This window comes from Schistocerca nitens, chromosome 7 (genome assembly GCF_023898315.1).
Source record: "Schistocerca nitens isolate TAMUIC-IGC-003100 chromosome 7, iqSchNite1.1, whole genome shotgun sequence".
In the NCBI taxonomy this organism is placed as follows: Eukaryota; Metazoa; Arthropoda; class Insecta; order Orthoptera; family Acrididae; genus Schistocerca; species Schistocerca nitens.
In genome coordinates this window covers 361,406,274-361,550,452 of record NC_064620.1, presented here as the reverse complement: position 1 = coordinate 361,550,452, position 144,179 = coordinate 361,406,274, and the positions used below count along the sequence as shown (strand labels likewise).

The 144,179-nt window shown below is 41.8% G+C and overlaps 1 protein-coding gene across 1 annotated transcript; it reads left to right on the top strand.

The window, feature by feature from the left end:
- The first annotated feature begins 54,322 nt into the window (after window positions 1-54,322).
- On the top strand, window positions 54,323-133,373 carry LOC126195634 (odorant receptor Or2-like). The gene is made up of 6 exons (XM_049934258.1): window positions 54,323-54,358; window positions 75,358-75,709; window positions 77,988-78,436; window positions 107,174-107,273; window positions 122,879-123,040; window positions 133,098-133,373. Exons 2-6 carry the CDS (start codon window positions 75,371-75,373, stop codon window positions 133,158-133,160), a joined length of 1,113 nt encoding a protein of 370 aa, XP_049790215.1. The 5' UTR covers window positions 54,323-54,358; window positions 75,358-75,370; the 3' UTR covers window positions 133,161-133,373.
- Window positions 133,374-144,179: the final 10,806 nt, after the last annotated feature.

Below are 144,179 nucleotides of genomic sequence, written 5' to 3'. Positions count from 1 at the left end.
AACACTACTGAATCCTCGACTTAATCATTCCTCACAAAGTTTATTGAGTAAGCAATGTTAGAGACCAACTCACCAGTGTCACAGGTGTGCAAAAGTGTACAGTAAGGAATCAAAGAAAATTATGGGGAAGAATTTTTATAGTTTTGCATTCGAATGATTTCATAGTAAGTTTAAAACCGTTGCAACAGTGTGAAAAACAGGCAAGGATAATAGCATAAGACGAGACATTTTAGTAAGTATACCCTGTAAGGATGATTCGCGCGTCCGTAGCTCGTGGTCGTGCGGTAGCGTTCTCGCTTCCCGCGCCCGGGTTCCCGGGTTCGATTCCCGGCGGGGTCAGGGATTTTCTCTGCCTCGTGATGACTGGGTGTTGTGTGATGTCCTTAGGTTAGTTAGGTTTAAGTAGTTCTAAATTCTAGGGGACTGATGACCATAGATGTTAAGTTCCATAGAGCTCAGAGCCATTTTTTGATGATTTGCGTGTTGCAATTATTTTATTAGGAGCCAGCAACGGGAAGCAATGAGTGGGAGTTGCCGGGAGCACTGTACCACTGAGCCTTTTATGTTTTGTCAGATTCAATGGACAGTTGAGCTTGTGACGGTATATTTTTGTGTGTGATTAAGTAAGCCAGTATCGTGAGGTACTAAGCGCTGAAGGAGGAAAGGAGGGAAGCTGACATGCAGCGTCATGTGAAGGAGCACGTCTGGTCCACTGATGATGCAGCAATTTTCTGTGTGTTTTGTTTATGTTCTTCGCAAGGGAAGCAACTGTCATCTGGAGGAAGATCTTAACTGTAATATTTAATACCTGGGTGTAGAGAGATACAATCCACAGACGTAATGTTTCTGTAAAGAATAATATAACTTGAAAATAGAGAGAAGGTATTATAACTTAGAAAAAGAGGAGTAAAACCCACAGAAGCAATATTTTGGTAAAGAGTAATATAACTAGCAAAAACAGGGAAGGTAAGGTCTCAAATTCGGGTTCGGAATAACCTACATAAATGTATAACTGTTGACCTGAATGTCATTACATAGGAATTTATGATCCCATAGATTACAAAAATGTAATGTGCTTGTGTGCGTTAAGTGTGTATCGGAACAGTAATCCAAGAAGAGGAATGACCAACTTGCTTTCAGAATTCCAAGAAGGTTAAGGATAACACGGTAGTCGTAGAAGAGAACAAAATCACTCGCTAACAAGGAGATTATATCTGTGTACGCTGTCAGTGAAGTAATCACTCATAAGGCGCGCCAATGGTCATTACTTCTTGCGTGCTCAACTACGCCGAGAGGACTGCGATAAGCATGTCTTGTCGCGTCAAGAAGCAACGGCATGTGCAAGCACACTCGACTAACAACGTGTTTTTTAGCTCGTAATGATGTATTAATAGACAATTTATCGCTATCTTCCTGTGGTAGTTCACATAAAAACGTTTGTACCACTATGTTTATCAGCCTAAGTCCTATTTGTGTGTTAATTATTAATCCAAATGCATTTCCAAATGGCCAAGGAGCCTGACAAACCAATTTGTTCACTTTTAAGAGGCCATTGGAGCCTAAATATGCCTGTAATACGTTGACGTTATGTCACTGACAAGCAGTAGTTTTTAAAAAGTCAATGAGCCGAGATATTCAACTGTTCATTTTTGAGAAGTCAAGGAGCTGCTAATTAGTGCTTTTGATAGGGGGGATTTGAGTCTCATGGTGATCATGTTAACTTTATTCTAGTACTTACAGTATACCTATGTACTGCTGTTTGAGGTCAAAACGAGATGGGTGACCGGAGAGGCGGTTACTGAAGGGCTGAACGAGGACGGGGACCCATATACCTATATCGTGACGATTCAGTCAGCATCAGCAATATCGTGCTAACCTCAGCGTGTTTCAAAGAGCTTTGACTGCTTTATTTTTTTCTCCGACGACTTCACTTCGATAATGCTGAAGCAGTGGAAGCAGAGACGAAATTGTGGCTGCGTCAACGAATTCAAATAACCTTCAGTGATGGTGTTAAAAGACTTGTCCCTCAGTGATAGAAATCTGTTCGTTGCCAGGGTGTTTATGTTTAAGAACATATATGTAGAAATGAAGAATAAAGACGTAGAATCCCAATAAGGTTTGTTTTATTTCGAGAGCTTTGAAGGTTTCACGGAAAAAATTTGGAGGCACTACCTTTCAGAAATACGTTATATTGTTTTGTTTCCCACACAAGGGCCGGCCGCGGTGGTCGAGCCGTTCTAGGCGCGCGACTGCTACCGTCGCATGTTCAAATTCTGCCTCGGGCATGGATGTGTGTGATGTCCTCAGGTTAGTTAGGTTTAAGTAGTTCTGTGTTCTAGGGGACTGATGACCTCAGTTGTTAAGTCCCATAGTGCTCAGAGCCATTTTTGAACCCACACAAGAACGCACTACACCAACAAACTCTTTCTTTGGACTCTGTCAGCCTACACACTTCACCCACGAGACATGTGTCTCAGGCGCACCGTGATTAAAGTAGCACACGACTTTGAATTCGTTCATTAGTTGTGTGTGAGTATGTACGTTAACATGCCACTGACCTCATTATCTATGTGCTTGACGCATGAAAAAATAAACTTGTACTGTTGCTCACTAAAACTATAAGAAGACTGGTCAGACGACAAAACAGGGATGTGAGAACTTTACAATAATGGACAACATGTACGATATGAGAGTGAGTAAACTGTTGTTTGCAAGAAGACTATGGACGTGAACATTTATGCTAGCTGTTCCATTATTTGTGATCGACAGGTTTCACCAGTCATTCTTTGGGTTACTTATTTGTAACCTACAAATCGTGCTGCACTTCTGCGACGAAAACTATGTTGGCTTTATTAACATTAACCCTTCAGATTATGTGTCACTCCAAATATCCAACTACTGCCCGCAGAAATTCTTATTATGAACGGCGTGCTCGCCCGAGAACAGTGAATAGCATTAACTTTTTCTTTGTTTTAATTGCAAATTTTCAGGGACTTTAAAATTGCTTTTACATGTTGTCAGAGACTTGCCTGTAGGACCATTTCGAAGGAACATTAGTGAAATGATCTTGATGTACTCTTTCAGCGTTGTTATAACTTGTAAGTTGTTGTAGGTTTATGATACTTTCTCAAACGTAATTAATAATTTATGGTACGATGTTGAGGCATACCATGAGTGATGTTGCATCTTGTACACATTTGTAACTTTATAGTATTTTATTACGCGTAAAGCAATGAATAATCTTTTACCATATGAGAGTGTCAATGTTTAACGTCAAAATTGTGACACTAACTTACAAATATGTATCTGAATCTGTTTACACGACGATGCAAGTGTTATTGTAGACAGTGTGAGTATTGGTCGGATGTTCTTGATGCCTATGATCTTAGCTTTTTACACGTTTTCAGATGTTGGCATGACATCGTTTTCAGTCATTTATAGGTTTGTAAATCACTCTGATCATACCACAACAAAACATCTACAAATATATCTTCTTGTGTTTTGAATGTCAATTATTGTTGTTTTAATGTTTTGACTAGAGCTGTGTCTCTCAAATTTCCTTTTAACCATATGTGAGTACTTTTATGCAATTTAGTTTGAAAAAATTAAGTGTTTGTTCTAATGCCTACCTGCTGTTAATGTACCTTTCTGTGGTATTGTTAGGTAAGGTAACAGTTTCTTTTGAAGAAGGTTCCCCTGGTTGGCGTTGAAAACTAGTTAAAGAATTTTAAATTCTATTTGCAAACAGTTGGCTGGAAATTTGTGACATTGTAATTAAGCACGGTTCCTGATCACAGCCATGTTCAAAACATCAATTATAAGTGTATAAACCTACGATAGTGTGTTTTTATATGCCTGTTTGTTCAGTGTATTTGTAATTAGCCGTGTAGTATGATATCTTTCTAAATGAAAAACTGATTCGCTATTGTGATGCTGCAAGTGTGAAAGAGTTAGAAGTAACTGTCGAATTAGCTTTTCGTATATTTGAACACATGCTGTCCGTGTATCCTGGAGTCTCTCAAGGCTTTACCTTCATTTATAAATATTGTGAAATATATGAGTATATATGTGTGGTATTTTCAGAACTAGTGTTTTTCTTTATCTATAAGTAATCAAAATTAATTTACCCTTACGCCAGTGCACATTGAGTATATAAGGAGGCTTGTTAGTGCGTATGTATGCGTATTTCCATGATTTTCACCTTGGCATCATGTCAACCCTTTCCAACCATAATATGTGTCGTGATAGTCATCAATCGATGATCATACAACACAAAAATAAAATTAAAAAAGTAAAATTTGCTCAACAATAATGTATGTGATGTACTTGTGGTGCAGTATAATCTAAGCACACCTACAATGGTATCCATACGAAAATGATAAGGAGGTGATATTAGAAGGCAGTTTACTCTCAAACTGTCCAGTCACGTGTTTTATTGATCAATAAGCAGATCCTAGTAGTAAGTTAAGCAACATCACTAACACTGCATGAAAACTGCAAGCAATGTTCACTAACATCAATGACAGCACCTATAATTATTTCTGCATCTTCTTTCCTCTTAATACAGTCAGTTGGTCTTGTTATTTCGGCAGGCTTGTAGTATATAGGTGGCTTGTGACATGGAAGTTAACTTAGTGGAGAGATTAATGAGAAAGTTGTTTGCTGCTGAAATCCATTTTCTGCACAGGTAACAAACAGGAAAAGACAATCGACCATTTCCAACCAGCAGGAGTGTCCACGCGGTGTGGAATGTCCCACAAAATTACATGTGCGATAAATGAAAAAGAATTCCGTTTAACTAAGATCAAAATATGAAGGGCTGGCGAAAACACATGCATAATGCGTGTGAGAGCAACTGTTACCCCAGTCAGGGGCTGCTGGCATATTTGTTCACATTCCAGTAACGGGATCGCTGATTGGCTCTTAGTAATTATTTCGCTTCCGGCGGCGACTTTCTGCGTGTGCCTAAGTGCAAGGCGTTTGACAAGCCGTTACTGATGATTAGCCATCAAGTGGGAGAGATTTTGTGCCTTATTCTCCATTCCATGGGTGATATAGATTTTGTTGTGTAACCATGACAAGACCCTCAACTGTAGGGATTTTTTAAACTTGATAATACAATTATCATTGGTCAGAAGGTCCCAGGAATCAACCTGGGACGCGTCCTTGTGACTCTGGGCTAATGGGAGTGAAAAGCGTCGTTGCCTGTCACCTGAAACCATAATACAGGGTGATTCAAAAAGAATACCACAACTTTGGGAATTTAAAACTCTGCAACGACAAAAGGCAGAGCTAAGCACTATCTGTCGGCGAATTAAGGGAGCTATAAAGTTTCATTTAGTTGTACATTTGTTCGCTTGAGGCGCTGTTGACTAGGCTCAAATGGAAACAGATGAATCTTTCGTTTCAAAGATTGTGTTTAGTGATGAAGCAACTTTCCACACTAACGGGAAAGTCAACCGTCACAATGTCTGTATATGGGGCACTGAGAATCCGCGGGAAACAACTCAGTATGAACGTGACTCGCCTAAGGTGAACGTTTTCTGTGCCATTTCAGCCAATAAAGTTTTTGGTTCCTTTTTCTTCGAAGGTGCTACTGTAACTGGACTACAGTATCTGGAGATGTTAAGGAATAGGCTGTTCCCTCAGCTCGAACAAGAAGCACAACAATTCATATTTCAGCAGGATGGAGCGCCACCACATTGGCACTTATCTGTCCGTAACTACCTGAACGTCAATTACCCGAGGCGATGGATCGGCCGCCAGGCAGCCCGTGACAGAGCACTTCATCACTGGCCTCCAAGAATCCCTGATCTTACCCCCTGCGATTTTTTCTTATGGGGGTATGTTAAGGATATGGTGTTTCGGCCACCTCTCCCAGCCACCATTGATGATTTGAAACGAGAAATAACAGCAGCTATCCAAACTGTTACGCCTGATATGCTACAGAGAGTGTGGAACGAGTTGGAGTATCGGGTTGATATTGCTCGAGTGTCTGGAGGGGGCCATATTGAACATCTCTGAACTTGTTTTTGAGTGAAAAAAACCCTTTTTAAATACTCTTTGTAATGATGTATAACAGAAGGTTATATTATGTTCCTTTCATTAAATACACATTTTTAAAGTTGTGGTATTCTTTTTGAATCACCCTGTATATTGGATTCAGCAAGAGAATCCAACCTGCCTCTTTCACTCCACTCCAGCACGTGATCTACAAGAGGTGCCCCTGTTAAGCCGAGCAGCCGAGTGGTAGTTTGGATAACCAATCCAAGCAGGAGGCTGGGTCGGTGAGCCAATCAGTGCTGGGGGCTCCAAAGCTCACAACCTTGGCAGGATTTTTGTCGGTGCGAAACATTGTCGACCCCAAAAAACAATTTTTCAACTGACAAAAGCATGGAGCTCAGCAAATGTTACTACCCCAGGTGGTAGCCGATACACAATCGTCTTGGACGACGCATGCAGGCCTTCGGAGTCTGGAGAGTTTGCACCAACATGCTAGGAGGTATAGGAGACTCCAGCTAAGATTAAGCACAAACGCCCAAATCACTTGGCCACCTTTAATACCAACTCACTTCTGAAGACTGGTAAACTAAAACAACTTACAGGTATCCTGAAGCAACATTAGATACTAATTGCAGCGATTCAAGAAACAAGATTCACTGATGAACATACGTTTGAGTCAGAGGGCTACAGAATATATAAGGTAAAACTGGTAAACGTGTTGAAAAAACTATGCCTCATCTTGGCACGGGATTTATAGTCAACAAGAAAATTTTAGATTTCATCATAGACTTTAGCTCACCAAATAGCTGAGTATCTACTATTTTTTTCCGAAGCACAAACAAAGTTTACAGCATTGTGAATGTTCATGCTCCTACCAACCAGGCAAACAAGAGAGATCCGAAAGGAATTTTCGGAAGAACTAGAAGACCTATCCAAGATCCCAGACAAATATATCGTCATCCTGGTTGGAGATTTCAATCTGCAACTTGACAAGGAGAGAAAATTCCAAAACATTGTTGGAAATTATCCAGCACATATAAAAACCAACTGCAATAGAGAGGGACTCGTGGAATTGTGTAAAGCTTTTAACCTAGTTATAAAATCAACCGCATTCAAACACTTGCCAAGGAAACAAAAAAATTGGTCATGCCCAAATCTGAATCTTGGAGAATATCAAATTGATCACATTGCCATTACCCGAAAAGCACAACGAGAGATCCAGAATGTTAAAGTTCTTTCAAACATTATAATTAAGCTAATTCGAAGAGATTCTAGAAAAACACAGGCAAAGAATAGCGGCAGATCTGACACGGAAAAGCTGATGTCCAATCGACAATTCACTCGTAAACTTGAATCCTTAGATCCAGAGTGCTGGGAAGAATTGCAGCAAGCCCTGGTCAGAACACTAAAGGAATCTCTTCCGCATCTGAAACCGAAGAAGCATACTTCGTGGAATAGTGATTGTGAGGGAGCAGTGGAGCGTGGCAGAGATGGAATGCCAAGAAAAATGAAGCTAACAAAACTAACTTCCTGTATGCTGGAAAACACGCTGTAAAGATCATAAGGGGAGTAAAGCGTACATTTGAGAAAATGAAGTTGGCACAGATTGAACAAGACTTGCAGAAGACAAATCCATAAATTTTCTATAGAACTTTTAAGGTCAATCTCACTAATTACAATCCTCAACGTGTACACTTCAAAGCTCCAAACTGGAAGCTAGCTCGCAATGATAAAGGCAACTGCCACATATTAGCGAATTAATTTACAGCTCTTCTGAATTGTGAACGTCCAAACTCGACATTTCCCTTCACCGACTATGTAGAAATACACTCAAATTTATCACCACCCACGAAATAGGAAATGAAGCTAATTAATTAATCGCTTAAGAACAACAAAGCACCAGGAAAAGATTCTATAATTGCTGATCTTTAGAAGTATCCAGGGCATAAGGCAGTAGGTAACCTAACAAAAATTATCAGCCGGATTTGGGAAACTGAAAGACTCCCACATAGCTGGAATTCTGTTCTAATTCATCCTCTTCATAATAAAGGCGACAGAACAGATGTAAATAGCTATCGTGGTATCTCTCTCACATCAACAAGCTACACGTTTCTGTCGAAACCTCTGCAAATTAGAACAGAGGAACAGCTTGACTCACAGCTGGGAGAGTATCAAGAAGGTTTTAGGAAGGGCCGATCGTGCGTCGAACAGATAATGAACCTCAGATCCATCCTTTCGTACCTGAAACTCAGTAATAATAACGCACGAATTGTTGATTTTCCGTACATACACGAATAAGTCCAGCAAAATTTCTCACACATCAAGACATTTGAAACTTTGCGCCGGTTTGCCATCGGCATAATCGAGTGAGTTCCGGACTCTAAGGTGTAAACTCTGTTCACAGTAGCCTACTTTATTATAATACCAGTATAAAATAGACGGTGAAAGATTAAATGCTAGAGTTACACGAACTGTTCTTGGCAACCATTAAAGACACTCATTAACTTAAAATTTTTCGTCGGTGTTAATTTCAAAATATACCATGGCAGCAATGAAAGGCAAGCATGGACAGTTTAAAATTAATAAATTACCTATAGCTACCGCTATTAACATAAAGGAAAGCTGTAGCTCTGAGTAGCTGTACAAAATTGTATGGTATACAAATAAATTGAGTAAGAATCAGATTAGTTAATGAAAATTTTAAATTAGCGAACAACATATTCACGCATATGTTTCTCAGACAGCTATACAAATTAAGTAACTTAATACATGTTTAAATTAAATCCAACAGGACGGCCTTAGAGGACCATAATAGCAATTCAATATTTAATTAATAATAAAGACAATTAATTGGAAAACAAATACATTATAACAAGAACTTAGATTAGCCCAACAGCTCGAGTTAACCAGGTAATCCAGTAGTATAATATTATTCTTACTAGAAATCACTTTGCCAGCCGTTGTGGCCGAGCGGTTCTAGGTGCTTCAGTCTGGACCGCGCGACCGCTATGGTCGCTGGTTCGAATCCTGCCTCGGGCATGGATGTGTGTGATGTCCTTAGGTTAGTTAGGCTTAAGTACTTCTAAGTTTTAGGGGCCTGATGACCTCAGATGTTAAGTCCCATAGTGCTCAGAGCCATTGGAACCATTAGAAATCACTTTAGAATCTACCATGCTCTCTTAAAACAGCAGTAATCCCGACTGCCAAATTTTAACCGGAATGTGGTGGTCCCTTTAAATAACAGACAGCACTTCACTTAAAACCCTGGTTTCTTTTAGAAATAGTCTACTAATTATTGCATCATAGCCTTGAATAAGGCACAAGTTTTTAGCAATATTAGTGCTTAAATGAAGTGCAGTAACTTCCACGTATTAATACTAATAGACCCAGCCTGCCAGATCCTTAAGTTTATCGAAGAATATTTGAGGTGTCTTACGATAAACGTCAATACAAGAACCGTCTTAAGAAGGTTTGTAATTTCAGTTCATCTCTTAGCACGTGTGAGGTACTGGTGGATTTCATTGAACAGAACAACTTTTAAAGTTCATGCTACTTGGGACTAAATGGCTACAGTACAGCCACAGCTGTCACAGAACTCACAAAACAGATCACAATTTAAGCTTTCGACACTCTCAAAACCGAATCACAAGACATTGAAAGGTCTGTGTTGGATTCCTTTCATGTTTAACTTCTTAAATCTGATGTCATTTATGGAGTAAATTCCTCTCCTAAATTTACTGTGGCGTTTCTGACTATCTGGGAGGAGACTGAGTAGTGGAACGTGTTACTTTTACACGTAAACAAGAACGATCTGTCACACTACTACACTTTAAAACAAAGTTTATATGTAATTCTTATATGTAATTCATGTCACACAGTCTCATACGGAACCTACATCCGCTTTCTTTTATATACTGTGTATGATAAGATACTGTCATCCCCCTTCCCTTCTGTGTGAGAGGATGAATGATCAAATGTGTTTGTAGTTGCATGCTTGAGGGTAGCAGACAAGGCTGTCTGCTAGAGAACAGTAGGACCAACGTTGGAACAGTTAGCTACGGTTCCTAAAAGCAAAGAGGTTTCTATTCTTAGTATGGTCCGGTCCATCCCTTGTCATGTTGGTATAGGAAGCTGCCCCTCTGGCCCCTTCCGTTTGTCTTTGTGAGCGACCCTCAGGGAAGCACGCTCAGTAGTGGCAGTTGCAGTCCAGTGGTAGGCAGTTGCAGTCTGGCGGTGGCGAGCGTCTGAAATGGTAAGATCTCCGGCTAAGCGCGTGTCTGCTAAGTCCGTAGGACAATGGATTTGTTAAGTTCAGCCTAACTGAGAATTTAATCACCGTGATTTCAGGTTTAGCTCTAAAATATCTAATGCTATCTTAAATTGCAGCGGAGTGTAATTCTCGTGTAAAGTTCAGATTATTTTCCGGTTGTTGCTTTGTTACTACTTTGTGAGTAAAGTGGAACCACGTGTTGATCAGTAACTCTAACTAAGATCAATCTTAAATGCGAATGCTTGTGTGATTATAACGTCTCGTCTTAACAATATTTTTAATATAGCAACCTTTCTTTATGTTCAACCCACGTGGGGTGTACTTTGCGAGACCAGTACCACATGCTTATATAACTGTTTGACCCATCAGGTTAATAGTAAGACGTTAGTAACCAGTTCAAGGTTTTTCTTTTGTCAATTGCTTTTCGAGCTAATTTATTTTATTATCAAAATTACTGTGGAGTTATACGCTTTGTGTAAACCAAGTTGACCACGTGAAGCATGTGGTGTAATCATCAAAGTAGCCCTCAGCTATTCTTTTCGCGAAGATTTCACAAAGAGTTAATATGAATTTAGTATACCAGTGTGTGGTAATTACATGACGGACAGGATTGTGCTTCGAATGTAATTTCTTTGACTGAAAATTTGAATCTGTTGGTTGTGGTTAACTTTCTCTTACATGTGTTTCAATGTTCTTTGGGTGTTGTTTTATGAATCCAGTGTTGTATCCAGTCTCCCAATCTTGGCTCCATATTTTATGTGTTCCGTAAGATTCCAATCTCACATTTTCACAATCGTAAATAAGGCACCAGCTCAGTTATAACTCACGTATAATATGCTGAAATTTCAATGAACAATCTTAAAATAAATTTGCAAATATAAACTGATTTCTTTCTTTTTATTTAAATTCTCCTTTTATAAATATATATTACCGGTTGTTGTATGACTGTAAAAGATTATAATCAATGTTAGTCTGATTGGTAATGTGGTAAACCTAGACTAGTTACCTGCTGAAACAGTTGGTTAGTAATGCAAGATTAACTTCCCCAGACAGCTCACAGCTTGTAACCCGCTTTCATTATACTATTAGCACCCGATTTCAGCATGGCAAATTCACTGTAGAAATATTACAACATGCTTAAGTAAGTTGGCAGTTAAAAAAAGGGTTATATTCCACTGCCTTCCAATAATGGACGCTAAAATCACTTTGATAGACAGAAATCACCTGGCACCTTATACTCATCCTATAACAGGTGAGTGGTAAAGTCAATTTGAGGGTCCGGCTCCACCCGTTGGCTTTCAATAATCACGAGACATGTGATGTTATTTTGTTTAAGCTGCAGATTGCAGCTGTGAATCTTAAATGCTTTCTCTGGATTTCTTCGTTACGCGTGTATATTAAAAATCTGATAATCTTTTTTTAATTTCGTAATTTGCTTTTGGTATCTTTTGTTGAGGAAATTATTCTTCCAATCTCACATTTTCACAATCGTAAATAAGGCACCAGCTCAGTTATAACTCACGTATAATATGCTGAAATTTCAATGAACAATCTTAAAATAAATTTGCAAATATAAACTGATTTCTTTCTTTTTATTTAAATTCTCCTTTTATAAATATATATTACCGGTTGTTGTATGACTGTAAAAGATTATAATCAATGTTAGTCTGATTGGTAATGTGGTAAACCTAGACTAGTTACCTGCTGAAACAGTTGGTTAGTAATGCAAGATTAACTTCCCCAGACAGCTCACAGCTTGTAACCCGCTTTCATTATACTATTAGCACCCGATTTCAGCATGGCAAATTCACTGTAGAAATATTACAACATGCTTAAGTAAGTTGGCAGTTAAAAAAAGGGTTATATTCCACTGCCTTCCAATAATGGACGCTAAAATCACTTTGATAAACAGAAATCACCTGGCACCTTATACTCATCCTATAACAGGTGAGTGGTAAAGTCAATTTGAGGGTCCGGCTCCACCCGTTGGCTTTCAATAATCACGAGACATGTGATGTTATTTTGTTTAAGCTGCAGATTGCAGCTGTGAATCTTAAATGCTTTCTCTGGATTTCTTCGTTACGCGTGTATATTAAAAATCTGATAATCTTTTTTTAATTTCGTAATTTGCTTTTGGTATCTTTTGTTGAGGAAATTATTCTTAGATGATTGCTTTTCATTATGGATGAGTCAGTTGTATTTACAGTGAAAATGCTCCTTGACAGTATGACTGAACGTAAATCTACTATAAATTTTTTTCAATCAATAGACGTTATTGCGGAAGTTTGGAAGAGCAGTGATGGTGGTATTTATATAGTGTTTACAGTGGTTCCATCACCATGACTTAACGATTAATACATGTAGAGGCGTAGAAAAAAATAATATGTGGAGGTGGATATGCAGACTGACCTGGTTCGAAAGATCTAGACTGAATTTAGAAGTAATAGTCATGCTAACGTACTATTTATACTATGAATATTCTTCTACTTGTGTTTTGGAGTAGTAATTTCTGCAGGGGATTCTGCACATGTATTTAGGATCGCTCCAGGTCGTATGAAACAACTGTTAAGGTCTTTAACTGAGGAGTATGTGGAAGAAGGTTCAATAATAACTTCGAATGGGTATGCTTCCTCAATATTGTAAATCACAATATTGAGTTTAAAGATTACAAAACAGGGTCGTGAACAAATACTATCGAGGTATATTGGGGAGCTGTAAAATCTGTCATCGGGTGGAGAAAGAGGAAGATTTTAGTATTTCAAAGCCATTTGAATAAGTAATGCTGGAGGAAGAGCACTCATAATGTTATTGTGTATTTCTAGCATTAATGAAAAAAGTCAGAAAAATTTACTAGCCTCGCTTTATTACTTAGGTGTGATTGGATTTCATATTTTTTTCTTTTTTTCTCTTGGTTCTTTTTTAATGGTCTGTGGATTTGGAATATTTTTGGTTTCTCTATGGGAAGCGTTTTTTGTCGTTTTTATATTTTTTGTGTACAGTGGCACATTAACTGACCAAGGTCGCTGATGGTTGACTTCACGAATCCAGTATGGGCTCTCTTCACTCCAGTAATGCATGTTATGGCGATTAACTTCGCTGTGGTTTGTAAATGTTGTCTCATCGGAGAAAAGTACTCTGGCAAAAAAGTTTTGGTTTGTTCGCTTCCGCTGAACTACCCAGTGACAAAATGTTAGACGGTTTTGGAAGTCATCGCCATGTAGTTCTTGATGTATGGATACATGATATGGATGAAATTTGTGGAGCTTAAGGATTTTCCAAATACTCATGTGTGAAATTACACCTCCAACTACCAAATATCGAAACAAATGTTTAAGACAAAGTGTATGTAGTTTTTTTATGTATAATCTGATTCTGCAATAAACAATGGGGGTTCCCATTTTAAATTTTAAAGTTGCCTCCCGCTCCACCCCGAAGGGGCTGGGGCGGCGAGCTAATTTTAGCACCAGCAGATGTCCCCCTAAAAAATAATCAACTTTGAATTCTACACACTTCTTAGTGTGAAGCTTATTTTTCGAGTTATTCTCGTGTTTCAACATAAAAGTTACACCCTGTATCTGACACCATCCATTGGGTGTTTATACCATTAATCCCATAAAACTTTAATTCATCAAGGAGAACAATGTGACACAGTCAAATGGCTTAGATAGGTCACAGAAAATATCAGCCAGTGTAATATATTGTTTAATGTTTATAAAATCTGGTGAGTGAACATACAAATGGCATTGTCGGTAGAGCAACCGTTCTGAACCCCGATCTGTGGCTTTCTGAGGATATTATTTTTGCTTAGTTATGATACTATTTTCTACTACAACAACTCCTCAAAAATGTTGGGAAATGGGGCCAACAATGAAATAGGTCAGTAGTTATTGACATCTCTCATATCGCTTTTCTTAAAGAAGCATTTAACTACGTCATATTTCAGTCCCTCTGCAAAAATGCCTTGAGTTAGTGATGCATTATATGTTTATGATAAACCTGTACCTATTATATGGGAACAAATCCTTAATAATCTATTGAAAACACCACCAAAACCAAATAAACTTTCATTTTTGAGAGAATGCATAATGTCCTTAATTAAAAAGGAGTAACACTCGTATGATTGTATTTTATTAGACTGCCTTTTCCAACATATTGCTGAAATATTTCTCTTGTATTGTTTGTCCCTACGAATCTTACTATATTTAACAGGTGGTTATAAATGCATCTGCTGACAGTGATTCATAATCTATAGCCTTTCTATTCAGTAAAATAGCCGTATTATCCTGTTCTGTCCCTGATTGCCCTGTCCCTTGTTTCACTACTTCTAACATTATGTCTCAGGTTCCTTGATTTTTAATAACCTTTCTCACTAAATTTGAGTAGTCTTTGTACTTTGCAGCTACTGTAGGATCTCTGCTTTGTTTTGTCAGCAGTTAGATTTCCCTTTCCCTGTCACAAGATACTTTAATCCCTCTAGTCATCCATGGGTATTCACATGGCTATTTAACGTCCTTTCTAATTATCTTATACGGAATGCGGTTTCCAAATAATGATATGAATTTATGATGGAATGTATTATTTTTTTATATTAGCATTTCGTTCATTATAAATTTCATCAAAGGTCATCTCTTGTGAAGTATTCTAACAAGAATTGTCTGGGGTCATTAATTATTCTAAATGATTTCCACTGAGAAGTATCTATACCATAAGGCACTATGTGATTACTCCTAACTAGCTGTACATCGTGATCAGAAACAACATTACTTACAGCAAAAAGTTATTTTCTTTCATTCAGCTGCACAAAATAAAACATCTATTAGTGTCCTACTGTCTTCATCCACTCGTGTTTGGAAGTTATTTACTAAGACCAAACTGCAGTTTCCATTGAAGGTTCCCCCATCACCTTTTCTATCAGAATCCCTTAGTAAATTTACACTTAAGCCAGCACACACTATTCACTGTTTGCGGCTGTTTGACAGATAGCACAGTAAGGAATCTAAATTCTCCAAAAACATTTCAAAATTTCCATGGTTAGTCAATATACAGTTACTGTTAAAAGTTAACTATTTTTCGGCTTTAATTTACAAGCACACACTTCTGTGTGCCGATCACGACAAAATCTACTTGTTGCAGTGTTTTTCAACTGGCAAGGACAAGGGACAGGCTGATAGGACATTTGAGAAGACATCAGGAAATAACCCACATGGTACTAGAGGGAGCTGTAAATAGTGAAAACTGTAGGGGAATACAAATATGGTATTATATTTCAGATAAAATACAGATCGTAGGATGGAAGTGCTGCTCTAAGGTGAAGAGGTTAGTACACGAAAGGAACATCAAACATCAAACAAATCAGCAGACTGATATCTCGCAGTAGAGGGACTGATTGCTAGTATGAAAGATCAAAGTAATTCACCCTTGTCTCTGAAGTTGTTCATGTTGCACTATCGTGTGAGGTAGCTTGACTCTTAGTTTCGGCCCCATCATGCAGTAATGTCTCCCATCGTGTGTAGAAGTAAAAAATTGTAACAAATTGCAACTTACACAGCCACTTTGCTGAATTTTCGAGTACTGTACTCCCTTATTGCACGGAAGCTGGTCTCTTAGGTGCTGACTACCCCAGGTCACGAATTATATCAAATTGTGGCTGAGGTGAGAACAAAAAACTTAAATGAAATCAGGAAGAAAGCCTCCAGGCATGAGTAGCCACCCTCCCGAATCCCAATAAGATCTGTAAGTTCTGCTAACTTTCGTGGATTGAAAACTTTGACAAAGGTGACTGTTATGGAAAAATTCTTGGAAGCAGAGTATGAATTTTTATTGATACGAGCACTTAAGTAAGAATATTATTTTTACCTAATGGCAATAAGCAGGTGGTGAAGCCAAATTACCGCTGTATTAGTGGTTTGGGGACTAAAATAATAGATCCTATCACAGCTGGTCGTGAGAAACTCGTAACTGACAGAAGAAAATATGAGTTAGAAATGGAAGCTTTAAGTTAAATGGAACAAGATTTTTATGTCATTTTGTGGAACGATTTCCAACGACTTCTCAGGGAGTCGTTGACTGCAGATCGCAAAACATTGAAACAGCTATACCCGAGTGAGAACTCGGAACTTCCGAATTGGGGAGCAGCGTGAACCGTGACAAGCGCCTCACACCGCGCGCGTGTCCCACGTGGCTTGAATGTAACTCGCCAGTTTGGTGGCGACAACATCAAACAGACCTGAGAAGCTCAGCGGAATGGGCACATCACCAAATATTCCAGTGAAACGTATACGTATGTATTATGTTCAATACACCTGAAATAATACAAGGTATTACTGGAAGAGATCTCTCGGTGACAGCCAAAATTCAAGAGCTTCATGGAGCTATTGGTCTTGCTGATTTGCTCACCCAGAATGAAGTTCTAGATAGACTCCTAGTTCGTGTGAAGATATGTGTGATGAAGGATGTTAGAATTCCACTTGGAACTATACAGTCCAGCATACAGTAAGCAGTTGATCACCAATGAGAGGATGAAATCAGTTTCGAGAAAGTTTGTAGGTGAAGTCATTATCCATTAGGAAATGCTGTACATTTCCCCTACGCAGACCGCCAACAATTCGTATCCGAATATCATAATATCATGTTCCGAACAGCGAAAATCCCCTTGGGGAACAATTGGTGCAACCAAAGGTTTTTCAGCACTGCGTAATCGCACATTGTTATGAGTGTCCATGTATGTCACAATGACAAGTGTTCCGGTAACACATTTTCACGTGGTTCTAGTGGGAGAGCCAAAACAGGCAATTTAAGAATAATATTCGTGCCCCGTGTTCCATATGCGTAAATGAGCAAAAGACAAGAACAAAGTTCCCATTGCAAACCTTTCCTGAAACCTCTAGGCCATTTCAGATTGTAGCATTAGATATTTGAGGCACTTTCCACAGACACATCTCCTTCTGTTAACAAAATACTGAAATCTAATTCAGTATGTTACATGAAACAGAGCACATTATCGACAACAATGACATAACATTATTGGTTTCTCATCAAACTCAGATCTCTTTATAAGTTTCTAAGGATTAAAAAGAGTTGACTGAGCGGTGCTCCATGTATAAGTCATGGACCAGAAATGATAGAAGCTTATTTTAACACATGAGCTCATTGCTGCTTTTAAGGTTATCTACGATAGAAACGATTTAAACAATGTCATTTACCAAAAGCAACATTTTACAAAATAAGTGGGTTCGAGAACATGATGGGGTTGCTTCCCTGTTATTATATGGCTACACTTTTACTCTTTTCCAGATTTCATTCTTATTATTGCACTAAGTATCTATAATGAAAAAGGGCCTGCACAAAAGCCACCAGCAACTACTGTAGATTATTTGTCTTTCGCCTTCAACCTATTTTTTAGTGCAGTAGCTCCAGCAATATCATGTGACGAGCTCGAGAGTGCAAATAGACGTTTTCAAGGCGCACATCTGTATATTGTCAGGGCACAAACAGAAAATAAAACTATTCCACGCAGTAGAATCACAGAAGGGAATTTCATTTCCTAATTATGCAACAATTTACATTACACTTGTCTATTCTGTTTGTGTACCTGGTAAACACATTACAGTGTGCACCACACTGAGTCACACAACTTGCGACTTAATGCTACCAAGCGAAGCTCGCACATTTTACTGCAGATTCTGTTATCGATTATGGCTATCGATTTTAGACTGATATCGCCAGGATCGATTTAGCCACAAGAAATCATATTACAGTGTGAATTAAAACGTGATAAACGTTTAGCTCAATCTCTTACAGAATATATATCAAATGGAAAATCAACATCATATTACAAAAAAATTGAACTCATAAATAAGTGATAGAGGCTCTAACGCTGTGGTGTTCACCTACAGTTCCTTTATCCTTTTCTTTCGTATGCCAGCTGTCTTGGAAGCAAGGGTTGGAGAAAGAGGCGGTCCTGAGATTAGGCATTTAATAAAACGATAGACAGCATCTCTTGCGTTCTCTCGGTTTTCTTACAAATTAAACAGACGTAGCCCTTATTCTAATGTTCCCAAGAATACGGAGGATGCCTCACTCTGTCAACGGGCATCGGAATTTCAAACAACCGCAGCACCTGGTTGACCTGTCTTGGTACAGGTATCTTACAGTTATATTGTTCCTACAATTTAAATTTCTTCACAAGTTGTGATAGGTGTACTTATACATTATTAGCGAACCCAGAAATGCTTTGCAATTTATTCATTATGTTCCACTTTTGGGTGTGGGAATAGTATCTGTAATATTACACTCCTGGAAATGGAAAAAAGAACACATTGACACCGGTGTGTCAGACCCACCATACTTGCTCCGGACACTGCGAGAGGGCTGTACAAGCAATGATCACAAGCACGGCACAGCGGACACACCAGGAACCGCGGTGTTGGCCGTCGAATGGCGCTAGCTGCGCAGCATTTGTGCACCGCCGCCGTCAGTGTCAGCAAGTTTGCCGTGGCATACGGAGCTCCATCGAAGTCTTTAACACTGGTAGCATGCCGCGACAGCGTGGACGTGAACCGTATGTGCAGTTGACGGACTTTGAGCGAGGGCGTATAGTGGGCATGCGGGAGGCCGGGTGGACGTACCGCCGAATTGCTCAACACGTGGGGCGTGAGGTCTCCACAGTACATCGATGTTGTCGCCAGTGGTCGGCGGAAGGTGCACGTGCCCGTCGACCTGGGACCGGACCGCAGCGACGCACGGATGCACGCCAAGACCGTAGGATCCTACGCAGTGCCGTAGGGGACCGCACCGCCACTTCCCAGCAAATTAGGGACACTGTTTCTCCTGGGGTATCGGCGAGGACCATTGGCAACCGTCTCCATGAAGCTGGGCTACGGTCCCGCACACCGTTAGGCCGTCTTCCGCTCACGCCCCAACATCGTGCAGCCCGCCTCCAGTGGTGTCGCGACAGGCGTGAATGGAGGGACGAATGGAGACGTGTCGTCTTCAGCGATCAGAGTCGCTTCTGCCTTGGTGCCAATGATGGTCGTATGCGTGTTCGGCGCCGTGCAGGTGAGCGCCACAATCAGGACTGCATACGACCGAGGCACACAGGGCCAACACCCGGCATCATGGTGTGGGGAGCGATCTCCTACACTGGCCGTACACCACTGTTGATCGTCGAGTGGACACTGAATAGTGCACGGTATATCCAAACCGTCATCGAACCCATCGTTCTACCATTCCTAGACCGGCAAGGGAACTTGCTGTTCCAACAGGACAATGCACGTCCGCATGTATCCCGTGCCACCCAACGTGCTATAGAAGGTGTAAGTCAACTATCCTGGCCAGAAAGATCTCCGGATCTGTCCCCCATTGAGCATGTTTGAGACTGGATGAAGCGTCGTCTCACGCGGTCTGCACGTCCAGCACGAACGCTGGTCCAACTGAGGCGCCAGGTGGAAATGGCATGGCAAGCCGTTCCACAGGACTACATCCAGCATCTCTACGATCGTCTCCATGGGAGAATAGCAGCCTGCATTGCTGCGAATGGTGGATATACACTGTACTAGTGCCGACATTGTGCATGCTCTGTTGCCTGTGTCTATGTGCCTGTGGTTCTGTCAGTGTGATCATGTGATGTATCTGACCCCAGGAATGTGTCAATAAAGTTTCCCCTTCCTGGGACAATGAATTCACGGTGTTCTTATTTCAATTTCCAGGAGTGTATATTAATTTGGAAAGAACTTCTTAACGTTGTTATTAATAAATTTGTTGCACTTCTCACTGTTTCTCTCATGTTTCACTTACTGTCTTCATCTAGGAACTGTGTTCGGCGTCCCACATCAATAGCAATTTCGTATCTACACATAATGTTTCACGTTCTAAATACTCAAACTTGTGTCGACATATTCTTTACTTAGGATATTAATTCGCTTGGGTGACCAAGTATTTACTACCGCATACGCATTTCTACGCTGTTTCGAAACGTAGCTTCACCTCCTGCTTGCATTCCTTCAAATTCGGAATCGTGAACCGCCGTGGCCCCTTTCAACCATCATATCTATTTCCTAGTGACTTTTGACGTTCGAACTATTTGGACTCCATCTTAATGTTATTCAAGACATCTGCTCACTCCAACGAGATACAAAACCACTCAATGCGTCGGCTAACAAATCCCAAAACATCTTGGTAAATGTTTGAAGCACGCATATTTCGTCGAGCTGAAAGTTCACTGTTATTTAACCTTCACAAAATGAGGATATCACGAATCTGTTCATATTCATAACTGGTCATCACGATCATTGTAGAGGTCATTACAAGGTGATCTGAAGTACCGCCCTGGCCAAAATGGCATGTTGTAATCTTCGAACAAATATGGGTGTGGATGTAAACCGACTGCTTGCTTTTGAACCAAACTTATTATACAATTGTGAAAGCAACTGCGTGTAACGTCGCTCAAAAGTAACGTCTTCTGGTTTCTGCGTGTAGCTGCTTTCAGTATAAGAACCTCTGCCGTCACATTAGCTTCATTTCGAGAAATTATCAAATACGCATTATTATCATTCCCCACTAAACCGGCAAATAATAAATCTGAGCGTGAAATATTAAATTCGGTACTAACTTGTTCAACAATGGAATTTGAAAATATTCTTGTGAGATAATTTTACTTCTGAATTGTTATTGTTCTGGGATATTATGATCGCGACAGGCCAGTAACATATTGCGTATGATTTGAGAGGTCTGTGGCACAGTCGGAAGCGGTCGTCGCTCTTTAGCTTTGATTCCAGGCTAATTTGTCAACAGTGAAATATCGCATGACACGACGTGGACAGTTGCGTAGCAACATTGCGATAGCGAATCGTGTTGGTAAACATATTGTTTGTGCTTACGCGGGTTTCTCTAAGTTATTCTTTGTGCTATAGGGCGTCTTCTTGGCGAGATAAGTTCATCAAATCAGCATCAGAATTGCTGATCGCGAATCGTCTTCATCAAGAAGGACGTACAAAGCAGCGTTGGGAGGGAGACTGTACGGAACCGTAAGTGACCCGTCAACATGTTCCCTCCGTCATCTTTTACTCACACTAACATCTTTTGCTGTTGCTGCAGAGTGTACACTACTGCTACTTAACGCTGTGCCCTAATGTATCACACCATTCATTTCTAGCTTTATTTAGATATTTGGTCGTACTAGCTACTTATTACCAAACAACGATCCATTCAAGTAATCCGAGCTTATTATCAATCTACAACACTAGTTTTACTAAACCGTCGGAATTGGTTTCGGTAAAAGATGTGCCAGGCTGTGAGTTCTGCATCCCAGAGATTCCGATATTTTTTGTTTCTTTTATCAATCCGGTCTAGTGGCTTTGCGCCGATGTTCTCCTACGTCTTATTAGCATACTGTACCATGTTATGTACTGCATAGGCTGTAGTTTATGAAGGTACTTTGTTGTACGTGACTCACCCGCTGAAGGTATATGCACACAATTTGTTTTTGCTGGTTCTTGAACACGGCCGTGCCAGTATCGGGAGGAGGGGGACACGTTACTCGCTCGAAAGAAGTTAGCACTGATTAGTGACACGTGTCGCGAAATCTCTACGCCATTACACATTTCACAGCGAAGCGAATATTAGTTGCCTACAGTCACCTCCCACCCGCAAGCCATTCCTACCAAAATTCAGAGCACGCACTTCGTCTGTAGTGCAAATATTTACTAACTAACACGTTTTTTATGTGTTATGCAATAAGAATAAACGTGTCATTCAAAAAATTCACCGTAAAATGTATACTTTCATGACCGGTTGGCTTTGCTAATGGTGAATCTTCCGATTTGGATGATCGTGACGTATGAAACAATTCCGTTCCTGAAGCTTCGTCCAGAGCTACGTTAGACATCATCAGAGATGGTTCAAATGGCTCTGAGCACTATGGGAATGGGACTTAACATCAATGGTCATCAGTCCCCTAGAACTTAGAACTACTTAGACTTAACTAACCTAAGGACATCATATAACACCCAGTCATCACGAGGCAGAGAAAATCCCTCACCCCGCCGGGAATCGAACCCGGGAACCATCATCAGGGATGATTCTGGTTCTTCTGAGTCTTGCAGACACCAGAGGTCAGTTAGCGGGACAGACCGCAACCGCCAGCACTACAGTATTGGTCAAACGCACATCTGGACGAAACGACACCAACAGAAAAGTTTTAAGTTCCACCACGACACAACCAGGAAGATTCACCAGTAGCTGTTTAATATTTTATTTAACAGTGAGTTTTGACGAATATGCTTTTTTGATTTAGAAAAGATGATCCTTCTTGATTATATATTTAAATATAAGACAACTTATATACAAGAGAAAAGAATTTAACTTAGGGACGAAATAATTATTGTACAATATGAAAAAGCTCTTGAGAAACACAACAGGCTCCTGCTGTGGCAGATTATGGAAAAAAAGAGACTTCCAAATGCATTTAATTAACTCTATTGGAACTCTTTGCAAAGAGATAATAGTTATAAGCTAGTATGTAGATGACTTCTATAAATAAGTAGTGATAATAATGTAGGTTGCCTGTCTCCAGATCTTTGAAAATTCTACATGGATGACCTAGTCAGAGCTTGCAGAGAAAGTATCACGGACGGCATAAAGACTACAGAGATCCTGTTTTAATACTGTGCTATCCAGAGATTATCTATTAGCAAAGATGGACAGTGAAACTCTATCAGTGGAACAATTAGAAATACGCCACAATAACAAGCCATGGAAGAGACACTGATAGAGTTGACGAAGTCATAGCAGGACCTATTACCCTCTACGGATCTTAAACGTGGTTTCTCAAGGAATAGGATATGAGAAGGTCACAAGGTGTGGAAATGTGATTTTTCCGCAGAGTCAGAGAACGCGCCGGAGAAAATCACTTCAGAAATAGCAGACATTAAGAATTAATTAGAAATTGATTCACTGGATAGGAAAATGGATCATGTTTCAGTACCAATTATTCCAATCTAGAGTAGTAAGTTGATCACAATTTAATTTCCAGTGAAGCTTTCCCCCCCCCCCCCCCTCTGTCTCTCACCCCCTTTTCTATCGCTCTATCTCTCTCTCTCTCTCTCTTTCTCTGTGTCTGTCTGTATGTCTGTCTGTCTCTCTCTCTCTCTCTCTCTCTCTCTCTCTCTCTTTCTCCCTCCCCCTCACTCGTACTCTTACACACATATTCAGCTAATAAGAGCCTTGCTGTCTACAGGCACACATCTGGTCCCGGACATGTCAGCAGTAGATAGCTGTCATATTATGGCAGTTTCAGATTCCTATATTTCATTTTTACGTATCTGTAACAGTTTATTGAGTATCTGAATTATTACTTGAGCTGGTTAGTTGGTTCCATAGGATGTTCCTGAAACATCACATCGCCAAAAAAGCCGCCTCGGTTTACAATGTTTCTTTTACGTCACTCTCTTGTCTGTTTGTCTGTTAGGTCCAAAACTTACAACTGATTTTAAACTAACCTACCAATGACTAGAGACTTAAAACTTCCGACGTTGCTCAGACCTGGATGACAATGCCACAGTTATTCGCTTTTTCACTGGTCTATGGCGGAGGATGCTTTGTTTCGCATTTTCAAATGCCGATGAGCTAGAGATTCTAAATCTCAAAATAGCTCAGCAATCGATGACAATGCAATCTTAACTTGCGTTTTGTTTGATGTGTCATGGAGGATACGTGGCTTATCAGTGGCATATCTCAATGAACTAGACATCTGAAACTTTCAACATAGTTCAGAGTTGGATGAAACTGCAATGTTAACTTACTTCTGTTGTGTGGCGGAGGGGACTTTAGGTACCACTGCCATCTCCCCCTTTTCCTTTTCCTGTCGCAAATGGCTCACGGGATGTGCAATTCCCGAACTCACCGCGTATCTGTAAATTTTACTTTCATACTATTATCTCCAAACACACTTAGGAATGTACAGTGATTGGTTGACTAAGGGGAAACTAGAATAAATCTGAAATTTATACATGTCTCTGTTGTTATCTCATCGAAAGTACTCAAATCGATTCATACAACTTTACACGTTCTGTAGCAAGAAGCACAAAATAACTATTTAAGTAAACTTTAATTTTCAATATCCCACATTTTAAATAGGGCTAAAACGTATAAAATAATTTTTCTTACAAGGGGAGGCCACCAATTGTGAAATTCAGATTCGATTCATACTGCACATAATAAAAGCTCATGGCCAGAGGTGTAATGTGGCAAAGCACCCAGATGGACTTCTCAGCCGTTGTCGAGAAATTCGACAGTTAAAAGAAACCGTTGCGGTGTGTGTGTGTATATACACTCCTGGAAATTGAAATAAGAACACCGTGAATTCATTGTCCCAGGAAGGGGAAACTTTATTGACACATTCCTGGGGTCAGATACATCACATGATCACACTGACAGAACCACAGGCACATAGACACAGGCAACAGAGCATGCACAATGTCGGCACTAGTACAGTGTATATCCACCTTTCGCAGCAATGCAGGCTGCTATTCTCCCATGGAGACGATCGTAGAGATGCTGGATGTAGTCCTGTGGAACGGCTTGCCATGCCATTTCCACCTGGCGCCTCAGTTGGACCAGCGTTCGTGCTGGACGTGCAGACCGCGTGAGACGACGCTTCATCCAGTCCCAAACATGCTCAATGGGGGACAGATCCGGAGATCTTGCTGGCCAGGGTAGTTGACTTACACCTTCTAGAGCACGTTGGGTGGCACGGGATACATGCGGACGTGCATTGTCCTGTTGGAACAGCAAGTTCCCTTGCCGGTCTAGGAATGGTAGAACGATGGGTTCGATGACGGTTTGGATGTACCGTGCACTATTCAGTGTCCCCTCGACGATCACCAGTGGTGTACGGCCAGTGTAGGAGATCGCTCCCCACACCATGATGCTGGGTGCTGGCCCTGTGTGCCTCGGTCGTATGCAGTCCTGATTGTGGCGCTCACCTGCACGGCGCCAAACACGCATACGACCATCATTGGCACCAAGACAGAAGCGACTCTCATCGCTGGAGACGACACGTCTCCATTCGTCCCTCCATTCACGCCTGTCGCGACACCACTGGAGGCGGGCTGCACGATGTTGGGGCGTGAGCGGACGACGGCCTAACGGTGTGCGGGACCGTAGCCCAGCTTCATGGAGACGGTTGCGAATGGTCCTCGCCGATACCCCAGGAGCAACAGTGTCCCTAATTTGCTGGGAAGTGGCGGTGCGGTCCCCTACGGCACTGCGTAGGATCCTACGGTCTTGGCGTGCATCCGTGCGTCGCTGCGGTCCGGTCCCAGGTCGACGGGCATGTGCACCTTCCGCCGACCACTGGCGACAACATCGATGTACTGTGGAGACCTCACGCCCCACGTGTTGAGCAATTCGGCGGTACGTCCACCCGGCCTCCCGCATGCCCACTATACGCCCTCGCTCAAAGTCCGTCAACTGCACATACGGTTCACGTCCACGCTGTCGCGGCATGCTACCAGTGTTAAAGACTGCGATGGAGCTCCGTATGCCACGGCAAACTTGCTGACACTGACGGCGGCGGTGCACAAATGCTGCGCAGCTAGCGCCATTCGACGGCCAACACCGCGGTTCCTGGTGTGTCCGCTGTGCCGTGCGTGTGATCATTGCTTGTACAGCCCTCTCGCAGTGTCCGGAGCAAGTATGGTGGGTCTGACACACCGGTGTCAATGTGTTCTTTTTTCCATTTCCAGGAGTGTATATATATAATTCCCGGCAATCAGTTGCAACAATTACGCATATAATAAGTTGTTGAAAGTCGTTTGTCGTGGAAAAACTGGCGAGTTCGAACATCATTATGTTTCCCGCAAACAAAGTTGTATTTCACAAATGTTGTTAACTGTCTTCATAATGTTTACCACGTATAGTTAACGGAAGACGTAGAAACGATATTCCGAAAGGAATACGTATAGTGTAAGTCAAACGTGCGAATTAGAATTGAGACGACGACGACGACCCCACGAACACAAATTTGCTGTGGCAGGTATGAAATATAAACTCTGTCACTCGCTCGTTACACTTGAATGACAGATGTTGAATGGGCCGAAACGAGACGCCGCATAACAGCGTAGTTGCCTGCTAACTTCGAAAGAAGGTAGATGCGGTCCCTAGCGCAACTTATAACATCGTCGAAAATCAGTGCGTACGTGAGAGCTTTGGTACACCCTGTTAAAGAAACGGAAAAATGGAGGCGGTACAATTGGAGAGCGATCCGGGCCCTTCGCATGAAAGTGATGTGATCGAAGAAGATTCCATACACAGTGAAGTGGCGAAACAACAATTGAAAGATGCGTTGGTGTATTTTGAAAACCTCCTTCGTAACAGTAATGGCATCGCAGCAGAACCGTCATCATCAATCAACGAGGAAGGAATGGTAATTGGGGAAGAAATGTTCCAGAATACGCTGCAAATTCTCGCCGAAAAAACTCTCGTTCATGATGAGGAACTGATAGACATTAATGAAATCGACGATAATAATGCCTACGAAGACGTTGAAACGAGTCCCATTGCCAACGAATCATCAGACGAATACGAGCCGGACGAGAAGAAAAAAAAGGTACGACTATATTTCTCTGAATTACAAAATTAGAGCTGTTAATATGGCCAAAGAACATCCAGGCAGGAGTCTCAAAACTCTACAAAAAAAGGGGTGCTCTCGTTCGACAAATTATGGGCTGTTTATCCAGGTGTGAAGAGCAAATCAAACGTGGCGGTAGCAAATTTGATAAATATTGTGCCATCGATTCATGGGTGCATGATCGCTTCGTAGAAGCTCGGAGAAACTTCCAGCAAGTTAATACCAGAAACCTGCAGCAGTGGGCCTTGGGCGCTGCAAGTCAGTTCACAGATTTCATCTTCAAAGCTTCAAAAACATGGGTCACCGAATTTAAAAAGAACTATGGGATTCGACAACAGAAAATCACAAAATTTGTTTCCCGGAAAGAGACGGCTACCCAAGACGAAATTTTGGCCGCAGCGGACACATTTCGGATCCAGACGCGAACGTTGATAGCTAACTTCGACAAAGATTTCATAATTAATACTGCTCATACAGGTACGTAAAGAGCTGTTCACAAATGTCATATGACATGATGATAGAATATGATAATCTGATATATGATAGACAACACAGACTTCGTATATTTCTTATATTAACGATATTTTTATATTTTGTTTGTCAGGGTGCCAGTACCAGTCCACGTTCAACAGAACTCTCGCCGAAAAAGGGTCAAAGGCTATCCTGGTATCCCGACACGACATGAACAAGGTGACACATTCGTATACGGCACAATATTCAATCACGATGTCTGGACGAGTCTTGCCTCTTGTTTTCGTATGCCTCCAAGAGTCCACAGGTACGTTTGGACCCAGAGTACAGAAGACAGTCGACGAGTACGCCAAGAAGTATACCAAAGTGGTTATTACATCCTCCAAATCCAGTAAACTAACAACGGGTTTGTTCATGGACTTCTTGCGTAATGCTTTGCAACCATACGTACAAAAGAAAGAATTTCTCCTTCTGATCGACTCTTGGGGTGTGCAAACGAACCCGGCGTTTTACGATGGGGTGTTCCAGGACGATAAGAAGTTATAAAAGTCATTCCTGCAGAGTGCACTCCTCTCGTCCAATCGTGTGATGTGTATTTTTCCCGGCAGGTAAAAAATTTTATCAAGCGCCTTCAAATTGTGCTTTTTTAATCGAGCGAAACCGTGACATCAACTCCAGAGACGATTGTATAAAAATCCAATCCATCGTCCACCACCAATTGTCTTCTCCGATTTTTGCCGATATGATACGATACGCGTGGTAGGCATCAAACCTGATGTGCGATAGAACAATTTTTCAGAATGTCAATCAGGTGTGTTTCCCAACAGATTGTTCTTGTAAAAACGCATCGTTTATCAGATGTGCTCGATGTCGTGCTGTTTTCTGCTTTCCATGTTTCTCTGGTTCGTGCGATACTCCAGCTACTTCTGGTCACTAATTGTTAATTATGTGCGAGTGTATACCGAACTTTTCAATAAATTGTATCCACTTCAATATTATTTGTGATATTGTGTTTTATTTCAAGTATTATTTTTCCACTACAAACGACTTTCAACAACTTATTATATACATATTTGTTGCAACTGATTGCCGGGAATTATATATATATATATATATATATATATATATATATATATATATATATATATATATACTCCTGGAAATTGAAATAAGAACACCGTGAATTCATTGTCCCAGGAAGGGGAAACTTTATTGACACATTCCTGGGGTCAGATACATCACATGATCACACTGACAGAACCACAGGCACATAGACACAGGCAACAGAGCATGCACAATGTCGGCACTAGTACAGTGTATATCCACCTTTCGCAGCATTGCAGGCTGCTATTCTCCCATGGAGACGATCGTAGAGATGCTGGATGTAGTCCTGTGGAACGGCTTGCCATGCCATTTCCACCTGGCGCCTCAGTTGGACCAGCGTTCGTGCTGGACGTGCAGACCGCGTGAGACGACGCTTCATCCAGTCCCAAACATGCTCAATGGGGGACTGATCCGGAGATCTTGCTGGCCAGGGTAGTTGACTTACACCTTCTAGAGCACGTTGGGTGGCACGGGATACATGCGGACGTGCATTGTCCTGTTGGAACAGCAAGTTCCCTTGCCGGTCTAGGAATGGTAGAACGATGGGTTCGATGACGGTTTGGATGTACCGTGCACTATTCAGTGTCCCCTCGACGATCACCAGTGGTGTACGGCCAGTGTAGGAGATCGCTCCCCACACCATGATGCCGGGTGTTGGCCCTGTGTGCCTCGGTCGTTTGCAGTCCTGATTGTGGCGCTCACCTGCACGGCGCCAAACACGCATACGACCATCATTGGCACCAAGGCAGAAGCGACTCTCATCGCTGAAGACGACACGTCTCCATTCGTCCCTCCATTCACGCCTGTCGCGACACCACTGGAGGCGGGCTGCACGATGTTGGGGCGTGAGCGGAAGACGGCCTAACGGTGTGCGGGACCGTAGCCCAGCTTCATGGAGACGGTTGCGAATGGTCCTCGCCGATACCCCAGGAGCAACAGTGTCCCTAATTTGCTGGGAAGTGGCGGTGCGGTCCCCTACGGCACTGCGTAGGATCCTACGGTCTTGGCGTGCATCCATGCGTCGCTGCGGTCCGGTCCCAGGTCGACGGGCACGTGCACCTTCCGCCGACCACTGGCGACAACATCGATGTACTGTGGAGACCTCACGCCCCACGTGTTGAGCAATTCGGCGGTACGTCCACCCGGCCTCCCGCATGCCCACTATACGCCCTCGCTCAAAGTCCGTCAACTGCACACACGGTTCACGTCCACGCTGTCGCGGCATGCTACCAGTGTTAAAGACTTCGATGGAGCTCCGTATGCCACGGCAAACTGGCTGACACTGACGGCGGCGGTGCACAAATGCTGCGCAGCTAGCGCCATTCGACGGCCAACACCGCGGTTCCTGGTGTGTCCGCTGTGCCGTGCGTGTGATCATTGCTTGTACAGCCCTCTCGCAGTGTCCGGAGCAAGTATGGTGGGTCTGACACACCGGTGTCAATGTGTTCTTTTTTCCATTTCCAGGAGTATATATATATATATATATATATATATATATATATATATATATATATATATATATATATATATGTGTGTGTGTGTGTGTGTGTCTGTGTGTGTCTGTGTCTGTGTGTATGTGTTCATTTGAATTACAAAAAACAAATAATAAAAAAAATGTTGCATGGCACGAGATTCTATCCGGAGACCTTCGGATTACGAAACCGAGCGCTTACTGCTGCGGCACGACGCTGTAGAAAATTATTAATCGTAGAGAGTATTTCACCGCAACGGTTTCTTTTAACTGTCGATTTTCTCGACAACGGCTGAGAAGTGCATCTTGGTGCTTTGCCACATTACACCTCTGGCCATGACCTTTTATTATGCGCAGTATGAATCGAATCTGAATTTCACAATTGGTGGCCTCCCCTTGTTAGTCACTTGGAGATTCCTAACGCCATATAGAAAGTCCTGCTTATTTATGATTCTGAATTTTCAAAAGCTGCCAAGGTACTTGTGAGATCTAGGACGGAGAACGTAGGTCGCATATAATGCGAAATTGATGAACTCAATACTTCACCTGCAGACTGTCAAATATCATGTTCGTTACAAGTTCTCGTTTTAAATCTTTCAAGAAGTTTTGCAGATATTAAAGATTAACAATTACGTACTTTCAGGACTATCGGCGTGGGCCTACAAATCTATATGAGACTAGGAAACATTTTATTGTACTCTGTATTTGTATCCATGTGAAATTAATCTGTGAATGCTCATACACGCAGCTGTAAAGCTTTCGAAGGAAGGGTTTTCTCTTTTAACGTTGTAATATTCTAAAAAATTTCTCTCTTCTTCATTCACTTCTTCCTTGGTGTCACAATTTTCTGACCACTCCCTCCGACTCCTTTGACATAGCTAAAAAAATTACTCCCAGGTCCTAAACTTTTTCCTGTTGCGGCTGCTGCTCTCAATATAGCTTCTTATAAAGGTATTAGCAAACCTTTCCGTTTATCTTCTCTACCGACCTGAACTGCGTTATTTATCTACTCTTTTCCATCTTAGCGTACTCGTCGACGACATATATTTGCGTGATGACTTGCATTCCAGAAGACGCTTAGCGAAAAGAAGAGAAAAGTACGCAACAGTGATAACATATGACGACTATAACATGTGTGTAGAATGCCAGGTTACGTGAGTCACTCATGTAATATGGACGCCTTCCATCCCGTCGTACGTAAACAAAATTTATTTCTGTGTCCTGCCGTCGACAAATGTAAAACGAAGAGGCTACACTAAAATGTTAATAACATTTAGCTCACAAGGGAAATTCACCACCGCACGTACCTCAGATTTAGTGATAAGATGGCCCAGTGAATAACCCGTTAAAAACTAAACACAGATCAAGTACGAAAACGGGAAGAATGTGTACTGAACTGTGAAAAAAGGAGGAAAATAGAAACAGTGAACGGTCCAAGAACAGGAAGTGCAATAAAGAGCAGGGTGAAACAGCGATAGCGTCGTAGGTAGCTTTTCATAGTGCTGCTGGACTGCCAAGCGGGCGAGCCGCGTTCAACACTTCTTCGTGCCATTTTCTTTATAACTTTAGGAACTGTCCGAGCGGTCATTGAAATGTTTCATCTCTTTCTGTAGTCTTGGCGGTTTTCATACTATACACTGGTTATAAAATGTCGATCATGTGATAAGAATCGTATACGATACTTTCGACTGCTAATAGAGCAGTTGTACAGAATCGGTTGTCATTATAGGTTCCTATCTTACACCTCGGTGTGTCAGACGCACAGACAAATTTGAATAAAGCGAAAAATAAAAAATTGCCATGAGGGAGGTTTGGATACTTCTTGCTCGCTTGGTAGCACACCGCGTTAACCACTTAACCACGACGCCATTTCCCGTCCCGCCTGCTCTGTATTGCAGTTCTTGTTCTTGGACCGTTCACTGTTTCTATATTGCCTTTTATTCACAGTTCAGTACATTTTCTTACTGTTCTCAAGCATGATCTATGTTCAGTTTTTAACGGGCTGTCCACTGGACCTTCTTACCATTAAATCTGAGAGGGGTGCAATAGGGAGTTTTCCTTGTCGCTCTTTTATAGAGCAGATATCATATAGAAAATCAACTCCATATTAGAAAAAATAAAGAACTTCTCAGTTGGCGATTGCAGCTGTAACTTTGTTGTCTTCCACTACAGCTAATATTAGAAAATGATGATGAAGTCCCATCCTCCTTGACAGAGCGTGGGGAAACGATGAGGGAGACCCGCACCGCCGTACTAGGCAAGGTCCTAGTGGAGGTGGATTGCCATTGCCTTCCTCCGACCGTAATGGGGATGAATGATGATGAACACGACACAACAGCACCCAGTCATCTCGAGGGAGTTGAAAATCCATGACTCCGCCGGGAATTGAACCCGGGACCCTGGACTCGGGAAGCGAGAACGCTTCCGTGAGACCACGAGCTGCGGACAATATTTGAAGAGGGGACGGACAAACGAATACAGTAAAACATAGTGCCCATGGAAGTTTCAATGCTGCAGTCGGGAAACTTTGCATTTTATTACAATGGTATAGAACATTTTTTGTGTCACTCATTTCTTGCAATCTACAGAGGCTTCAGAATTATTCCAGTGTTCCCGAGAGCGCGGAAGATGTCCGACTCAGCCAAGGGGCGCCAGAATTACCAAATGGACACAGGTGGCTAATCGACTAAGATATCTAGGGTCAGAAGTCTATCAGTGATGTTGTTCCAACAACTTACTAGTTTCCACACAGTGGATCTGGAATTGTATTACGTTACTCACCTAATGAATCGTTCGAAATATATTTACACAGTGTGTCCCATTTATCTTGACCACCCTAAATAACTGTTTGTACAGATGCACATTACTAAATGTTTCAAGCAAATGTTCTATAGCCGTCAGGAGGACATCAATCAGCATGACTGCCTTCGTTGTAGCTTTGCTTTTTACAAAGATATGATCAGCGGTATGACTTTTTTAAATGGCGCCAGACGCTGTGGCCTAGGTGCTTCAGTCTGGAATCGCGCGACCTCTACGGTTGCAGGTTCGAATTCTGCCTCGGGCATGGATGTGTGTGATGTCCTTATGTTAGTTAGGTTTATGTAGGTCTACGTTCTAGGGGACTCTCAGATGTTAAATCGCATAGCGCTCAGAGCCATTTGAACCGTTTTTTTTTTAATGGCACCCTGTATTGTTTATTTGGTAGTTCATTTCCTATCCTACAGACCTATTCAATAATGTATCACTGTGTACCATTCACTGAAACACAACGTTATTCATTACATAACTCAACATTGACTTTGAGCTCGGGATCACAAACTCGTCCACTTGCAGGAGTTGTCAGAAAACAAATGAAAAGCAAGTGAAAACATAACACAAAATTGACTTTGACTCTCCTGTAGCATTGCCCAGGAGTAGAACATTCAAAGTGGTGACCCTGGACACCGATACACCGGTGCACTCGTTGAATGAAAGAATTATTTACTTTTTCCAGTGTTGCCTGCTGTAGAGAATTACAAGCAAGCACGATACGTTCCTGCATGTCCTCTGGAGTTGTAATATCGCGATAGACAACTTCTTTAATGCACCCCGAAAGAAAAAAGTCCAGAAGATTTAAAATAGGAGACCTAGCAGGCTATCTGGCAGGATATCTTCGGTTCAGAACACGACGTGCACGCAAGGCATTATGTGCTAGACGTCCATCGTGTTGATACTACATAAGTATTCTGTTTCTTAGCGACAATTCATCCAGAAGAGGAGGAGCAATTCGTCTGAAGAAGCCGGATTACACTGTGCTGATTAGACAACCATTGATGAAATAAGGGCCAATAATTGTAGTACCAAACATCTCACACCAGACGTTAACTGTCCACTGACGCTGACGTTCCATCTGTCTAACACATCGTGGGTTGTCGCTGGACCAATAATGCATCTTCCTTGTATTTACCTGTCCTTTCTTTGAGAAGGAACATTCCTCGGTAAACACAACATTGGAGAATAAGTTCGGGTTGGTGAGGATTTGCTGCTGTGCCCACTAACAGAACTGTACACGATCCTGGAAATCATTCCCACGCAATTCTTGATGTAGGTGTATATCGTAAGGATGGAACCGGTGACGTGTAAGAAAACAATGTACGCTGGTTTTAGGAACGCCAAGCTCGTGTTCAAGCTGTCATGTGCTCACATGTGGATTCATAGCAACGGCAGTGATAACAGTAACTTCGGCAGCTTCGTCTGCGCGAGTGGTACGACGAGCCGGTCGATGTGGCCGAGCGGTTCTAGGCACTTCAGTCCGGAACCGCGTGACCGCTACGGTCACAGGTTCGAATCCTGCCTCGGGCATGGATGCGTGTGATGTCCTTAGGTTAATTAGGTAGTTCAAAGTTCTAGGCGACTGATGACCTCAGACGTTAAGTCCCATAGTGCTCAGAGCCATTAGAACCATTTTGCTACGACGATTGCGTTGTCGTGGGTTGAAACTTCCCGTTTGCTGAAGCAACAAGACGATAAAATATCCGTCATGAGAATGAACCATGCACCTTGCCGTTGGTGGGGAGGCTTGCGTGCCTCAGCGATACAGATGGCCGTACCGTAGGTGCAACCGCAACGGAGGGGTATCTGTTGAGAGGCCAGACAAACATGTGGTTCCTGAAGAGGGGCAGCAGCCTTTTCAGTAGTTGCAGGGGCAACAGTCTGGATGATTGACTGATCTGGCCTTGTAACATTAACCAAAACAGCCTTGCTGTGCTGGTACTGCGAACGGCTGAAAGCAAGGGGAAACTACAGCCGTAATTTTTCCCGAGGGCATGCAGCTTTACTGTATGATTAAATGATGATGGCGTCCTCTTGGGTAAAATATTCCGGAGGTAAAATAGTCCCCCATTCGGATCTCCGGGCGGGGACTACTCAAGAGGACGTCGTTATCAGGAGAAAGAAAACTGGCATTCTACGGATCGGAGCGTGGAATGTCAGATCCCTTAATCGTGCAGGTAGGTTAGAAAATTTAAAAAGGGAAATGGATAGGTTAAAGTTAGATATAGTGGGAATTAGTGAAGTTCAGTGGCAGGAGGAACAAGACTTTTGGTCAGGTGATTACAGGGTTATAAATACAAAATCAAATAGGGGTAATGCAGGAGTAGGTTTAATAATGAATAAAAAAATAGGAGTGCGGGTTAGCTACTACAAACAGCATAGTGAACGCATTATTGTGGCCAAGATAGACACAAAGCCCATGCCTACTACAGTAGTACAAGTTTATATGCCAACTAGCTCTGCAGATGATGATGAAATTGATGAAATCTTTGACGAGATAAAAGAAATTATTCAGGTAGTGAAGGGAGACGAAAATTTAATAGTCATGGGTGAGTGGAATTCGTCAGTAGGAAAAGGGAGAGAAGGAAACATAGTAGGTGAATATGGATTGGGGGGAAGAAATGAAAGAGGAAGCCGCCTGGTAGAATTTTGCACAGAGCATAACTTAATCATAGCTAACACTTGGTTCAAGAATCATAAAAGAAGGTTGTATACCTGGAAGAATCCTGGAGATACTAATAGGTATCAGATAGATTATATAATGGTAAGACAGAGATTTAGGAACCAGGTTTTAAATTGTAAGACATTTCCAGGGGCAGATGTGGATTCTGACCACAATCTATTGGTTATGAACTGCAGATTGAAACTGAAGAAACTGCAAAAAGGTGGGAATTTAAGGAGATGGGACCTGGATAAACTGAAAGAACCAGAGGTTGTAGAGAGTTTCAGGGAGAGCATAAGGGAACAATTGACAGGAATGGGGGAAAGAAATACAGTAGAAAAGGAATGGGTAGCTCTGAGGGATGAAGTAGTGAAGGCAGCAGAGGATCAAGTGGGTAAAAAGACGACGGCTAATAGAAATCCTTGGGTAACAGAAGAAATATTTAATTTAATTGATGAAAGGAGAAAATATAAAAAAGCAGTAAATGAAGCAGGCAAAACGGAATACAAACGTCTCAAAAATGAGATCGACAGAAAGTGCAAAATGGCTATGCAGGGATGGCTAGAGGACAAATGTAAGGATGTAGAGGCTTGTCTCACTAGGGGTAAAATAGATACTGCCTACAGGAAGATTGGAGAGACCTTTGGAGAGAAGAGAACCACTTGTATGAATATCAAGAGCTCAGATGGCAACCCAGTTCTAAGCAAAGAAGGGAAGGCAGAAAGGTGGAAGGAGAATATAGAGGGTTTATACAAGGGCGATGTACTTGAGGACAGTATTATGGAAATGGAAGAGGATGTAGATGAAGATGAAATGGGAGATAAGATACTGCATGAAGAGTTCGACAGAGCACTGAAAGACCTGAGTCGAAAAAAGGCCCCGGGAGTAGACAACATTCCATTAGAACTACTGATGGCCTTGGGAGAGCCAGTCATGACAAAACTCTACCATCTGGTGAGCAAGATGTATGAGACAGGCGAAATACCCACAGACTTCAAGAAGAATATAATAATTCCAATCCCAAAGAAAGCAGGTGTTGACAGATGTGAAAATTACCGAACTATCAGTTTAATAAGTCACAGCTGCAAAATACTAACGCGAATTCTTTACAGACGAATGGAAAGACTGGTAGAAGCGGACCTCGGGGAAGATCAGTTTGGATTCCGTAGAAATGTTGGAACACGTGAGGCAATACTAACCTTACGACTTATCTTAGAAGAAAGATTAAGAAAAGGCAAACCTACGTTTCTAGCATTTGTAGACTTAGAGAAAGCTTTTGACAACGTTAACTGGAATACTCTCTTTCAAATTCTGAAGGTGGCAGGGGTAAAATACAGAGAGCGAAAGGCTATTTACAATTTGTACAGAAACCAGATGGCAGTTATAAGAGTCGAGGGGCATGAAAGGGAAGCAGTGGTTGGGAAAGGAGTGAGACAGGGTTGTAGCCTCTCCCCGATGTTATTCAATCTGTATATTGAGCAAGCAGTAAAGGAAACAAAAGAAAAATTCGGAGTAGGTATTAAAATTCATGGAGAAGAAGTAAAAACTTTGAGGTTCGCCGATGACATTTTAATTCTGTCAGAGACAGCAAAGGACTTGGAAGAGCAGTTGAACGGAATGGACAGTGTCTTGAAAGGAGGATATAAGATGAACATCAACAAAAGCAAAACGAGGATAATGGAATGTAGTCAAATCAAATCGGGTGATGCTGAGGGGATTAGATTAGGAAATGAGACACTTAAAGTAGTAAAGGAGTTTTGCTATTTAGGGAGTAAAATAACTGATGATGGTCGAAGTAGAGAGGATATAAAATGTAGACTGGCAATGGCAAGGAAATCGTTTCTGAAGAAGAGAAATTTGTTAACATCGAGTATAGATTTAAGTGTCAGGAAGTCGTTTCTGAAAGTATTTGTATGGAGTGTAGCCATGTATGGAAGTGAAACATGGACGATAACCAGTTTAGACAAGAAGAGAATAGAAGCTTTCGAAATGTGGTGCTACAGAAGAATGCTGAAGATAAGGTGGGTAGATCACGTAACTAATCAGGAGGTATTGAATAGGATTGGGGAGAAGAGAAGTTTGTGGCACAACTTGACTAGAAGAAGGGATCAGTTGGTAGGACATGTTTTGAGGCATCAAGGGATCACAAATTTAGCATTGGAGGGCAGCGTGGAGGGTAAAAATCGTAGAGGGAGACCAAGAGATCAATACACTAAGCAGATTCAGAAGGATGTAGGTTGCAGTATGTACTGGGAGATGAAGAACCTTGCACAGGATAGAGTAGCATGGAGAGCTGCATCAAACCAGTCTCAGGACTGAAGACCACAACAACAACAATGGGTTCGTGGCAGGATATCGCTCTCTGAACAATTCCGCTGCCTGCGTAGCATTTTGCCTACCTTCAACAACAACAGCAAGAACAAGAATAAAAGAAACGTTATGTCGATGCAGTTTGTAGGAAGGACAGCCTTTACTGTGTGCCTAATCTACACAACAGTATTTAAAAGGACTGATCTACTGCACTAAATGTACCCATACATAAGAAACCGTATTGAAATTACTGTTTTGCTAACTTACATTCCAACTAGATGAGTAGCATTTCTACCTTCTCTTCGTTGGTATACATTCTACTCACACAACTCTTCAACTAACGATGGTTGACGGAATGCTTGTTGTGCATTCTACTCATGTTTACATTTGTCTTCTGTCAACGGGAACACGTGGATGTGTTCCATTACCCCGACTACCTGCACTAAGCGCTGGGAGTGTCAACGTCACTGTTGTGTTATGTAATTAATTACGTTGTTTTTCAGTGAATGGTACACTGGTATACATTTTTAATAGGTTTTTAGTAGAGGATATGAGCAACCGAATAAAAAATAGAGGATACCATTTAAAACAGTCATACCGCTGTTCATATCTTTGTATAAAACAAAGCTACAACGGAGGCAATCAAGCTGATTGATGTACCCCTGACGACTAAAGAACACCTGCTTGAAAAAATTTGTAATTTGCATCTGGACAAACAGTTATTTAGGGTGATCAAGATAAGTGGGACACCCTGTATACTGAATAGCACACTCTGGGGGGATAAAAAGACGACGCACCGCGAAGGAATTATCCGAATGCAACGGAAGTCGCTAGACGTGGTACACATAACAGACTTACTAATGATTGAAACGTCAGAAAAATTTGATGATTTATTCAAGAGCTTCATCAGGTGGGCAAGTCAATTACGCGTTAGTGTACCTTTGGCTGTTATGCCAAATTGGCTCCAATTGGAGCGTTCGATCGTCAGAACCCAATGTGGTTGTGGGGACTTCCCCATAATGCTCCAAACGTTTTTAATCAGGGAGAGATCCGGCGACCTTGCTGGCCAAGGAAGGGTTAGGCGAGCAAGAATACAAGCTGTACAAATTTTCGCCGTGTGCGGTTGGTCATTGTCATGCTGAAATGTAAACTGAGGATGGCTTGTCATGACGTACCGCTGTGCTGTAAGGGTGTATCAGCTGATAGCGAATGGGGTCCTTCTATGAAAAGAAATGGTACCCCAGACCATCAATTATGGTTGTCGTGCAATATGGCGAGCATGAGCGAGATTGGTATCCCACCGTTGTCTCATGTCTTCTCCATGCACGTATTCAGCTGGGATTGTCACTGACTGGAGTAGAATTGTCTTAAATGATCAGTCCTGCTTCTAAATGAACCTAAGTGACCAGTGAAGACGTGTCTGGTGGCGCCCCAGACAGCCTGACACCCAGGAGTGATGATGTGGGCTGCCACTTCGTTTCATAGTAGGACCCATTTGGTTTTCAATCTTTGTTGGCTGTTGGTAAATCATTGCATCAAGAAACACTTTGGTTTTCATCCGTGGCACCCTTACTGCACAGCGGCAGGTTTACGATATTCTACGCCCTTTCTTGTTGCCCTACACGGCAAGCAATCTTAGGCTTATATTTCAGCAAGATAAGGCGTTCCCGGCCATGGTGATTTCTTTCGTGCTTGTCAAAGTTCACCTGAGACAACAAGGTCGCTGAATCTCTCCCCAGTTGTGGACGTTTGGAACATTAGGAGCAGGACCCTCCTTCTATTTCGGGATTTTGACGATCTCAGGCGAAAAGTGTACAGAAGTTTACACAATACCTCTCGGCTCAGGGAGAAATCCAACAACTACATATATCTACGCCAAATGAATGACTGTTTGCATAAGGGCCAGAGGTGGACCAATGCATAATTGACTAGCTCAGTTAGTGAAGCTCTTTCACTTGAATAAATCTCAATTTTTTTCTGAAATTGTCATAAGTTAGTAGTTTGTACATGTACATCACGTCTACCGATATCCATTTCATTCGAATAACTCCTCCATGGTGCGTTGTCTAATTCTGTCTTAGAGTGTATGTTCTGTTCTCCAGTTCGCTATGCTGAGTGAGACGCAACGTCACATATGTATCATCACAGAAGTTGGAATCTGTTGTAGCTGAAAAAAATATTTCTTGTGCCTGGTTAATGGCCAGTAACAGTCCATACTCTTGGCAATGGTTAAGGTTTCCATAGCAAGTGACGCTGTCGTAAACTGACTTTCGATGCATAATACTTACACGTAAATTGTTTCGAAGATAGTTATGACATGGCTATAAGATTCTGACACTTAACTGTATTCTGCAGGAGATCTTTTCAAGACTCGACTATCCACTGTCAAGTTAACAATGGTATACAACAGATTGTACAACAGAAAAGTACAATTGACCCAACAAAAGATAACACAAATTATACACGCTACTTTATCGAGGGAAACATATTTTAAGCATGCGGAGGAACTTGACTTCTATCGTTGTCATAAATAGTTCCACTTAGAATCATTCACAATGCTTAAGACATGTATATGACAGTATTGGATCAAACCGGTTTCTGAGCCACTCTGCACTGTTGTCAGATGTATCCAAGATGGAGGCGATGACGTCATCCAAGATGGCGGTGTGTAGGCTTGGAAACAGAACATGACATCATCAAAGATAACGGATTTTGGCAGGAATATAGGTCAATTGGGCAACCTCCACTAACCTAACACCAGTCCCCTCCCTGACCCTAGAAAAATGGCGGGAAGTTTAATTTCCAACAAGATAATGCATCACACCACAGTTATCTCTACTAACATAAGAAAATCGCTGGAAGATAGGTCACTTTGGCTACCTCCACTAACATAAGTCATCTGACAGCCCCTTCATCCTAGGAACTGGCGCCAAGCTTGAATTTTGACTGTGAAATCGGTCAATTGGGGTATCTCTATTAACCTAAGAAAGTGGCGGGAAAGAAAGCTCACCTCCACTAACCTAAGTCACCCAACTGCCACCTTCTCCTAGGTATTCGTGGGAAAAGGACTCGACCAGTGCTGGACATAAGTCTTTATTATTTTGCATGCACTCTTTTATTTAACAATTAGAGGCACTAACACCATCCAGTGTAGTCGCCATGTGGTTCTGACTCCAACTGACCTAGTACACAGTACCACTACCAGTGGGTGCTGTCATCCCTCCTGTGATGTAATCCAAGCTGGTGGGGGGAAATGGCGGGAAACAGTGTGGTCGCCATGGAGTCCGGAATCCAACTGACCTAGTACACAGTACCACCACCAGAGAGCACTCACATCCATGACGTAATCCAAGATGGCCACCATGACTGAGTACCGTTATCCAAGTGGGTGGTAAACTGTGTGTTTGGCATTAGGTCCAGGCCTAGTACACAGTACCACCACCAGAGGGCGCTGTAATCCATTCAGTGATGTAACCCAAGATGACAGTCCAGGGTGGTGGAATTGGTTGGTAAAGGACTCTGCCTGGGTTGGACATAAGTCTTTATTTCGCAGGCAGTGTCTCCACCACAAGATCTAGAGTCAAACTGACCTAGTACACAATTCTGCCACCAGAGGCTGCTGTCATCCCTCCTGTGATGTAATCCAAGGTAGTTGTCTGGAGGGGGAAAACGGTATGAAAATGACTCACCCTGCGCTGGGATGCTGGAGAGAGTGAGGAAGAAGTGTACTTTATTTAGGGATGGAGTATGTTTATCACACTAATACAAAACACACGCTCTGACATGCTTGGTGTCATGCCACACAACCTGCAGATCTGTAAACTACTTCTAATAAATGTTCTGCAGATATGCAAACTACGCCTAACTTACAAAAATAATTTCAGTACAGACACGCAAACTCCTCCTAAATAATGCAGTACACAGATGTGCAGACACGAAGTCAACACCTCCCGGTGTCACCAAGCAGTTCTACATGATTCAGTCTGGAACTGCGCGACCGCTACAGTTGCAGGTATGAATCCTATCTCGGGCATAGATGGGTGTGATGTCCTTAGGTTACTTAGGTTCAGATAGCTCTAAGTTCTGATGTGACCAGATGGGAGCAAAGATGCTGCCATGAGCCACTGCCACATGCAACCCAGCACAACCCATCCCTCTCTCACCGCTGCTGCTGCCATGTCAAAGTTTACCATTCCTGGCATGATGATGCACAGCTGCAGTGCGGGTTCTGTGGGAGCACCATTCGCAATTGTTTTCTGCACACGAGACTTTCAGAGGTAAAATTGTTTTGCACAGATTGCTGAATTACATTGACTGTTAAAACTGCAAAATGTTGTCAATGGATCTTCAAATACATACAAAACTCACAAGAATATTGGAAGCCAGGAACATATATACCAGTGTAACTACAATTAAATATTACGATTACTAATGCAGTCTGACACTGACTGATGTACAGGTAATATCTCCTGTAGACGGGTGTGGTTCTGGAATGAATCTCAATATCTATAGCGCATGTAATTTTCCATGTATAAAATTTCTCTCATACCCCACGGTTATTGATGTGCTGAATCTCTACATCCCTCATGATAGGTCACATTCTCATCTTTTCTGGGCATGCCACAACATAAGCCACAGTAACTTTACAATGCAATATGTACACATTTTACACAAACACTGAGTTATCTTTTGTATCTCTACAGCAACAAGAGAAATTATGGTATGCCTACAGTCACATTGGCTATATGTCTCGATTCCCCTCTGTCCTAGGAAATTATCTCATAAAGTCTTACAATCAGCACTTATGGAAGGTGCCACATCAAGCAAAGATTATCTCAAACAAGTGTTATGAAGGACCGGCGTCAGACACAGTGTATGATAATGAATGACGCACCCACGGACGTAATGATTGGAGAGACATCATTGACGCAGGTTGCTGTACTGTAATCATCATCGCTGTCGATATAACAACAAAGAAAAATGCGAATTCGATCTTCCTCGCGCACCTAACATGGCTCCCTGTCTATCACGTCTTACCCTTCCTGCCTTCAACATACACAAACATTATCGCTGCTGTGTAGAGACCCCAATATCCCAGCAGAAAGGACGTCCTGTGAATGAATGGGGCATTATGATTAAATTTACCATTGAATTACTGATGCTGTCGGTGTGGAATCACTGTCTACCTCTTCTTTTTCTTTCTGCAGATGAGAATCTCAGCAGCAGAAACCTATTTTACATTGATTGCCATATTGCAACTAAACCTGGCAATGCGCCCTACATATCGTCAAATACGGAAATACTACTACCCAATTACACTGCTCTCCCACTTCGGAGAGGAGCTTGAATATTAGTGTGTGAAACCGATCTCCACTTAGCAATATATCACTGCACACATTGTCGATGTAGTAAATATACAATTCATATCCTCCGCCATACAACAATCGCCCATTTTACATCATTTGTAGATATAATACGAAGATAGACAGACAGAACCATAGTTATACTCTCGGCAAAATATTTTTCTTGCAAGGTCGGGCCAGTCTCCACCCCCAACGCGCAACCAGAGCACCCACAGAGGGCTAAAGTCATTCTCAGAACTGTTCTACACATTCCAGCAACACAAATGCGTTACAGATTCTGGTCCGGATCTTCCACCCTGCTTTCTTTTTTCTACACCAATCTCCGTACTCTAAGATTACACGAACAGGTGTATTTTTACATGACTTGCCCACAGCAGTATCCTAACAATCGCTCTAACAACATAACTCCCAAGATATTGACTGGGAATTATTTCACAACAAATCCCAAACTTTGGCTAGGTGGAGCGAGTTCTAGACCACTGAGTAACTAGAAACTTATTCCGTATGGTAAGACCTTTGTATGAGAACACTAAACAAATAGAGGAAATAGATATTTCCACTCGCTAATACCGATGTCGATGTTGTAACAGATTCGAAATCATCCTCATAATTTACAAAGTCTAATAAGGTGTTTCTCATATCTAGAGAACCGGCAGCAAACATGTCCTCCACCTGCTTCATGCACACACCACAATCGATATTCTCTCAACTAAATAAAGACAGGAAATGTGAATAAACAGTAAACTGAGCAATTGGCATGGAAGGGAATAATGGGCCAGCGCAAACACATGTCCACATTGAATCTTGTCATGTTTCCACACAATCACGAAAGCTTTTCTACACATACTAAGTATTAGTTCACTATTCTGTCCCCTACAGAAGGGTAAAGTTAACTCAGCTACATCCTTGCATTCCTACAGGCCTTTGCATTCAGACAGCCCCTGCCGTTAATGGGAAACGTGAATCATTCTCGCACAGGTCACCAGCGCTGCAGGTGAAGCACACATAGACAGAATGAAATCGTTCACATATATATTTTTTCCCGGAACTTACAAATAAATGTTAACCACTGTTGTGTCAGTTGAATGATACTCATCAATGAGCGAAGTATAGGAAATACATCCTGCTGACGTCTGTGGCTCTGGAAATAGAAATATCGGTACCCATTGTTATGACTTGACATGCTATCACAGTACTCTACATCAAATCCATACCTTCATTACGACTCGACATAGTCATTTCTTTTACACATGTCGGAACACAAACACATACATTATAAGCCTGAGACTGGGTGTTGTGTGCTGTCCTTAGGTTAGTTAGGTTTAAGTAGTTCTAAGTTCTAGGGGACTGATGACCATAGATGTTAAGTCAAATAGTGCTCAGAGCCATTTTTATAAGCCTGATGCTCAAATGCGAACATATCATGCACCCCCTACTATTAAGTACAATACTTCGTCAATAACTGATCACTGCCAATACGAAATAATACTGAGAGAAAATCAACCATGGGTGGACGTGTCTCGTAAGTTTTTCTTGTGAGTGCTAACACCGTCACCTAGAACGAGAGATTTAACCATAAGATAAAAAAAAAAAAACCAAACCCATCAACTACTGTATGTTACCATCCAAGCGGTCTTAGTTCTACAGGTGCATCCAAGTACCAATTTTAAAAGCTATACCCGCTTTACAAATCGAGGTACGACATTACCTCTGAATCAGGTGGCTTTTTGTCCAGAGACATACAATGACGGCGATCGCAGGAGTATATAGTATCAGACCAATAGCGCACTTACACCTCGCTAACGTTGCAACCACGTAAAAAGTTACCCAATTTAGAATATGACGTGGCTAATTAGCATGGTACGAAACCGGTATCTGCGAGTTCCTCACTCCACCACAGCTAGATAATGGCATCCGTCCATCCTTGAGGGATGATGGTGTAGCATGCTTGGTTCAGAGTCTGCAGCGTCTGCTGTGGCTAAAAAGTCCCACTCGAGAGTGGCAGTCCCTACTGCAGTTTGGACATGTGAAATCTGAGGGACTTCGAACAGAAGCCGCTCTGTCTCTTCGCTTTGTCCTCTTCCTGATTTGTTCCTGTGTGCGTTCGTCCTCTGAGAGCTTGACGCCGTTGCGCACAGTTACTCGCCACTTGACACGGTCATCTGCAATGCTTTCCAAGCGACTTGGATTGATTCTGGTCTTGGTCAGGTCTCTCTTGCAGACATCCTTGAAACGAAGATGCGGTCGTCCCACTGGCCTCACACCTTCCTGAAGTTCGCCGTACAGCAGCTGTTTCTGTATCAGCTCAGGATCCATGCGCCTGACATGTCCCAACCATCTTAGACGTCGATGACTCAGGAGTGCAAAGATGCTGGTTGTGCTTGCACGATGAAAGACTTCGGTGTTGGGTACTCTATCTCTCCAAGAGATCTGAAGGATCTTCCGGAGACAGCGGAGATGGAAGCTGTTGAGTCGAAATTCATGCCTAGAAAGAGTTGTCCATGTCTCACAGCTATAGAGAAGGGTGCTTATAACACAAGCGTTGTAGACTTTTAATTTAGTTTTTGTGGTAAGCAGTCCGTTGTTCCATACTCTGTTTTTCAATCTAGCCATGACAGATGATGCCTTTGCGATTCTGTTAGTAAGTTCAGTGTCCATGGACAAGTTGCTACGTATTGTGGATCCCAAGTAGGTAAAGTCATCAACTATCTGGAGAGGATGGCCATCAATGCTAATGGATGGAAGGTTGGTAGTGCTCTGCGCCATGATCTTAGTCTTTTGAAGGCTGATGAGTAGACCAAACTTTTCACAGGCATTTGATAATTTGTTGATTATATACTGCAGCTCATCTTCTGTGTTCGCTACTAGAGCTGCATCGTCTGCATATAACAACTCACGGATAACAACTGTATTTACTTTGGTCTTGAGGCGAGCAATGTTGAAAAGATTTCCATCAGACCTCGTATGTAGATACACTCCCTCCTCACAGTCTTCAAAGGCAAATCTGAGCAGAAGGGAAAAGATAATCCCAAACAATGTAGAAGCTAACACACACCCCTGTTTCACACCGCTAATAACAGGGAATGCTTCTGATGTTTTACCGTTGAAGCAAATTGTTGCTTGTGTTTTCTCATGGAAAGAGACAATTATCTGCAGTAGTTTAGGTGGGCATCCAATCTTCTGCAACAGTTTGAAAAGCCCATTTCTGCTCACTAAATGGTTCAAATGGCTCTGAGCACTATGGGACTCAACTGCTGAGGTCATTAGTCCCCTAGAACTTAGAACTAATTAAACCTAACTAACCTAAGGACATCACAAACATCCATGCCCGAGGCAGGATTCGAACCTGCGACCGTAGCGGTCTTGCGGTTCCAGACTGCAGCGCCTTTAACCGCACGGCCACTTCGGCCGGCGTCTGCTCACTAAATCAAACGCTTTAACAAGGTCAATGAAAGCAATATAAAGTGGCCTCTGCTGCTCACGACATTTCTCTTGTAGCTGTCTTAAGGAGACGATCATATCTACGGTTGATCGGCCGGGCCTGAAGCCACACTGAGATTCTGGGTAGATTCTGGAAGCTAAGATCTGTAATCGCATTAGGATGACTCTTGCATAAGCTTTCCCGGCTACACTTAGTAATGAAATGCCTCGGTAATTGTTACAGTCACTTCTGTTCCCTTTCTGTTTATATAGAGTAACTATCCTCGAATTCCGCATACTCATCGGGAATAACCTTCTTCCCAGCTGGTTGTGATAACTGAATATAAATGTTTGAGAAGAACAGACTTGTTACACTTAATAACCTCTGCAGGGATCCCATCTTCACCTGGCGCCTTTCCGTTAGCAAGAGAATCTATTTCTCTACTAAGTTCTTCCATAGTAGGCATTGCATCTAGTTCTTCCATAACTGGCATTTGTTTGATAGCGTCACATGCATCCTTGCTAACTTCATTGTCGACTGCATACAACTCGAGGTAGTGTTCAACCCAGCGTTCCATTTGTTTGCCTTCATCAGTAATGACTTCACCCGTCTTGGACTTCAGAGGAGTTGTTTTTCTGACAGTTGGTCCAATTGCTTTCTTAATACCATCGTACATTGCCTTAGCATTCCCAAAATCGGCCGCTTTCTGTATACCTACACATAAATTCAGCCAGTAGTTATTTGCGCATCTCCTGGATGTTTGCTGTGCCCTGTTCTTTGCTTTTCGTAGGTCATCTCGAGTTCTTTCATGTGGGTTTCTTTTGTAAGCAAGCAGGGCTTTCCGTTTAGCCTCAGTGACTGGTTGCATTTCTTCCAAATTTTGCTCGTACCAGTCCTTATTTCTTTTTCCTTTTATTCCATATGCCAATACTGCTGAGTTGTAGATTGCACCCGAGAGTTTTGCCCATTTCTTATCAACATTCCTTTCTGCTTGCGCGTTTCCTGGGAAAGCACTTTCAAAATTACTGGCAAAATCCTGCTTTCTTTGTCTGTCATGAACATGATCTGTGTTGATACGGGGATGACCTCTCGGTTTGGCGTGGTGACATTTCTTAGGGTTGAGCCTCAATGTGCACGCCACTAGTGCGTGGTCTGTGTTGAAATCAGCACTATGATAACTTTTGGTCAGTAGCACATTTTTGAGACCAGTACGCCTAGCTATGACTAAGTCAAGTTGATGCCAGTGATGAGAGCGCGGGTGTCTCCAAGATACCTTGTGCTGATCCTTAAGCTGGAAATATGTGTTTGTGATACAGAGTCCATAAAAGCAGCAAACTTCAAGCAGTCTCTAGCCATTTTCATTCATTTTTCCCACCCCATGATGTCCCAGGCAATTCGGCCATATGTCGTTATCTGATCCAACTCTAGCATTAAAGTCCCCTAGAATATACAGTGTCTCGGTGCTAGGTACCTTGGCTATTCTGTCACTGAGTAAGTCATAAAACAGATCCTTCTCTTCCACGCTGGATGATAAGGTAGGAGCGTACACATTTAGGATGTTGACAGTGCCACTTGAGGAGCATATTTTCAAATCAATAATTCGCTCTGTTCCACCGGATGGTGGCACAGTACAGTCCAGGAGGGCGTTTTTAACAGCAAATCCTACGCCATGAAGTCTTGGCTCGTCTTGAGACTTCCCCTGCCAGAATAATGTGTAATTATCCTCCCTGATAGAGCCCGCATCTGGAAGCCGCGTCTCCTGCAGTCCCGCAATGTCTACATTGAAACGATGGAGCTCTCTGTCAATTACGGCAGTCTTACGGATGAAATCAACCTCTTGGGCATCGTCAATGTACCTTGGACACATTGTCCTAACAATCCAGGTGGCAATACGAAATAATGATTTATTTATTATTTCATTTTTGTTGTTGGTAGGTGTACTATATCAACCCGCTTGTCGAAGATTACTTCTAAGCTTCACACACCCCGTGAAGCAGGCGGATAGTGGCGGAACAGCACCTTATTGGCTGGGGGCTGCCCAGCTTGAGGCGGGCGGTAGCTGTCCAATGAGATGCAATGATCTCTCCCACCGTCGGAAGTGGCCCCTGGCACTCGAGTCTTACACCAATCAGACAGAGCTTATAACCGGTAACTGCCTCTTCCCGTGTTGTGCCGAAGTCCTTGGACGCCGCTGAAGTGTCCTCTCCAGGATGCTACAAGCCTGAGCGATAAATATGAAGACACGTGAGTTGCCCAATCATCACGGTCTCCCTCTCGACCTAAATGATAATATCCAGAGGAAAGGCAAGCCAATACGTCTGGTATCACTTCGTTTGCAGGAGCTGCCGAAAGGGGACGTAGTACGCCTTCCAACCGCCTTTGGGGCCCCACTCCAGATTTTCTTTCAGGGTTTTCTCCCTTAGCCTTTATCCCTCCCGAGACCAACCACAAGGCAGTGGTGTGTTAAGGTAATTAGAGAAAGAGAAGGAATGGTAACTGAGGAGAGGGTAGGGAATAGTATATATAGGATATAGGATATAAGACGGGTCGTTGTGAGGCACACTTTGTCTGGCTCCTCTGCTGAGACCTGCCCGGCTAGGTTGGACCTGCCAGTAGCTACGCTACCGCCGATATAGCTCTCAGCTTCCTTGGAGCACACAAACTCTCCCGCCCACACGGACAGTGCTATGATAAGGCGGTGCCTCATGGGAGGCAGTATTTCTAGCGAATTCTGTCTTGATTACATGTCAAAGGTTTGGTGATATATCCACTGAGCTATAGGCGATGGTTGATTGAGAAGGATCACAAACATTAGTAGATGGTGTGCTGATTGAGGTCGTAAGAAAATATACACTAGTTTTCAGATCTCTAGTGTTATGCTCTATGCTAGAAATAATGTCTATGATTCGGTATTAGGTCTTTCCATTCAAGCACAGACCTGTGTTGGATCCTATTGACAATTCCTTAAATGATTACAACCACTACTGAAGTATATGTCTGGCACTCTTATGTCTCGAAAGGAGCCACCTTTCGTATTGCCAGCGATCAGTTATTGACGAAGTATTATACTTAGTAGTAGGGAGTGCGAGATATGTTCACATTTAAGCATCAGGCCTATAAATTGTGTGTTTATGTTCCGACATGTGCAAAGGAAATGACTACGTCCAGTTGTAACGAAGGTATAGATTTGACGTGGAGTACTGTGATAGCATGTCAAGTCTTAAGAGTGGGTATCGATATTTCTATGTCCAGAGCCTCAGCCATCAGCAGGGTGTATTTTCTGTACTTCGTTCACTGACGAGTGTCATTCAACTGAGACCACAGTGGTAACATTTAGTTGTAAGTACAGGGATAAAATATAAATGTGAACCATTTCATAGGATCGATCTGTCTATGCGTGCTTGACCTGCAGCGCTGGTGTCCAGTGTCGTAATGATTCACATTTTGCATTAATAGCAGGAGCCATCCAAATGCAAAGGCCTGTTGGAATGCAGGAATGTAGTTGAGTTAACTTTACCCTTCTATAGAGGGCAGAATAGTGAACTAATACTTAATATGTGTTGGATAGCTTTCGTGATGGACATGTGTTTGCGCTGGCCCGTTATTCCCTCCCAAGTAAATTGATCAGTTTACTGTTTCTTCACATTTCCCATCTTTATTTTGTTGAGAGAATATCGGTTGTGGTGTCAGCATCTAGCAGGTGCAGGACACATTTGCTGGTTCTCCATACTCTAACACACACATATCAGAAATGTATTATATTTACGTTCAGGATACTGTTACAGATTCTTTACTTGTACGCACGTCACATGGAAGATTTTTCTGAACTAGAGATATTTTTGTGAAACCATGCACATGCTACATAATACAATTTCACTTCTACATCTACATCCACGTGACTACCCTGCTATTCGCAATTAAGTGCCTCGCAGAGGGCTCAATGAACCACCTTCAACCAGTCTCTCTACCGTCCCACTCTCGAACGGCGAGCGGGAAAAACGAGCATTTAAGTTATTGTGTGTGAGCCCTTATTTCTCTTATTTTATCGTGATGATCATTTCTCCCTATATGGGTGGGGTGCCAACAGAATGTTTTCGCAATCAGAGGAGAAAACTGGTGATTGAAATTTCATGAGAAGTTCCCGTCGCAAAGAAACACGCATTTGTTTTAATGATTGCCATTCCAATTCACGTATCATGTGTGTGGCACTATCTCCTATACTTTGCGATAATACAAAGCGATCTGCCATTCATTGTACGTTCTCGATGTCATCCATCAGTCCCATCTGATGCAGATCCCACACCGCACAGAAATACTCCAGAATAGGGTGGACAAATATGGTGTAAGCAGACTCTTTAGTAGACCTGTTGCACATTCTACGTATTCTGCCGATGAATCGCAGACTTGGTTGGCTCTACGACAAAATTATCTATGTGATCGTTCCAATTTAGGGTATTTTTAATTGTAATCCCTAAGTATTTAATTGAATTTATGGCCTTCAGATTTGTGTGACTTATTGCGAAATCGAAATTTAGCTGATTTCTTTTAGTATGCATGTGAATAATCTCACACTTTTCTTTATGGAGGGTCTATTGCCACTTTTCGCACAACACAGATATCTTATCTGAATTCTTGTGCATTCGTTTTGGTCATCTGATGGCTTTATAAGCGGTAAATGAGAATATCATATGCAAATAATCTAAGAAAGCTACTCAGATTGTCTCCTATGTTCTTAATATAAATCAGGAACAATAGAGGCCCTGTAACACTTCTTTGGGGAACGCAGGCTATTACTTCTGTTTTACTCGAAGATTTTCCGTCTATTACCTATGTTACATATTGTATGAACATTTCTTACATTGTAAACGCATCTTGATATCGCTAACGAATGCTTTACGCTGAGGTGACAATACCATCTAGGATAGCGTCGGACCTCGTTTTGCTGGGAGTAGTGCAGATCCTCCATGTGGCATGGACTCAACAAGTTAGTTGAGGGCCCCTGCAGAAATACGTATTGAGCCAGTGGTCGACAGTTGCGGGAGGGCTGCCAGTGCTGCGGTTTGTGCGAGAACTGACCGTTCGATTATGGGGAGCCGGAACGATCCATCTCCTCCATGTTAATTTTAGCAAATAGAAGGAAATTTTTTTCCAAAACCATTAAACATATTGCTCTGAAATTTGGACTACATGTTCAGTGAATATTTCTCTACAGAGTTATAATGCCATCTTAAGAAATATTTATTGGTTTTTGTTTTAGAATTTTTCTAAACAGTGCTGTTCCAGGGTACCTAAGGTCCATCACCGTTCCCTTTGAATCCCTACGTAATTCGGTGCTCTCCGATACACACGATCGAACAGCGGAGGAGTGGTACTCAAGCGCCAACTTTAGGTTACAATATCTCCGGATGTAATTAACATTTTACAATGCAACAAACGGCACTGATTACGTATTTGTTTATATGTTCAATGTGCTAACAAAACTAACTGGGTTCCATTTAAAAAAACGTAGGTTTGTGTTAAAAAACATACTTCCGAGCATTTTTTTATGGTTTGTATTAACCAATTACACTAGCCCCTCTCCTCACGTTCGGTCTGTGGAATCGATTCGTCAGTATCTGATGTAGTTTACGAAATATGTCCAGCGGTAATGTTAGGTGACTCACCCTGTATATGTGCAATCCTCTTACCTCTTGGCTAACCTACTGCCTCTGGATCTCGGCATAGGCAACGAAACTTTGACACTATTCCACGTTTCCAACTCTTTACTATTCCGCGACACTACAGAGCATACGTGTGTGTGTGTGTGTGTGTGTGTGTGTGTGTATGTGTGTGTGTGTGTGTCTACACATCTTTTCACTTACGAGACTTACGAAACGAATGCGATTTGTAACCGTCTACTAGAATTTCTGTCTATTACATAATGAATAAATGTAAACAGTGAGTAGTTAGTGAGGTTAACTTAGTCACTGAATAGCAGTTTCGTTTCACTCATTGTTTTGTTTGCGCGATAATTTCCCTGTTAAGGTATATTTAATTATGAGTTCTAACTATTCTCACCTCTTTCTCTACGGTAGCAGGCTTGTGGTACATTTGTGTAAAATTTTTGTGGTTTTTCCCATATTTACTTGCACTGGTACGTTCTTTGTATTTGATGTCCAGTGTTCTGCAGGTTTATCTAACGTGCTGCCCTTCAAATGTATAGCTTTGTAGTTGATATATTCCTGCTATCTGGTAAATGTTTGTGTCACTGGTTATTTTTGGAATGTATAAGGGGCGATCAAGTTGTTTCAATCTGAGGTCGTCAATGCAACGTATATACAACGTACCGCAACTCGTAGGCGGGTATATAAGCACCGACATCTAGGCAAAATATTACTGTGGCGTTTGTGTCTATCCGACGAGTGAGCAGTGAAGACGTAGAAGTGAAATATGGCGATGTTGTTACCGAATGCGTCGAAACCGGATCATCGTGCTGTTATTCGCTTCTTAGCTGACGAAGGACAAACACCTTTAACATTATCGAAAGGATGGTTTTCTATGCACCCAAAAGATTACAGGATGAGTCGCAGACATGAACAGCGAAAGACTGTTACACCACGAGCTTTCGGCTGAAGCCGTCTTCAGAAATATAACGCATACAAACATTCACACAGGCCAGCATTAGAACTGAACTCCGTCCTAACAGGCCTCGGAAGGCCCAACGCTACAGACCGGCCGCCGTGTCATCCATAGCCCACAAGCGATACTGGATGCGGATATTGAGAAGCATATGGTCAGCGCACCGCTCTTCCGGTCGGTGTCATTTTTCCTGACCAGGGCCGCAATGAGCGCTTTGCTTGGTAGTGACGCCTGTCATTTAGGGGCATATTTAGTAAACTGCGTATTCGCAGAATGTCAACCACGAAGTACATGATGTTTGCCCGCTACAATAACAAATGCACTTATATACTTGGGTTGGACAGAGATCAGTGTATGGAAGGCACGAGTTCTGCTCTCGTTGACGCCAGTCATTCTTCTGCTTTACGGGGAGTTGGAACAAGTTGGGCTAAGCAATGTAAGAGCAAATGAAATGCTTTCTGCGTGAACAAGTAACGATACCGACAGGCAAGCCAGGAATTGGCGTCAGGTGAGAACACTTGCGCTAGACTGTGAACCTTAGGATACAAGTTACGGGTGGCTTCTTCCGCCTGGAAATTGAGCGTAGACGTCACGAAGTTACATCTGCTAGCTCGTGTTCTCATCCTTCAGACTGAAGGTAATAATTTACATTTGAGGAGCAGTAGAATCGTGACATGATTCTCACCGCATTAACAACTCCTCGTAAACGGAAGTAAGAATAAGAGACGGAAACAGTAATAAAGTGCCGTCAACTCAGTTTCTGAAGCTAGATTATGTAACAGATTTCGGGCAGGGAACAACGACCGAAGTAAATCTTCTCGCTGTCATTTTAGGCTGCAAATAAAAAATTTACTGTGTTTGTCTCCACCGACCACCGGACAAAATGAGGACAGTGACAACTATAGAAATTTTATTCAGGTGTTAATGATGGGGTAGGGCCCTCACCGAAGCGTCTTCACTTATGCAGAAGGCCAGAGGCGTGCTCTGGCCCTTTTCGGGAATCGCAAGAAAATGCGCCAAGTCGTAATACGGAAGTAATAGTTGGGCGCGCCGCGTTTGTCGGTCGACTTGATTAAAACGAGATTAAATCACGGAAGGGCAGCCACCAGACTCACGCACCAGAGCTCTTAAATAGCTGTACAGGAGGTGGGAGCAACGACGTGTCCCTGTCGCAGCTGCCGGGGCATCCTCGACATTTGCTGTGCTCCTGCAAGTAAGGCCAGCGAGGTAAGAACGTTCTGTATTTTAAAGATACGCGCTATATTTACACCATAGAATCATTATTTAGGGTTTTTAGTCTCTAAACGAAAATAAAATAAAATTATAATCTGTCAGTGACATTTAGAATACGTCATCCTAAGGCCTCTCATACGAAATATGATATAATAGTTGATAAGACCCCTGTATGGTCACAATGAAATTTCTTCAGAGAAAGTGAAGAGTCAAGCAGTAAATGATAACATTTTTAGTATTGTTGTTTCTGTGGATCACAAAATTCCGAATGTACTCTCGAGTAAATGTATTGACGTTCTGTGAAAAGCTACAATATGAAGTAGGTCCATCATTATTTACCAAGTTTTAATTCCTGTCTGTACTTCCTGATATTTATCACTCGATTTTACTTACATCTAAAATCTTACTCCGAAAGCCATTATGTGATAATCGTGTCCCTCCTTTCAATTCGAGGTTGGTGCATAGGAACAACAATTTTCGGTTTCCCTCAGCATAAATCTAAATTCATGCAAATTACTCGTTGTCTTAACGAGACTTGTAAATTGGATTCAGTAATATGTTCCTTGTCCCGTATATGACACTAGGCTCTCTGAATTTTGACAATAAGTTTGTGTGGGTCGCAAAGTGACTTATGGGCGAAGTTCCTCTATGCATCTTCACCTTTCAATCCGAAATAATTAGAATGCCAAGTGTGCAAAATATTACCCGTGTCGGACGTCAAAATCACTTTACTTCAACATATACAGAGACCAGACACTTTTTGTATAGTTTTATTTATGCCAAGAAGATTTTAATCCTTTCATCCACTTTCTGTTGCCGTAACACATTTACAGTTTAAATAAGTTAAATATATTTTCAGTAGGTATGGCACCGTAGCTCTTATATATTTGAAAAATGTACTACCGCCTTGAGTTGCTGGTAAAATGATTTATTTATACAACCAGTTTCAGTCGTCGGACCATCATCACTTTCATAAAACTATTCACAGCGCAATGTTATGAAAAGTCATTATGGTCAGGTGATAAAACCGAGTACAATACCATATCGTAACACAAATTACGTCGTCTGTGTGTGGTACGAAACTGTTCACAGCAATAACGCTGATTACAATTGTAACACAAATGAATACACTCCCTAGCACAATTTTTATAGACTGACGACGAAATTAATTAATTAATTACGATTAGATAACAGCGCATTATTCACGATTTTATATTCCACCTAACATGACGCTTTGGGTACTTTTATGAATCGGGTGATGGTCGGACGATTGAAACTGGTTGCCAACAGCTCAAGGCAGTAGTATGACATTTTTCAATTATAAAAGTTGAGAGCCACGCGGAGTGGCCGCGCGGTTGGTTGCGCCATGTCGTTGATTGCGCGGACCCTCCCGCTGGAGCTTCGAGTCCTACCTCGGGCATGGGTGTGTGTGTTGTTCTTAGTGTAAGTTAGTTTAAGTAGTGTGTAAGTCTAGGGACCGATGACCTAAGCAGTTTAGTCCATTAGGAATTCACACACATATAGATATTTGAACATAAGTATTGTCTTTTTCGACTGTAATAAAGTCTAGTTAAGACCGAACGTGTTTTGTTTTATTTCAAGAATATTCAGTGTCACTCTAAAAATATGGTTTTTCTTATAGCTTTGGATTGCTGGGACCATGAACAAATCTCATGCTTTGTCTTACTACGCATGTATAAACAGTATTAACTATTACCGTTTCTCACAGTTTTGTGTCAGTTATTCCATTCTTCAAGTTCTTCTACACATATGAGGTAGGTTTTATCACAAAGATTATTCATTAACGCCAAATATATTCACGGTTTTGACTTGTGAAGGACCACTGCCATCTCGTCATTTCGTGCAGTTTGTTTTCATGTGCGGAGTGCGTTCTGCTTTAGTTTCGTTCTTGTGATAACGAGAGCTTCTGGTAGAGTTCTGTGTATGTGAGTGTTTATACATATTTTCCACTGGTGTATGTGTGTGTGTGTGTGTGTGTGTGTGTGTGTGTGTGTGTGTGTGTGTTTGTCTGTGTGTGTGTGTTTGTCTGTGTGTGTGTGTATTTATACTTTTAGGAGCTGAAAAGCAAAGAAGACTACGTGTAATTCTTTTCATCAGTATAATGTTTTTATGAACGAAGTTAGAAATGTATTACGCCAGTTCATGCCATTGTATTGTAATGTGTTGTATGTTAACCGGGAGCCTAGAAACGACGGAGAGACTCCGTCCCCGCAGCAGCCACAGTGCTCCACAACCCCACGACGACTACCTCAGTCCACTTCAACCATCCGCCGCCCCACACCGAACCACTCTTTCAGGGTTAGTGTGCGGACGGGCCGCCGGTTGCCCCCCCCCCCCCCCCCCCCCGCAGGGAACGTCTCACACCAGTGTAACCCCTATGTTTGCGTGGTAGAGTAATGGTGGTGTAGCCGGCCTAAGTGGCCGTGCGGTTAAAGGCGCTGCAGTCTGGAATCGCAAGACCGCTACGGTCGCAGGTTCGAATCCTGCCTCGGGCATGGATGTTTGTGATGTCTTTAGGTTAGTTAGGTTTAACTAGTTCTAAGTTCTAGGGGACTAATGACCTCAGCAGTTGAGTCCCATAGTGCTCAGAGCCATTTGAACCATTTTTTGAATGGTGGTGTACGCGTACGTTGAGAACTTGTTTGCGAAGGAACCGCCGACGTAGTGTAGCTGAGGCGGAATGAGGGGAACCAGCCCGCATTCGCCAAGGCAAATGGAAAACCGCCTAAAAACCATTCGCAGACTGGCCGGCTCACCGGACCTCGACACAAGTCAGCAGAGCGGATTCGTGCCGGGGACCAGGCGCTCCTTCGCAGTCCGGAAAGCCGTTGGTTAGACCACACGGCTAACCAGGCGGGCCAGTTCATGCCATACTGTTTGCTGTATTTCTTCAAATTTCTTCAAGTATTTCAATCTACAGTCAGATAGCACACCTACATGGATAAATTAACGTCAACTCAGTTACATTTAGAATGATTTAAGTTGCTGGACGAAGATTTACACTCGTTCACATTTATCAAGTACTAGTTCCTTTTCTGAATTTCGTTACATTTTAAAACGTTCAAATTAAACACTCTGATCGAATTTATTGCCCTCTACTGTCAGCCTTCTAGTATCGCCATACATTGGTACAACCAAATTAATTTTGTACTAATTCACATGTTGCGCCGTTTTCCGGTAGATGCTAACAGAATTCACATTTTTGAACAGTTTAATGGTGGTCTGATAGCAAAGTCAATTGCGACAAAGGTAAAGTGCAAATTATTTTGGCGTTAGGGTGAAGCTCCGAGGCAGCCTAGTTGTTCACGCGTTCATGGAACAGTTAAGCACACTGAAGTATAACGTAATCAGAACTACCGCTAGCACTTGGAACAATCACCGTTCGCTGTTTATGAAGCAGCTGACAGCCGAGAAATGTATCAGGTGGTAACAGACCTTCACGGGAAACTGGTCGCATCTGACTAAAATGTTTCCCAATGTGTTTAAAAATTAAAGGCAATGCATATCTTTATTTACTAACTTATTTAAATAGACATTCTACGTACGTATTACGATAAGCATGGTATAAGCTACCTCTAACATAGGACATGATATTTAACTATTACTATAGCGCAGAAAAAAATCCACACCGTGTACGTACACTCTTGAGAAACAAATCAATAAATACGTTATAATAAAAAATGAGCGCTAGCAGTAATGGATACGACGGAAGCGGTTGGAAAGGAAAGGTTCGAGAAACGTGCTGACACACAATGAAGGTAGGGGAACGAAAGTGACGTGACTCATTGAGAAATAAACAGAGAAAGAAGAGTAACTGAGAAAAAGGAAGCATTAACTTTACTGTTTGACAGAGCACGTTTATTTTTTGGAGAAACGTTTCAAGGGCGACGAAAGGAAATGGATTCTAATGCGCAGCAGGGCAAACGCGGTGGTTTATACCAGAGAGGGGAGGCAGCAGCAGAAAGGAAGTTTGTCTACGTTTCAGTTTTATGTGTACAGATGGGTTACTGGATAGGTGTTTCGACTGTGATAAGATGTCAGGTACTTACTCTTTGACGCCAGCTAATGTGGTACATGCACAACGAGAAGATGACGAGCTGAACGTAGCGCATGATAGTCACACAGTTTACCTCGTCGAAACTAACCAACCGGCCCATATGAAGCACTGACATTAGTAGACAGATATAACGCACACAAGCATTTATGGTTAGTACTAAACGACTGCTGTTCTCACTGTTTTTCCCACCTAGGATTACTCCACAATTAAGAGGTTCGCTAGAACGAATGACTGCGTAATTTACGTTTCATATCCTGTAGAAATATGTCCCTGAACTTTCTGTGGGCATAAGCAAGGAAGTCTTCCTGCCGGTAGTGGCAAAAGTATTTTCTGCCCATTTGAGTTGCGCGTCCTAAGTTAGATTCACATTGTTCACTGTTTCCCGATGTATTGGAATACAGTCGAAAAGCATAGGAGGCAGTCGTTCGCGGACTTATGAACAGCTTAATTTCTTATGGGATACTGAACAAAACAGTAAAGTTAAATCATGTTTTGGATGCCGTTTCGAGGAACCATCATACCCTTTCCAGCTCTTTATGGTAACCTCAATCCCAATGATTAGGCTACTTATTTTGTTGAAGGAATCCATATTCCACTAGGAAATGAAACGCTGGATATAGGTGATTATATTCACTAAAACCTCAGCACCACATGTCTTCTACAGGTTTCTACAGAATTGCAGGTACACATAACTTAAATCATATTTTTGCCATCGTCACAGAGCTTTCTTGTGACATTATTTGCCAAACATTTTTTCTGTGATATTTTTCACACAAACCGAGGTCGGCTGTGTTATGCCGGTTTCAGTAAAAATTCCCGTTCATCCATTCAGACTTAGGTTCTCTTGAATCGTCAATGAGAAATGACGTTATGGTTCCTTTTCTAAGAGATCACATCATTTCCTTCCTCACGCTTACCAACCAGATTTTTGCAGTGTCACTAATAACATTATTCCACATAGGACCCAAAAATCCTAACCTTCCTTCCATCCATCTGGTATTTCTCAACGAACACCCCGAAACGCGTGCATCCTATGACGCACATCCCGTGTTTACCACAGAATCTTAGCCATACTGAATCAGCAGTACACCAGTTTCAATGCAGTCGAACAAATTTTCTCTTCCGTCGATGGGCAGTAGGTTACAAGAACGGGGAATAGCTTCCTTTGTTGTTCCGTCTGTATCGCAGTTCTCTGATCAGTCTTTTATTTAGATGTAGAGCTGTTCCCCTTGAGTTTAGCGTTGTTGACTTAACCGTTCTCGTAAATCCCTTTTCCGGCGATTACCATGGATATTGTTCTTACCATGACTTATGACAAAGCACAGGAGCGTGATTTCTTTACTACAGATTTATTGAGGGTTTTTTATTATGAATTCCAGCTCTGTTTCCTCTAGATAGAAGTAAAGCATTGAGCTGAGGTTGATAGTTTGCGTCTTGCGTCTCTTCGCTTCCAGAAGACATTACATAATGTTCGACCCCCCCCCCCCCTTAGTAAACAAAATATGCACTTACTGAATATCGAAAAGCATTTGCATGGTTCCTGAACTTTTCTCAGCAAATTCAAGTCAATAGAGAGACAACGTCAGAAATGAAATTATAAATTAGTCTATCTCAAGAAATATTTATAGGACTCTTTCTGTTCACATGTACATACTTCATCCACATTTGTAGCTCTCTGATGGAATCCACAATAACTGCCACACATCGCCATGCAATATTCATTCATTTTGCCAACATTTCGAGGTTAATTCTATTTAGCGTATACCGGGCCCATTTGGTAGGAGGAAAGCTTCGCGATTGTCGCGCTAGGAAGGTGTTATTTGTCTCAATGTAGTCATTGGGTACTCTTTGCCAGCAGAAGGAGGACGGTGAATCCCATCTGCAAGAGAAGGTTCCCCTGGCAGCTGGGCAGTTTCTGCAGACATAAGGCTGTACGTTTGCCAACAAGTACCTCCTTCTCCTAGCCTTGAGTGGAGGCCACCACGCTGCCACTACCATTTCCAGAGAATAACTTAGTACGTCATTTTTGCTTGTTCTGTACAAACTTCTATAGATGAGGAGGGTTCGTAGCTTTCTTTCCAAACTTTGGTCTATAAAATCGAATTTAATTCCTCGACCTCCATGTTCATCTCGAGAAAGCCGACCAAACAATACGAAACTGCTTCATCCCAGTATCAACATCCTTTTTGTTAAGTTACGTTCTGTACACAAGTAGTGGGAATTTCTGCAGCGTTCTTATATTTTTTCATGAAATAACTGATATTCTCTTTCTTCATATTGGCAATAACCATAGGTCTTCACCTTCATATTGACTTTTTCTAAAAGTAGGGGATTGTGGAGTGAGATCTTATTTCGTGGTCGTTCAGTCACCAACTGCAGTGAGGGACTCTTTGTCTCCTGGCCACCGTTTGGTGCTGATGGGCAGATAGTTCGCAGATTTGTGGAAATTTAAGTGTCGTAACTGCGGTAACAGATACGTATTCTGAGCAGCTCGTTACTTGATTACGATGCCATGCAAAGTGTGTTGCTTAATTTTGTTATACTTTTTGCCATCTTGTTGTATCGTCAGTTTTGATTTGTTTGAGCTGCCAAGATGAGCAAATGCTGATGCACTTTCCCATATAGTCTTCCACGCTCTTTGGCACCTCTCCACAGTATTAGCATCTGAGTTTTAAAAAATTTGGTTCTATGTCAATATTTATTTCAATTTTTGTCGAATTACAGCAAATGAATATCTGTTAACCTCAGTCTTGACTTACACTCCAAGAATTCTTCACATTCCCCCATAGGTATTCCATGATTAGGCTATCCTCTAATAATAACTCTTAATCAGGCTGATCTCACTGTAACGGCGGTACAGATGTGCACAGTAGCCACATCCAGTGATTAGCTATATTAAGCTATCAGAGAACAAAACGGGCATTACACTTGCCAGTCTTGATCAAAGATTTATTTTATAAAGAGAATTGTATTTATGCTGCTTCACTTGGATCCAGACGGGGCCATAACTTACAACGTTATTATTAGAGAGATAAAGTGAAGGAAGGATAACAACATGTCTTGTCGAGGACGAGATATTACTGACTTAGGTCAAGCTCGAATAGGAAAAGGATGTGCAGGAAGTCTGTTGCGAGCCTGTCAAAGGAATGACCTTGGCATTCAGGTGAAGTTATTTAGCAAAAATCCTGTTATCAAAATCTAGGAGACCAGGCAGGGATTTGAATCCGCTCCATGTCAGCGCGAGGGCTAATTTTTATCCGTTTCATTAACTCATTCGATGTGTGCTGGCTAAAGATGTTGGGAAACTGTGAGACAGTAATGAGAAAACTGAAGATGGTAGTGACTGTCAGCTGACCCTCAACTCAGATTAGTGTAATGTAATATGTTTGAATATTTCAGAATACCTGTAGGCTACGCGATCGATGACTACCCACTGCAATTTGACGCATGTGTCAGATATCAAAGAAATAGTATCCAGAATGATTTAACGTGTCATGACTACATAAATCCATCGTTTGGGTAGTGAAAACCGGCTGAAATTTATTTTCTCAATAAAAAAACCCCCGTGAAAGAGGTCCCTTGCAAAGCCGTCATCACAGCATTACCTGCGTATTTTTCGTCGAACTAGAACAATTAACTGGAAACAGAGGAACTTCTGCTTTATAACTCATTCGAAAAATTGGTTGCGTACAAAGTATTCAATTTTTCTCGTAGTACAAAAATATGGATTTAGAAACTGTACTTTATGTCATAAAACAGAGAGTTGCTACGTGTCTCACTGAAAGCAGTGACGTCCAAGCAACATATGTAATATTGTCTTTTACGCCCCAGTCATTCACGCGACTTTGGCTTTTACTGTATTTCGATATTTCAGCCGAAATTATTAACCCTGTGCAAGAAAAGGCATGAGGAATCAAGTCAACAGCGAGCACAGCTTTAGTACATTCTGATTGTTATTTATTCCTATAATAAATAGAAGAATCAAAATACACGTCGAAAACAACCCTGACATATAGCTAAACTTTAGACCCCGTCATTAACATAACAAAATTTTGAGTGGTTCGATCCTGTCTTTCTCCGTTATGTAACTGAACTTCCTTGATATATAAGAAAGATACTTTACTTTTCCGTGTCCAGATCAAATTTTATTTTTCCAATAGTTAGCCACCGCTACGGCTTTTGTCGTTGGCTTGTAGGAGGTCACTAAAACTGCAGGGCTCGGGCAGTAGTCGGCACATGAGCAGATGTGCCTCGTCTTGTACCTCTCCGCATCCGCAAAGAACGTCGTCATCGTTAGTCAGCAGTCCCCACTTGCACAGATTAGTTTTGCATGTGGGTACACCACCCCTCAGCCTATTTAGTGTTCTCCACACTGTATATGGAAGTTTGTTTCCAGGTACCATTTGCTCTTTTGGTATTATCTGCAGTGCGGTTTGTTCATTCTCCCATTTACAGACTCTATTATCTTCCTGTGAACCGTCAAGGATCTTGGTTCTTGCAATAAAGCTACACTCCTGGAAATGGAAAAAAGAACACATTGACACCGGTGTGTCAGACCCACCATACTTGCTCCGGACACTGCGAGAGGGCTGTACAAGCAATGATCACACGCACGGCACAGCGGACACACCAGGAACCGCGGTGCGGTGTTGGCCGTCGAATGGCGCTAGCTGCGCAGCATTTGTGCACCGCCGCCGTCAGTGTCAGCCAGTTTGCCGTGGCATACGGAGCTCCATCGCAGTCTTTAACACTGGTAGCATGCCGCGACAGCGTGGACGTGAACCGTATGTGCAGTTGACGGACTTTGAGCGAGGGCGTATAGTGGGCATGCGGGAGGCCGGGTGGACGTACCGCCGAATTGCTCAACACGTGGGGCGTGAGGTCTCCACAGTACATCGATGTTGTCGCCAGTGGTCGGCGGAAGGTGCACGTGCCCGTCGACCTGGGACCGGACCGCAGCGACGCACGGATGCACGCCAAGACCGTAGGATCCTACGCAGTGCCGTAGGGGACCGCACCGCCACTTCCCAGCAAATTAGGGACACTGTTGCTCCTGGGGTATCGGCGAGGACCATTCGCAACCGTCTCCATGAAGCTGGGCTACGGTCCCGCACACCGTTAGGCCGTCTTCCGCTCACGCCCCAACATCGTGTAGCCCGCCTCCAGTGGTGTCGCGACAGGCGTGAATGGAGGGACGAATGGAGACGTGTCGTCTTCAGCGATGAGAGTCGCTTCTGCCTTGGTGCCAATCATGGTCGTATGCGTGTTTGGCGCCGTGCAGGTGAGCGCCACAATCAGGACTGCATACGACCGAGGCACACAGGGCCAACACCCGGCATCATGGTGTGGGGAGCGATCTCCTACACTGGCCGTACACCACTGGTGATCGTCGAGGGGACACTGAATAGTGCACGGTACATCCAAACCGTCATCGAACCCATCGTTCTACCATTCCTAGACCGGCAAGGGAACTTTCTGTTCCAACAGGACAATGCACGTCCGCATGTATCCCGTGCCACCCAACGTGCTCTAGAAGGTGTAAGTCAACTACCATGGCCAGTAAGATCTCCGGATCTGTCCCCCATTGAGCATGTTTGGGACTGGATGAAGCGTCGTCTCACGCGGTCTGCACGTCCAGCACGAACGCTGGTCCAACTGAGGCGCCAGGTGGAAATGGCATGGCAAGCCGTTCCACCGGACTACATCCAGCATCTCTACGATCGTCTCCATGGGAGAATAGCAGCCTGCATTGCTGCGAAAGGTGGATATACACTGTACTAGTGCCGACATTGTGCATGCTCTGTTGCCTGTGTCTATGTGCCTGTGGTTCTGTCAGTGTGATCATGTGATGTATCTGACCCCAGGAATGTGTCAATAAAGTTTCCCCTTCCTGGGACAATGAATTCACGGTGTTCTTATTTCAATTTCCAGGAGTGTATTTCTAGACTTAAGCCTCCGAGCCTGAGTGACGTGCCCATTCAGTGGGTGTCGAGAATCTGTTTCTTTCTTTGTTCTCTCAGCGTCTGCTGCCACCTGCCTTCTGATCTTGGATGGGGCAATTCCAGCAAGTAGGTACAAATTACCCGTTGGTGTGGGTCTGAGACAACCTGTAACAATTCGCATTGTCTCATTTACACTTACATCAACCTGTTTAGCATGTGCAGATGCTTCCCATACTGGCGCTGCATAGTCTGCTGCAGAAACACACAGAGCAAGTGCTGATGTTCTCAGTACTGATGGTTGAGCTCCCCATTCATAGTTTGTCAGCCTGCGGATGATGTTATTCCTGAAGCAGACTGTAGCCTTGGTGTTTTGGCAATGCTGCTTGAAGGAAAGCGTTCCGTCATGTACAACCTCAAGGTATTTAGGTGTTGGACAGTGCTTTAGCTTCTTACCTTGCCATGTAACGTCGAGCTCAACTCCAGCATCTCTATTGCGCAGGTGGAAAGCACATACTTGGGTTTTGTCAGGGTTTGGCTTGAGGTGATTGGCGTCATAGCATTGAGCCAGTTCTTCAAGCGCTCTAGAGAGATTTCCAGATGTTGCATCAAAATTGGTCCCCTGGACCACCACAGCTGTGTCATCAGCATATAGGAACAGTCTTGCATCTTGAGGTATAGGTTGGTCATTAGTGTACACATTATAAAGGATGGGAGAAAGTACACTTCCTTGGGGTAAACCATTCTTCTGCAGTCGCCATCTACTGTTCGTACCATTTAGGGAGACATAAAATATTCGATTCTGCAGAAGACTACCAATAACCATCGTCAACCTACAGTCCCCTGTGAGGTGATATAATTTGCACAATAGCTTTCTGTGGTTTACCGTGTCGTATGCAGCAGTAAGAACTATGAAAGCTGCTCCAGTTATTAATTTTTTTTCAAACCCGTCTTCTATATGTTGCGTCAGATTAAGTATTTGCCCACAACAAGATCTTCCTGGTCTGAAACCGGCTTGTTCCTTTATGAGCTTTCCATCTATAGTTTCTGCCACCCGGTTGAGAATCATCCGCTCCAGTATCTTATAGAGATGGCATAGAAGTGACACAGGTCTGTAACTTTTGGGGTCCTTTATCTCCTTGCCAGGTTTTAGTAAAGCCACCACTCTCGCCTGCCACCATAGTTTTCGAATATTCAGCTCTTTAATACAGGTGTTCATCATTTGTAGTAACCAGTTTCGAGCTTTGGGCCCAAACTGTTTTATCTGCTCCGTTCTAAGGTCATCAGTTCCAGCGGCCTTATTCAGTTTCGTACTCTGAATGGCGTCATCCAGTTCGGTTGCTGTGAATGAAGCATTGAGGAGTCCGTAATCTTTTTGTTCTTGGGGTATAACACTTTCCCTTTCTCTTTTGCCTTTGGTTTTCCCATTCTTCAGAAGTTGGCTAGCAATCTGATTTGCTGTTACCCCGTTGTTCTTCTGCTGGTGGTCAGTTGGGTCCCCACTTAAGTTTTTCAGTAATTTCCATGCACATCTGCTGTTTTGTTTCATGTCAAGATTGTCGACTAGTTTGCACCACCGTGATCTCTTATCCTCAGCAATAGCCTGCATTAGTTCCTCCCCAGCCTCCATTGTATCTTCGCTGAAGGGGTCCTGAGTGAACAGCTTTTGGTACCTGTCAAGTAAGACCTTGCTGCTGCCGGTCAGACCCTGGATGTACTGGGTACGGCAACCCCTTGGGATGTTTTTCCTTGACATCCATTTCACAAGATCGATAAATCTACCATACTCATCTGGTCGAGGAGGGATTTTCTCAATCTCTTCGTCCAATTGCTCTTTAAATTTCTGCCAGTCGGCATTTTTGAAATTAAACCGTCTTCGCAAAGGCACCTCCTCTGGTTTAATCATGGCATTCACAACACAATCGACGGGTCTGTGTTGTGTACTTGGGATAGGTTCTTCAACAAGCTTCATGCACTGTGCTGCCAACTTCCTACTCACAAAGATGTTGTCAGGATTACATCCCCTTGTCCATCTTCTGGTGTTGAACGATGCTGACTGTTTTGGGTCATGAATGAGTTGTAGGTCGTTAGTGTCAGCCCAGGATTCAAGCTGTACACCATTCTCATCAGTCTCATTATATCCCCATGCTTCACCATGGCAGTTGAAATCGCCCATGACAAAATTAATATGGTCATTTGTAAAACTGTTTGGTTCATGGAAAACGAAGTCCACATCTGGTGGTTTGTACACGGACGTCACAGAAAACTTCTGGGCGCGAATGGTAAGTACTTCTATGTTATTTACTTCTGTCATTACGCCTGATGTTACGTTGAGCCCGGGTCTGATGAAAATCGCACTCCCATACTTATCGTGAGGTCTTTCAATGGCCAAATCCATTCCTGCTAATTTAGGTCTGTGGCTGGTGGCTCCACGGTGTGTTTCCTGCACCAACAATACGTCGCATTTATGCTTATAGCACATGTCTGCTAATAAAACACTCTTATGACTAGAGATTCCCTCAATATTTATCGAGATCGTCACAAGGGGTGGTCTTGATAAAGGCCGTTGCATCTTGATGTTAATTTGGTTTTGGACTTTAACTTGATCTGGTGTTAGAAGGATTAGCCGGTGAAATCTTTCACCGTTTCCAGTGTACGCCCGATTGTGCCTGTATTCAGTCTTTAGGCTCACAATCTTCTAGGAGGCTCCTTCTTTGTACCCCTATAAGAAAGATGATATAATTTAACATGTATTTCGAGGCTTGGGAATTTTTGCAATTTCTTCATGCGGAGTGTGTTGGCAGAGGTCTTTTTCACGTTATAAGCCAGAAATTATCATACAAGAGATTGACATCGAACGCTGCAACATTTTAGATCCCTTTACACTCACTTTACGATCTCCACACACAACACACACTGTGTGGTGCTAATAATTTATTCGTACTGCCTTGCTAGCTAATACATTCACATTGTTATAATCATCAGAAGGTCAGGATCTGTGCGTAAATCTGTTAAATGTTTTTATTTCAAGATGTGGACCTTTGTGTTTTGAGTGCTCACTCTCTTCACACATCAATGACAGGCAGAAAAATGCCATTGGCAGATTTTCATTTACGTCCGGTACGAGTATTTGTGGAAAAATTTACTGCAGAACGGAGAAGAGAGAGGAAAGCGAGAAATTAAGCGAATATCACCAACACTGACGATGCTTTACCTCAATAAAGCGAAAAGCGTCTGGCGAAAAAAATCACGCATTTTTGTAGTGGCAATCACAGAACAAAAATACCGTCCAGGAAAGGACGACGCTCTGATGGCGAGAATCGCCTGCGCTTTACTGGAAGACATTTTCAAAATGTCATTCCAAGAGACCAGTCCAGGAAACGCGGACTACGGCGTAGATGTTCAGTCTGCTCGAAACAGAATGTGCACCGAGAAACGAAATATGATTTTAAGACATGCATTGTGTATTGTACGATGTTTCGAAACATATCACACAAAGAAGAACTTTTGGCCAAGTTGCTACAACTAGAATATGAAATTAAGTCCTTACTTCTGAAAAAAATTATTTAAGAAAGAAAAATAAAAAAGGAGGAAAAAACAAAAGGGCAAAGAAACAAAAAATTAAAAACGATAAATATTTTTAACTTCGGCATTTCCGGTCCAAAGTCCTGATGAGAAAGAAGGATGGGAAATATTATAGCACAAAAAAAATAAATAATTAAAAATAAATAGATTGAAACACAGAATTCTCTGAGCTACTAGAGCCGCTCCAAATAAATTACTGTGCTGACAAATATCTCATGTACGAACATTTCAAACACAGACTGGATGCTTCAAGTCAAAGACCATAACGAACAAACAAAAAAAGTATTATTCATATCGATCTTTTCAATTGTGAATAACGAAAATCGTAAAAATCCCATAGCAAAAGTCCCTTTAGGTACTTCCAGAATTTTCCAATTTTCTAGACCACTTTTCCAAACTTTTCTTTCATACAACTTTGCATTAACAGTTAAGAATGCAACAAATGAGGATCATCCAAACTGGTTATGCCATATTTGAATTTTAGTGACACTAAAGCACAACAGTTAATTTTTATGTACAGAGATGTTACGCACAAACGCAACTTAATTAGACGATTGTCAGTAGCACACACTCGCCCATTTCTCAGGCACAAAAGGTCACTAGGAATTAAATGGGATGTGTAATCAGGTAGTGTAGAAACCTTAGTACTTCCCTATCGATTTCTGAAACAAAAGTTATACATCATCGTTTGTATCTACTGTATAATAACAATTGCGTCACCTGTAAAAAGAGTTCAGAATAGTTCACTTTTTGGTTTCGAAGTTACCCTGGAGTAATTTATTGGGTTAATGAGCTTGAAATACAGTGATTAGCTTCGAAAGTGTGTCTCGGTATTCAGACGCTTTCCTCGAAAGTTGGTTCAAATGGCTCTGAGCACTATGGGACTTAACATCTATGGTCATCAGTCCCATTGAACTTAGAACTACTTAAACCTAACTAACCTAAGGACATCACACAACACCCAGTCATCACGAGGCAGAGAAAATCGCTCACCCCGCCGGGAATCGAACCCGGAACCCGGGCGCGGGAAGCGAGAACGCTACCGCACGACCACCAGCTGCGGACCCTCGAAAGTTGTTTGGGGGCGAATTATTGCGCTAGTACAGACGAACGTCAACGCTTGATCGTTTCCTCAGCGTTTACATGCTAAGTTACGTATATAAAGGTGATTACTAAATTTCAGTATGTCAAAAACAACAGTATGTCAAAAACAACCGTGATGATTCGCAAGAACTAACTGCATATGAAGGAAAGCCTTTGATGAGTAGTTAAATGGTAACATCATTGTAGTTTCGGTGTACATTACGTCTGTCGAGCAATTCACCTCCAAATTCACTGTGTTTATTCGTGACGTCGGTAATCGCATTCAGACAGCCAGACAGTCGGAAGCAAAAGGAGCAGGCAACCCTGAAGGCGCGCTCGAAGCGACCAAGTCGGACGCGGAGCTGCAGCAGCCAAAGGGTTAATTAAGTTACGCTGGACTTCCTTAGTTTGTGAGCGAATATCTTTGTCTATGCTCATGAGCTATTCACCATGATTTTGAATTGTTCCCTCCTTTCTTTATTTAGGTTTTGGAATCCCCCCTTTTTTTTAAGTGTGTCTAGGGCAGACAGGTTGTATGGGTCTAGTGATGGGGTCGTCGGATCACGACCCCATATGCTAGATGCCGTTTCCTCGTGACGTATATGCCAGCCAATGCGAAGCTACCACTAGGTCCTCGTTCACTGCTGGACTGGGCCCCACCACTGTTTTGCGTTCGTGGCAGACAGGCCCCACTGCATCCCGTGAGCTACCTTCATGTAAATCGCGAAAGCTAACCTGATAACTAGTTCCCTGTTCGGCCTCCATATTAAAAATGACTATCTGACGTCTCCAGATTACCGCAACTTTATTCCCTTGCACTCTTTCCCACTAAATTCCTCACTCATGCTTTTGTCACCTTAGACATCCCTACCAAGTCCGCAAGGTGTGGGGAACACAGCTAACACACGAAAAGAAAGTATATCAAGAGTAAAAAATTCCGCTAGCTTCATTAGCCCACAAACAAAATCACATTAGAGATACTGCAATCATTGACACAATTACCCCTCCAAAAGTAGAAGAGACTATTTCATCGCTCTACACCAAATCAAGACGGATCAGTACAAACCACCCTAGATACAGAAATGGAATGTTGTAAGAAAAGTTCATTGTTTAATTAAATTTGCAAGCTTAATATGGAATCATAACAAATTATCAAACCATGATTTTATGAAAATTTTTAAATGTCATGCTAGATGTTCAAACTGCAGATAGCATTGTCCTAAGTAACCTAAATCCTGCGCGGGTATCGCCAATTCTGTGTGTGACGTACAGCTTAGCGTTTGACTTAAACTTGTGGATGGTAGAATGATCTACATCTGTTCGACTGGCCAACTGTCAGATCACTCCCCATAGGGTCGGATGCATTCAATGAAAAAGGTGTCGTGGAAAGCATAACTAATATGCAATGTGTGGCCCTAGGAAGCAAGGTCTTGATCTATGAAATTGAACAGTGGTACGTATTAATCCCTGTTTACTACAGACACGAATAACAAAGTATTACATGATCTCTTTAATCACAGACAATGAATAATATTGAAAAACCAAGTGAAAATTTCTGAATAAAGGCTTAATGTAAAACGTGTTCTTTACCGACACAGAGTTCCTTCTTCACTCTGAAATCCATGCAATTATTGTGGTCAATGGAAACAGTTCTGCAAACTGCTGGCCAATGTTACTTTAGTTAACGAGAAAACAAACTCCTCTTCTTTCAAAAGTTGTATTAACATTAAGCGATCATTATGTACACTCACAGACATGCAGTGATAAAACAGTTCTGACTCCTCAGACGAGTTTCATGTTTTAACCTATGCTATCGTCTCCACAACCGCACTTCTCAGCAATTGGCATATTGACTTGTCCTGCTCTTTTATGTGTTTGGTTTAGCAAACGAGGACATCCATTCCAAATTTTGAGGCCGAAGATTATTCACCTGATATTACGCCGTGACAAAATTTTGGCCCGGTACTATACAAAGTGAGAGGAATTCCTATTTACATGTTAACTCGTCTGCTTCTCATGGACCGCCAAAATTTTTATCTGTCATTGACTGCACCTGACATAGTACTACAAAAACTGATGCTCTCCATGAGTGCATACCTGTATGTTTGTCACACTACATTAAATGTTTCTGCGGGTATGGCCGCGCCACCATATCTTTCAGGGTGCATTACATTATGTAAAAACTGTAGCTAGGCAACTGGCAGACGCCATCCCCGTCAATCGACAAGTCACTATCAGGTACTTATCCCTCGTTGTCGCCTCGCCTTGTGCTTTCGCACCGCTACGGTTGCAGGTTCGAATCCTGCCTTGTGCATGGATGTGTGTGATGTGCTTAGCCTACTTAGGTTTAAGCAGTTCTAAGTTCTAGGGGACTGGTGACCACAGCTGTTAAGTCCCACAGTGCTCAGAGCCATTTTTTGTGCTTTCACCTTCAAAGGTTGACCGTAGTCCGCAGGGGCGTCTGGCAAAACTTCTAACCACTGACCCGCCCACTGTGTCCATCTGGATTCATCACATATGTAACTGAACTACGGAGAAAATTACATGCTAAACATCCACCTGTATACAGAAGGAATTAATATTGAAATACACATTTTACTTCTTGCAATCACTGTCATTATTAATTACAAGTATTAACTATTTTCTAATTAATGGGAAAAGAGCTCACATAGGAATGATTTTCGATTAGTTATGAACAGAACATTATATATGCCAGGCCGCCAATACACTGTCATGTGTCCCTGGGTATGAAACATCTGAGATGTATGTAGGCACAGTCTTACAAAATCTGTACGCTGCCTACACTTATGCACTTGCGAAGAGACTCATAGATGACGAATGCATGTATTTTAAACTTTTCATTCTGAACATAAGCACTGAATGTTAAACGTAAACATGTCGCAGAAGTCTCGCTGTTCAATGGCTGTTGAGCTGAATGATGCGACTGACAGATGCATAACAATTTGTGTTCTGAAATTTCTTATACCAAAGCAACATTAACCAGTACTCTCGTGACGAAAAATAAATTGAGTGTCATCATTTACTAATCACTGGCAGATTTGAATTGACGTAGCTTAGTCTGGAAGTCTTAAATCATCACTTGTTATGGGGGTGAGAATTACGACTGTTGATATTTCTAAAGATATGGGGAATCCGATGTATCCACATTAAAAAAAATTATCACTATCGGTCAACGATATATCATCAGTCATACGAAGCATGGCACTCCTCTGACAGACATTTGCGATGTAGCGTAAAAGCTTGCGAAATGAATTTTCCTTAAACATGTTTTATGCACACCTTCTCTTAGATATAATCGACATAAATAAAATGTTTGTCAACCGCCAGAGCTTCAACTTCTGTGGCAAATACGATTTCCCTTTTAAACATAGGAGACCAATTCAGGTTAATTTTCCACGTTTTACCCCACATTGCTCGCTGATGCCACTTTGGTATTCTACTTTGGTGCATTGGCTGTGTACACCTTGCTACAGTTTTTCTTTGTCTATTTTTCTCTCAGAAAAACATATTATTCCGCGCTGAAGCTCTGAAAATCTCAAGAAAATTAACTGAATTTTGAGCTCAAATTCCATACCCGAAATTAAGAGTAGCACGACTCAGACTGCAAACACTGCAAGAGCATGTGATTGATCAACATTACCGAATGCACATTTGACTCTCATAATACGAGTTTAATGATCATCCCTAAGACTACCTATGTGGTTGCCACGTACCACATTCACATCCACATACCGCATCCATTGCAGATATTTCAATAGGTAGAACACGCATAAAATAACTTTACCCTTAGCTGTACATGCAGCGCAGTAGATGGAGGAGGTAACAGTAGTACTGGAATTTCCATTGAGACCACTGCACAATTGTTGAGGTACAGTTCCACAGCTGCAGCCTGCTAACAAATGCATGTCTCGTATAAGTTGAAAGCGACACCTAAAAAGTCTGTAATAGACTGTATTGACATGATACATCAGTGCGACGAATGCAGATGTTCGAAGACAACTGTTCCTTACTAGGGTACAGAAAGAAAAATAATATCTCGAAGAAAAAGATAAATCAAAGAAGTTGAACCACCTCCTGACAGAAGGATACCTTGGAAAACAGAAGTAGGTTCAAATGGTTCAAATGGCTCTGAGCCCTATGGGACATAACTTCTGAGGTCATCAGTCCCCTAGAACATAGAACTACTTATACCTAACTAACCTAAGGACATCACACACATCCATGCCCGAGGCGGTCGCGCGGTTCCAGGCTGCAGCGCCTAGAACCGCTTGGCCACCCCGGCCGGCACAGAAGTAGGAAAAACACGTTCCTTCCAAGACAATGTCACCTACTTTTATTTGCTATATTATGCGATAGAAATAGCAAGCGGTTGGGACAACTCAATGAAATGCATTTTTGAAGAGATTTTTGCTCACTCATGAGCCTTTTTCGACAGATATTTAATGACTTTGCATATAATGGAGCCTGATTGTGAATACCTTTCACTGCATCTACGGCGGGCAAAGGGAACGCTTAATGTGTTCAGGTCGGCACACTGAGGTTGGAAGAAAGGGACGGAGTCGCCCAGCGCTCAGGACGTGAAAATACGAGGGTTGTTTTTTAAGTAAGGGCCGTTTTTATTTTTTAAAAAAGATACAAATGGTTTTGTAAAAAAAACTTTTATTTTTTGATTCTACACACTTTTACCTATTATTCTACATAGTTGCCTTGCTTATTTAAGCACTTGTCATACCGTACAACTAAGTTTTTAATTCCCTCTTCAAAGAATTCGGCCGCCTGCTCCGACAGCCATGAGTTCACGCCCGCTTTCACTTCATCGTCGTCATTGAAGCGCTGCCCGCCAAGATGGTGTTTCAGGTACCGGAAAAGGTGAAAATCGCTAGGAGCAAGGTTGGGGCTGTATGGTGCATGGTCCAAAACTTCCCAGCCAAAAGAATCAATCAAATCCCGAGTCTTTTGAGAGGTGTGAGGCCTAGCGTTATCGTGCAGAAGCAAAACTCCTTTTGTCAGCATGCCACGCCTTTTGTTTTGAATTGCTCTGCGGAGCTTCTTTAGAGTTGCACAGTAGGCATCTGAGTTGATTGTCGTTCCTCGTGGCATAAAGTCCACTAGCAAAACACCGCGCCGGTCCCAGAACACAGTTGTCATAATCTTGCGCTTTGACAGCCTCTGTTTGGCTTTGACCTTGACGGGTGAGGTTGTGTGTCGCCATTCCATCGATTGTCGCTTGCTTTCGGGAGTGATATGGGATACCCATGTTTCATCTCCAGTGACAATTTGACTCAACATGTCATCCCCTTCTTCCTCTTAACGAATCAAAAAGTCCAATGAAGTGGCAAATCTCTTCCCTATGTGGTCCTCTGTGAGGAGTCTGGGTACCCACCGAGAACACAGTTTCTTAAAGTTTAGGTTTTCAGACACAATTTTGGACAAAACCGATCTTGAAACTTGTGGAAATTCCAAAGAAAGAGTGGAAATTGTGAATCTTCTGTCCTCACGAATCTTTGTTTCGACTGCAAAAAAAAAAAAAAAAAAAAGGTTCAAATAGCTCTGAGCACTATGGGACTCAACTGCTGAGGTCATTAGTCCCCTAGAACTTAGAACTAGTTAAACCTAACTAACCTAAGGACATCACATACATCCATGCCCGAGGCAGGATTCGAACCTGCGACCGTAGTGGTCTCGCGGTTCCAGACTGCAGCGCCTAGAACCGCACGGCCACTTAGGCCGTTGTTTCGACTGCAGCCACCAAATCATCAGTGATCACAGAGGGCCGGCCTGAGCGTTCTTCGTCATGGACGTTCTGACGGCCATTTTTAAGCTCTCTAACACATTGACGCACTTTGCCTTCACTCATTGCATTCAAGCCATAAACTTCTGTTAACTGACGATGAATTTCTGCAGCTGATAGGCTTCTCGCGGTCAAAAAACGTATCACTGACCGTATCTCACACGCGGCCGGCGATTCAATAATCGTAAACATTACAAAGTAGCACAGCGATGCGTACACGTCAGCTGCAACTTGCATCAGTGTGAACGGGAAGGATGCCGGCAAGTGGCGCGGTGGGTTGTTGCGGCGTCCGCGCTAGCTACGGGACTATACGCGCGAACGGCCCTTACTTAAAAAACATCCCTCGTACTAGTGTGCAGGTCCCAAAATATTTCACAACAAGACTACTGGTAGCTCCACATACTAAGTTACTTAATTTTGTTTAATATATTCCCCAAGTTTTTGGATGGTTGTGTATAGCAGATCAGTGAGTCCCACAACACATTTGTGTGTGCAGGGAGTTCCGCAATATGGCCGGCACGGCTCCGTCTCCTTCAGGAGCGGCAGCTGCAGCAGAGTCTGTCAGCGACCTCAACTACCTGCTGCGACCTCTGCACTGGACGGCCGTCCTGCGACACCCAAGCGGCGCTGGCAGGTCGCCTCTCTGCTTCCGACTCTACACCTTCGCCATGGCATCCTTCACCCTGTCCTTCTTCTGCTCTGAAGTCATAGTACTGTACCGCGAGGGCACGGCAGATCTGGACGTTTTCACCCTGACGCTTAGTGTTGCAGACACAGACATCATCTGGCTCTTCCGCATGGCGCACGCCATTGTATGCGAGCGTGCTTTCCATAAGCTTGCTCTTCAGGTAAGTATCAGACCTACATGACAAAGGTATGTCACTGGCTGGCGTTACTGAGCTCCTGATTCATTACTTCAGACAATGAGGTGACAAGAGTTGTGGGACACCCCATAATGTGCTGTTGGACCTCCTTTTACCCGCCACAGTACAGTAACTCGTGGAAGTGACTCAAAAAGTCCACGGAAGTCCCCTGCAGAAACATTGAGCCATGCTACCTCCGTAACTGCGGGATTTTGTGCACATACTGATCTGTCAATTATGTCCCGTAAATGTTCGATGGGATTCATGTCGATCACTATGGGTGGCCAAATAACTCGCTCAAGTCGTCCAGAATTTTCCTGAAACTGCGCAACACTGTGGCTCGGTGACACGGCGCATTGTCATCTATAAAAGTTCCATCGTTGTTCAGGAACGTGAAGAACATTAATTGCTCCAAATACACTAATGACCATTAAAATCGCTACACCACGAAGATGACGTGCTACAGGCGCGAAATTTAACCGATAGGAAGAATATGCTGTGATATGCAAATGATTAGTTTTTCAGAGAATTCACACAAGGTTGGGGCCGGTGGCGACACCTACAACGTGCTGACATCACGAAAGTTTCCAACCGATTTCTCATACAAAACAGCAGTTGACCGGCGTTGCCTGGTGAAACGTTATTGTGATGCCTGGTGTAAAGAGGAGAAATGCGTACCATCACGTATCCGACTTTGATAAAGGTCGGATTGTAGCCCATCGCGATTGTGGTTTATCGTATCACGACGTTGCTGCTCGCGTTGGTCGAGACCCAACGACTGTTAGCAGAATATGTAATCGGTGGGTTCAGGAGGGTAATATGGAACGCCATACTGGATCCCAACGGCCTCGTACCACTAGCAGTTGAGATGATAGGCATCTTATCCGCTTGGCTCTAACGGATCGTGCAGATGGGGACGTTTGCAAGACAACAACCATCAGCAAGAGCAGTTCGACGACGTTTGCAGCAGCGTGGACTTTCAGCTCGGAGACCATGGCTGCGGTTAGCCTTGACGCTGCATCACAGACAGGAGCGCCTGCGATGGTGTACTCAACGACAAACCTGGGTGCACGAATGGCAAAACGTCATTTTTTCTGTATACAGCATCATGATGGTCGCATCCGAGTTTGGCGACACCGCGATGAACGCACATTGGAAGCGTGTATTCGTCATCGCCATACTGGCGTATCACCTGAGATGATGGTATGGTGTGCCATTGTATACACGTCTCGGTCACCTCTTGATCGCATTGACGGCACTTTGAACAGTGTACGTTACATTTCAGATGTGTTACGACCCGTGGGTCTACGCTTCATTCGATTCCTGCGAAACCCTACATTTCATCATGGTAATGCACGACCGCATACTGCAGGTTCTGTACGAGCCTTTCTGGATACAGAAAATGTTCGACTGGTGCACTGGCCAGCAGATTCTCCAGATATCTCACCAATTGAAAACGTCTAGCCAAAAATGGCCGAGCAACTGGCTCGTCACAATACGCCAGTCAGTACTCTTGAGGAACTGTGGTATCGTGTTGAAGCTGCATTGGCAGCTGTACATGTACACGCCATGCAAGCACTGTTTGACTCAATGCCCAGGCGTATCAAGGCCTTTATTACGGCTAGAGGTGGTAGTTCTGGGTACTGATTTCTCAGGATCTATGCACCTAAACTGCGTGAAAATGTAATCACATGTCAGTTACAGTATAACGTATTTGTCCAATGAATACCCGTTTATCACTGCATTTCTTCTCAGTGTACCAATTTTAACGGCCAGTAGTGTATTCTCGAAGTAGTTGAGTATGACCAGACGAGCAATTCTATTCCAAGTAAACATAGCCCACACCATTATGGGGCAACACCCAGCATAACACAGCATTCTGTATGTGTGCAAATCGCTATCCCAAGAGTTTCGTCACATCAGTGCAATTCTGTATCTATGACGACGTTTCAGCTACTGGCTACTGCGTTTATCAGATCAAACCTTGGAACTTGTAAAGCACAATTCTGCATCAGAAGCAATAAAACCTGTGTCAAGTTATTCAGGATGTTATGCCCTTTCGGTTGATAATGGCTGTACCCGAAACGTCCTTAGACAGCTTTATTCGCAAAAATCGACAACGATTTCCGACACATTTATTGAATTTGTTTCCTTTATGAATAAGTATCAGTACCTGTATTTGAGAAGTCTCATGGTTCTCTATAACAGTGGCAGCGGTCAGGTACTCAGTGTCTCACTCAGTGACGAATGACTGTGCCGGCAGGTGGGCCGTGACTTCGCTGAGTTCGTGACTTGGGACGACATTCCAGTGCTGCGCGTGCAGTGTCGCAAGGTGCGCCGTTTCACGCTGACCTACATCTCCTTTGGAATTGGCGCCTGCTCCTGTTATCTGGTCTCCCCTGTGAGCGCTGAAGGCCTGCCCTTCATATTGGCTCTGCCCTTCGACGCGACGCAGCCCTTAGGCTTCGGCGTCACGTGGGTGTACTGCATGATTACGACCCTGCACGTCGTGGTGATGACCATGATTCTCGACTCCTTCAACGTCAGCCTCATCGCGCAGCTACGTATGCAGATCACACTACTCAGCAGCAAAATTGTTAGTCTCGCCAAAGAAGTATCTGAGAGACCTGAGAACTATTCAGAAACGTACGCTCAGTATGAACTTCGTTACCGGCTGCTGAAATGCATCCGTCATCATCAAACAATTATCAAGTAAGCACTTATTATCTATACACATTAGTACTACCCGCTGCCTGCTGCGTGCTTAAAACGTGTATGAATATGAAGTAGTCATTTGTGTGTAGCATTTAAATACCAGTCACTTTTGTGAACTAATAGTTGGTTTCAGATTTCACTTTTCCCCATGGATTCATTCTACGTCTGGAAGTCCTTACACTGAAGTAATATAACCTTAAAAAGTGTTATCCAGTGCGTTTAAGACACAAAATATCATAAAACGGATACTACTTTTATGATCAGATACTAGAGGGACGAAAATCAAAAACTTTTCATAACTAGAGAAGGGACAAAACGTTTCATAATATGTCATATTCGAAACAATTAGCTTTATTAGAAGTCAGTTCTGTATACTGTGAAGGAATGATATAGTTGATATCTACTATAACTAAACACTTCTACTCGTAAGCTGTCTCTAAGAATACTTTTGGCAGCGTTAACCACATAAGCGCCACTTCATGTTCTGTAAACATAAGGCGGTTTGTTGTTGTTGTGGTCTTCAGTACAGAGAATGGTTTGATGCAGCTCTCCATGCTACTCTATCCTGTGCGAATTTCGTCATCTACAAGTTCCTTCTGCAACCTACATCCTTCTGAATCTGCTTAGTGTATTCATCTCATGGTCTACCTCTGCGATTTCTACCCTTCATGCTGCCCTCCAGCACTGCGTTGGTGATCCTTTGATGCCTCAGAACATGTCCTACCAACCGACCCCTTCTTCTAGTCAAGTTGTGCCTCAAATTCCTCTTCAGCCCAGTTCTATTCAGTACCTCCTCATTAGTTATAAGATCTACCCATCTAATCTTCAGCATTCTTCTATAGCACCACATTTCGAAATATTCTATGTTTCTACATACCTCGGGAATCCTGTCGAATGCAGGTTAGCAACGTCATTTACTGATCTCCTCTAGTACATATTACTGTCTGGAACACTTCCGTTGATAATTGATGATTACGTGCATAACTGATGAGTGAAAGCCTCCCCAGTTTTGATCCTATACTAGTCCTTTCCAATTCGCTTTTGATTATATACTCTTACATACGTGCATCCTTAAGCAATTTCGCATCTGACTGAAACGTATCTAGCACAAAGATCCGGATATCGTCAGGATATTGCGTGTACATGCTCAGAATTTCTAATATTAAATAGCGAAATTATTTCAATGCAGACTCCAGTACGACTTGTAACTATTAACCCCTTTTCTTCATATTTAATGTAATTTCTTTATGATTGAATAAAGTTATGCCAAGACCTTCAGTTTTCCAGCATAATTATTCGTGGTGAATGAGATACCTAAGCGTATTTTTTGACACACAAAAAATTAGTACGGCTTGAAACCAAGAAATCTTTAAGCATGTTTGCTAGAACGTAGTCCAGCTACAAAATTTGAAAGCGGGCATCCTTTTCAGTTCTTATTAGTCAATAGTCTTGTATATGAGGTACGCCACAGTAATAATTATTGTATGGTTATTTATAGTTTAGTTATACACCACGTAACGATGCGCAGCACGATTGTCACTGTATCACTGACTTGCACTAATAACACAGTCAACGTTTACTTACAGCCGCGTTATACTGTACCTCCGGTGTATCTAAAGAAAAAAAGATGTTAAATTTAAGCAAGCCTAACGAATGCGAAGTTTATTTTACTTACATTTATTCGAAATAAGCGTAATAACTTCGAACCTCCTTCTTTTGTCGCATTTGATGATAGCTTCAAGCAACTGTCAAATTTAGTGTGGATTCAGAGATATGATTTTTGACTCCGATACATCATTTCTCAGCTGTAAACATATATTTTTTAAAATTTCCTTTTGTATTATAGAATTACTATCAGATATTCCTTTCTATCACCGATATTGATAAATTATTTTTCAGTTTTTAAATTTTTTCTGCAAACAGAGTTTAGAAGATTATAGCCATTTAGTCAGACAGATTACAAATAACTAGCATCTCTGACGTGTTATTCTACACTCCTGGAAATTGAAATAAGAACACCGTGAATTCATTGTCCCAGGAAGGGGAAACTTTATTGACACATTCCTGGGGTCAGATACATCACATGATCACACTGACAGAACCACAGGCACATAGACACAGGCAACAGAGCATGCACAATGTCGGCACTAGTACAGTGTATATCCACCTTTCGCAGCAATGCAGGCTGCTATTCTCCCATGGAGACGATCGTAGAGATGCTGGATGTAGTCCTGTGGAACGGCTTGCCATGCCATTTCCACCTGGCGCCTCAGTTGGACCAGCGTTCGTGCTGGACCTGCAGACCGCGTGAGACGACGCTTCATCCAGTCCCAAACATGCTCAATGGGGGACAGATCCGGAGATCTTGCTGGCCAGGGTAGTTGACTTACACCTTCTAGAGCACGTTGGGTGGCACGGGATACATGCGGACGTGCATTGTCCTGTTGGAACAGCAAGTTCCCTTGCCGGTCTAGGAATGGTAGAACGATGGGTTCGATGACGGTTTGGATGTACCGTGCACTATTCAGTGTCCCCTCGACGATCACCAGTGGTGTACGGCCAGTGTAGGAGATCGCTCCCCACACCATGATACCGGGTGTTGGCCCTGTGTGCCTCGGTCGTATGCAGTCCTGATTGTGGCGCTCACCTGCACGGCGCCAAACACGCATACGACCATCATTGGCACCAAGGCAGAAGCGACTCTCATCGCTGAAGACGACACATCTCCATTCGTCCCTCCATTCACGCCTGTCGCGACACCACTGGAGGCGGGCTGCACGATGTTGGGGCGTGAGCGGAAGACGGCCTAACGGTGTGCGGGACCGTAGCCCAGCTTCATGGAGACGGTTGCGAATGGTCCTCGCCGATACCCCAGGATCAACAGTGTCCCTAATTTGCTGGGAAGTGGCGGTGCGGTCCCCTCCGGCACAGCGTAGGATCCTACGGTCTTGGCGTGCATCCGTGCGTCGCTGCGGTCCGGTCCCAGGTCGACGGGCACGTGCACCTTCCGCCGACCACTGGCGACAACATCGATGTACTGTGGAGACCTCACGCCCCACGTGTTGAGCAATTCGGCGGTACGTCCACCCGGCCTCCCGCATGCCCACTATACGCCCTCGCTCAAAGTCCGTCAACTGCACATACGGTTCACGTCCACGCTGTCGCGGCATGCTACCAGTGTTAAAGACTGCGATGGAGCTCCGTATGCCACGGCAAACTGGCTGACACTGACGGCGGCGGTGCACAAATGCTGCACAGCTAGCGCCATTCGACGGCCAACACCGCGGTTCCTGGTGTGTCCGCTGTGCCGTGCGTGTGATCATTGCTTGTACAGCCCTCTCGCAGTGTCCGGAGCAAGTATGGTGGGTCTGACACACCGGTGTCAATGTGCTCTTTTTTCCATTTCCAGGAGTGTATAATATAGCTACCAGAAAAATCTTAATTTTTTGCCTTTTTCTCCTTTATGTAGTTGGAACTCATCTTTTCTTTATTCTTTCTTTCTTTGGGGCTGAAGATAAATATTAATGTCATATTCTTTTTCGCTTCAAAACAAAAACCTCTATTTTAAATTTTTACTAATAAAAGTTTTTTTAAATCTTTTTCTCCTTACAGTAGGTAACCGTCAGCTATGGACGAGAGCCAGCAAAACTTATCTCCAAAATACAACGCTAGTGAATCATAAATATAATACAAACAAAAAACCTTCTCGCCACTACCACTGTGGGCCCTGATATTAAGCGATTAAAGCAAAATCCTGCTCCTTCAGGTGTTGGAAAATGCGTCCCACTACAGTTTTCTAAGTGCCTGGTCAGTCGCAGGATAATTCCAGAAGCAATGGTAACTCTGTACAAAGCTCGCTTTAATGGTTCCGACAGGGACAAGTGTTTATTAATCCTACAGATGGTCTTTGTGAAATTTCCGACAACATACGTTGTATGACCAAAGAGAAGTTGTTTTTTAAAATTTATAATCCACATTACAGAAGGTACCTAGCAATTAAGTCAGTGCAAATTATAAACCAGTCTCTCACACATACAAAGCAACCACACCATTAACTTAGAGGGTGCCGATTCCCAACAAAAATTTGGCATTCACTCAATGACATTAGAGAGAGCAAATTTCAACACAATACAGCTGATACTCATTTACATTAGAGAGTGCCGAAAGGGAACAGCAGCCACAAGATACGAAACAAATAGGATCACTGTTCCATCTCACTTAATCTTCACACCAAAAATTACCAAAAGTGGTCAAGATATAGCTCTATATCACCAATCTTGCACTAACTTACCAATTCATGTACGCCATCTCATTTTGTAACGTTTGTTCGCGAGATCTCCCCTTACTAGCAGTGCTGTGCTGCATTGCAAACCAGTGTTCGCAATTAAATCGGAACCTACTCTGTCGTTTCTTACCGATAGCAAATTCGAGAATCTACAAAATATCCTGGTAGTCACCCTCTTTACGGGTAACGTACACCTGGAAGCTTGCTCCGGACCATGCCTCAGACCATAAGAAACACGTTAAACCCTTTTGGAACCATTAAAGGTAACAAATGTACAGCACTATCGTTACCTTTACCAATTATATAATTATTATTAAGGACCGCTGCCAGTTCATTCTTTTGTGGCCAACTACCGTGTGCAATTGCATTGTTGCCATTGGATCTGCTGTTGCGTTGCATATCATAGATGCCCAGTTTCACAGCGGCGGTCTACAATATATATTTGAACAACAACATAGACAAACATTCTTAATTGTACATGACATACACCTTTTCTATAACAATATACATCCAGGTACTGAGACAGCAAGCTAAGGCGACGAAATTACCGTGTTGCCAAATACCGTCAACTCTTTGAACCGTCACAGCTACTTACTACCATATACGAGGGACATTTCATAAACACTGTATAAGTTGGTATTACTGCGGACTGTTTGATGCAGCAACAATGAAAATTACGTGAGTTGATGTTGGGAGCTCGAGGAAGAAGAACATGTTCCTCTTTTTTCCCTTTCACTGTTTACTGTAACACAGAACTGGCGAGAGTTAGAAATGGAACCAGTGACTGTTGAAGACCGGAAGTCGTACACAAAGGTCGAACCTTACGCGGCAAAAACACAACAGAAATCCTCAATGCTTTAAGTGAAGTTGGTGGTGAGTTTACAGTGGACCGTTGTACAGTTTCGCGTAGGGCTAATTGTTTTCGTGGTGGCCATGTGAACATAGACGATAATCCAAGATCCGGAAAGCCGAAAACATCAACAAATGAAGGAAGAGTGAAACTTGTGACAAGTAATCTTGAAGAAGATAGCAGTGCTACTTGTGAGGAAGTCTCTGAAGCTATAGCAATTGTCCCAAAATCAGTATTCCATATTCTGACAAATTATTTGAAGAAGAGAACAATTTCTGTGCAATGGGTCCTAAAATGTTTGCTGAAGAGAAGCAGAAACGCCTGGACATTCCAACTTTGCTCAAACAGAGATTCGACTGTAAAGATCAAGGATTCTTATGTCAAATTCTCGTTATTGATGTAACTTAGATTAGAGACTTCTAAACAGACTTGAAATCTCCGTCCAACGAGCTGAGAGTTTCAGATTATTCACGTCCAAAAAAATTTCAACGCGTTCAATCAAATCTAAAGCAAATGATGGTTTTTGCTTACGATAATCAAGGAATAATAACGAAAGATAGAGTCTCGCGTGGAACAAGTGTAACAGCACTGTATCGTCGCCACTTCATGCAAAACTTGCGTAGGAAAATACACAAAACCTGCCCTCCGTTGCTCGAGGTTAGTATTCTCCACGACATTGTTCGCTCGCATATCGGCAATGTTGTAGTCCAAAAACAGCGCCAATACGGTGGGCATTATTGCCGCATCCACCTTACAGTCCGGACTTTAATCCACCAGACTTCGACTTGTTCCGAGGTTGAAAAACCCTTATCTTTCCCTGGAAAAGTTTTTTACTGCCGTTACCCGAGCCTTTGGACAGGTGAATAGGAGTGGTGTCCTAGATGAAATACTAGAATTTCAGAAACGTCGAGGTTCAGTCACAGAGAAGTGGGGAGACTGTATTGAAGAACTGTAAAGAGATATTGAAAAAAAAGGAAGTATAAGTAAAATAAGTTTGTGTGCATTATTTATGAAATGACTCTCATATATTACAAGAGGCTCGGTGTTGGCAAGTGTTAAAGTGTCATCGCTGGAAACACTGCACTATACCCAAAATGGTGTAACAATTCTAAAGTTGCACTGCAACTGTTTCTGTCTCGGCATACACAGACCTTTTACAGTGACTCTAGTAGTAAAGTCACAGGAATCAGGTGAATACCGCAAATACCTATAAACCCAGTGTTACATAATGTCCTTAGGTTAGTTAGGTTTAAGTAGTTCTTAGTTCTAGGGGACTGATGACCATAGATGTTATGTCCCATAGTGCTCAGAGCCATTTGAACAATTTTTTTTTGTTACATAATGTTCGGGATTTGATGTTGACTAGACAATGGTTCTTATATGAAAATTGTCTGGCACTTGAGACTCATGAGCAAGTGAGTCGTCTAGTATTACATTCTAAACGTTCTATATAACTTTTAAATATAAGTCCGGTCATTCGTGTGTTGTAAAGTAGAACATCTATTTCCTGCTTACTACAAAAAATATTTATGAAACTGTATTACGTCCATGTAAGAGAGTGCGTAAAGCTGACATAAGGATGTTGTGTAGGTTTCTGATGCCTTGTCTAGTAAATATCTCCGTAGGTGTATGACTCAAGAAAGACTGATTACGATGAGCCTAGAATATTTGTTACTTTTCCGATAATTAACTAACATATGCTGAACTATTGAAGCCTTTTAAGTTGTGTGACAAAAGTACACTGGATCAGCTCAAATAAAAAACATAACTTTGATGACTGGAGTCATTAATATTCAGAGTGTCTGACATGTTTTGAATATGGGTCGTTTCGTTTGATGAGACTGACTTGTTTGCTACATGTCCAGATTGTGTGTTCACATGGAACACGGTAGGGACACATACGTCCATTCTCAGCTGAGAGTGGCGCACATCCTCAGCGATGTGAAACTGGGTAAAACAAAACATATTTTCTGCGAATCTCACAGCAACGTATCGATATATAATGGTCACATAGAAGTTCATCAGTTACTTTGTTTCATGCTGTACAGTTCATATGTATGAATAATCGTAATGCCGTTCAATAAGTTATTTTGTATTCACGTATACATTCTCGTCTAAATATGGTTACGTGCTGAGTTTTTAAATGTTGTTTTCCTCACTACATATGTGACTTACTCATTCCCAATAACTACTTCTTGTCTTACGTAAATATAAATTCTTCTTCAGCATAACAGTACTTTTCAAAGAGATAATTTTTCAGTTTGAGATATATCTTTGCTTTGTATCAGTCATTTTATACAATAGATTTTATACAATAGGGTTGGACACCGTAAGGTTTGGTGACAGTGTTGTGCGCCCATTACAGTGATAATGAGGACGAATAAATCTATTTTTTTCCAGTCCTATAGTTGCGTACACCATCGTTTATTTTGAACAATAGTTAATTATTTACGAAAAAATCAAGGATAAATAAATAAAATGTGAAGCAGAAGATAAACCTAACTCCTGAAACAGACGCCTAAAAGATAATAGTGGGAGAGCAATATAAATCCAACGGAGCGTTTGGATCTCTAAAAGTTTACTAAAGATTGGTTACACCAGAATATTATTGTATTCGACGTTACAGAATTCAAATATGCCAAATACACTAAATTATTTATCTTTGTCAAAGATTCGGAGAGCAGTCTTGGCCCAGCTGTGTTGTATTCAGAGATCAAAAAAATGTTTTCCTAAATAAATTCTCAGTAACTCAGACATGCAAAAGTTTTTAATTGTTGACCATACTCATTATTTCATCACCATGTGTTACATGTATTGTTGGTGTAGCAAATCAGATGTGTAGAACTGAATATTTTGTGTCTTTTTTAAATTCAGAATGACACCATTCATAAAAAAATACTCATAACACTTATAAGGACAGATTTACCACGTCTTCTGTTTGGACCTATTACGATACTGGTGTCTTCTACAGAAACAATTATTTGTGCTTGTTATACAGTTTTTGACAGAAGGTCTTTACAAGTATGTGAAATAAATGTGGACCAACGATTGTGGAACGCCGTAAGTGTTTCCTCCGTCATATGAATACGTCATGATCACATTATTTGAAACCGTCATATGAATACGTCATGATCACATTATTTGAACTTTAAAAGAGTGACAGTAGGGGGCACACTTGTGAAGCCCATTCTAACGGTATTTCTACGATGGCTTAGTGTGAGTTAGGACTGTTTGCCGAGGAAGGATGAATTGTGGGGCTCAAGAAGGATCAACGATCGTTACAATGACAATATTGAGCCCTGTTTACAATACACTGAAGTGACAAAACGTATGGGACGCCACTTAACATCCTGATGCATCTGATTTTGTCCGCCTGAGTGGAGAAACACGACGTGACGTTGGCTTAAAAAGTCATTGGAAGTCCCCTCCGGAAATATAGACAGGACGGCTCTATAGCCGCCCTTAATTGCGAAAGTGTTGCCGGTGTAGGGTTTGGTTCACGAACTGACCTCTCGGTAAGGTTCCATCAATGTTTAATAGAATTCAAATCAGGCGATCTGGCATACCAAGCGATATTTTCTATAGTTCTTTAAATCAATGGCGAACGATAGTGGCCTGGTTGCACGGTGGACTGTCATTCAATAAAATTTCGTACTTGTTTGATAACATTAAGTCTTTTAATAAAAGCAAATGGTATGCAATTAGTTAAACATAACAATTTTCATTCAATGAGCAGTTCAGATGGATCAGAGAAAATAGTTTATTCTTTGTGAACACAGCCCACATCATTATGGAGCCATCAGATGCTTTGAAAAAGCCTTGTTGGCAACTTGGGTCCATAGCTTCATGGGGTCTGCGCCACTGTCGAACCTTACCGTCAGTTCTTACCTACTGAAATCGGGCCAGAGGTCTCCTGTCGTCTGCGGTACAGTTGGTATTATAATGATCGTAGGAGAGGCGCTGAAGGCGGTGTCGTGCTCTTAGCAAAAGCACTCTGTACCCCCTTAACGCAAAATTTCGCAACGCTTGCCGACGGAAGCGTTCTCGTACGTCCCACACTTGATTTCTGTGGTTATTTCACGCATTGTTACTTGTCTGTTAGGACTGACAATTCAACGCAAACGCCGCTGCTCTTGGTCGTTAAGCGGAGGCCGTTGGCTCCTGCGTTGTCCATAGTGAGACGTAGGACCTAATGCCTGAAATTTGGTATTCAAGACACGTGGATCACAGGATATCGAATGCCCTAATGATTTCCTAAGCTGAAAGTCCCACACGTCTAGCTCCAACTATCAGTCCGCGTTCATAGTTTGTTAATTCCCGTCGTGAGTCCATAATAACGTCGGAAACCTTTCCACATGAATCACCAGAGTGCAACCGGCAGCTCAGCCAATGTACTATCCTTTAGTTCCTTATGTAGGAGATATTACCTCCATACGTGCGTATTGATACCCCATGACTTTTGTCAACTCATTGTAATTGGTTGGGCAACGGCCTTGCCGCAGTGATTACACCGGTTCCCGTCAGATCACCGAAGTTAAGCCCTGTCGCGCGTGGCCAGCACTTGGATGGGTGACCATCCCCGCCGACATGACCTGTTGCTATTTTTCTGGGAGCTACTCGACCGAATAGCAGCGGATTCGGTCAAAGAAAACCATCATAACGACTGGGAGAGCTGTTTGCTGACCACACGCCCCTCCTAACCACATCGTCAACTGAGGATGACACGGTGGTCGGATGGTCCCGATGGGGCTCTTGTGGCCTGAATACGGAGTGCTTTATTGTAATTGGTTGATGGTGCAGAGAACATCGTGGCGTTACCCCGTTGCGACGGCTTCTGGCTGCTGATTGCCTGTTCTGCTGCTGTCGCTGCAGCGTCTCCAGGCTACCGTATTTCCTGGCTGGAGTAAGTGTAACCGGCAGCAGCTACAAGGAAGTCATTCTGCCTCACACACCAGGCTGAGATAGCTGTAGCCACACGTCGTACTCTCGGGACTACAGCAAAGTGCTGAACTTGGTCCCTTCGCCCAGATACTTAGGCGGCAGGGAGCAATTCGTGTCGCAGTGGACGGAAGGTGACTGTGTAATCGGCGAGGGGCTGAAAAGTTCGGGATCGACGTCACGTAACTGCCCAGCTGTTCGACGATGACGAACTGGACCCCGTGTCCTTAAATACTACTGCCCCCTGTTGATATCTTGGTAACGGTGAAGTTAGTGTGTCACGCCGAATAATCTTGAAAGGAGCGATGTTCCACCTGAGACATTGGAAATACTCCGTGCATGCTGTCCCTGCGTCGGCACGTGAGATATATGTCACGTAAGTGTTGCCCAGCTGCTAACCATGCCGTCCACTGGCGATCACCGACTGTCTTCTGCAGTGGCCTGAGTTCATTTTGGCGCTTCACTGCCAGGTCTCGTTTGTAACTTTAGCTTTTACTTTTTCTCACTCGCACAACGAAAATTAACCCTTGAATTTTGCTGAGACACGGATAACAGTTTGTTTAAACTTCACATTTACACCTGCACTCACGGTATAACTTCACCCTTTTGCATTAATTACACTATCTGGCCGGTTTCACTAAAATTTGGCTCTGCACACAGGCCTTTGTTCATGGGTCATTTCATTCTTCTTCAGATGGCATTTGGTTGATGCTGTTGTTACTAGTTTGAACCCGTAGGTTCAAAAAAGTTCGCTGGGAAGGGATTGGGGCTAATTTTATATTAAATTGGAGCTATATGATTCTTGTTGCTGAGAGAATAATAAAGGCAGCTTGGGCTGTGGATCCCATAACTACAAGTCGTTGTTGATATTAACCGTGGTAGATTTTTTTCATTATCTGAAAGATGCTCCAATGCAATGCGTCCATGCTGCGTGGCTAACATTCGGTCTAGGGAGGCAGACGAGGTCATGTCTAGTGTGTTATTTATGGAGGTTAGAGTTGCTGTGCGTAGATGGTGCTTCCTGTCACAGTAGCCGGGACTCCTAAGGTCGATCTCGATAAGCCACACCGGGTGCCATTGATTAATACCCTCTGACCTGGTGGTTCTCTTCACCGGTGGCCGCTTGCTCGAGTTTGTTTGTAACAATGTCACATAACATTCGCTGAGTGCACTCACTTTCCGAATGGAAGGTAACCTGATGATAATATTATGCATCTGGCGGAACAGAGACGTGGGTTATACTGCGAGTTGCTTCCCCGAGCTGTAGACATCACTGCCTAATATTTATTGTGAACAATTAAGGTGTCTTACAGATGAAGTCCAAGATCAACGATAATGAAGACTGTGTGAACTGATGCTACTCCACGATATCGCCTGCCCGCATTCTGACGGCAAACACTTTACAGGAATTGGGTTTGGAAGCCATTCCTAGCCCACCTTACTGAACTACCTTACGCCCTCTCTTTTCTGCTCTCTGTCGAACAACTATCAAGGAAACATAAAAGAACACAAATATTAAAAGTACAACTGGAGAGGCGCTAACCACAACTTAAAAAACGACAAACTCAGCTAGAGAGAGAAATTCTGAATTCCAGCTCGTATTCCCTTAGCAACAGCTACTAACACCAGGAGAAAAAGCAATATCACTGAACTTCCTAGCATCGACGGGCCGAAGATAATTGAGGTAATCCACGACCTCTAACCACACAAGGGATATAGACTAAAAGAGACATAAAAAGCAAACCACTCGTAAAAGCTCTGAAATATGGCACTACCTACGCCGAGCAAAGTCATCAGCTGAACCCAGGGCACCATCTTTCTCAGCCCAAGAAGTGAGTTTCTCGCTTAAGTACTGTTTACTATTTACTCTCTTAATTTTCGTGCGTCTAATGAGCAGTCATTTCTGAGTAGGTATTTTGATATAGTAGAACGTATCATTGCAATGCAGTATGAATATTCACTCGACACCATATGTTACGGAGACACCAATATGGAGTCGGTGGATTCATGTTTATGACGTAAGGGCATCTGTCCTTTTTCTCACCTCCTTCACCACCACACACCCTCTCGATGGCTTCGTCCAACTCACCGCCCGCTTGCTGCGTCACCCCCTAGCTAACGATAGAGGACATTGGCGGCTTACCCGCTACGCAACAGTTAAAATCAGTGTCTTTTAAATTAACACTGTGGCCCACCACGGCTGAAGGTGATACAAAAACTCGTGAAAAGTGCAACATGGCACATCAGATACCACTAACGCGTAAGGACTGGAGATTTGAGGGTTGCATTCTTCATCTAAACCCCGTGGCGTGGGAAAACCCTACAAAAAATTGTACATATGAAAGTGCTTGAAATACCACTTTTGACACAGAACAGGCAGTCGAAGCGTGTGATAGTCATCCACAGGGACTGTCCGTGTCTTTTAGAAGGCCTTGTAGATCGGTACGTCCTGTACAAAATTTTGTCTTAACGGTGGCTTAAAAGCTGACCATGTTACTCACCAAATCCTCTTTCCAGCAGGGAAATTTTTCAAAGATGTTATTAGCAGAAAAATGTGCAGAGATCCGCTGGCTGACAAAGTCTCTTCTGGAGGCTGATGGAGCACAATACACAGCCGTCTGCAGCATCCGCCCCCAGCCTCCATAATTCGGGCACCAGAGGTCGACGCACGCCAGCAGGGGTTGGAACGATTTTTCTGTTAGACTACTCTTGCTGCTTTGCGACTGTCACAGCCCATAGAAACTGCCTTAGCCCATTCCCAGTACATGCAGTGGAATACGTACAAGTGTCTAGATGGAATAAAAATGAAGAAATCACCTATACAATCTGTGTCGTATTTCAATTGAAAATGTGCGTTTCCACAGTCTCCACGATTTTAATTGGATTTAATTTGAAGTGTGTTTCATTCTTTTTTTTTAAATTGATACCAATTTCGATACATAAATGGGGCTAATTTGCATAACAATCTATCGCCAGAATGAAAGGGGCATGGTATTCTGCTTCAACACTTTTATAATGGTTGTACCAGCAGAACAGATTTCATATATAATTAAATATTTTTATAAATGCCCAGAGGGTGGACAGCTCGGTTGTTTAAGAACCGGGATAAAATTCGAAGGAGTTTTCCTTGGTAGACTATGGATAAGGACATTAAGGATAGAGTAAAATAGGTCAAATTTGTGCTATGAGTAAGCCACTGCAAAGTAACGTGGTCCGTTTCCTGGTATCCACTCCTGTACAGGCCTCTGGTTTTTTCCAACTAGGAGTGCTACTGCGCAAACAGTGGTGCAGGGTTTACAACAGACATTTGCAGTGTTTGGACCTAGTAAGGCTGTCGATGGCGATTGCGCAACTTTCTTTTGCTCCCATTTTCTCAGTACCTCCTGTTTTGGTTTGGGGGCTGACCGCATTACTATCTCTCCCTATTACCGAAAGTCACCACATAGCGATAGAGGTAACAGAAAATTGTGGCAACTTTGATTACTTACGATCCACATAGTCAAAATACACTGATAAGCCAGAACTTTATGCCCACCTGCCTAATAGCCGGTTTGTCCGCCTTTGTCAGTGAGTCGTGGGGCGGCTCTCGCGCGCAAGACGCTATCGATTACTCCTCTGGTTGAGGTTGGCACTATGTGCGATCGCGAGCGCCTCCTCTCGGAGCGGGTCCTAACGGGGCGTGAGTACGAGTAAAGGGGAGTCTGGGGCGGACAGCAGGGGAGAACGGACACTGCGGCCGCATTCTGAGGCGACAAGAGAAGAGTTGTTGTGCACGGCCGAGAAGGGAGCGTTGAGCAAGGCGGCAGTCAGCATCGCTTTCCGGGGACAGAGAGTTGCGGCAGTCCAGCGAGCAGACACCAGCTCCGGGAGCAGTGCTCCGGTTTGTGGACGTGACGTGGGTCGTATTTTGGCGCAGTATAGTTTGCTTGGTGCGCATCTGCTGCTCCCTTTATACCCACGTGTGTTGTTCTGTCCGTATGTGCATTGAAAAGGTTACGCTCCGGCTGGAACAGTTGCTTGTGCTTTACGTTCATGCACCTTGACCCATTTGTTTTGCTGCAGGCAGCTGTAATTTCAGAGATTATTTTTCGTCGCGATTGTCTTAGCCCGGTGGTGCCTAGTATCCGAGGACAAGACAGCTAACGTGTGAGCTGTTGTTTTGGGTTTTGGAGTCCTGTTTGGGCAACCTAGTTATGACGCACACAAATGTATTGCTGCCGAGTAAGGTTAGTCCTAATCTTGTGCAACTGAGCTTTCAGTGACTGGCCCGTTTGCAAATTAATTAATTTAACCATTGTGGCGTGTTGTCTTTTTGCTTGCAATTGTGAATTTCTTGTCATTAATTTGTGTATGTTTCGCCGTTAATGATAACTGTGAGTATGATAGCAAGGTCTTGAAGGGCTTGCGTATCGTGACTGTATTTTGGCAACTGTTTAATTTGATTTCTTGTTTATCGGTCTGGTGAAAACTTATGCCAAGTTTACTAATTTCCGCCTGTGGTCCGAAAGTTGGTTTGAAGGTAAATACGTTGGTAAATCCTTACTGGACCTAACTGTTAACTGATCTAACGTTTCTTGCGTGCTATAAATTGTATTACCATGGACAAGGAGACAGGGCACATTCTGTGGTCGAGGGGTGGGCACGGTTGCTGCTTTGCGCGTGGCGTCTTGTCGCTCGTTATCATTTCCCGCGTTAGTACGGGTGGCGTGACATTTGTTTGCTCGCGGTTGTATGGCCGCTAGTCTGCTGTGCCTGCTGCCGCTTCACGGTGTGCCGTGTTTCGTAAGGCGTACGCCGACTTTCGGTCACTGTTACTCCTGTGTTGCTGTCGGTCGCTTACCGAAACGTTAGTCTGTTTTAGCACGGTGGCCACTGGGCCGTGACGATGTCGCTTGATGACCAGCGTTGGGGCGGTCGTCCGCTCTGAGTGGCTTCGGTAGCTTGGACTTGGGAGTTACCTTCTGGTTAAACAGATCAAACTGGTTTATTTGCTGTAAATTCCTAAGTAGCTTGTGAGAAAAGTTGTAACTCGGCTTTTCATGATTTTACACAACTCAAGCATTTTGGTAAGGCATTTTCCTATCTATGTTATATTTAAATGAGAATTCTTTATTAGGGTTATTCACCTGTTGAAGCTTACCATAAAATTTGTAACTTAGCTTTCATGATTTTACATAATTTAAGCATTCTTGTAAACAGTCCTAGTTTATGTACTTGCTTAATTGAGATTTGTTAAGAGCCTTTATTGCTGCAAGATCATTAAAGCTTGGGTGCTTGTAATTGTGAATACTGTTGTCTGTCTATGTTGTGGGCTACCCTTCCACTTCCACAGCCAAGCTGTCCTACCTACCAGTACAGTCAGGAATAACAGTGGCGACGCGTCGTAACACGGAAGCCATGAGGCCTTGGTAGGTCGCTGGAGAGATCTTCACACACAAATCACCTAATTCCGGAAAATTCCTGGGAGTGTGCGATGAGCTTTGACGCCACGTTCAATTACATCCCAAATGTGTTCGATAGGATTCAGATCTAGCAAGATGCGGGCCAGCACATCAGTTGGAACTCGCCACAGTGTTCTTCGAACCGCTTCATCGCAGTCATGGCATTGTGACGTGGCGCTTTATCTTGCTGGAAGATGCCACTGCCTCTCTGAAACATGATGGTCATGATATGGTGTACATGATCTGCTACCAGTGTACGATAATCCTTGCCCATCATGGTGCCTAGCATTAGGTCACTGGATCCATGGGTGCCCACACGAATGTCCCCCAGAGCGTGCCACCCCAAGCTCATCTGTCTTGGAGCACGGGTACCAAGCACATGTCCCCCGGAAGAAGAAGATTCGCCCTCCTATGGGTATGATGAAGAAGGTATCGGATTCATTAGACCATGCAGCGCTCTGTCACTGTGCCAACGTGTAGTGCCAATGGCCAGGTGCCCATTTCAGTAATGATAGTCGATGTCAGTGTTTGAACATTGGCAAATGCATGGGTCGTTGTCTGCAGAGACCCATCATTAGGTATGTTCAGCGCACTCGTGTTCAGACACACTTGTACTATGTCCAGCATTTTCGTCTGAGGTTAGTGCGAACTGTGGTTCGCCTCCGTCCTGCTTTGCTAGTCTGCATAGCCTACGATTTCCGACATAAGTAACGAGGGGGTGGCCGCCCAACCTCATGATGTCTGGATGTGGTTTCACCTTGGGTTCGCCACATGTTGAAGACGCTCACCACAGCTACATTCGAAAATCCGACACAAGTCGCGAAGTTTTTGAAATACTTGTGCTGAGCCTCAGGGCCATCACAATCAGCCCTCAGTCAAACTCACAACTCACGTGACTTCCCCATTTCTCTCATAGACAGCGTACTTAGTGATACTGCATGCATCTTGTGTATGACTGACTAGCAGTCATTTCTCCACAGGCGACGCTACTATCGCCTGGACGGGTTTACATCGAAAGTAGGTCGGTGGTAATAATTTTCTGAGTCATCTGTGTAAGTGAGATCAGTCGTTGCAATGACTCCTGCTTCTATAACACAGCCACGCCGTAACTGCTTCTTACCTTTACAATGAACTAAGACTGTAGTAATAGACATAGACCAGATTTGTGCTCAAAAAGTTGCACAGCAGAGAAAGGTTGATAACGCTAACAGCTATAGAGCACATCGACAACAAGCTAAGAAATATCATATAGTGTGGGGCCGATGTTTGTAAGTTCAGTGGTGCGTTCTTTTCGTGGCTGTTGTTAAGGAAATACGATCTAGGACTATGAATTTATCACTAATGTTGATATTTTGTTGAACGTGCTTAATTTAAGTTCTTAGGAATTCTTTTGATGTATATTAAGCTGTATTAAGTTACTATAGTTGATCTTTGAATAATTGTGTGCTTTTTGAGTGCTTCAGTCATTGCAGTGTCACATGTTACGTCTTGTGTGCTCATGGTATGTCGTTTTTCTGCGTAAAGTCCATCGGCGTTAGTGAAGTTCGTGAGGCGTGGGTTCGATTACTGTATAAGAATATCCATTTAAGAGGAATACCTTTGGTTGCAAACATTTCCTTAAACTGGGTATTAGTAAATAGTAGTAGGGTGAATTTGCTCGTGGTTATACTGCTGCACATAAAGAATTTTGTAATATGTCACAAGGCATTGGTGCCTAAATTTATTGTTTTATCGGTAAGTTTGGGTAATGTTTGTGTTTCATTGAGTTACCAGATTGGGTTTACCTGGAGGTCACTGGTTTATAAGTTGTTAAGTAGGGCGGTCACTGAGATATCCACTTGGTTTCTTCCTTTACCATGTCAGTAGCTGAAATTGGCAGTTCATATTTATGTGACTTAGTACAATTCTGAATTGTATTGGGGTTAATCACTGATATATGTTATATTGGCTAATGTGGTTCACTTGCTGTGTTTAGTTATTGGCCTTCACATGACGTTTGAAGTGGACCAGGATCGTATATCTAAGAACGTTGCCAAACATTAGTAACATTCATCCTTGCAGAGCATTAAGTAGTATGTTGTTCAACTTCTAACATATAATTAGAGGTCGTTTTAAGTATTATAGAGGAGACAAAACCAAGTCCCGCACTCAAGTATAGCCCGTGGCACCGAGTAGTGACTTCGCTGTATATGGATTTCATAATGGATGCCTACTTACTTGCACATAATGATGGTTATACGATGATATAAACGTAGAAACTCTTCCCTTACTGCTGGTAGTAAATCTAATGGTGCTGGTAATTTGGTTTGGATTTTTGCAGTCCATCCAGAAAATGATCCATTGGCAGCAGTATTGGTGTAAAATGCCTCCGAAAAGATCGTAACAAGGCTTCCAGTTGTTAGGTGGTCTCAGTGCATGTATTAGTGATACTATCAGAAACGTTGATGAGTAATTAACTTTCTACATTAACTATATCTAAGTATGCCCAGATCGTGATTAGTTTTAATGGCTGCTGCCTGAATGTGAGACATCACCACTGTGGCCCGTTCGCCCAGCTTTCTGGTACTTTTGACCCCTTTTTCGAGCCTGTCGAATTGGGTCGTTTGCAAGCCCATTGTTCCTTGGTTGCTTTTTTACAGCCGTTTGTAATTACTGAAACGTGTTATTAATATTTTCCATGTCGTGTCCGTCAGCTGTTCCGAAAATTATACTAAAAATTCTGTGTTTCACATGTGACCAACCTCTTTTCCGTCGCATCTGTGGCACTATCTCCATAGTCCGACGTAGCTGTGCCTGCACTATTGCAAAAGCTGACCAATGCTATTCAGAGTCCCCCTATGTATTGCTGAATCTTATTTGGTTAGTTATCATGAGCTGTAGTTTGCCAAACATGTCTTACAGCATAGGAATTTCGTTCCCTAGTGTCCAAATGTTGCATTCTAATCTTGGCCTCCTTTGATTCTTTGCCATTATCACATCCTTTTTTATGTGAACGAGACACTACCCATTATAGGATGTACCTTGTGGCTTCCGTTACCTTGCAATAGCATACGAATAGTAGACTTACTGTGATGAAACTTCTCGTGTTCCATTCCCTTTCATACCAATCCCCATGTTTGTTGCTGGAACTGCTTTTGCTCTTCTTGAGTTTGAATTATGTGCTCCGAAGGACGAGGAAACTGTATTGTTAATTCATTACTCTGACTTGTGACCTAAATGCATAGTGATGTGTTTAGGTAGCTACAGAACTGTTTCGCTTTCGTTACCTGACATTTCCCTGTTTCCCTTTTGTCCTGATTGTCCCCTCACCTCTTTTGAAGACGTCGCCAACAGTGGAGGCAGCTACTCTATGGTTCTGTTAAAAGATGAATTTGATTGACATGAACTATCTGGGACGAGTTGGGAGTTGTAGCATAATGCTAACAGGTGACATCATTTATATCACCTGAAAGTGAGCCTGATAAATGTGTAACAGTCTCCTTAGTTTTTTCCTTTCAGTGGTTTGTTTATCATAACTCATTGACCTACTTAAAGTGGGTAACACAGATTTCCTATTATGGTCTTGTAGACTTTGTTCCATAGCCTTGGTGTTCATGTCTTTCACATGTCATAAAACTGTTGTTAACTCTCTACAGAAATACAACTTCCTGTCGGAAGCTTACAAAATTCAAAGGGAAAAGGCATCTTCTGGCCAAAAACAACTTGATACAAAGACGAGTTAATGTGGTACCTAAACCTTTTTGGCCATCATCTGATGATTCCTCCTTTTTCAACCATTTGTCTGTGTATGTAAATGATCTGCAGTAACTGGCATAACTGCTTCATTAAACAGGACATCAGTTTATTTCTTACTCAATGACTGATGTTTCACGTGTCCAGCGCTTTAGTATCTAGTGTTTCAGCCAGCGGTTTTGGAGTGGCTACCTTGGGAACGATAGCTGAAAAATGATCGATTGTCAGCAAATTGCGATTTTCAGCTGGTGTTTTTGTGAACTGCCCAATAAAACCCATCCCAATCATCTGAAATGGTTGAAAAATGGTTCAAATGGCTCTGAGCACTATGCGAATTAACTTCTGAGGTCATCAGTCGCCTAGAACTTAGAACTAATTAAACTTAACTAACCTAAGGACATCACACACATCTATGCCCGAGACAGGATTCGAACCTGCGACCGTAGCGGTCGCTCGGCTCCAGACTGTAGCGCCTAGAACCGCACAGCAACTGTGGCCGGCATCTGAAATGGTTTTTATGCCTAGAGTACTTTTTGTAACAATATCCTTTAGTAAATGAGCTTCACCCTTGGAGAATGTGGAATGAAATTCTTCACTACCGACCGATGTCTTGCCTGTATACTGTATTAGCCGCCAGCAGTTCTGTCCCGTTCTGCATTCTGCTACCTGTGATCAGTGTTTCCCCACTGAAATCGAATTGTCAGCTTGCCTCAATTCCTAGTTCCATAATTCCTCTGGTACTAAAATGGGAAGCCTGCACTTTGTCCTGTTGCACAGCACTCCATTCTCCATGCTAAATTACAACTCTCCAGAAAACTGGAAATGAGGAGGAGGAGATTAGTGTTTAACGTCCCGTCGACAACGAGGTCATTAGAGACGGAGCGCAAGCTCGGGGGAGGGAAGGATGGGGAAGGAAATCGGCCGTGCCCTTCCAAAGGAACCATCCCGGCATTTGCCTGAAGCGATTTAGGGAAATCACGGAAAACCTAAATCACGATGGCCGGAGACGGGATTGAACCGTCGTCCTCCCGAATGCGAGTCCAGTGTGCTAACCACTGCGCCACCTCGCTCGGTAAAACTGGAAAATTATGGACATGTGAGTCAATTGCATTATATTTCCTTCTTTCATCCTTGTCTGCATCAGTCCATTTGAGTGTTGCATTATTAGTTACTACTTTAAATTGTCGTCCATGAAAATAGCATCACAAATGAACTACTCCAAATATCAATGTTGTATTTCTTTCTTAAATGTCAACGAATTTTCTTCAATACTCTTAAGATGTGTGGATTCATATCGCATGGGGTGTCACTCTCCATTTATTTCCTGGCTCAAAACTCTCTCTAATGGTGCATTCCTGGAGTCACGTGACAGCAAAAACTGTTTCTGGTAGTCTGGGAAGGCAAGAACTGGAATAGACGTTAATAAAACACTTACTTGTAAAAATGCTGCATCACAGTCTGGTGACCAATGCAACTTTATCCTTTCCCTAAACAACCACGTGAGGGGTGTTAGAGTTTCTGTGGATTTTGGAACGAATTTTCTATAAAAACTTACAGATTCTAAATATATCTGCAATTCAATTATTTCAATACGTGCCACAAAATTACTAGTTGCACTAACAAGTCACAGATTATTGTGAACCTATTTTGGCCCAAGTTACAGAATTCTTGTAAATTGAAAATGCACTCTTCCACGCTAAAGCTTAACCGTGGTGCATATACACTCCTGGAAATTGAAATAAGAACACCGTGAATTCATTGTCCCAGGAAGGGGAAACTTTATTGACACATTCCTGGGGTCAGATACATCACATGATCACACTGACAGAACCACAGGCACATAGACACAGGCAACAGAGCATGCACAATGTCGGCACTAGTACAGTGTATATCCACCTTTCGCAGCAATGCAGGCTGCTATTCTCCCATGGAGACGATCGTAGAGATGCTGGATGTAGTCCTGTGGAACGGCTTGCCATGCCATTTCCACCTGGCGCCTCAGTTGGACCAGCGTTCGTGCTGGACGTGCAGACCGCGTGAAACGACGCTTCATCCAGTCCCAAACATGCTCAATGGGGGACAGATCCGGAGATCTTGCTGGCTAGGGTAGTTGACTTACACCTTCTAGAGCACGTTGGGTGGCACGGGATACATGCGGACGTGCATTGTCCTGTTGGAACAGCAAGTTCCCTTACCGGTCTAGGAATGGTAGAACGATGGGTTCGATGACGGTTTGGATGTACCGTGCACTATTCAGTGTCCCCTCGACGATCACCAGTGGTGTACGGCCAGTGTAGGAGATCGCTCCCCACACCATGATGCCGGGTGTTGGCCCTGTGTGCCTCGGTCGTATGCAGTCCTGATTGTGGCGCTCACCTGCACGGCGCCAAACACGCATACGACCATCATTGGCACCAAGGCAGAAGCGACTCTCATCGCTGAAGACGACACGTCTCCATTCGTCCCTCCATTCACGCCTGTCGCGACACCACTGGAGGCGGGCTGCACGATGTTGGGGCGTGAGCGGAAGACGGCCTAACGGTGTGCGGGACCGTAGCCCAGCTTCATGGAGACGGTTGCGAATGGTCCTCGCCGATACCCCAGGAGCAACAGTGTCCCTAATTTGCTGGGAAGTGGCGGTGCGGTCCCCTACGGCACTGCGTAGGATCCTACGGTCTTGGCGTGCATCCGTGCGTCGCTGCGGTCCGGTCCCAGGTCGACGGGCACGTGCACCTTCCGCCGACCACTGGCGACAACATCGATGTACTGTGGAGACCTCACGCCCCACGTGTTGAGCAATTCGGCGGTACGTCCACCCGGCCTCCCGCATGCCCACTATACGCCCTCGCTCAAAGTCCGTCAACTGCACATACGGTTCACGTCCACGCTGTCGCGGCATGCTACCAGTGTTAAATACTGCGATGGAGCTCCGTATGCCACGGCAAACTGGCTGACACTGACGGCGGCGGTGCACAAATGCTGCACAGCTAGCGCCATTCGACGGCCAACACCGCGGTTCCTGGTGTGTCCGCTGTGCCGTGCGTGTGATCATTGCTTGTACAGCCCTCTCGCAGTGTCCGGAGCAAGTATGGTGGGTCTGACACACCGGTGTCAATGTGTTCTTTTTTCCATATCCAGGAGTGTAGATGAGTGGGAACTTGAGTAGAGCTTACTGTATGTTCCTGCATATCTTTGGAGATTACAGTTATATAATCTAAGGAGACCATGGTCTTTTTTAGTTTAATCCTCACAGTACATCATTTATTAATCGCTGGTAAGTAGCTGGTGCCATTTTCAACCCACAAGGCATGTGGTGATATCGATAATGTCCAGATAGGATCTGTCTTCAGACGATCTTCAGGTGCTGCCTCTAATTGATGGCACCCACTTCTTGTCTTCATAACTGTGACCAACACTGGGCCAAAATTATCTGTCGTTTCTGTTATATTTGACATTGGTAGAAGTGTTACAGCTTTTTCTGATTTAGACATGATGAATAAGACCACTTTGACTGTATGATAAATATTTATTTCTGAACCAACTAGTTTCATGGCATTAGAACCACATCTTCAGCGATATAGATTTATTTCACAATTTATTCCAAACGATAAGCAATAGATGACCCAAAATTTTTATCCAGAAACTGTTTAGCCCTCAAGAGGTCAGTAGCCAAGTTTAAGATATAGCAGAATGCTGGGAACGTCATTCCAATACAGGTAAACTAAGGCTTAATACTGTTGTGACAACATGAGTTTTGCTGTGATCACCTAGACTATTAAGGTATTAGTAACACAAGAGAACTAACACGCTTTGCTGCCCTCTGGAGATTTTTTGGGTATGATGACCATGGGTGCTGATGAGGGACTATTACTTGTTTCTGTAATCACATCTTGAAGGTGTTAACTTTTCGAATCTTTCATTAATGGATGGAGGCTTCGAGATAGTCGATATAGTTTCTTATAGACAGGGGCTATATTTCGACTGGGAATAGAATCGTGAGCTAATAGTGTAGCACGCAATGAGCCTGGAGGATTAAGTAATCCTAAGTGTCTCTCCGAAAGTCTAACGATGTCGTCTTTGTCCTGTCTCTCTAAATGTGCCACTCTATTTCTTCGTGCAGTCAAGCTCATGGTCTGTCCCCGTCTCCTGTAGTTAGTTAGGTAGTTAGTTGTTTGCGTGTTTCATTGATCTATCGCACGGCACGGTAGCCATTATGATGTGGAACGTGTCAAGTGCACAAGAAATGCCCATCTGAAACAACATCTTTAAATATATATAACGTTAGAATATAGAGTTAAAGATTAATATTTCTATTATTTACGCCATTCCCTTAAATGGCACAGAATGCATATATTATATTTATAGATTTATTTATTCCGATTCAAGAATTCATCTTTGGTATAGAAGGAGTTGTCAAGGAGATACAATTTCAATTTATTTTTGAAGCTATTACTGCTGCCTGTCATTTAACATGATTTCTGTGTCTGATTCGAATGCATCTAGTATTTCTAAATTAGCTATCGGAGTACCACATGATAGCTGTACTTCCTCAGGACTCAAGTCATCAATGTGGATAGGCATGACTTTACTTTCTACATTTTACCATCAGTAGGATAAACTATGCTGTGCAAATCATTTCACATTACCCAGTTCTTTATTTTCAGAAGAAAGTTCAACAAAACACGCAGAAATCACTAGCAGATCAGCTCTGTATCGACCCAGATGCTAATTTCAGTCATTTTCAGGATAACATCTCCTCAGTTGTCTGTAATGGAACTTGTACGAAGTTTAGGTGGCCGACCCTGGCCTAGGTATAAGTATTGAGAGAATGATTTTCCAGCCATAAAACCAAGATAAAAGAGGACTCCATCCATTTCTATTATACACTGTTCCTAGTCAACTATGGCATAATGTGCAACCATGGAATTTAACCTGAGAATCTACATGACCACCACTTACGCCACTAAATGCCCAGGATGGCCGATTTAATTTTGTCTCCCTGCCTCTGAAAGTTTCTTTGATTATAATTCTGCTCAGAATATCCACATCTTCTGCATATCCAGTACTGTTTTCTCTGCCATTATGTTTCATATGCCTTTTACGACCACATCTAAAACACTTAACATCATTATCAAACATTAATTTTTTCCTCCTATGGCTTGGTGGCCGTATCTATCGCAGCTGATGCTCGCAAAGTCTCTACTGCTTTGTTAGGAATGTTTGGGAATTCCATCTGATGTCCTCATCACATATATGGCTTAGACCCAGAAAACTATGTCATGTGCTCTCAGCACACCTTCTGCAATATGACTTTGTAGATACTGTCGTTCTCCGTGAGTTCATATGTGTTGATGTTAATTTTACGAATACGGTCTCCAAAGCTTTCTACACTCCTGGAAATGGAAAAAAGAACACATTGACACCGGTGTGTCAGACCCACCATACTTGCTCCGGACACTGCGAGAGGGCTGTACAAGCAATGATCACACGCACGGCACAGCGGACACACCAGGAACCGCGGTGTTGGCCGTCGAATGGCGCTAGCTGCGCAGCATTTGTGCACCGCCGCCGTCAGTGTCAGCCAGTTTGCCGTGGCATACGGAGCTCCATCGCAGTATTTAACACTGGTAGCATGCCGCGACAGCGTGGACGTGAACCGTATGTGCAGTTGACGGACTTTGAGCGAGGGCGTATAGTGGGCATGCGGGAGGCCGGGTGGACGTACCGCCGAATTGCTCAACACGTGGGGCGTGAGGTCTCCACAGTACATCGATGTTGTCGCCAGTGGTCGGCGGAAGGTGCACGTGCCCGTCGACCTGGGACCGGACCGCAGCGACGCACGGATGCACGCCAAGACCGTAGGATCCTACGCAGTGCCGTAGGGGACCGCACCGCCACTTCCCAGCAAATTAGGGACACTGTTGCTCCTGGGGTATCGGCGAGGACCATTCGCAACCGTCTCCATGAAGCTGGGCTACGGTCCCGCACACCGTTAGGCCGTCTTCCGCTCACGCCCCAACATCGTGCAGCCCGCCTCCAGTGGTGTCGCGACAGGCGTGAATGGAGGGACGAATGGAGACGTGTCGTCTTCAGCGATGAGAGTCGCTTCTGCCTTGGTGCCAATGATGGTCGTATGCGTGTTTGGCGCCGTGCAGGTGAGCGCCACAATCAGGACTGCATACGACCGAGGCACACAGGGCCAACACCCGGCATCATGGTGTGGGGAGCGATCTCCTACACTGGCCGTACACCAATGGTGATCGTCGAGGGGACACTGAATAGTGCACGGTACATCCAAACCATCATCGAACCCATAGTTCTACCATTCCTAGACCGGCAAGGGAACGTGCTGTTCCAACAGGACAATGCACGTCCGCATGTATCCCGTGCCACCCAACGTGCTCTAGAAGGTGTAAGTCCACTACCCTGGCCAGCAAGATCTCCGGATCTGTCCCCCATTGAGCATGTTTGGGACTGGATGAAGCGTCGTTTCACGCGGTCTGCACGTCCAGCACGAACGCTGGTCCAACTGAGGCGCCAGGTGGAAATGGCATGGCAAGCCGTTCCACAGGACTACATCCAGCATCTCTACGATCGTCTCCATGGGAGAATAGCAGCCTGCATTGCTGCGAAAGGTGGATATACACTGTACTAGTGCCGACATTGTGCATGCTCTGTTGCCTGTGTCTATGTGCCTGTGGTTCTGTCAGTGTGATCATGTGATGTATCTGACCCCAGGAATGTGTCAATAAAGTTTCCCCTTCCTGGGACAATGAATTCACGGTGTTCTTATTTCAATTTCCAGGAGTGTATTTATTCCCCATGATTTTGAAATACACCGTTAAGTTTCTCACGAAAGTGTTTCGACATATTCTTTCTGCTTTCTGTGTCCAAATACTCTACCCACAGTTTATCGAAAGACAGTGCTTCCATCAACTTTTCCTTTGGTAGTTTTAGTGTGGCTCTCTTAACAGTTGCTACTTACTCCATTTTCAACCTAGCGACCTAGTCTAAGCTATCGAAAAATAAAAAGACAACCTCATCTAACTTTCCTGAACACACCGTGACCGATATAGCGGTGTTAGTAGCCAGTAAACGTGGTCTATGAAGCCTTTGTTCTTTCCTTTCCTCACTCAGTAGCCATACCTCTGCCTGTTACTGATCTAGTTGATTTGTCTGCTGCTGAATAGAATGGTAAAACTGCATCTTCCTTGAGGCTTGTTTACAATCATTGGTTTGTGGGACGGAGAATATCACAGCCTTTCTCCAATGCGACAGCCTCCGGGTGAAGACTGCTTGTTCTACTACTGCAGGTGCTGTTGCCGCGATGCCAGGTTTTCGTATTCCCAGGCTGTAGAAAGTATGACCGGCGGAGGTGTCAAGGGGACGTTATTGTGCCTCACTCACCAAAGTCCGGAGCGTATTGGTCTTCTATTGATCTAACGATACCCCGGCGAGATCAGAGATGGCTAGACCCTCACGTCGTACTCTCGGGAAGATGGTAAAGTGCGGAGCTGTACCGGGCAGCCCAGTGCTGGGGCCTCAGTGAGGTGTTTGTGTACAGTATCTGTCTCATCGACGCGTGGCTGAACAGCGGCGGCCCAGTGTTAAATAACTGCCCAGCTGTTAGACGATGACGAGCTGCTGCGCACGTACTTAAATACTGATGCCCACGATCTGTCTTTGCAAGTAATATAAAAGAATGTTCCTGAAACTGAAAGTGTAAAGAATAAAATGCACCACGGAGAAATTATGGCAACTGAGAAAAGAAATGAAACCAAAATTTCACAGCATAAACACACAATGCAAATGTCACTAAAAGGGATCTGTGAAGTACGAGTGGTATCAACCAAACGATGGTGTGCACACACTACATTGCATCGCATTTCATCCTCTTCACATTTCGCTGCATGTGCAGCTCCATGGCATTTACTTCAAAATTCCATTCCAGTTCTCGGAATGTCATCCATGAAAAGTGGAGACTGATGTGGCATATCAATGTAAAATTTTATTTAAGGAAGAACCATTATTTACAAACCACGGGAAAGTAAATTTTCGCAATATGCTCAAATCATCAGTCGCAAATCCAACGTTCTTGGTCTTAGGAAACACTAACGGCTTCAGAATGCACGAAATGCAGTATAACGTGAACCTGTGCTGCCGTTAACTCCAGACGAACTTCAGTGTGCAGTATTGTTTCTCCGGCATCATTTTATAGTTTGTGGCAACGCTCATGGTCACCATTTGGAGCACTTAGTATGACAGGCGTGATAACAAACACACGAACCACATCTCACATACGTGTTTTTGTTTAGGTTTGGCGCAATAGGGCAAACATTTGTAAAACTCTTCTCCTAGAAGCAGGACAGTGGTTTGCAGCGCTGTTATTTTGTGACTGTTGATCAAGTTCTACGCGTGTTATGCCACTGAAGCTCTTTCAGAACCTTCTTCGAAGTGCCACAGCTAAAAGTATCCAGTTCCATTAGAAAATAAACAAAGTCTGTGACGTAATGCGGCTACTATGAGCTATAAAAATTACCTACGAACGTTAGGACATTCACCATATTGTCTGTTAAGACTTGGGGAGAATAGCACTTTGATATATTTATTCATTCTGGATACATTTTGCGTCACCTATCTTAGCTGCCTCACCCCCTTTATATAAACTGTTCATTACATTAGAGGAATTACTGTCTAACAATACACTTATCCATATTTTCAATGAGATATTTACCTCCAGATGTCCTTTGGGGTAGGTTCGTTAATCACACTGTGTGCCGTCGTACCCCTCTTGCCGTAAACTGCGTACCACTGACTAACTCTCATTAACAGTTGGTTTCGACGTCCCGCAATTTTCCCATCATCAGGGACACTCATAAAACAGTGTAGTGGTGAATAAATTTAACAACGCCGAGCGTAGGCTGTCGGGGTTGCCTTTAAGACATTTTGTGTGATGTAAAAACACCCATCACACTGGCTGTAAGTAGTACCGTGATCAAGTTACTTCCCGCTTGTGCAGGATCCGTGGTTCATGTCGGGGTGTATAACTTGCGTCTCGATACGGCATCAACCTCTATGGATTAGTGAATCCGCAAACAAACTACGTGCAGTGAGGTGCACCAGTAACGTGGCTGGAACATTCCATGTTTTAGGCCAGAACGTTGAGAAACTGTTTACAGCACGGGAGATCGTGAGACTATGCTGACTTCTCAAAATGATACTTCAATAGTGTATTTCGGTGTAGCTAAATTCTAATGCAAAATATGTTTCAGCTTGATGCCTCCTCCTTGGTGTTAATGATTCTTGTATTTTGAAGTATATGACATTAATCTTAAGCGTAATAAACATTTAAAGTGTATGAAATCGATCGTTCTGGGGTAGGTGGGTATCAGATTTCCCAAGTGTGGATGTTGTTTACTATTACGTAATTCTGAAACGCGTCTGGCTGAGGCCTAGCGGTCAATTTCCTCTGCTATGTATTTTAACAGGAACGCCGACTTGTTGGAGAGGAGCCTCGGAGCGATGCTGTTGGCGCAGAGCTTGTCCATCGGTGCCTCTGCGTGCTTCCAGATGTTCCAAATTGCCACGGTCAGTGAACACACGCGATAACGGTACAAACGGAGCTCGGCCAGTACACATTGGTTCTCTTATATTATTATCCGGGCAATGTTGAATCGTTGATCTACGTTATACAGTAGTTATCTGTTGAATTCCAATTTCAGCAGACCATTAACTACATTTGTTTCCATTAGTGTGGAAAGTTTATTTTAAATCACTTATATTTATTGCTGTAGACGACTTAGTGTTGGGCATTTTGAGACCGCTAAATGTCTGCAGAATATATAACTGAATTAAGGATGTTGGTCAGTACAGTACGAATGCAAATGGTAAATTATAATAAAATCCAACAATAAAAGTTCATGCGATAGCTGAAAAAATTGAACGTGAAAACATATATAACGTAATAATGATGTGTGTATCATTGAGGTAAAAAGGGAAATCGTGTAGCCTAAAATAAAACTGCACTTTTTCCAAAATTAGCTAAAATGAGGTTATTTATTGTTAGCTTCAGTGCGTTTCTTCCTGATGAACATGATGCACTAATCGGTTGGTGTCTAGTTGCAAGGGCGAGAGAATCACCATTAAAAATATACAGTATATGTAGAATATTTCGGTAAAACAAGGATCTTAATATTACTTCGGAGGGCAATAAATGCAGTAAAGTTATTCCACAGCCTGAAACATAGAAGAAGATTAGTCAGTGTTTCAATATTGTTGCTGAACCTCAACTAAAGCTAATTAAAATGTGGTGTTGAGGGACAAAAATATATTTCATTGTCAGAGAGTTATACTCCGCAGAAGATTAATGTGAATCCAAATTACATTACGCCTACAAAGTTTCTTATTGAGCACATCACTATGTATAAAGCTTGTCGAGGTTAGTTAGGTCTTCATGGTTGTATTAGGAAACATTCGTTATTTCTTTTCTTTCTCTTTATAGGTACAAAGCAAAGAGTAGCCCATTTACCCATAACGTAATCATGAAGACCATAACCTGCAAAAACGCAAAACACTAAAAATGCATGACATTAAACATTTTCACGAAATGTACTATCAAGGGCATGAAAGAGGTATTCAAAACCACTTCATTGTAAAACATACTTATAAAGTAAACAGAAGAACAGCAGCAAAAGGAACTGATACAAAGAAGCATGCAACAGCAGAGTACTTTATTAGAACCAAACCAGAAAGCGATGTTCGAGTGGATAGAGAGTCATTTCTCTCTGTTCTCGTTATAGCTGCCACGCAAGTTAATACTATCCTACAGAAATATTACCATAGCGGAAATATTAACTATAAGACGGTTTATTTTTGCAGAAAGGATTGGTTTGAAGATGAGATACGAAGTGTGATTCAGTTCACCAACACTCGTAAGTGTATAGAATCACAACACTGCAGGGAAAAGGGTAACTGAAGTTAGTGAGTTACATGTTACATTAGTTCTTTCACATGATGTATCTTAATGATGTGGAACGAGTCATTTTACATTCACATCGCAAATTAATTTGTACATACAGTTACATTCCGAACAGTTCTAATTTTTTTAAGGAAAATGAAAGATATGTACGTGTGAGTTAGGTATTACTACCCGCCACCTTCTACACATTACAATAACCGAAAGCAGACGATAGCAGGAGACTTTGTCTAGGAGAGACGTTCTCTGTTTGTTATCAAATTTTACTTTTCAGTTTGTCACTGGGTAGGTGATCAAAACATTTTGTTGCCGCATTGTGCATCCATTTTTGTGCTAAAGACAAACTTAATGTGGTGTAATGACTGTCTTTTTTCTTTCTGATATTGTAATTATTAACCTCATGGTTCCTCTTGAACTTAAGTGGATTCTGTACTACAAACTTCACAAGGGAATAAATATACTGTGAAGCAGCAGCCAGAAAGCCCACTCATGAAACAGTTGACCGCAAGCTGATCATGGATGAGCACCACATATTATTCTCATAGCAGGTTTTTGGGCAATGAAGACTTTCTTTCATAAAGCTGAGTTACCCAGAATATTATTCCATATGACATTATTGAATGAAAATACGCGAACTTACTGGTTTGTGTTTTCCCTACGCTTCCATTGAATGTAAGTGCAAATATGGTGAACTGAGTTGTTTTAGGAGCACCTAAGTGTATTTTTTCTAATTTAAATTCTCAGGAATATGGACTCACAAGAATTTTTAAACTTCCAACTTTTTTATTATTTTAACACCATTTGTTACACTTATCACTGGTTTAGTACCTCCAGATGTGCAGAAGTGAATATGTTGTCTTTGTAAAGTTTAGGCTGAGACTATTTGCAGAAAACCAGTCAATGATTCTCTTACTAACGTTGTTCACCATTCCCATGGTTTCAGTACATATACTTTGACCAATACAATACTAGTGTCATCTGCAAAAAGAAATAATTCTGCTTGTTGTTTCCTAGGTGGAAGATCATTTGCATATATGTGTATGAGGAGTGGACCTGAGATTGAACCTTAGGGAACGCCATAGGCAGTTGTCTCCCAGTCAGAATCTATTCTCAAATTATAGTGCCTGAATTACTAAGTACAGATTCCTCTATTATTTTGGTCAGATATGACATTATACATTGGTGGGCTATACAATAAATCCCATAAAACTTCAATTTATTAGGAGAACACTGTGATTCACACAGTCAAATGCCTTAGAGAGGTCAATGAAAATACCAACCGGCACTATTTTATAATTTAATGCTTGTAATATCTGGTGAGTGAATAGGTAAATGGCATTCGCACTAGAGTAATCATTCTGAAACACCCATTGTCATTTGCTAAGGATACCACTGTTGCTACTGCAGAATACATCACCTTTACAAAAATTTTGGAGTATGATGTCGGCAGTGAATCAGGTTGGTAGTTATTGACATATCTCTTATTACCTTTCTTAAAATGGAGTTTACCAAAGCCATATTTCAGTCTCACTAGAAAAATGCCTTGAGTTAGTGATGTATTACATGTTTGAGGTGAGAATGGGAATGTTATGCTGGAAGTACTCTATTGGAAACGTCGTCAACAACAGATCAGCATTTGTTTTTTGAGAGGACTTATAATTCTTTTAAATTCAGAAGGAGAAGTTAGTAATACATTCATAATTCGGAATTTTCTGGGAGTTACATTTACTACAACACATGTGATTTTGCTCTTGAGATGTTTGTCCACATGCTTTGTACTACATTTAAGAAATGATTATTAATGTATTTGTTACCTGTGATTCATCATTTATAGTCCAAACCACTCAGTTCAGCTGTGGGTGGTTGTGCTTTCGTTCGTTTCACTACATGCCATACAGCATAAAATCTGTTGTCAAAAGTACTGATTTCTAACATTTTGTGTATGATCTTTGATTATTTCACAGCCTTTATTAGCAATTTGGAGTATTTTTTGTAGTATACTACTACGCAAGGATCCCTGTTTGTTCCGGTCAAAAGATAAATTTCGCTTTTGGCCTCACAAAATACCTCAACTTCTCTAGTGATCTGTGGCTTTTAACCTGGTTGTTTAGTATCCATTCTGATTAGCTTATGCAGAAAGCTGTTTTCAAATAATGATATGAATTTATCATGGAACAGATTAATATTATGTTAACTTTTGATTCTATGTAAATTACATTTCATGTCATCTTCTTCAAACTATTCTTAAAATCGTTTGTCATGGACTGATTATTCATTATTATTTCCACTGAGGTGTACCCATACTGTAAGGCCCTGTGTTATTTATCCTAACTAACGGTACATTATGACCAGGGAGACCTTTTGTACTGGGAAAACAGTTATGTTCTTACTTTGAGCTTCATCAAAGAAAAAAGTAGTAGTTAAGATCGTACTGTGTTTATCCACCCGTGTTGGAAAGTTAGTTACTGAGACCAAACTGTAGGACCAAAATAAGGTTTCTACATCATTTTCCTGTCAGAACCATTTAGAAAATCAGCACGGAAGTGAGCACAAACTATTAACAGCTCGCTGCCCTCTAACAGAGAGCACAGTAAGAGATATAGATACCTCATAAGTAGTTCAAAATTTCCCAGTGGGGATCTAGACACGGTTACAATTAAAAGTGAACTATTTTTCACCATTAATTCAGAAGCCCACTCTTCTATGTGCTGATCACTACGAAATATATTTGTCTCAATGTTTTTTTGCTTACGTTCTGTCTTTATGTACGTAAAAACTCTTTATTTCTGCATGATGGGTAAGCTGCAGTAGTGCAATCTGTTGCCTGTAACTTATCTTATTCTGTGGTTATGTGTTGCTCAGGCAGGCGCAGGATGTCTCTCTCTTCTGAACTCTCTAAATTTTTCAAACAGACAAGAATTTCTTCTACCTCACTACTCAGCCTTCAAATATTTGGATTAAATAAGCCAAATTTCCTTTTCTGTGCATTATTAAGTATTTTATGGGGCTCTTATGCTATTTTCACTTTCTTCAAAGCAGGGTGCCTGAATCCTGATTCTAACCTAAAATAAGTGGCCCTCTGACACCAGTAATCACAGCGATCTTGTTACATGTGATGTTGCCTCCCCCCCCCCCTCCCCATATATAATCTGCAGGATGCTCAGCCAACCTATATTTCCCTCTGATATTTATGCGTAAGCCATATCTAGTACATTCCAGTTCCCCAATTCTTGCAATTGGCACTGCAGTAATATGAGATTTAGTTTCCGTCAGCAGCAACCTGCTCAACGTAGTGTTAGCACAGCTCACAGTAGTGTTCACCGAGGGCTGGTCATGGCACTGAGAACCCCCGCAAGAGTCACATTTGTGTATGCATTTGCTACTCCCATTTCATCCTAATGCTGTAATTACTGTTCTTATCCACGTTGTTTCCTGCTCCACCAACTGTTATAACCTGATCCTCTTTGCCAAAACATTTCTCAAAATTCTCTATGTTCTCTGTCACCTGACTATGGGTGGCACTTGGATTCTCAGTACTTGTGAACTGGTACCCTGTCCCTAATTTTACTTGTACCACCTCACCTATCCGACCCTCCTTCCCATGATTACTAACTAGCAGCAAGACTCTTTTCATCCTGCACCGACCGACACTGAGTTTCTTTGCTGGGAGTCTGCTGCACTCTACTGTGACCTACAGCTCGATGAGGCTCTTCCCCTCCTGCTTCAGGTAACAAGTCATATTTATTCGATACTATTTGCTCAAATGTAGATGCAGTTGAAGTCCTTTCGCCACTGCTTGCTAACTCTGCCCACTTTCCGAGATCTTTTGCCCTCTTCAACCTCTCTAGCTGAAATTTCGTGGGATGTAATTCAGCCCGAATGGTACAAATCTTTGCCTCCTGCACAGTGATTCTCTTGTCCTTTTTGAAAAGCTACCAGCTCCTTGCGAGAGCTTCGTTGGGTTCTCATTCAGTTCCCAACTAGAGTCATTCCACTTCAATTCCAACCCACAGTCTACACATACCATTCCCTCTATGACTTTCCTACGGCAACATACCGATCGCGCATTGGAACGCAGATTGCACACTTAAAATTAGTATTAAATCACTTAACACATTTTACACTACATAAATTTTCGCTACTTGTGAGCAGCAAAAACCTGGCACACATTAGCTCTTCAAGTGCAGGATATAACGTAAAAAGTTATTTATTTCCGCTAACAACAAGAACTTAACGCTCACTCAACTGCAGCATCTGTTAAATTATCCTAATACAACAGAATGTAAGTTTATTGTACGCACACTGCAAGTAATCAACCGACAAATGCGAAAATTCTAAATCAAACAAATTAAGATCTACGCTACTTTCCGAAAATGTGAACTTAACAGTGAATGAACATGATCAAATGAAATTGTTGGAAAGAAAAACAAAACAGTCAAGCGGGATTCTCTAAGTTAATTGTGCCAAACGGTAGGAAATGTACCTTACGATCCTTTCGCGTTTTCTTGAATAATACGTAAAGGAAACTGAGATCTTTAATAGTAAGCTTAAATATCGCACTGAAATAACTTATCTTTATGCGAGATAAAGAGTTCGAATGTTTGACCTGACACAGATCAGCAAACCTTCGGAATTAAACATCACACGACTGTGCACGATGTAGACAGGGATTGAAGGAAATCTGACAGTAAAGGAAAACTATTTCATAATGGCTTTGAATATCACTTATAACTTGTGTTTTGGATCTCCTAGATCAGACATGTGCTCCCCATACTTAAGACTTTAAGGAAGATTCTCTTCAGCCAAAGGCGTGACAGAACAGGTAACCTTAGCGGCAGATCTGTGTATATGTAAAGCTCGTGCTACAGCGTTGTTTGAACTTCTACAAGACGAAGATCCATCAAACTTAATAGTGTGATTTGACTATAAAAAAATTGACCATTGCCCCGAGTATCATATCAAGGGTTTATTACTCGAAGCAGTTATAAATATTCAGATTCAATGCCGTTAAAGGGCACAATAAAACCACAACTGGAACTGAAAATTTGACTACCTACATGTAGATAGAATACGAGTTCCATTGAGGTGCTAATACTTGGGCGTCATGTGTGTCTGATTATTTGAATTCAGATAATATTACAAAATACACTACACTTCGTGTAGTATCAGACCGATGCGGTGGACAGAATAAAAATTCTGTTACGATTTTATGTTTATGAAATGGTTTGGGAATACAACACGTTACGTCCAGAACGTGGAATTTGTCTTTCCGTTTAAAGGAGGTTGTTGGATTCCACCAAACTCAATATTTCGTTTCTACAAGAAAAGAATCCGGATACGTGAAATCATACACACTTGTGAAAAACTAAAAGTAGTAGGGTCACAGTACTCAACTATCAGGGAAGTTGGTACATACAGAATCATTTATGATTTTAATGTTTCTATGGAAGGCGTTGTCAAAAAATCTGCATCTTGGCACTTTCAGATTTCAAAGATGAAAAGAAACCAATTCAACAAATCCAGAGACAGGAACATTTTGGTGCGTAGGTAGCCTCATTGCAAAACCAATGTAGGTAATTACAAGACTCAATTCACAAGTTCCTGAAATTACATGACATTCAACCCATAAAAATTTCAAAGGCAAATGTAGTGATGCAAGAAAAGGAGAAGGATGTGGAGAACTTGCTAAAGAAATATCACAGAGAGAGATGGAGTAACATGGCGTTACAGTATTAGTATCGGAATGTTATTGATGGATGTGAACTAGTAGAAGACTTTGTTGATATGTGGTGCTGTCACTCACAAGAGGAAGAGGAATATGTTTCCACATAAATAATTCGTTCTGTAATGAGTGAATGAACCTAAGAACTAATTGCTGGCTGCAATTCAATTATTTACAAATAAAAATCGTATTATTTCTGTAACGCTCTGTCTGTCTGTCTGTCTGTGTGTGTGTGTGTGTGTGTGTGTGTTTCGGTAAATTGGATATGTTCCATATTTTGGATCGCAGTATTTTGCCATAAAGGTATGATTTATTCTAGAGATGAAATGTTTTATTGAAGAATAATGTTGTTGTTGGTACATTAGTTGGGTTGAAACTGCAATTTACCCATGACGAAGAATGAAAATGAAACTTCTGCAAAGTTTATTCACTTTAGATTCTCAAGTATATCAATCAGATCTGTTTTTATTGATTTACAATGTCATCTGCAAGTTCAGACTACAATTTGCATGTATCAGTTCTGTCTATGAGTTCAGCTGGAATCAGTTCTTTGTCTCTGCTAAAAAAAACTTGATTTTTGATAAAGTGTTATTTGATTCTAGACTATTCAATTACTGAAAGAAGATATGTTAAAAAAATTTGTGGGAAAGTATTACAAGCGGGTGAAATATGTTTCAATGTAGCCAGACTGGGGATTATAAGAACTATAATCAGAGAAAAATTAAAATATGTACCCCATGTGATGTCCAGTCTTTGTGGAAATGTCCTGCATTAAATTGCAACACACTTTTCAATGTGTCTGGAAGTGATGGCATGTGACGTTGTTGATGGTGATCCATCTATCAGATGGCGACGTCAAGCTTGGCGGTCCTACTGAGGAGTAAGCTATGTCCTGTCATTGGGTTTCACGTTCTCCCTTCTCTCATCACCATCATGCAACACAAACGAAACACTACGCTATACATACATCCATTACACTCAGCTACATTCTACATTTCACATGTGACACAACTCATACATCCACAAGGAGAGGAGCCAAACTGCTGGAGAAAAACACCCTTTCCGACAAGCGCCTGAAAAAAACCCAAGGAATATTCCGGCCAACAGTTTTGCATAAAATTAACATGTTTATACATGCCATTGCAAATCACATATACAGGGTGCTACAAAATGGTAAGGTCGAACTTTCAGGAAACATTCCTCACACAAAAAGAAAGAAAATACGAGGGCAGTTCAATAAGTAATGCAACACATTTTTTTTCTCGGCCAATTTTGGTTGAAAAAACCGGAAATTTCTTGTGGAATATTTTCAAACATTCCCGCTTCGTCTCGTATAGTTTCATTGACTTCCGACAGGTGGCAGCGCTGTACGGAACTGTTAAAATGGCGTCTGTAACGGATGTGCGTTGCAAACAATGGGCAGTGATCGAGTTTCTTTTGGCGGAAAACCAGGGCATCTCAGATATTCAAAGGCGCTTGCAGAATGTCTACGGTGATCTGGCAGTGGACAAAAGCACGGTGAGTCGTTGGGCAAAGCGTGTGTCATCATCGCCGCAAGGTCAAGCAAGACTGTCTGATCTCCCGCGTGCGGGCCGGCCGTGCACAGCTGTGACTCCTGCAATGGCGGAGCGTGCGAACACACTCGTTCGAGATGATCGACGGATCACCATCAAACAACTCAGTGCTCAACTTGACATCTCTGTTGGTAGTGCTGTCACAATTGTTCACCAGTTGGGATATTCAAAGGTTTGTTCCCGCTGGGTCCCTCGTTGTCTAACCGAACACCATAAAGAGCAAAGGAGAACCATCTGTGCGGAATTGCTTGCTCGTCATGTGGCTGAGGGTGACAATTTCTTGTCAAAGATTGTTACAGCCGATGAAACATGGGTTCATCACTTCGAACCTGAAACAAAACGGCAATCAATGGAGTGGCGCCACACCCACTCCCCTACCAAGAAAAAGTTTAAAGCCATAACCTCAGCCGGTAAAGTCATGGTTACAGTCTTCTGGGACGCTGAAGGGGTTATTCTGTTCGATGTCCTTCCCCATGGTCAAACGATCAACTCTGAAGTGTATTGTGCTACTCTTCAGAAATTGAAGAAACGACTTCAGCGTGTTCGTAGGCACAAAAATGAGAACGAACTTCTCCTTCTTCATGACAACGCAAGACCTCACACAAGTCTTCGCACCCGAGAGGAGCTCACAAAACTTCAGTGGACTGTTCTTCCTCATGCACCCTACAGCCCCGATCTCGCACCGTCGGATTTCCATATGTTTGGCCCAATGAAGGACGCAATCCGTGGGACGCACTACGCGGATGATGAAGAAGTTATTGATGCAGTACGACGTTGGCTCCGACATCGACCAGTGGAATGGTACCGTGCAGGCATACAGGCCCTCATTTCAAGGTGGCGTAAGGCCGTAGCATTGAATGGAGATTACGTTGAAAAATAGTGTTGTGTATCTAAAAGATTGGGGAATAACCTGGTGTATTTCAATGCTGAATAAAACAACCCCTGTTTCAGAAAAAAAATGTGTTGCATTACTTATCGAACTGCCCTCGTATGTTATGTGGACATGTGTCCGGAAACGCTTACTTTCCATGTTAGAGCTCATTTTATTACTTCTCTTCAAATCACATTTATCATGGAATGGAAACACACAGCAACGGAACCTACCAGCGTGACTTCGAACACTTTGTTACAGGAAATGTTCAAAATGTCCTCCGTTAGCGAGGATACATGCATCCACCCTCCGTCGCATGGAATCCCTGATGCGCTGATGCAGACCTGGAGAATGGCGTATTGTATCACAGCCGTCCACAATACGAGCACGAAGAGTCTCTACATTTGGTTCCGGGGTTGCGTAGACAAGAGCTTTCAAATGCCCCCATAAATGAAAAGTCAAGAGGGTTGAGGTCAGGAGAGCGTGGAGGCCATGGAATTGCTCCGCCTCTACCAATCCATCGGTCACCGAATCTGTTGCTGAGAAGCGTACGAACACTTCAACTGAAATGTGCAGGAGCTCCGTCGTGCATGAACCACATGTTGCGTCGTACTTGTAAAGGCACATGTTCTAGCAGCACAAGTAGAGTATCCCGTATGAAATCATGATAACGTGCTCCATTGAGCGTAGGTGGAAGAACATGAGGCCCAATCAAGACATCGCCAACAATGCCTGCCCAAACGTTCAGAGAAAATCTGTGTTGATGAAGGAATTGCACAACTGCGTGCGGATTCTCGTCAGCCCACACATGTTGATTGTGAAAATTTACAATTTGATTACGTTGGAATGAAGCCTCATCCGTAAAGAGAACATTTGCACTGAAATGAGGATTGACACATTGTCGGATGAACCATTCGCAGAAGTGTACCCGTGGAGGCCAATCAGCTGCTGATAGTGCCTGCACACGCTGTACATGGTACGGAAACAACTGGCTCTCCCGTAGCACTCTCCATACAGTGACGTGGTCAACGTTACCTTGTACAGCAGCAACTTCTCTGACGCTGACATTAGGGTTATCGTCAACTGCACGAAGAATTGCCTCGTCCATTGCAGGTGTCCTCGTCGTTCTAGGTCTTCCCCAGTCGCGAGTCATAGGCTGGAATGTTCCGTGCTCCCTTAGACGCCTATCAATTGCTTCGAACGTCTTCCTGTCGGGACACCTTTGTTCTGGAAATCTGTCTCGATACAAACGTACCGCGCCACGGCTATTGCCCCGTGCTAATCCATACATCAAATGGGCATCTGCCAACTGCGCATTTGTAAACATTGCACTGACTGAAAAACCACGTTCGTGATAAGCACTAACCTGTTGATGCTACGTACTGATGTGCTTGATGCTAGTACTGTAAAGCAATGAGTCGCATGTCAACACAAGCACCGAAGACAACATTACCTTCCTTCAATTGGGTCAACTGGCGGTGAATCGAAGAAGTACAGTACATACTGACGAAACTAAAATGAGCTCTAACATGGAAATTAAGCGTTTCCGGACACATGTCCACATAACATATTTCCTTTATTTGTGCGTGAGGAATGTTTCCTGAAAGTTTGGCCGTACCTTTTTGTAACACCTTGTAAATAAAGACATTTACATGCGGTAGAAGCAAGCGTGAAAGAAAGAGTTATACTCTTCTTCTTCTATTATTTTAAGTGATTTCCTCTTAATTAAAATACTTACCCCACTGTGTGGGCATTCTAAAGCGCTTTACACATGTATTTCATCCTAGTTCTTATAGGGAAAAATTATATAAAGTGCATTTCTTGCAGGTCAAAAGATTGTACTACTTCCACAGTAATCTGAAATCTCTCCATTTTAGTACTAGACCACTATGAAAGCCTTGGGGTGAAAGACCATATTTTTTGAGTTAAAATGTATATTATTTTTGGATATAATGTCCTACTGGAATAACGTAATTAGCATAACGTTATTTGTGTGAGATTCTACCCCTAAAGTGCAGCTGCGGATAATATAAACAATATACCTGTGAGGCTGTCACAACCCATTAGTTACGCTGGAAAAGTTTCATAGTGATAATTTTTTCTAGACGTGCTTATAGATGGTAACGGGTGGGTGCTATATCTAGTGCATAATGGATGCAATTGTCATTTATACCTTACATACTTCAGATTTCTCAATGTGAAATTATCTCCATCACCACTTTCTTTGCCATGGAAAGAAAATTATTGCTTTTTACCTTTCGTGATATGACCTGGTTTCTCGCTTTTCTTCGCGCTTTTGGCTCAGGCCGATGATATCGAAGTGTTCACAAGATAAATAATAAGAAGAATCTATTTGGACTCCAGAAAACGGTGGTCATTTTCTTGCTGTCTGAGAAAATCAACTTTGCCTTCCCTGTAAAAGGAAGACGAACAAATCATACCATTTGTTTCAGTGCATGATGAATTTAGTACCGTGGGGCACATCTTCAGGTATCTGCTCAAATCACATAGTTTTTTGGAAAACTTGTTACCATTGGTCATATTAAGTGTATACATGTATATTTCTATGTGGTAGACTATGAAAACTATTTTACAAAAGTAAGACAGAAACGACAATTATTACTGATTCTAGCCACATTTTCTCAGCGGTGTCGAAAGGTAATTTTGTCTAAGGAAAATAAAATTTAATAGTTGTAAACACTTCACAATATATGATAAATTCTGGTATCTGCAACTTGTATGCATTTCGTCTGAAGATGTGCTGCGAGACTAAAAGGGTTTATATGTATACAATATGTTTGTGCATATCATGCCTAAAAGCTATGTAACCACTACTGGAAACTGTCATTTCATTGTGGTCGTAGCTATGTAGAAGTAGGAGTCATGTTGTACTGTCTAGAAATATGCCTACATACTCTTAATATGAACACTATAAATCAGTAGTTATAAGATAACGAAGATCAATCAAGTACCTTTGGATGAGCCCCCAGGGATCGAAACGAATGAGGGCGGTCTTTCTCCATCTTCTGCATGGTCGGTTTCGTCAGGGGCGCATAGTCTCATCTACAGTAACAAACATGAACAATAAATCGACTGAATTGTTTTTGAAACGCCTCAGCATTCGTATTCTGCACTTAGTGTGGATTCAGCTAATTTACTATCCACCTTTCTCAGACTTTTCTTGTACTTCATTCTTAATATACCTCGTATAACGCACTATACGTATACCTCTTATATACATATGTGCCAGATATTTCATGTAACTGAAGCTTCATTATCAAACTGTGCATTTTCATAGATTTAACATCTGTGGTTTCAGATTCAGACCTCTAACTGCTGAGGAGGAGGAAGTCCACTTCACGATCAGTCGTTCATTTCTTAAGTTTAAAAAAAAGGACACAGCTCTTAGGCTAAAATAATCCTAAACGAGTTTGGTTGGTTAGAAGCCATCCAAAGCAAAAAACGTAACTAGTAGCACAGTATTCCATTTTGCCCATTTTGACAAAACATGAACCACAGATCTACATTCAAAGGCCATACAGAAAATACTAGTCCACAGATCATGCTGACACTTCACGTCCGTTTTTTTGCAACATTAAACAGTCTAGATGAAAATAATATTATCAGCCTCTGGTCTACAAATTCTAAATATAGCCTCAAACTTCTCTAAAATAAGCTACTCACAAACTGTGTATGACGTGGATTTCGTCTGTTTTCAGAAAAGACTAAGAAGCCCCTTCAGATTATAATTTGCTTCCCTCCCGATCCATCACGTTTCTGTTAGGCCTTTCACCATCAAAGTTTCTCTACCCATGTTTCTTTCACATTTTATATTTTCCTCTCATTTCTACATTTTCTAGTTTCTTCATTCACATTGCTATATCGTTACCTCTCTTGAACTTTACTGCACTTTTTAACATGCCTATCTGTTTCATATAATTTTTATGACTCCCCTGGTGACTAGTACTAGTTTCCCTTTAATATCTATTGATTTAATTGTTGTACAGTTCTTACTGTAGTAATGACTATGCAAATAGGATAGCTACTATCTAGTGGTTTCCTTTTATATTTATAATACTTTAAGATTACTATTTTCATAACTGTTACTATATCCTTTAACTATGTTCAATTCTATGTTTAGTTTGAAACAATTTGTAAGAGAGGGTAAAAAGGCTAGAAAGAGGAATAGGTTATTTAGGGTAACTGCTAAAATACAAATAGATGACATTTTGTGTGGTAATTCAAAATAGTGAAACTGTGCTAATTCATCTCTAAGGGCTTATGTAACTTTTAAGATACTGATAATAAGCTGTTGACAGTTTACATGGTACTAAGGTTTCTTTTGTCTAATACCAGCTTTATTGCAGAGTGCGAACGGTCTCCAGCAGACTGGGAAGTTTATCTGCTACTTGTTTGCAATGCTTGCTGAGCTCTTTGTTTACTGCTGGTTTGGAGATGACCTCATTACAGAAGTGAGTTATTCACAGAGGAACATGTGGTTTGAAATAAGGAATTTACAATAAGGAATTGCGTGTTGCGCATGCTATTTCTCAACGACTGCACACAGTTGATTTTAACTCTTGTAATGATCTGCTGCAGGTGTGTAACATTATACATGTATTTCTTGAGGGTTTTATCACTTGTGTAAGAGGAATTAAAAAAAACTGAGTATTCCTTAAAAATGCATTGGTGTATATCATTTATTTTCATGGCTGGTTATGGAATACTTAATAGCTGCAGCTGTACTGTGTCATGTTTGGAGACTGTATATTAAATTCCTAACTGGTTACTGAAAATAGTGTTTCTCTTCTGGAGCTTGGTATGTGAATAGTGCTGTTTTCCTAGCACTGGAATGTATTAACCACTATAAGATTTACCTGCATAAAATATGTTGCAACGCTTTGTTAATTATCAGAGATGTTTCATCGCTTGACTAATGGGTTTACTTACATAGAACCTAAATATTACTCTACTTGATTTGTTTCATTCAGTGCGTGACTCATACATGAGGGAATACCTTAATAACTGTTCCTGAATCGAATGATTATCACAAAATATTGTCATCACAAAGGTATCAGTAATGCCGATAAACACAAATAAAGCCTTTGTATTTACTTTATTGATGATTTTCCTCCCCAATTACAACACTGGGCCAGACCAAGACGTAAACCATCTGGTTCTGGGTCTTTGCTGGCAAACTTTTACAACTTAACCGTCTAAATCTATTTCAGAGCAGCGATCAAGTACTTACTTGACCACTAATTCCGTAGGAGTCTAGGGTAGAGATTTAATCTGCAGTTCAGCAACCTATTACGCTCTAGAAGTTTCATATCATTATACTGTTTGTTCCAGAGTAGATGCTCCATACAGAGGTACCTATGCCATTTAAAAGAGATCTCTTTTCATCTCCTGTTTCAGATCAAAATGAATACGGGAATAAACAGACATCACAGTACAGATAACTCAACCTTACAGTCCTTCAGTTTTAATTCACTTCCTGTTACATGTTGTATCACGCTCTTTACTACTTAGCATTAGTAATAATAATTTACTAACGAGTACGATGATTTCTAAAATGTTGTATTTTCATTGTGATTCTGGCAGTATTAAGTATCAGATTTCATAGCTTCTCAAACTTTTATCCGTAAGTTGAAGGACTCTACTTACTTTTATTAGGAGAATATAGCAATTTATGACATTGCAATGGTAACTGATGAAATCTTCATTGCTCAAGATTGCTAAAAAGCATTTTATTGGATGACCGTTTACGACAGAACTATGGTGGCATCACCGAATCTTAGCATCACCAGATCGTATGCTTTTGAATCTATACAACAGATCCGATGATGACAGTATAGCTCTGTCGAAACTAACCATCCAACAAAATGCTTTTTTAGCGATCTTGACTGGTGAAGTTTTCTTCACTTACCATACACTGCAGATTGCCCCCATGTCATAAATACATGACCTTTTAATGTGGGAATTGTGGTGAATAAAATTATCGCTGTGAGTCACACTGACTCTCTTGCAGATAGTGATGGACTGTTGCAGAGCGAGAATCTGGCCCTGGCAGCATACGACGCTGTGACGTCACTGCAGGAGTGCCCCCTCTCGCTCAAACGGTCGCTGCTGCTTCTGATGCATCGCGCACAGCGACCGTTGCGCGTCACTGCTGGTGGATTCTTCCCACTCTCCAGGGAGTCCTTTGTCTCGGTAAGGAGACTGTTCCGGCATTTCTGAATAATTCTATAATTCATGTTCCACTTACAGTGCAGAGAATTTAAGAGAATTATTACTTTTAACTTTTACACATCCGCACCGTACAGATCTATACATATCCTTCTGTACGATACTTCTCATAGTACTTAACTGACGCGAAATAATAACTGCTCTTGCCTCGTTCTCGAACACAGATATATTAATTGAGACTACGGTTAATTGCGGCAAGACTGTTTTGTCCAGATGGCACAATGAATCACTGCAAAAGGAATGTAACACACTTACAGTGAATACGAACTCTTACTGCTCAAAAACCGAACCTTGAAAGTTTTTCTGCCTGGCCAGATTTCAAGCTTCCATAGTACACGAAGCGGTGGGATGCAACACTGGATGTATCGTGTCGCTGTGACGTACATACGGTATGCTCATCACACGAATAGTGTAGTAGTCGCCGGAGACCGCCTGCTTAGCTGAGTAGTTAGTAGGCACAGTAGCTCAGCGTGATCGGTCCGAGGATTAGCTGCCCTCTGCAAGAAAAAAACCGAGTAATGGATCAACGCTGAACTTAAACAAGTGTCATAGGACGTCCGCTCCGAACAAATGCAATGATCAATTACGAACAAAAATGAGATTTGAAAAAATGGTTACATACTTGCCTACCATGTAGCGGGCCCGGGTTCGATTCCTGGCCGGGTTGGAAATTTGTGTTGTGCTGCCCTCATCCCCGGTGCGAGTCGCCCCATGTGGCGTCGACTGTAGCAAGACTCGCAATCGGTGGCCGAACTTCCCCGGATGGGGCCTTAAGATCATTTCATTTTTTGTACTCATTGCAGTAAGATGACTACAAGCTAGAAATGCGGCTTCACTCAATGCTGAAACGGACGAAAAGCTAATAAGCGTAAACATGCTTATGTGTTTGCATTCCAATAAAATCTGAGGTTTGTGCACACATAAATTCTAGAAGTAAAACAAGATCTGAAGTTCATATACTATAAAATCCAACAACTAACATGTCTCGAAGCTAGAATTTTCCAAATAGCATCTGCTGTTAGTGGCAAAATACTACCGATGCTACAACCATTCTAGAGAGTTTCTGCGGACTCAAGCGGAGGGATGACGCCATTCCTTTCATTTTTCTAGAACCCAAATCTTTAAATTCCTTTAATTCAAAGGATTTGCTAACGTAAGTGGTTGTCCTCTCGAAGTTCTCAAAGCATTTTATCAACTGATAAGGCGAAGGGGTGATTATACAGCTTTCGTATTCAATAAGAGCCGCGTTCACTTCCACGTCTTAGACTTCTCTTTAGGTTTTCCTTAGGTTCCATAATGATCAGGATGATTCTTTGAAACTATAATGAGCTGCTCCATCCCTCTATCTCATGTTATGTGATCTTAGCCTCTAATGACGTCGACGACGTAAGGTACTTAATCCTCTTCTGAAGAATTTTGACATCTATCTGGATTGTTGCCGTGGTAGGATGTTTCTTTTGTTAATTAGTTCATACATTTTTTTTTCAAATGCAAACGTCAAGCTTTGCAATGACGTGCTGTCTCAAAGCCACCACATAAGCACAATTTTAGTGATTAAGAGAGCTTACCTCACGCTTTCTCGAATTCTCTTGTCTTACAAGAAGTAGTTTGACTGACTTGAAAATGCTATCTAAGAAATCAGTTCTAGAAGAACGTAGAGTTCCTGTTGGAAAAAACGTAATAAAATGAAACTGTTGCAGTCGCCGGTTTGATGTCATTTATTATACGACTCAATACACCATCCACAACGACGACTGCAGCTTTTTCATCTTATTAGATAATTGAACAGCCAAAGTTCCACAGACCATCTATCCGAAGGATGGACGTACCTGTTCTGCTTATTACAGCCGAAAGTTAATGTTGAAACATGGGAAACAATAAGGTCTTTACTTAACAATAAGATTTAAAATTACCTGACACAACGACAGAATAGTAGAAAAACATATCGGATGATACATAATTAAAATTATATGACGATGTGAAATATCTGTCAGAACCCTTTTTCAGAAACTACCTTAGGTATCACTTAACAAATTAATACCCAACCTGAAGTTCTATCAAGAACTCGCTCGTGTTCGTTGTACCTCTGCATTTAACTAAGTCAGGAACTGAATGAAATAAATAATACAATCCTCTATCGTAGCTTGTGTACTAATGTCACTGACATCATTAGTGACTCCAGGGTATCAGAATCTATTTCTCTTGAGCAGTGGATATAGCTTTCATCACCTAAGACTATCGAATAAACGGTTTGTGTTCCTTTTTTCCTCACACTATTCGAGGGAGAGAAGTGATGAAGTGTGTTATTGTATTACCCGCCTCATCGGCACATTTGTCACTCTTTTCTTGAACTTTCTGTAGAACTTTGGACATCAAAACAGAGAAAGTAATACCAAAATGACACAGATCTAGCATTTGCGTTTCACAAAACGTAGAAAACATTGTCTCTCTAGTGACACCATTGTCAAATATTTAAAAATACAATCTTGACCATAACAATCTTGATCATGTTATACAAGATAGTTCACACTTATGATTAGTGAAAACTACCTCAGCAGTATCGTTTACATTTATTATGTTACCACTGGTTTCGGTCGTTGAACATCTTCAGGTTGCTTCCAGTTAAACAAAAAAGGATATTACGCTAAAGCTACACCACCTGAAAGTAAAAATAAGCGATTTATACTGACAACTGCCTTGTACTAAATCCTCGTCGAGTTTTGCGACAGTCATGGCACAAATGGTCTGGATGTATGTAATGTTAAAAACCAAATCCCGAAACTGTGATCAAATACATTCGACCGACCACATGATGGAAGTATGGCGAGCAGCCACGGCATGCTGCGTACCTCAGACCGCCAACACAGGGCAGCCTCACGACAGAAGTCAACACGTGAACGCAGTATTTGGTCCCTGTCCTGTGCGATAGACGACGGTGCGATCATAATCGTTACAAGCAACGACAAAACCTTAAGTATTCACAATAATAAGGTAACAGTCGATAGTGCGTACACTAAAGTATCTCGTCATTTGACAGCTATGAGTGCTGGTGAATAAATATACAATATAGTTACAAAATAATTGTCTAAGATGTAACAGGAACATTGAAGCTGATTTCACAGACTGATCATATGTCATTAATAATGACGTTAATAAAGACGCAAGGTCTTCGAACATGTAAAAGATCAAAAGCACCCAAGCTGGTGGTTATCGTTTGTTCTCAACAAAATTACAAGCGAGCTGCGTTCAATTAGCTAAAATTAATTACAATGTAAGAGAACATACACCAGTGGTTACACAGTGCTGTATCATAATTAGGTTCGTAACGCCATACTACACATTATACATCGATTCTGAAGTAACTACATATAATTCAACAGAACACGTAGCTGTGATCATGCAAAATGATCATTACTACAATATAAAAAAATTGAAATAATGTGTAGTGTGTTACACAAACGATGAGGTAATTGCTGACAACATGGTAAGAAACAGAAAATGTGATCATATAAAGTGGTCATGGTCAATCAATAAACGTAATTACAGAAAACGTGTTTCCAGTGAACAAGTGAATCACTAAAATAATGAAACTGAATAACTTCAGTCAGGTGAAAATCTAACTGTGTTATACTTGCTACTATTATGCACTGCTACAGAACTGTCGAAGAATTAAAACCACTACACAATTAATCCAAACAATTCGCAGTGTAATATCTCCTCATATTCTACCAATTATCCCCGCAAAATTCTATTAGTGAATTACGTTTCCTACTTGACCATCAATATACTCGCAGAATTGATGCGCAAAGTAGGACAGTACTATTACTATTCCATGAGCGCATAATTACTCTTTGTAATATTCTCTCTAGTGTGTTGAGAGGACTTCTAGGATCGTCTCCATGCCGAATAGCCGCATTGAATAAATGTAATTTTGCTATAGAGATTACTCGAAGAAAAAGATTGAAAATATATTGTTTGCTACTCAAGAAAATATATACTGAGCATTTACATCAGAGGTGTGTAAGGAATTTCATTATATATGTATTCTCTAATTGGAAATTGGCACGGAGTTGTCGTTTCGTTGGTAATCAGAAGGGAACTTCCGATGAATTGGAAACAAACCTGCAATTAGTAGATCCAAGAGCTCCATTATTTCATCGGATAATTAAACTCTATCAGAGCAAACTTTTAGCTTGATCTGAGGTTTCCCGATTGACTACGTAACGCAAGAAAACCAAGACATTTTATTTAGACAGGATTGCAGATCGCTTCGAATCATCGAGACTGCGGACAAGGAGAGTCATCGTCCGATTCTGATTAAACAAGTAAAGCTTAATTATAAATTTCTTGAGCGAATGTGATGACTGTGATATGGCTGCTTATCAACGAGATCATTAATAAAATACTAATAACTAACTTTCCTCTCCACCAGCAACCAGTATAAACACAATATTAATATTAAAATCATAACACGTAGATAGGAACAAAGATTTACAGTACAGCTACTGTTAATAACAAAGGAAAAGTTTGCAAAACTTCCACCTAACTACACCATCATTTGAAAAGGATAGAGGTTAAGTATATTTAATGTAATATATAGTTAAAAAGTAATTAAATAACATATTTAGGATCTATCTAAATGTGATTTTAATTTCTTTTATGTACACATGAAAAACGTTTGGCATCACCCCAGTTCCCACAACACCTGAAGATAGATATTGTATCACAGACACAGTCTCTTTGACTGTTCAAAGATCTCACTAAACCCACCCAAAGATGTGAAAACAACCATGCATGAGCAGCGCCTATTAGACGGAAGGGGTCCGACAGCTGATCAGTTCCAGTCATTCCACAAGGAAGGAGGTACACAGCTCGTGTTCTCTGTAGTTGTCATGCCTACACGTTCAATACCGCGGTTCGATCACATCCGCGTTTCTACTCTGTGCCAGGAAGGGCTCTCAACATGGGAAGTGTCCAGGCGTCTCGGAGTGAACCAAAGCGAAGTTGTTCGGACATGGAAGAGTTACAGAGAGACGGGAACTGTCGATGACATGCGTCGCTCAGGGCGCCCAAGGACTACTACTGCTGTGGATGACCGCTACCTACGGATTATGGCTCGGAGGAACCCTGACAGCAGCGCCACTATGTTGAATACTGCGTTTCGTGCAGCCACTGGACGTCGTGTTACGAGTCAAATTGTGCGCAATACGCTGCATGATACGCAGCTTCACTTCCTACGTCCATGGCGAGGTCCATCGTTGCAACCACGACACCATGCTGCGCGGTAGAGATGGGCCCAACAACATGCCGAATGGACTGCTCAGGATTGGCATCACGTTCTCTTCACCGATGAATGTCGCATTTGTCTTCAACCAGACAATAGTCAGAGACATGTTTGGAGACAACCTGGTCAGGCTGAACGCCTTAGACACACTGTCCAGTGAATGCACCAAGGTGGAGGTTCCCTGCTGTTTTGGGTTGGCATTATGTACGGCCGAAGTACGCCTCTGGTGGTCATGGAAGGCACTGTAACGGCTGTACGATACGTGAATTCCATTCTCCGACCGATAGTGTAACCATATCGGCAGCATATTGGCGAGGCATTCGTCTTCATGGACGACAATTCGCGCTTCCATCGTGCATATCTTCTGAGTGACTTTGTTGTGGGTTGGCAGGAGAGCCAACACCGTGATTATTAGAGGAAGCCGAAAGGCACGCGTTTTAGCTCACGCAGGCTGGCGTGAGGTATGATTCAGTATCAATTGTAACTGGTAATGGCGCCTTGCTAGGTCGTAGCAAATGACGTAGCTAAAGGCTTTGCTAACTATCGTCTCGGAAAATGAGAGCGTATTTTGTCAGTGAACCATCGCTAGCAAAGTCGGTTGTACCACTGGAGCGAGTGCTAGGAAGTCTCTCTAGACCTGCCGTGTGGCGGCGCTCGGTCTGCAATCACGATAGTGGCGACACGCGGGTCCGACCTATACTAACGGACCGCGGCCGATTTAAAGGCTACCACCTAGCAAGTGTGGTGTCTGGCGGTGACACCACAGACTTCCTTCAGGATAACTACATCTTTCGGCTAGAGTGGCCTGGATGTTCTCCAGACATGAATCCTATCGAACATCCCTGGGATAGATTGGAGAGGGCTGTTTATGGACGACATGACCCAGCAATCATTCTGAGGATCTACGCCGAATCGCCGTTGAGAAGTAGCAATCTGGAACAACAATGGGTTGATAAACTTGTGGACAGTATGCCACGACGAATACAGGCATGCATCAATGCAAGAGGACGAGCTACTCGTTATTAGAGGGACCAGTGTGTACAGCAATCTGGACCACTACCTCTGAAGGTGTCGCTGTATGGTGGTTCAACATGCAATGTGTGGTTTTCATGAGCAACAGAAATGGCGGAAATGAGGTTTAGGTTTATCTCTAATCCAATTTTCTGTACAGGTTCCGGAAGTCACGGAACCGAGGTGATGCAAAACTTTTTGATGTGTGTATCTTCAGTGACAAATAGGTTGTTTGTTTAATTACTTTTGTTCTGTATTCATGATAATTTTGTATGTTCAGTTAGTGGCTGTTTACTATTGAATGTAATTATTCCGTGACTGAGTGTACAATAATCTGTAAGCCTCTCTCAACTTAGCGACAATACAGTTTTATGCCACCACTGTTATTTACTTTCTTCCATTGTAAATAAGTGTAACTAGTTTTAGATAAGCGTTTGTGATTTTATTAATAGTAAATTGGAACCGCGAGATTCGTTCCCTTAGCTCTTACACATTAATTTATAGATGGCAGTGTGTATTCGGTAGCTACGTTTCTAATGATTAATGATAGTGCTATGAGATCTTAATTACCGCTCATGATTATTTTTACTAATTACTTTGAAATGTTTAATTATTTAAGTAAAAGTCATTGCGTCAAATGACAATGCACTTCGATGTAAGCACTGTCCCTTGTTCTCTCGTTATTGTGCATTGTTTTATTGTTCGTATCTGTTTTTAGCTGTTTCGATTTATTGTGCTGCGGTTTTTGTTTATTATCATTCTGTACTTTTATATTATAATTGTAAGTTAAGAGCAACTATTTTATTAGTTGTCAAAGTATAACTGAAACTACCCAGTTTTATTATTTTAGCATTCCGAGTGTTCAGTGAGAACGCGTTTTCTTCCAGTCGCGTCTATTCATTGTTCGTGCTCACTTTGTGTGAACGCTTTGACCATATTTTGCTATTTTGTGTGCAGTTACTTCGTAATTTGTGTAACAAGGTACTCACTGTTTCATCCGTATACGTCAGAGCCACCTTGCGTAAAATAATGCATCTGGTTCTTTATTGTACAGGCATGTGGTGAATTCAGCATTGATTCATTTAAATTTGTTAGCGATGCACAATCACAATTACAGGTTCTCTGTTGTACTTCCCATTTTATGTATACCAAGTCGTACACTGATATCAACCAAGTGATAATATAGTTTTGTGTAATCACTGGTGTATGATCTCTTCCAATTTAAACAACTGTTGCTAATTTAACAGAGCTCACTTGTAATTTTATTGACAACTTACGGTAACCAACCATTTAACTACTTTGGCTCATATAAGAAAATCTATTGTAAGTGCGCAATTAATGACTCTTGATCGTTCTGTGAGCTCAGTATTAACGTTCGTAACACATTTTACGCAATTATTTGGAGAGTGTATTTTAAAGTTCTTAATATACTTCATAGGTCTCAAATGATGAGGTAGTTTGTGTCAGCACTGTCACATGTTCCCTTGTTATTGTGTATAATTCTGCAGATAAATCGGTTCGTTTTTTTTCCATAGTTCGGACTAATTGTGAACTTTTCAATACTAAAACTGTATTTCAGATTTTGCCATTGCTTGTAACGGTAATGATAAGCACATTTTACTGTCATCCTCGACAGAAGCGAAATTCTATGTTATACATGTTTGTCGTTGAACGGCCTTGTCTGGCACCTTTACTGTACGCAGCATGCTGTGTGTGATCGCCATACTTTCACCAGGCGGTCGATGTAATGCTTATTATCCATGTTTTTGAATTTGATCTTTAACATTATCTTGACTACTAGGCAATTGGTGGCATGACTTCATCACAACTCAATGATGATTTAGTATAATGCTCTAAGCAGTGTGCGTTGCGTGTTTTGTTCGCTGAGATGTAGTGGGTTATTCTAATATCCTATGTTGTTTAAATGCAGTCAACCTGAAGATGTGCAAAGAACAAAATCGGTCGTAACACAATAAATGTGTAATAATACAACTGAAGTGTTTCTCATCAATCATTATCATTTAATAATCAGTCTTGTATTAAATACGAGGTATTATCATTTCTCCCATACGGAATAGACGTGTATCGGAATACTTTTTTTCCTCAGTATAACAATAGACTCCTGAAAATTTTAATATATTTATTGCTGTGTGTAGAGTTGGCAGCGTGAGTTCCTGTGAAACGTTATATGATGTGGAACTGACATTTAATTATTATGTGATTTATATTAGACCGTCGTGATTCGTAATTTCTGTTTTAAATTCTGATATTCGCTACTGTCACATGCGTTGCTTCTTCTTTATCACCTAACTTAACTGGTAACAATTTACTTGTTCCGATAATTTCTGCAATATCAGTAACCCCAGTCGCCGGTCCTATAATATTAGCTTCTAATAATGATTTAGAAGACAGTGAAATCGACCGTCTGCTCAACATGTCTAAAAGTCCGCAGCTCGTGGTCGTGCGGTAGCGTTCTCGCTTCCCACGCCCGGGTTCCCGGGTTCGATTCCCGGCGGGGTCAGGGATTTTCTCTGCCTCGTGATGACTGGGTGTTGTGTGATGTCCTTAGGTTAGTTAGGTTTAAGTAGTTCTAAGTTCTAGGGGACTGATGACCATAGATGTTAAGTCCCATAATGCTCAGAGCCATTTGAACCATTTGAACATGTCTAAAATGTTAAATCCTTGAAACATAAACGAGAAATTTAAAGAAGTTAGTTACAAGGGTGGCTACAGAATGACGGTGAATGCTGTAAAGAACATCGTATCTTTTATGTAGATAATTTGAGGGCCGCGTTTGCAGCACTTAGCTGGCCAGAATAAAGTGAAAAGCATTCTGACGTGACTCTTACAGAGACACGCAAGGTACTCATAACACTGATATTAAAAAAACTATCATCTTCAGATACTTACAACATTACAAATGACTATGAACTTATTTATTGGTAAACGGTGATCTTGTTGTTGTTTTTAGTCCAAAGACAAGTTTGATGCAGCTCTGCATGCAACTCTATCCTGTCCAAGCCTATTCATCTCCGATTAATTACTGCTACCTACATTCTTCTGATAGTGCTTAGTGTATTCATCTCTTGGTCTCCCTCTATACAAATTTAAACCTCCATGCTCTCTTCAAGTACTAAATTGGTGATCCCTTGATGCCCCAGAACGTTTCCTACCAACCGACCTCTTCTTCTAGCCAAGTTGTGTCACAAAGTTCTCTTTGTCCCAATTATGTTCAGTACATCCTCATTAGTAGCGTGATCTCCCCATCTAATCTTCAGCATTCTTCTGTAGCACCATATTTCAAAATCTTGTATTCTCTTATTGTCTAGACTGTTTATCGTCCTTGTTTCTCTTGCATACTTTGCTGCACTACATGCAAATACTTTCAGAGAAGACTTTCTGGCACTTAAATCTATACAACAAATTTCTGTTCTTCAGAAACGCTTTGAATGTTGTGGCCAGTCTACGCTTGAAAACGCTTTAAATGTAATAATATTTTGCCACAAGATGTGACGTTCGTTGAATAGTTAATACGAGCAACAGTAAGGAAACTAAACTTACCTTTGTCATTCCGTAATGCGTTAAACATTTATAATCTAATGCGAAAGGCTGTATCAGGTGTGGTGTTACATACAGTCGATGTGTAATAATAAACTCGGGTATATTTCTTAACAAACATCTCAATACATGAGAAATCTGCTACCCATAATTTTTTTTCTTTTGCAGGTCGTCAATGTGTCTTACTCATTTTTCGCAATTCTACGAAATTTCAAGAATGAAGAGGAGTAGCGCACTTCTGATTGGAGCACTGCTTTCACGCTTTCTTAGATTACAGAAGTAGATTACATTAGTAGTTTTAAGGAACGCTATATTTTCCTTTCAGAAATCGTCACTTGCGTAATTTAATACCGTAAGTTAGTATAGCGGCAGAGAGTAATTCTTGAAACGTACATGCGAACAGCGTGCCCAATACGAAAAACAGTCTGGACTATCTGGACTATATACAGCCATAAACAGTACTATTCAATTCAGAAAATTTACTTTTGTCTGAGCAGAGGATTCATTAATAAGTTGAGTGACAAATGTACTAGGCATAGCTTCCTTCAACAAATAAAGTAGATTTTTGGCCTCTATCTTCCGACTTATTTTACCTATCACTGTAACTAACACATTTTTCGACCTAGGGAGCAGCGATTTGTCAGATTCGTAGGACTAATAACTCAGCACACCATTCGTTGAGAGCGATTTCTCATCAGAGAAAAAGAATTTTTTTAAACTAGATTCATCGCTGAACAGCTGTGCTTTGAGGTAGTCTATACGACGTCACATTCCTACAGCAAAACCACATCACCTGCAGTGATCCTCGGGCTTAATGTGATGCAGAAGTAGGATTAAGCATGCAACCACAGACCTTTATGCACAATTTCGCGCACTGTCAAACGGGGACCTTCCAGTAGCCTACTAGCTTGACTAATGGATTTAGGTGGGCTTCTAGAGAATGCTTCACGCACAAATTGCACAGTCTCTACAATCACATGCGTCTTACGATGTTTTCCAGTATTTGAAATCAAAGTCGCCGTTTCTCAAAGAGATCTGTTCCATAGGAAAATGGATTTACGTAAGGGAGGATCGACGTTCCCTTCTCTTCTCGCATGCCTCTGAACGCGTGTTACAGATTTTAACTTGCTTAAACATAGCACACATTGCATTTTTCTTTATTGCATCCACATGACTCAGGAGTACATCTGAGGCCAAACAAACATTTACGCACATACGATGCAGTGCTGTTCATGAAATGTCAAGGATCACATATTGAAGAGCGTCTCTATCGATTGTGTATTTACCCAACAACATTAAACGTCAAGTTCTTTCTTCATAAGCATTTATTTCTTTATACCTCTATCCTGCGTGCATTATACTTTACCGAGTGAGGTGGCTCAGTGGTTAGCACACTCTACTCGCATTCGTGAGGACGACGGTTCAAACCCGCGTCCGGCGATTCTGATTTGGGTTGCCTGTGATTTCTCTAAATCGCTTCTACAAATGTAGGGATGGTTCCTGTGAAAGCGCACGGCCGACTTCCTTCGACGTTCTTCCTTAATCCGATGAGGCCGATGACCTCGCTGTTTGGTCCCTTCCCCAATGTCAAGCAACCAACCTTGTAACCTCTCAACAAAAATATTCCGTAACCTCCCTACAGAAAAAATATAATTATTTATATCATTCACAGTCTGCGTAGCCCACTAACAGATAAATGAATTCCGTAACCCACCAATAATACAATGTGACTAACCTCTCAATTAAATTGCGACTCACTTATAACGTTTCAATAACTGACTGTGAATTTAAACTGGTAAATTTTGGACGTCAGCAGTGCTGCGTCATGGCCCTGAAAGATCATTCTGAATAAATTGAAAATTCTTATTTCAATAAGCTCGCCGGATAACGCATATATATATCTGCTCCTATAAGAAATTTTTCTGGCACAGCCCAGTGCAATATTGGCCGATAGATTTGTCATGTATAAAAAGTAACAACTGATTTTTCTTTGCAATAATCGGGATGACCATGGATTGGAGAAATTAGTAAATTCTTTAAATTGAAATGAATGATTGTCAAAAGTTAATTTTTTATGAGAAAGATTATTATTAAGAGATTTTTTAAACATTTACATGGGACTTGATATAAGAATACTACACATGCGCGAGGCTGCTTTTACCTTATACTACAATGTTCAGGCTCCGCCATCGCTCCACACGACCGGCACAGCCAACTCGATACACCAGACTGCTCGCTAGTACTACACAGTTCCTACCGCATACAATACTGCTCTCTGGTCTGAGATTCTCTTATACCTTACATATCGCAGGCAGCGCGTGAGTAATCCATCGAAATTACATCTGCTCGAGTGCGCTAGCAACAAATTCCTTAATCATGGACCTCTTACATAACCATCCACTAGGGGGGGGGGGGCAAAAATTTGGCAGCGATGGTGAGTCAATTGGACTTGCCATGAGCAACAAATTTTTCTATAATGTAATTAGTTACTAAGTCTACAGTCACAGAGTATATACATTATTGATAAGTGCAGAACATAATAAGAAATGAAATAGAGTGCACACGCACTGAGTACAGAACATATTAAGATATGACAAAATTACTACGCAATGAGTACAAAATATATTAACAAATGACATAAAGTGCACATGCACTGTATAAGTCTTCAGCATTTTTTACAAGAACTGACTACATTAACAAATGAAATAAAGTGCACACGTACTGTAAAAGTCTTTAGCATTGTACAAGTAGTGAATACATTAAGAAAAGAAATAAAGTCCACACGCACTATAAAAATCTTTAGCATATTTAGGACAACTGATCATATTAACAAATGAAATGAAGTGCACACGCACAGTATATGTCTTTATCATTTTACAAGAATTTAAACGCACTGTATAAGTCTTTACCATTTTACAAGAACTAGGAAAGGAATGGGAAGGATTGCATCATGGTTGTAGCACAGTAGGTTGCACGTAGCTGCACTGAAAGTTCATATATTTCTACAGAAGCACAACACCAAGTGAGACAATCTGAAGTTCTCTTCCCTGAAGTATTTATCAGTGTAGCCAAGACACCAAAATGTTATATTCATATTGTATGTTATCATTTTGATAGTACAATAGGTACACCAAACAGTAGGTCCATAATAACATCTCCATCGTTCAAGGTGGTGGACAGCTTGATATGTGGCACCACATTCTTGTAGAATCCATACTCTTACATCAACGTAGAATTAGTGCAAAAACCAAATTTAGTGCTCCATGATCATGAGGATGGACAGGACATACGGATATTGCAGTAATTGCTGGTAATTAGGTCAGAAGGTGAAGGGCATTAAATCTTATGCTAGTCATCATGCAGAATTACATTAGTGTATCAACCGATTTGAATAATTGTTGGCACTAATTGGCTAGTTACTAAGCATTTCTATGTATGTATGGAGTATTACAGAACAGTATTCATAAGTCATCTTATTACAGTAATTATTGGCATAGTATTTATGCATAAGTCATCTCATTACAGTAAGCAGTGGCATTCATTAATGCATATGTCATCTTGTTACAGTAATCAGTGGCATTCATTTGCCAGTTACTAAACATGTAGCAAGTATTGAGTATTACAAAACACTATTCATAACTCATCTGATTGCAGTAATTATTGGCACTCATTGGCCATTTACAAAGTATTCATATAGTTTTACGAAACATTATTCAGTATTATTCACAAGTCATCATTCGAAACAGGAGCTATTGAGTGTAGCATGAAGCTACTGGTGCTTATATATGATATGATGTAAGTGACATAAGACATATTTAAAATGTAAGACATTGGAACTATTACTCAAGGTCTGTAGTCCAATAATACATAGACATAATGGAATCAATACACAGAAAAATTTGCATTATATTTAAGACTAGAAATATATCTTAAACTGGTAGCAATATTTAGTTGTATACTGGTAATAGTTGGGATAGGTAATAATTTTTTTTTGTGCTAGCAATGCATTGCGTTGGGATCGATAATTGCTAGGGCATGAAAATATATGCTTTTGACTTATTGCTGGAAATAAGGATTAATAACGTCATTCGTCATGAGTCAGCCATAGCAAGGTTATGAAACAAGTACAGTATATGTGATCACATTCATAAATGACAGACACAACTGGGTAAGAAAATACAAGTATTAGAACAGGTTTCATAACTAAGTGTTTGTACCATATTAATATCATGAAAAGCTTCTCCTGGAACAAAAATTTCAAAATGGATTATTGTCCTGAAAGAAAAAAAATGTATATTATGCTGAAAAGTAGTAAACTTCGAATTAACAGGTAATGAAACGTGTACTTAATATGTATGTACTCTGGCTGTCTTTCCCAAAACATTCAATCATTATACTATGCGACATAAGACATACTGTCAAAAGGAACTGCAACAAATACTTAAATAACTACATAGCATCTCTTAACTAATAGTAAATATAGAAACGTCATCATTATCATCATCTGCAAAGAAAAACTTCATTTTTCATATTACCATAACTTCATCATTATCATCAGCTACAAAGAAAAACTTCATTATTCATATTACCATATTCTTCATATAACTATTCATCATCATTTATTGCCATCTGCAAAAAATAGACACTTCATTATTCATTATTCATGTTACCATTTACTTCATACAACTACTCATAGTATAGAGTTACTTACTTCTACCATATTTCATCACTAAAATTAACATGTGTAGTTCTGTCTGACAGCCTGCATCAATCGCCTCGTATTCTGAAAGAAAAATAATTAGTCAAGACTGCTATCATACGATGTGTATAGTATATTCTGGTTAATGCTTGTTAATTCTGATCCATTTACTCTTCATGACAAGATATTGCTTTTTCTTTCCTTCATTCTGATGGTAAAATTTCCATTTCATAGTAAACCACTGTGGTTGTTTAATTTATTTCTTTTTCACGGTATTGCTTTCTTATACTACAACGCTCAGGCACCGCCATTGCTCCCCACGACCGGCCCAGCCAACTTCACACACACGACTGCTCGCTAGTACTACACAGTTCCTACCGCATACACTGCTCTCTGGTCTGAGATTCTCTTATACCTTACATATCGCAGGCAGCGCGTGAGCAATCCATCAAAATTACATCTGCTCGAGTGCGCTAGCAACAAATTCCTTAATCAAGGACCTCTTACAACCTTGTACTGTCCTTACTTCGTGACGTGCCCGCAACGCCACCATGCGCCACTCAATCTCGCTTTGGGCAGTGGTCGTATGGTTGTCGCTCGTCAGTGAGGGTACTAAGAAAGAATGGACCAGGACGAGAATTTTCCGTAGCTTCTAAGTATAACAGGACAATATGTAATTTTGAAGTGCTGCAATTTAGTGAAAGTGCGAAAATATACATTTCAGGTCATCTAAGAAGTTTCAACAAAAGGAGACTAGACGATTACTTCAAATTGTGTTTTACGTTTATAACACTTTTAAATGTAACGTCTTCCAGCCGATGACGGTACGTCGAAACGAGTAGCAGCAGAATCAAGTGTTATACAGGAGAAACTTTTGGTGGCAAATAAAAAGCGGTTTTCATACAACGATACTAATACCGCAATTCGTACGTAAGGCTGATGACACTAGGATACGTTTTCGCTGGACGCCACAGTTTTCTAGTTATTCAAGAAATACGCGTTTGATGGTAATTTGTTTACTTTTTTTCTTTACGAAACTAGTCTACAAAACGCAAGTGGGCATATCTCAAGTGTAATCTTAATTATTAAATGACTTACTTCTAGTGCAGATACGGATAATAAACTCCACATCAAAAACATAACCCGACGTACGAAAGTCTTTGTTTCCCTTCTCGCCAACATGAGAAGCTCGATTAGGAATTACATTACGGGAATTAAAACTCTTCAACGCAGCAGCAACAGGAGGCGTACAGCCTTCCCTTACGATAGCTACTCCCAACCGGCCATCACCAGTACTAGGTGTATCATTATTACTAATACCAAAATCAAATACACATACTACAAAAGCAAAAGCGCCAAAATGAATTGAGGTTAAAAGGAGCTGACACGACGGAAGGTGGGAAATGAGTAGCAGTTACTGGTTCTCACACGAGTAACATATTCCAGTCACAATCATAGAAACAGTTTTACATCTTTTTTAAAGCAGACACTTGAGGTCAGGTATTGAGCTACATGGGTTGCCTGATGAGACACGTCTCCTGAAAGAGGTGCATGATTTGCAGACCGTTGACGGCGACTACATGAATCCGACCAGCAAGGATCGTAGTAAATCCTTTTCAGTTTCAGTAACACCCAAGTCGCCGGACATCGAATGCTAACAACTGCCGTCGTACAGGCATTCAGTGGTTACCTTACAGTGATGTTGCACCTCTATTGATAAATATCGAGCACAAAGTGTTCTATCCAATTTTTCTTTCGGTAGTACAGTGGTATACTTAGTATTAATACATGTTTCTAGCATTAGTAATTTCATCTCAGCCCAGTTCACTCATTAGCTTACAGTCATGATTTGCTTGCGTATAAAAGCTTAGAATAATAATTTTGCAATGGAACGCCTTTATTTATTACGAATCTTTGAACCATTCACTACATTTGCCTTGAGCTTAAAATAAATAAAAAAATTAACTTACATCTGAGTTACGATTAATGTCATTAACGAGACGTAAACCTCGTTTAGCGGTCAAACAATGTCACAACAGACAGGTTAAAAGATGCTGGTGCAGCTGAAGGTGGAAAATGGGTGCCAGTCATTAGTACAGGCTTGATGGGTACCACATAGAATCTCTACCAATAATTGCCACACGAGTAACTTCTCCAGTTGCCAATGTGCTCGCATGTCCACTTTCAGCAATACTGAGTTCAGCCAAATCTATTTTCTATTCGTATATCGTCTTATTTTATGTAAATAAATAATCACGCATCGTCTCCAAAGCTGGTCATTTACTTTATCCATTGGTCTTCCCAATAATAGCGACCTCAAAATTTGAACTGAATCTGCCTAACCGCAAGTTCTAAAAGAACAGACGACAACGTAAGTACGATTCCGTGATATTCGTGGATTTGACAGTCTACGAGTGTGGGGCTAAAAAAGCTACCAGTGCTTCTCAGAATGTAGCCCTATAGAGTTCGGTCAAAATGCTCCACTGCCTCTGAACAACGACATGAACATGCCCAACGGTGCATCAGTGGATTTAAGTGGCACAAAAAGTCCACACATGAACATACAGTACGCTGAGGTAGGCCAATAGATTAGTCATTTACACAAAGCAGCCTCTTACATGTTTCTGATGTTCTGTACAGAACAATTACACTCTTGTGTGACACTCGATGCGAGATGTAACAGAGAGTAATGGCTGTTACATGGTGCGTCATTTACCCAGTCACCCTTTAGTACAGCAAATCTATTGTGTGATGCACAACTACAGTTCTAACTTAAATCGGGAAGCTTCAAACATCAATCCTACACAATATGTACTTTCCAAGGAGAGAAAGTCTCAAGGGTCCTGCTACTTCAATCTTTTGACACAATTCCTTGCGGTGGCGCTCATCATAGCAGTCGCGATCTCACTGCTGTGAAAACTGTAGCCATCTGACTGTTGGAATGAACTAGCGCCACAAGCAGCGAGAAAGTATCTCTAATATCAACGTTTGTTTTAATGGTTTTTCTACTTAATTAACGAAATAGTTTTTACATTCTTGCGTTCCAAGCGTTAGTAAATCATCGGGAGGCATACATGATAGTGAAATAAATCTAAAAACAGCCAAATCTCATTGACTCAGTGCGAAAAGTTACAACCTATTCATGAAGAAATGCTGTCACATATGTTTATAATTCAGGGGAGGCTGTGGCCATGGAGCACTTTGCACACCAAATACACGGGCAAAGGAGAGAGAGCTCATGATTTTGTAACGCATGATATAAACATATCGCTCGCTCATGTCACTGCAGCATCTGCCCGTAATATTACCAAACCATGGACACATAAAGAGGTATTACTTTGCAGAATTAAAGAAATTAAGATGAATTGCAAATCTGTGAGCACAAAAAGTAGTAGGCCAACTGATATTTTCAGGAGGACAGATTTTCATGCCGTTCGATAGTATCTGTGCATTTTGATGTATTGATGATCACTTTTACAGGAACTTCATTCTTCCTTCCTTCATATTTGCATTTTGATGAAAAGAAAAATATACATATATAAAAATATATTTATTATGTAGAATGAATGGATGAAAATGGGGAAGAAATGGCTTTAAATATTTTTGTTATTTACTCTTTCAGTACGAACTTTGTTGTAGAACCTTTTTTTGGATAAATTATAATGTATTTAGAGCACAACAATAATTAAAATTACACACCTTTATAATTTCTCCTCTAATGGCGGCTAAAGACAGATACAGACAAAAAACGTCTACTCATGCATATAATGCTACGTCACAGGTTCCTCTCTCTCTCTCAGCTCTCGAGGAAGACGACAAAGAATGCACATTATGTAGTGCTATTTATACTATTGCTGATTATTAATATCTCTTTGTAATCTTACAACATTATTTTCCTCTGTGGCTATATTTTACATTTTTTCATCGCGGATATTAACATATTTCGTAATTACATTATGAGTATAGAAATATTACAATCATAAATACATCGAGAATATTATTACAGAAAATATCACAATAATAATCAACGCCCTTTATACAAAATTAAATAATATTTTTTGTTAAACAGTTACAGTACATACGAATTGCTTCATAACGGCGTACATAGTACAATTAAACGTAACTTCAGTTTATTAACAGTGTATGTGCTGCCAGGGAACGTTACAGTGCCCCCTCGCAGTATTTGGCAAAGAGTTTCTATGTTTTGACAAAATGGTGCCCGTAACGTTCTTTACAATTCTTTTTTTTTTTTTTTTTTTTTGGACGAAGGCAGACAGGAAATCTGGGCAAAACTGTGCCGGGGCCCAGCCATCCCAGTTGGTTCATGATTAATCTTGTCTCTTTAACAGTAATTGTTTTGAAATGATTTAGCAGTTTGTGATCAACGGTTACATAATATCACAGTCACATACCGTTCAACGAAAGTTTGTTGTGTGAGTTTAACAACTCGTAATTATCATCTTGCGATATACTGCAAGGTCACTTGTCCTAGGATATATCACTTAGTTTTTTGAAATCATTTAGTAGAACGTCACTTTCATAATGTTCTCACTACCTACGTGTTACAAATTCATCTCCTACACTTGTTAGTGTTCATTTTCTCTCGTCAATTTACTGGTATACATAATAAGTGTTCAATGTTCGTCAAAAATCGAGTTCATTGACATGTTATGCAGTTTGTGTAAATATTTTGGAATATGTCAATAATGCTGCTGTAGTTGGTGAGCGGTGCGGAGTGATTGTTGAGCGGCGCTCGGCGCGGCGCGTCGGCTCCGTGTAGGTCACCGCCCCCGGTGTTGACAGCTACGGCGAGGAGAGGCGTGTGGCTGTCTGGTCTGCTACGGGTTGCTGCAGCCGCTGCATGGCTGAAGAAGCCGGATGCGCGTTGTATATCAGCTCGCCCGTGTGACATCTTCTTGCAGTGCTCTAGCAAACATGCAACAAGTTCAGAAACAGTGTACTATCCTTATGGGCATTTTTCGTGCTGTGGGAAAGAACGCACACAGTTATTGGCAGTTATTATTCAGTAGGCCTTCACTAGTCTGGTTTGCACAATGTTTCGCGTTTTATGGGCACACAATATTTTTTCACCATGTCATGATTTGTCATTAGTCACACGCAAATTTCACCTTAGAACAAAATGTATCTCTGTAGTCAATGCGCTTTCCTGGCGTCCCTTGACACACAAAGAATATTTTTTTGTACACACGCACAGTACAAGTTATAGTTTGACACTAGCTTGGTCCACCGTCTATTATCGGCTCACTGTTCGTGTCGTGTTATTTCCTTGTCCACTTGCACACACGGCAATGATACAGTTTCATATTGCTTGTTCGAAACAACCTCGTGACATATTGCTGCAGTTTTAACAGTCACTGTCTGTCTCTGCCACACAATACTGCACTTTTGTTTAAGTTTTTTCAGTTACAATGTCCTTTGTGCAATTTTTTTGTAACAGCAGATTCGTAAATTCCTTGTTCGCTCTTTACCAAGGTGTCTGATAATTGCGTACATGGTAACAAATATTAAAATTTCGTATTAGTTTGCCCAAAAATCATCTATATTTATGTTCGAGTAGGCTTTAGTTGTGCATTCCAGCCGGATTCAGGCATATTGTTCAATACCACCTTTGAAATTATGTCTCACTTTACTTGCTAGGTCCTACGTAACTACAGTGTAGTCTCTGTAGGCTAAAATTGTCTTGGACTGTATCAGGTTAGCTCTTTTTACTGAATCGATCTGCACATGCTTCAATTGAAGCTTCTTTGTGCGTAACTTTGCGTTACTTAAATTTGCAATAAGTTTGCCTTCCATGGTGCCCTCGGGTCACTACTGGGTGCATTGCTCTCTTTGATAATACTGGTTTGAAAATAAAGTTCTCAGGGGCTCACATTATTAATATTATTCTGGGTTCGAACCTGTCAATCTGACAGCTGCACACACACACACACACACACACACCACACACACACACACACACACACACAAATAGAAAAGACGGCACCAAGAAATATTTCAAGTTTGACACATATATAGAATATCATGCAGTATACAAACTAATCAGTACTAAAATGTTCCTCCTGACTGATCTCTGTCACAATTTAACACTACAAATAATTGCACTAATCAGGTTATCTGTGCAGACATTTAGAGCATGTTTAAGCTAACACTAATTAAAAAGAAGACACAACACAAATAATCATAAACAAAAGAGAAAGTCAATCAAATTCTTATAACTAAATACTTCTACACTAGTACATTATCTCCACAGATCACACATCATTTCCAAAAGAATGATGTAACTTTTTACACATAACACATAGGACTATTAGTCATTTACTGTAGGAATATTTTCACATCCTTAAGCGGATACAGTTCCCGTACTCTCCCTGATTGGGGATCTGCTAAGAGATAGCTACACTCATGTAGCACACTTACTATTCTAAAAGGTCCATTGTACACCATTTGCCACTTGCTATTCTGTTTCAAGGGTGCCGAGGACTTAGGATGATTGCGTAAGAGCACCAAGTCCCCAACACGAAGTTTTTGAT

What these genes read in the sequence shown, in the direction of transcription:
- LOC126195634 (XM_049934258.1), top strand. Translation starts at nt 75,371, where the DNA reads ATGGCCGGCACGGCTCCGTCTCCTTCAGGAGCGGCAGCTGCAGCAGAG. An exon ending in CATCATCAAACAATTATCAA is followed by an intron (nt 78,437 to 107,173) that starts GTAAGCACTTAT and finishes GTATTTTAACAG; the next exon opens with GAACGCCGACTTGTTGGAGA. An exon ending in AGATGTTCCAAATTGCCACG is followed by an intron (nt 107,274 to 122,878) that starts GTCAGTGAACAC and finishes GGACTGTTGCAG; the next exon opens with AGCGAGAATCTGGCCCTGGC.